Below are 144,179 nucleotides of genomic sequence, written 5' to 3'. Positions count from 1 at the left end.
TACTATCCCAGTCCTAAACATCTAATTCCTGAAATATCCAATATCTCATTCCTGAATATCTCATTCCTGAAATATCAACTATCCGATTTCTAAATAAATCAACCCAGAAATATACCCCAGTCCTAAACATCTAAATCCTGAAATATCCACTACCTAAGTCCTAAATATCCCAATCTTGAATTATCCACTATCCCAGTCCTAAAAATCTGTATCCTGAAATATCCAATATCTCATTCCTAAATATCTCATTTCTGAAGTATTCAAAATCTCAGTCCTAAATAACTCAACCCAGAAAATTCCACTATCCCAGTCCTAAATAATTCAATCCTGAATTATATACTATCCCAGTCCTAAACATCTAAATGCTGAAATATCCACTATCTGAATCCTTAATATCTCAGTCTTGAAATATCCACTATTCCAGTCCTAAATATCTCAATCCTAAAAAATCCACAATCCTAGTCCTAAACATCTCATTCCCGAAATATTCACAATCTCAGTCCTAAAAACCTCGACTCTGAAATATCCACTTTCCCAGTCCTAACTAACTCAATATGAAATCATCCACTATAACGGTTCTAAATATCTCAACCCACAAATATCCACTAACCCAGTCCTTAATAATTGAATCTAGAAATATATGCTATCCCAGTCCTACACATCTAAATCCTGAAAAATCCACAATCTAATCCTATATATCTCAATCCTGAATTATCCACTATACTGATCCTAAACATCTCAAACCTGAGTCTTAAGTTTTTTATTCCTGAGATATCCCCTATCCGATTTCTCTATATCTCAATCCTGATATATCCACTATCTCAGTCCTTATTATCTCAATCCTGAAAAAAATACTATCCCCAGCCCTAAATGTCTGAAACCTAAAATATCCGCCATTTCAGTCCTATATATCTCATTCCTGAATTATCCACTATACCTGTCCTAAATGTCTCATTCCTAAAATATCCACTATCTCAGTCCTAATTATCTCAATCCTGAAATATCCACTTTTCCAGTCCTAACTATCTCCATATGAAATTATCCTCTACCCCAGTCATTAATATCTCAATCGTGAGTCCTAAGCTTTTTATTCCTGAAATATCCCCTATCCGATTTCTCTATATCTCAATCCTGATATAATCACTGTCTCAGTCCTTATTATCTCAATCCTGAATTAACCAGTATGTCAGTCCTAAAAATTTAAGTCCTAAAAATCTCAACCCCCTGAAAAAATCACTGTATCAGTCCTAAAAATCTCAATCCTGAGATAAACACTATCCCATTTCTAAATATCTTAATCTTGAATTATCCTCTGTTCTAGTCCTGAATATCTCAATCCTGAATAATACACTATCCTAGTCCTAAATGTCTCATTCCTGAAATATCCACTATCTCAGTCCTAATTATCTCAATCCTGAAATGTCCACTTTTCCAGTCTCAACTATCTCTCTATGAAATAATTCTCTACCCCAGTCCTTAATATCTTAATCGTGAAACATTCACTATCTCAATCCTAAAAATCTCAAACCTGAAAAATCCATTATCTTTGTCCCAGATACCTCAATCCTGAAATATCTTTTAGCCCAGTTCTAAATACCTCAAACCTGAAGTTTCCTCTATCCCAGTCCTAAAATTCTCAATCCTGACTCATCCAAAATCCCAGTCCTATTATTTCAATCCTGAAATGTCCACTATCCGAGTTCTAAATAAATCAATCTTGAAATATCCACTATCTCAATCCTAATTATCTCAATCGTAATATATCCACTATCCCAGTTCTAACTATCTCAATCCTGAAATATCACTATCCCAGTTTTAAATATCTCAATCCTAAAAAATCTACTATCCCAGTCCTAAATATCTCAATCCAAAAAATCGACTATCCCATTCCTAAATATCTCAATCCAGAAAAATCCAATATTCCAGTAGTAAATATCTCAATCCTGAAATATCCACCCTCCTAGTCCTAAATGTCTCATTCCTGAAATATTCATTATCTCAGTCCAAATTATCTCAATCCTGAAAATTCCACTTTCCCAGTCTCAACTATCTCTATATGAAAAATTCCTCTAGCCTAGTCCCTATTATCTTAATCCTGAAACATTCACTATCTCAGTCCTAAATATCTCAATCCTGAAAAAACCACTATCTTCGTCCCAGACACCTCAATCCTGAAATATCCTTTAACCCAGTTCTAAATACCTCACACCTGAAATATCCACTATCCCAGTCCTAAATCTTTCAACCCTAAGTGTCCACTATCCGAGTTCCAAATGAATCAATCCTGAAATATCCTATATCTCAGTCCTAATTATCTCAATCCTGAAATATCCATTTTCCCACTCCTGACTATCTCCATTTGAAAACATTCTCTATCCTAGTCCTAAATGTCTCAATCCTGAATTATCCACTATCTCAGTCCTAATTATCTCAATCCTGAAATGTCCACTTTTCCAGTCTCAACTATCTCCCTATGAAATAATTCTCTACCCCAGTCCTTAATATCTTAATCGTGAAACATTCACTATCTCAATCCTAAAAATCTCAATCCTGAAAAATCCATTATCTTTGTCCCAGATACCTCAATCCTGAAATATCTTTTAGCCCAGTTCTAAATACCTCAAACCTGAAGTTTCCTCTATCCCAGTCCTAAAAATCTCAATCCTGACTCATCCAAAATCCCAGTCCTAATATTTCAATCCTGAAATGTCCACTATCCGAGTTCTAAATAAATCAATCTTGAAATATCCACTATCTCAATCCTAATTATCTCAATCGTAATATATCCACTATCCCAGTCTAACTATCTCAATCCTGAAATATCACTATCCCAGTTTTAAATATCTCAATCCTAAAAAATCTACTATCCCAGTCCTAAAAATCTCAATCCAAAAAATCGACTATCCGAGTCCTAAATATCTCAATCCTGAAAAATCCAATATTCCAGTAGTAAATATCTCAATCCTGAAAAATCCACCCTCCTAGTCCTAAATGTCTCATTCCTGAAATATTCATTATCTCAGTCCAAAATATCTCAATCCTGAAAATTCCATTTTCCCAGTCTCAACTATCTTTATATGAAAAAATCGTCTACCCCAGTCCCTATTATCTTAATCCTGAAACATTCATTATCTCAGTCCTAAATATCTCAATCCTGAAAAAACCACTATCTTCGTCCCAGATACCTCAATACTGAAATATCTTTTAACCCAGTTCTAAATACCTCAAACCTGAAATAGCCTCTATCCCACTCCTAAAAATCTCAATCCTGAAATATCCACTATCGCAATCCTAATTATCTTAATCCTGACTCATCCACTATCCCAGTCCTAAAGATTTCAACCCTAAATGTCCACTATTCGAGTTCCAAATGAATCAATCCTGAAATATCCACTATCTCAGTCCTAATTATCTCAATCCTGAAATATCCATTTTCCCACTCCTGACTATCTCCATTTGAAAACATTCTCTATCCTAGTCCTAAATTTCTCAATCCTGAAATATCCACTATCACAGTCCTAATTATCTCAATCCTGACTCATCCAACATCCCAGTCCTATTATTTCAATCCTGAAATGTCCACTATCCGAGTTCTAAATAAATCAATCTTGAAATATCCACTATCTCAATCCTAATTATCTCAATCGTAATATATCCACTATCCCAGTTCTAACTATCTTAATCCTGAAACATCCACTATCCCAGTTTTAAATATCTCAATCCAAAAAATTTACTATCTCAGTCTAAATTATCTCAATCCTGAAAATTCCACTTTCCCAGTCTCAACTATCTCTATATGAAAAAATCCTCTACCCCAGTCCCTATTATCTTAATCCTGAAACATTCACTATCTCAATCCTAAATATCTCAATCCTGAAAAGTCCACTATCTTCGGCCCAGATACCTCAATCCTGAAATATCCTTTAACCCAGTTCTAAATACCTCAAACCTGAAATATCCTCTATCCCAGTCCTAAAAATCTCAATCCTGAAATATCCACTATCTCAATCCTATTTATCTTAATCATGACTCATCTACTATCCCAGTCCTAAATATTTCAACCCTGAAGTGTCCACTATCCGAGTTCCAAATGAATCAATCCTGAAATATCAACTATCTCAGTCCTAATTATATCAATCCTGAATTATCCATTTTCCCTCTCCTGATTATCTCCATTTGAAAACATTCTCTATCCTAGTCCTAAATGTCTCAATCCTGAAATATCCACTATCTCAGTCCTAATTATCTCAATCCTGAAAAATCCACTATCTTTGTCCCAGATACCTCAATCCTGAAATATCTTTTAACCCAGTTCTAAATACCTCGAACCTGAAGTTTCCTCTGTCCCAGTCCTAAAAGTCTCAATCCTGACTCATCCAATATCCCAGTCCTAATATTTCAATCCTGAAATGTCCACTATCCGAGTTCTAAATAAATCAATCTTGAAATATCCACTATCTCAACCCTAATTATCTCAATCCTAATATATCCACTATCCTAGTTCTAACTATCTCAACCCTGAAATATCCACTATCCCAGTTTTAAATATGTCAAATCCAAAAAATCTACTATCCCAGTCCTAAATATCTCAATCCTGAACCTCCCACTTTCTCAGTCCGAAACATCTCAATCCTGACTCATCCACCATCCCAGTCCTAAAAATTTCAATCCTGAAATGTCCACTATCCGAGTTCTAAATATTTCAATTCTGAAATATCCACTATCTCAATCCTAATTATCTCAATCCTGACTCATCCACTAGCACAGTCCTAAATATTTCAACCCTGAAGTGTCCACTATCCGAGTTCCAAATAAATCAATCCTGAAATATCCACTATTCCAGCTCTTAATATCTCAATCCTGAATCATTCACTATCTCAGTCCTAAAAATCTCAATCCTGAAAAATCCTATATCTTTGTCCCAAATACCTAAATCCTGAAACACCCATTAAACCAAATCTAAATATCTTAAACCTGAAATATCCACTTTCCCAGTCCTAAATACCTCAATCCTTAAATTACCCCCTACCTCAGTCCTATATATCTCAATCTTGAAAATCCACTTTACTGGTCGTAAACATCTCAATCCTGACTCATCAACTATCCCAGTCCTAAATGTTTTAAGTCTGAATTGTCCACTATCCGTTTCTGAATAAGTCTATTCTGAAATATCCACTATCTCAGTCCTAAATACCTCAATCCTGAAATATCCACTATTTCAGTGCTAAATATCTCAATCCTGAAATAACCAGTATGTCAGTCCTAAATATCTCAAACCTGAAAAATGAATTATCTTTGTACCAGATACCCCAATCCTGAAATATACTTCAACCCAAATCTAAATATCTCAATCCTGAGTTAACCACTATCTCACTCCTAAACATTTCAATCCTGACTCATCCACTATCCCAGTCCTAAGTATTTCAACCCTGAAGTGTCAACTATCCGTTTTCTAAATAAATCAATCCTTAATATCCACTATCTCAGTCCTAATTATCTCAATCCTGAAATATCCATTTTCCCTCTTCTAACTATCTAAAAACGTTCTATCTCAGTCCTTAATATCTCAATCCTGAATCATTCACTATTTCAGTCCTAAAAATCTCAATCCTGAAAAATTCACTATCTTTGTCCCAAAAAGCTAAATCATGAAAAAATCCTTTAACCCAAATCTAAATATCTCAAACCTGAAATATCCATTTTTCAAGTCCTAAAAAACTCATTCCTGAAACATCCCTTATCTCAGTCCTGAAATATTCACTATACTGGTCCTAAACATTTCAGTCCTGACTCATCCACTATGCCAGTCCTAAATTTTTCAATCCTGAAATGTCCACTATCCGAGTGCTAACTAAAACAATCCTGAAATATCCACTATCTCAGTCCTAAATACCTCAATCCTGAAAAATATCCACTATCTCAGTCCTGTATATCTCAACCCTGAAATAACCAGGTTGTCAGACCTAAATATCTCAATCCTCAAATATCAACAATCTCTGTCCTAAATATCTCAATCCTGAAATATTCGCTATCTCACTCCTAAACATCTCAAACCTGAAAAAAGCACCATCTTTGTCCCAGATACCTCAGTCCTGAAATATCCTCTAACCCAAATCTGATTATATCAAACCTGAAATATCCACTATCCCAGTCCTAAATATCTCAATTCTAAATCTACTATTCTTAAACATCTCAATCGTGACTCATCCACTATCCCAGTCCTGAATATTTCAATCCTGAAATGTCCACTATATCAGTCCTAAAAATCTCAATACTGAAATATCCACTATCCCGTTTCTAATTATCCCAATTGTGAAACATCCACTATCTCATTCCTAAGTATCCCAATCCTGATATATCCACTATCACTTTCCTAAAAATATCAATCCTTAAGCATCCACTCTCACAGTTCTAGAGATCTCAATCCTGAAAAATCCACTATCTCAGTCCTAAATATCTCAATCCTGAAATATTCACTATATCAATACAAATTATTTCAATCCTCAAATATCCCTTATCTCAGTCCAAAATATCTCAATCTTGACTCATCCACAATCCCAGTCCTAATTATTTCAATCCTGAAATGTCCACTATCCGAGTTCTGAATAAATTCATCCTGAAATATCAATGATCCTCAGTCCTAAATACGTCAATCCCAAAATATCCACTATCTCAGTCCTAAATATCTTAATCCTGAAACAACCAGTATGTCACACCTAAAAATCTCAATCCTCAAATATCCACTATCTTCAGTCCTAAATACCTCAACCCTGAAATAATCACTATATCAGTCCAAAAATCTCAATCCTGAATAATCTCCTGTTCTGGTCCTAAATATCTCAATCCTGATTCCTTCATTATCCCAGTCCTAATTATTTCAAAATCAGTCCAATAAATCAATCCTGAAAAATTCACTATCTCAGTCCTAAATACGTCAATCCCGAAATATCCACTATCTCAGTCCTAAATTTCTCAATCCTGAAATAAGCAGTATGTCAGACATAAATATCTCAATCCTCAAATAACCACTATATCAGTCCTAAAATCTCAATCCTGAAATATCCACTGTCCCGTTTCTAAACATCCCAATTCTGAAACATCCACTATCTCAGTCCTAAGTATCCCAATCCTGAATTATCCACTATCACATTCCTAAAAATATCAACCCTTAAGCATCCACTCTCACAGTCCTAGATATCTCAATCCTGAAATATCCACTATCTCAGTCCTAAATATCTCAATCCTGAAATATTCACTTTACCAATATTAATTATCTCAATCCTCAAATATCCCTTATCTAAGTCCTAAATATCTCAATCCTGAAATATTCACTATACCAATACTAATTATTTCAATCCTCAAATATCCCTTATCTCAGTCCAAAATATCTCAATCTTGACTCATCCACAATCCCAGTCCTAATTATTTCAATCCTGAAATGTTCACTATCCGAGTTCTAAATAAATTAATCCTGAAATATCAATGATTCTCAGTCCTAAATACGTCAATCCCGAAATATCCACTATCTCAGTCCTAAATATCTCAATCCTGAAATTTTCACTATACCAATACTAATTATCTCAATCCTCAAATATCCACTATCTCAGTCCTAAATATCTCAATCTTGACTCATCCACTATCTTAGTCCTAATTATTTCAATCCTGAAATGTCCACTGTCTGAGTTCTGAATAAATCAATCCTGAAATATCCACTATCTCAGTCCTAAATACGTCTATCCCGAAAAATCCACTTTCTCAGTCCTAAACTTCTCAATCCTGAAATAAGCAGTATGTCAGACATAAATATCTCAATCCTCAAATAACCACTATATCAGTCCTAAAAACCTCAATCCTGAAATATCCACTATCCCATTTCTAAACATCCCAATTCTGAAACATCCACTATCTCAGTCCTAAGTATCCCAATCCTGAAATATCCACTATCACATTCCTAAATATATCAACCCTTAAGCATCCACTCTCACAGTCCTAGATATCTCAATCCTGAATTATCCACTATCTCAGTCCTAAATATCTCAATCCTGAAAAATTCACTATACCAATACTAATTATCTCAATCCTCAAATATCCCTTATCTCAGTCCAAAATATCTCAACCTTGACTCATCCACAATCCCAGTTCTAATTAATTCAATCCTGAAATGTCCACTGTCTGAGTTCTGAATAAACCAATCCTGAAATATCCACTATCTCAGTCCTAAATACGTCTATCCCGAAAAATCCACTATCTCAGTCCTAAATATCTCAATCCTGAAATAACCAGTATGTCACACCTAAAAATCTCAATCCTCAAATATCCACTATCTTCAGTCCTAAATATCTCAACCCTGAAAAAACCACTATATCAGTCCTAAAAACCTCAATCCTGAATAATCTCCTATTCTGGTCCTAAACATCTCAATCCTGATTCATCCATTATCCCAGTCCTAATTATTTCAAACCTGAAATGTCCACTATCCGAGTCCTAAATACCTCAATCCTGAAATATCCACTATCTCAGTCCTAAGTTTCTCACTCCTGAAATAAGCAGTACGTCAGACCTAAATATCTCAATCCTTAAATATCCTCTATCTTCAGTCCTAAATATCTCAACCCTGAAATAACCACTATATCAGTCCTAAAAATCTCAATCCTGATTTATCCCTTATACTGGCCCTAAACATCTGAATCCTGACTCATCCACTATCCCAGTCCTAAATATTTCAAACCTGAAATGTCCACTATCCCAGTCCTAAATATCTCAATCCTGAAATATCCGCTATCTCAGTCCTAAATATCGCAATATTGAAACATCTACTATCCCAGTACGAAATATCTCAATCCTGAAATATTCACTATCTCAAACATAAATAACTCAACCTTGACTCATCTACTATCCTAGTCCTAATTACTTCAATCCTGAAATGTCCACTATTCGACTTTTTAATAAATCAGTCCTGAATTATCTATTAATTCAGTCCTAAATACCTCAACCCTGAAATATCCATTATCTCAGTCCTAAATATCTCAATTCTGAAATATCCACTATCTCAGTCCTAAGTACCTCAATCCTCAAATAACCACTATATCAGTCCTGAAAATCTCAACCCTGAAATATCCACTATCCCGATTCTAAATATCCCAATCCTGAAATATCCACTATCACAGTCCTAAAAAAATCAATCCCTAAGCATCCACTCTCACAGTCCTAGTTATCTCAATCCTGAAATATCCACTATCGCAGTCCTAAATATCTCAATCCTGAAATATTCACTATACCAATACTAATTATCACAATCCTCAAATATCCCTTGTCTCAGTCCAAAAAATCTCAATCTTGACTCATCCACAATCCCAGTCCTAAATAATTCAATCCTGAAAAGTCCACTATCCGAGTTCTAAATAAATTAATACTGAAATATCAATGATCTCAGTCCTAAATACGTCAATCCCGAAATATCCACCATCTCAGTCCTAAATATCTCAATCCTCAAATAACCACTATATCAGTCCTGAAAATCTCAACCCTGAAATATCCACTATCCCGATTCTAAATATCCCAATCCTGAAAGATCCACTATCACAGTCCTAAAAAAATCAATCCCTAAGCATCCACTCTCAAAGTCCTAGATATCTCAATCCTGAAATATCCACTATCGCAGTCCTAAATATCTCAATCCTGAAATATTCACTATACCAATACTAGTTATCACAATCCTCAAATATCCCTTGTCTCAGTCCAAAAAATCTCAACCTTGACTCATCCACAATCCCAGTTCTAATTAATTCAATCCTGAAATGTCCACTGTCTGAGTTCTGAATAAACCAATCCTGAAATATCCACTATCTCAGTCCTAAATATGTCAATCCCGAAATATCCACCATCTCAGTCCTAAATATCTCAATCCTGAAATAACCAGTATGTCACACCTAAAAATCTCAATCCTCAAATATCCACTATCTTCAGTCCTAAACATCTCAATCCTGAAAAAACCACTATATCAGTTCTAAAAACCTCAATCCTGAACAATCTCCTATTCTGGTCCTAAACATCTCAATCCTGACTCATCCATTATCCCAGTCCTAATTATTTCAAACCTGAAATGTCCCTTATCCGAGTTCTAAATCAATAAATCCTGAACTATCCACTATATCAGTCCTAAATACCTCAATCCTGAAATATTCACTATCTCAGTCCTAAATTTCTCACTCCTGAAATATGCAGTATGTCAGACCTAAATATCTCAATCCTCAAATATCCTCTATCTTCAGTCCTAAATATCTCAACCCTGAAATAACCACTATATCAGTCCTAAAAATCTCAATCCTGATTTATCCCTTATACTGGTCCTAAACATCTCAATCCTGACTCATCCACTATCCCAGTCCTAATTATTTCAAACCTGATATGTCAACTATCCCAGTCCTAAATATCTCAATTCTGAAATATCCGCTATCTCAGTCCTAAAAATCTCAATATTGAAACATCCACTATCCCAGTACGAAATATCTCAATCCTGAAATAATCACTATCTCAAACATAAATATCTCAATCTTGACTCATCTACTATCCCAGTCCTAATTACTTCAATCCTGAAATGTCCACTATCCGAGTTTTAAATAAATCAGTCCTGAATTATCTATTAACTCAGTCCTAAATAGCTCAACCCTGAAATATCCATTATCTCAGTCCTAAGTACCTCAATCCTGAGATATCCACTATCTCAGTCCTAAATTTCTCAGTCCTGAAACAAGCAGCATGTCAGACATAAAAATCTCAATCCTCAAATAACCACTATATCAGTCCTGAAAATCTCAATCCTGAAATATCCACTATCCCGTTTCTAAATATCCCAATCCTGAAACATCCACTATCTCACTCCTAAGTATCTCAATCCTGAAACATCCACTATCCCACTCCTAAATATCTCAATCCTGAAATATCCACTATCTCAGTCCTAAATATCTCAGTTCTGAAACATCCACTATTTCAGTACAAAATTTCTCGATCCTGAAATATTCACTATCCCAATCCTAAAAATCTCAATCCTGAAATATCCACTATCCCAGTCCTAAATATCTCAATCCTGAAATATTCACTTTCTCAAACCTAAATATCTCAATCTTGACGCATCTACTATCCCAGTCCTAATTACTTCAATACTGAAATATCCACTATCCGAGTTTTAAATAAATCAGTCCTGAATTATCTATTAACTCAGTACTAAATACCTCAACCCTGAAACATCCATTATCTCAGTCCTAAATATCCCAATCCTGAAACATCCACTATTTCAGTCCTAAGTATCTCAATCCTCAAACATCCACTATCCCAGTCCTAAATATCTCAATCCTGAAATATCCACTATCTCAGTTCTGAAACATCCACTATCATAGTACGAAGTATCTCAACCCTGAACTATCCACTATCCCAGTCCTAAATTTCTCATTCCTGAAACATCCACTACTTCAGTCCTAAGTATCTCAATCCTCAAACATCCACTATCCCAGTCCTAAATATCTCAATCCTGAAATATCCACTATCTCAGTTCTGAACCATCCTTTATCCCAGTACGAAATATCTCAATCCTGAATTATTCACTATCCCAGTCCTAAATATCTCAATCCTGAAATATCCACTATCTCAGTCCTAAATTTCTCAGTCCTGAAACAAGCAGCATGTCAGACATAAAAATCTCAATCCTCAAATAACCACTATATCAGTCCTGAAAATCTCAATCCTGAAATATCCACTATCCCGTTTCTAAATATCCCAATCCTGAAACATCCACTATCTCACTCCTAAGTATCTCAATCCTGAAACATCCACTATCCCACTCCTAAATATCTCAATCCTGAAATATCCACTATCTCAGTCCTAAATATCTCAGTTCTGAAACATCCACTATTTCAGTACAAAATTTCTCGATCCTGAAATATTCACTATCCCAATCCTAAAAATCTCAATCCTGAAATATCCACTATCCCAGTCCTAAATATCTCAATCCTGAAATATTCACTTTCTCAAACCTAAATATCTCAATCTTGACGCATCTACTATCCCAGTCCTAATTACTTCAATACTGAAATATCCACTATCCGAGTTTTAAATAAATCAGTCCTGAATTATCTATTAACTCAGTACTAAATACCTCAACCCTGAAACATCCATTATCTCAGTCCTAAATATCCCAATCCTGAAACATCCACTATTTCAGTCCTAAGTATCTCAATCCTCAAACATCCACTATCCCAGTCCTAAATATCTCAATCCTGAAATATCCACTATCTCAGTTCTGAAACATCCACTATCATAGTACGAAGTATCTCAACCCTGAACTATCCACTATCCCAGTCCTAAATTTCTCATTCCTGAAACATCCACTACTTCAGTCCTAAGTATCTCAATCCTCAAACATCCACTATCCCAGTCCTAAATATCTCAATCCTGAAATATCCACTATCTCAGTTCTGAACCATCCTTTATCCCAGTACGAAATATCTCAATCCTGAATTATTCACTATCCCAGTCCTAAATATCTCAATCCTGAAATATCCACTATCTCAGTCCTAAATATCTCAGTTCTGAAACATCCACTATCCCAGTACGAAATATCTCAATCGTGAAATATCCACTATCCCAGTCCTAAATATCTCAATCCTGAAACATCCACTATTTCAGTCCCAAGTATCTCAATCCTCAAACATCCACTATCACAGTCGTAAATATCTCAATCCTGAAATATCCACTATCTCAGTTCTGAAACATCCACTATCCCAGTACGAAATATCTCAATCCTGAAATATCCACTATCCCAGTCCTAAATATCTCAATCCTGAAAAATCCACTATCTCAGTCCTAAGTATCTCAATCCTGAAACATCCACTATCCCAGTCCTAAATATCTCAACCCTGAAATATTCACTAAATCTCAAACCTAAATGTCTCATTTTGACTCATCTACTATCCCAGTCCTAATTACTTCAATCCTGAAATATCCCTTATCTCAGTCCTAAATATCTCAGTTCTGAAACATCCACTATCCCAGTACGAAATATCTCAATCCTGAAATATCCACTATCCCAATCCTAAATGTCTCAATCCTGAAATATCCACTATCCCAATCCTAAATATCTCAATCCTGAAATATCCACTATCCCAGTCCTAAATATCTCAACCCTGAAATATTCACTAAATCTCAAACCTAAATGTCTCAATCTTGACTCATCTACTATCCCAGTCCTAATTACTTCAATACTGAAATATCCACTATCCGAGTTTTAAATAAATCAGTCCTGAATTATTTATTAACTCAGTCCTAAATACCTCAACCATGAAACATCCATTATCTCAGTCCTAAATATCCCAATCCTGAAACATCCACTATTTCAGTCCTAAGTAACTCAATCCTCAAACATCCACTATCCCAGTCCTAAATATCTCAATCCTGAAATATCCACTATCTCAGTTCTGAAACATCCACTATCCCAGTACAAAATATCTCAATCCTGAATTATCCACTATCCCAGTCCTAATTATCTCAATCCTGAAATATCCACTATCTCAGTCCTAAATATCTCAATCCTGAAATATTCACTTTCTCAAACCTAAATATCTCAATCTTGACTCATCTACTATCCCAGTCCTAATTACTTCAATACTGACATATCCACTATCCGAGTTTTAAATAAATCAGTCCTGAATTATCTATTAACTCAGTACTAAATACCTCAACCCCGAAACATCCATTATCTCAGTCCTAAATTTCTCAATCCTGATACATCCACTATTTCAGTCCTAAGTATTTCAATCCTCAAACATCCACTATCCCAGTCCTAAATATCTCAATCCTGAAATATCCACTATCTCAGTTCTGAAACATCCACTATCACAGTACGAAATATCTCAATCCTGAACTATCCACTATCCCAGTCCTAGATTTCTCAATCCTGAAACATCCACTATTTCAGTCCTAAGTACCTCAATCCTGAAACATCCACTATCCCAGTCCTAAATATCTCAATCCTGAATTATTCACTATCCCAGTCCTAAATATCTCAATCCTGAAATATCCAGTATCTCAATCCTAAATATCTCAGTTCTGAAACATCCACTATCCCAGTACGAAATATCTCAATCGTGAAATATCCACTATCCCAGTCCTAAATATCTCAATCCTGAAACATCCACTATTTCAGTCCTAAGTATCTCAATCCTCAAACATCCACTGTCCCAGTCCTAAATATCTCAATCCTGAAATATCCACTATCTCAGTTCTGAAACATCCACTATCCCAGTACGAAATATCTCAATCCTGAAATATCCACTATCCCAGTCCTAAATATCTCAATCCTGAAACATCCACTATCTCAGTCTTAAGTATCTCAATCCTGAAACATCCACTATCCCAGTAAAAACTATCTCAATCCGGAAATATCCACTATGCCAGTCCTAAATATCTCAATCCTGAACTATCCCTTATATCAGTCCTAAATATCTCAGTTCTGAAACATCCACTATCCCAGTACAAAATATCTCAATCCTGAAATATCCACTATCCCAATCCTAAATGTCTCAATCCTGAAATATCCACTATCCCAGTCCTAAATATCTCAATCCTGAAACATCCACTATCTCAGTCTTAAGTATCTCAATCCTGAAACATCCACTATCCCAGTACAAAGTATCTCAATCCGGAAATATCCACTATGCCAGTCCTAAATATCTCAATCCTGAACTATCCCTTATATCAGTCCTTATATCTCAGTTCTGAAACATCCACTATCCCAGTACAAAATATCTCAATACTGACATATCCACTATCCGAGTTTTAAATAAATCAGTCCTGAATTATCTATTAACTCAGTACTAAATACCTCAACCCCGAAACATCCATTATCTCAGTCCTAAATTTCTCAATCCTGATACATCCACTATTTCAGTCCTAAGTATTTCAATCCTCAAACATCCACTATCCCAGTCCTAAATATCTCAATCCTGAAATATCCACTATCTCAGTTCTGAAACATCCACAATCACAGTACGAAATATCTCAATCCTGAACTATCCACTATCCCAGTCCTAGATTTCTCAATCCTGAAACATCCACTATTTCAGTCCTAAGTACCTCAATCCTGAAACATCCACTATCCCAGTCCTAAATATCTCAATCCTGAATTATTCACTATCCCAGTCCTAAATATCTCAATCCTGAAATATCCAGTATCTCAATCCTAAATATCTCAGTTCTGAAACATCCACTATCCCAGTACGAAATATCTCAATCGTGAAATATCCACTATCCCAGTCCTAAATATCTCAATCCTGAAACATCCACTATTTCAGTCCTAAGTATCTCAATCCTCAAACATCCACTGTCCCAGTCCTAAATATCTCAATCCTGAAATATCCACTATCTCAGTTCTGAAACATCCACTATCCCAGTACGAAATATCTCAATCCTGAAATATCCACTATCCCAGTCCTAAATATCTCAATCCTGAAACATCCACTATCTCAGTCTTAAGTATCTCAATCCTTAAACATCCACTATCCCAGTACAAACTATCTCAATCCGGAAATATCCACTATGCCAGTCCTAAATATCTCAATCCTGAACTATCCCTTATATCAGTCCTAAATATCTCAGTTCTGAAACATCCACTATCCCAGTACAAAATATCTCAATCCTGAAATATCCACTATCCCAATCCTAAATGTCTCAATCCTGAAATATCCACTATCCCAATCCTAAATATCTCAATCCTGAAATATCCACTATCCCAGTCCTAAATATCTCAACCCTGAAATATTCACTAAATCTCAAACCTAAATGTATCAGTCTTGACTCATCTACTATCCCAGTCCTAATTACTTCAATACTGAAATATCCACTATCCGAGTTTTAAATAAATCAGTCCTGAATTATTTATTAACTCAGTCCTAAATACCTCAACCATGAAACATCCATTATCTTAGTCCTAAATATCCCAATCCTGAAACATCCACTATTTCAGTCCTAAGTTACTCAATCCTCAAATATCCACTATCCCAGTCCTAAATATCTCAATCCTGAAATATCCACTATCTCAGTTCTGAAACATCCACTATCCCAGTACAAAATATCTCAATCCTGAATTATCCACTATCCCAGTCATAAATATCTCAATCCTGAAATATCCATTATCTCAGTCCTAAGTATCTCAGTTCTGAAACATCCATTATCCCAGTACGAAATATCTCAATCGTGAAATATCCACTATCCCAGTCCTAAATATCTCAATCCTGAAATATTCACTATCTCAAACCTAGATGTCTCAATCTTGACTCATCTACTATCCCAGTCCTAATTACTTCAATCCTGAAATGTCCACTATCCGAGTTTTAAATAAATCAGTCCTGAATTATTTATTAACTCAGTCCTAAATACCTCAGCCATGAAACATCCATTATCTCAGTCCTAAATATCCCAATCCTGAAACATCCACTATTTCAGTCCTAAGTAACTCAATCCTCAAACATCCACTATCCCAGTCCTAAATATCTCAATCCTGAAATATCCACTATCTCAGTTCTGAAACATCCACTATCCCAGTACAAAATATCTCAATCCTGAATTATCCACTATACCAGTCCTAAATATCTCAATCCTGAAATATCTATTAACTCAGTCCTAATTATCTCAACCCTGAAATATCCATTATCTCAGTCCTAATTATCTCAATTCTGAAATATCCACTATCTCAGTCCTAAGTACCTCAATCCTGAGATATCCACTATCTCAGTCCTAAATTTTTCATTCCTGAAATAAGCAGCATGTTAGACCTAAAAATCTTAATCCTCAAATAACCACTATATCAGTCCTGAAAATCTCAATCCTGAAATATCCACTATCCCGTTTCTAAATATCCCAATCCTGAAAGATCCACTATTTCAGTCCTAAATACCTCAATCCTGAAATATCCACTATCTCAGTCCTAAGTACCTCAATCCTGAGATATCCACTATCTCAGTCCTAAATTTCTCAGTCCTGAAATAAGCAGCATGTTAGACCTAAAAATCTCAATCCTGAAATATCCACTATCCCGTTTCTAAATATCACAATCCTCAAATATCCTCTATCTTCAGTCCTAATTATCTCAACCCTGAAATAACCACTATATCAGTCCTAAAAAATCAGTATCCTGATTTATCCCTTATACTGGTCCAAAACATCTCAATCCTGACTCATCCACTATCCCAGTCCTAAATATTTCAAACCTGAAATGTCCACTATCCCTGTCCTAAATATCTCAATCCTGAGATATCCACTATCTCAGTCCTAAATTTTTCAGTCCTGAAATAAGCAGCATGTTAGACCTAAAAATCTCAATCCTCAAATAACCACTATATCAGTCCTGAAAATCTCAATCCTGAAATATCCACTATCCCGTTTCTAAATATCCCAATCCTGAAAGATCCACTATCTCAGTCCTAAATACCTCAATCCTGAAATATCCACTATCTCAGTCCTAAGTACCTCAATCCTGAGATATCCACTATCTCAGTCCTAAATTTCTCAGTCCTGAAATAAGCAGCATGTTAGACCTAAAAATCTCAATCCTGAAATATCCACTATCTCAGTCCTAAGTATCTCAGTTCTGAAACATCCATTATCCCAGTACGAAATATCTCAATCGTGAAATATCCACTATCCCAGTCCTAAATATCTCAATCCTGAAATATTCACTATCTCAAACCTAGATGTCTCAATCTTGACTCATCTACTATCCCAGTCCTAATTACTTCAATCCTGAAATGTCCACTATCCGAGTTTTAAATAAATCAGTCCTGAATTATTTATTAACTCAGTCCTAAATACCTCAGCCATGAAACATCCATTATCTCAGTCCTAAATATCCCAATCCTGAAACATCCACTATTTCAGTCCTAAGTAACTCAATCCTCAAACATCCACTATCCCAGTCCTAAATATCTCAATCCTGAAATATCCACTATCTCAGTTCTGAAACATCCACTATCCCAGTACAAAATATCTCAATCCTGAATTATCCACTATACCAGTCCTAAATATCTCAATCCTGAAATATCTATTAACTCAGTCCTAATTATCTCAACCCTGAAATATCCATTATCTCAGTCCTAATTATCTCAATTCTGAAATATCCACTATCTCAGTCCTAAGTACCTCAATCCTGAGATATCCACTATCTCAGTCCTAAATTTTTCATTCCTGAAATAAGCAGCATGTTAGACCTAAAAATCTTAATCCTCAAATAACCACTATATCAGTCCTGAAAATCTCAATCCTGAAATATCCACTATCCCGTTTCTAAATATCCCAATCCTGAAAGATCCACTATTTCAGTCCTAAATACCTCAATCCTGAAATATCCACTATCTCAGTCCTAAGTACCTCAATCCTGAGATATCCACTATCTCAGTCCTAAATTTCTCAGTCCTGAAATAAGCAGCATGTTAGACCTAAAAATCTCAATCCTGAAATATCCACTATCCCGTTTCTAAATATCACAATCCTCAAATATCCTCTATCTTCAGTCCTAATTATCTCAACCCTGAAATAACCACTATATCAGTCCTAAAAATCAGTATCCTGATTTATCCCTTATACTGGTCCAAAACATCTCAATCCTGACTCATCCACTATCCCAGTCCTAAATATTTCAAACCTGAAATGTCCACTATCCCTGTCCTAAATATCTCAATCCTGAGATATCCACTATCTCAGTCCTAAATTTTTCAGTCCTGAAATAAGCAGCATGTTAGACCTAAAAATCTCAATCCTCAAATAACCACTATATCAGTCCTGAAAATCTCAATCCTGAAATATCCACTATCCCGTTTCTAAATATCCCAATCCTGAAAGATCCACTATCTCAGTCCTAAATACCTCAATCCTGAAATATCCACTATCTCAGTCCTAAGTACCTCAATCCTGAGATATCCACTATCTCAGTCCTAAATTTCTCAGTCCTGAAATAAGCAGCATGTTAGACCTAAAAATCTCAATCCTGAAATATCCACTATCCCGTTTCTAAATATCACAATCCTCAAATATCCTCTATCTTCAGTCCTAAATATCTCAACCCTGAAATAACCACTATATCAGTCCTAAAAATTACTATCCTGATTTATCCCTTATACTGGTCCAAAACATCTCAATCCTGACTCATCCACTATCCCAGTCCTAAATATTTCAAACCTGAAATGTCCACTATCCCTGTCCTAAATATCTCAATCCTGAAATATCCGCTATCTCAGTCCTAAAAATCTCAATATTGAAACATCCACTATCCCAGTACGAAGTATCTCAATCCTGAAATATTCACTATATCAGTCCTAAATATCTCAGTTCTGAAACATCCACTATCCCAGTACGAAATATCTCAATCCTGAAATATCCACTATCCCAATCCTAAATATCTCAATCTTGACTCATCTACTATCCCAGTCCTAATTACTTCAATACAGAAATATCCACTATCCGAGTTTTAAAAAAATCAGTCCTGAATTATCTATTAACTCAGTACTAAATACCTCAACCTGAAACATCCATTATCTCAGTCCTAAATATCCCAATCCATAAACATCGACTATTTCAGTCCTTAGTATCTCAATCCTCAAACATCCACTATCCCAGTCCTAAAAATCTCAATCCTGAAATATCCACTATCTCAGCTCTGAAACATTCACTATCCCAGTACGAAATATCTCAATCCTGAAATATCCACTATCCCAGTCCTGAATATCTCAATCCTGAAATATCCCTTATCTCAGTCCTAAATATCTCAGTTCTCAAACATCCACTATCCCAGTACGAAATATCTCAATCCTGAAATATCCACTATCCCAATCCTAAATATCTCAATCCTGAAATATCCACTATCCCAGTCCTAAATATCTCAACCCTGAAATATTCACTATCTCAAACCTAAATGTCTCAATCTTGACTCATCTACTATCCCAGTCCTAATTACTTCAATACTGAAATATCCACTATCTGAGTTTTAAATAAATCAGTCCTGAATTATCTAATAACTCAGTCCTAAATACATCAACCCTGAAACATCCATTATCTCAGTCCTAAATATCCCAATCCTGAAACATCCACTATTTCAGTCCTAAGTATCTCAATCCTCAAACATCCACTATCCCAGTCCTAAATATCTCAATCCTCAAATATCCACTATCTCAGTTCTGAAACATCCACTATCCCAGTACAAAATATCTCAATCCTGAAATATCCACTATCGCAGTCTAAATATCTCAATCCTGAAATATCCACTATCTCAGTCCTAAATATCTCAGTTCTGAAACATCCACTATCCCAGTACGAAATATCTTAATCTTGAAATATCCACTATCCCAGTCCTAAATATCTCAATTCTGAAATATTCACTATCTCAAACCTAGATGTCTCAATCTTGACTCATCTACTATCCCAGTCCTAATTACTTCAATCCTGAAATGTCCACTTTCCGAGTTCTAAATAAATCAGTCCTGAAATATCTATTAACTCAGTCCTAAATACCTCAATTCTGAAATATCCACTATCTCAGTCCTAAGTACCTCAATCCTGAGATATCCACTATCTCTGTCCTAAATTTCTCAGTCCTGAAATAAGCAGCATGTCAGATCTAAAAATCTCAATCCTCAAATAAGCATTATATCAGTCCTGAAAATCTCAATCCTGAAATATCCACTATCCCGTTTTTAAATATCCCAATCCTGAAACATCCACTATCCCAGTATGAAATATCTCAATCCTGAACTATCCACTATCCCAGTCCGAATTATCTCAATCCTGAAATATTCACTATCTCAGTCCTAAATATCTCAATCCTGAAATAAGCAGTATGTCAGACCTAATAATCTTAATCCTCAAATAACCACTATATCAGTCCTGAAAATCTCAATCTTGAAATATCCACTATCCCGTTTCTAAAAATCCTAATCCTGAAACATCCACTATCTCAAACCTAAAAATCTCAATCTTGATTCATCTACTATCCCAGTCGTATATATTTCAATCCTGAAAAGTTAACTATCCGAGTTTTAATTATATCAGTCCTGAATTATCCAATAAATCAGTCCTAATTACCTCAACCCTGAAATATTCACTATCCCAGTCCTAAATATCTCAATCCTGAAATATCCACTATCTCAGTCCTAAATATCTCAATCCTGAAATATTCACTATGTCAAACCTAAATATCTCAATCTTGACTCATCTACTATCCCAGTCCTAATTACTTCAATCCTGAAATGTCCACTTTCCGAGTTTTAAATAAATCAGTCCTGAAATATCTATTAACTCAGTCCTAAATACCTCAATTCTGAAACATCCACTATCCCAGTACGAAATATCTCAGTACTGAGATATCCACTATCCCAGTCCTAAATTTCTCAATCCTGAAATGAGCAGTATTTCAGACCTAATAATCTCAATCCTCAAATAACCACTATATCAGTCCTGAAAATCTCAATCTTGAAATATCCACTATCCCGTTTCTAAAAATCCCAATCCTGAAACATCCACTATCTCAAACCTAAAAATCTCAATCTTGATTCATCTACTATCCCAGTCCTAGCTATTTCAATCCTGAATTGTTAACTATCCGAGTTTTAAATATATCAGTCCTGAATTATCCAATAAACCAGTCCTATTACCTCAACCCTTAAATATTCACTATCCCAGTCCTAAATACCTCAATCCTGAAATATCCACTATCTCACTCCTAAATATCTCAATCCTGAAATATTCACTATGTCAAACCTAAATATCTCAATCTTGACTCATCTACTATCCCAGTCCTAATTATTTCAATCCTGAAATGTCCACTATCCGAGTTTTAAATAAATCAGTCCTGAATTATCCATTAACTCAGTCCTAAATACCTCAACCCTGAAAAATCCATTATCTCATTACTACATTACTAATTATCTCAATCCTGAAATATCCACTTTCTCAGTCCTAAATGTCTCAATCCTGAAATAACCACTATCCCATTCTTAAAGACCTCAGTCCTGAAATATCCGCTATCCCAGTCCCAAATATTTCAATCCTGAAACATCGACTATATCAGTCTTAAATACCTCAATCATAAAATAACCAGTATGTCAGACCTAAATATCTCAATCCTGAAATAACCAGTATGTCAGACCTAAGTATCTCAATCCTGAAATATTCACTTTCTCAAACCTAAATATCTCAATCTTGACTCATCTACTATCCCAGTCCTAATTACTTCAATACTGAAATATCCACTATCCGAGTTTTAAATAAATCAGTCCTGAATTATCTATTAACTCAGTCCTAAAAATCTCAATCCTCAAATATCCACTATCTTCAGTCCTGAATATCTCAACCCTGAAATAACCACTATATCAGTCCTAAAAATCTCAATCCTGAATAATCTCCTATTCTGGTCCTTAACATCTCAATCCTGACTCATCCATTATCCCAGTCCTAATTATTTCAAACCTGAAATGTCCACTATCCGAGATCTAACTAAATCAGTCCTGAATTATCTATTAACTCAGTCCTAAAAACCTCAACCCTGAAATAACCATTATATCAGTCCTAAAAATCTCAACCCTGAAATATCCACTATCCCATTTCTAAATATACCAAAACTGAAATAACCACTATCTCAGTCCTAAATACCTCAATCCTGAAACATCCACTATCTCAAACCTAAATATCTCAATCTTGTTTCATCTACTATCCCAGTCCTAGCTATTTCAATCCTGAAATGTTAACTATCCGAGTTTTAAATATATCAGTCCTGAATGATCCAATAAATCAGTCCTAATTACCTCAACCCTGAAATATCCACTATCCCAGTCCTAAATATCTCAATCCTGAAATATCCACTATCTCAGTCCTAAATATCTCAATACTGAAGTATCCACTATCCCAGTACGAAATATCTCAATCCTGAAATATTCACTATCTCAAACCTAAATATCTCAAGCTTGACTCATCTACTATCCCAGTCCTAACTATTTCAATCCTGAAATGTCCACTATCGGAGTTTTAAATAAATCAATCCTGAAATATCCACTATCTCAGTCCTAAATATCCCAAACCTGAAATAACCACTATCTCAGTCCTAAATACCTCAATCCTGAAATGTCCACTATCTCAGTCCTAATTAACTCAATCTTGAAATCTCCACTATCTCAGTCCTAAATATCTCGATTCTGAAACATCCACTTTACCACTTGAATCCAGGGGCGGCCAATATGTATTAGTTTTCAATGTGCAGTAATTTTTAAAAATGTGCCGAAAAACGATTTTTCCTCATGTACCACCACCCCCCCCCCCCCCAACGTACCTCTCACCCCATGACATACCCCACTCACAACCCCCATCCCCCCTCGTACATCCCAACCACAGTGTAATCCCCCCACACGTGGACAGGTAACTGTAGTACGGGTAAGCGTGAGGGGAGTTGTTGTCGGATCTATAGGCAACTTTTTGTAAATTTTCATAAACTCAAATCAAAATAGTAAAAAATGAAAGTAAGCGAGAGAACTGATTTATGAAAAAATGAAAACAACACACAAAAAGCTGTAAATAAATAGATTATGATCCATTATAATCGGTTAAACTGGATTGTTTTTTTTTGATAAGTTTGTTTGAAAATAATCGATTATAATAGATTATTTGGGGATTTTTTGCTTTCAAAAACATTTTTATTATAATCCATTTTTAATCGATTATAATCGATTGTTTTTGTTAATTTATAGAGACTGACAATGAAAGTCTAATATAATTGATTATTATCCATGAAGCTTAGATGCGGGTGCTGGTCTCTCCCCTCGCAAAACTTTTTTTCTCTCTCTCTCTCTCTCTCACATAGTTTCTCTTCTTTTCCTTCTGAGCCTTGTTGCGGTGAGCGCTAACCTATCCAGATCAATCATAATTAGATAAGACTTCATCACTAATGACTTTGAATTATTTTTTAGTAGTCTTTTGAAGTGTGCTCAGTGGAGGATCTTTAAATGGTTATCACTGGGCTCTATCTTAGATCTCTAATTATCGCGCTGAGGCTGAGTTTCATCAATTTCTTGTTTTCGTCCGAGAATATATTCCCCAGTTTTTTTTGTTGTTTTCTCATGTTGTTCTTATTACAGCTGATTCTTATAATTTTCACCTAAACCCTGAGAATCGATGCGATTTCATCGACTCCATGAGTATAAAAATACGTTTAGGATTTCTACTAACAATTTTCCCTGGATGATTTAGATACTTTTAAATATGTAAATTTTGAGAGTGTGTCTTTGGCAACTAGTAGATACAGTTTTTTCCTTCTTGATTTTCAACCGTACCTGCAAAATCTCACAGGACTTTTGTCCCGGCTATGTTAGCAGTGGTAGATGCTTAGCCAACTTTTTAAGTATCAAAATTGCAACTTTTTTTTACCATTTTTTGTGTAAGACTGTGGCAGTGTTACCCCATTGTCATAGTATCTAAATTTAGTTCATGTTTCAATTCGAGTTGTGTTATCTATTTTAATCATCTGTCTGGCGCTAACCGGTATTTAACCTTCGGAGTGTCTGTCACCTTCGGATGACAGCTATTCTATTGTCTCCGACTTACTTTATAAAATACGGTTGCTTAACAAACGGAATTTAATTAACACTTCGAAACCGTATTTTCACATGGCGCAGCCAACAGGCCAAAGTGGGGGAAAAAACCCACTGGGAATTACATCGTTTTGGCCCTCGACGTTTGCAGAACCACCAATGCTATGGGAGTTTTGGTTCAATCGATTTCAATGGGGGATGGTGGCAAAACACAGTTTAAATCCTAAGAATTTCTATTATGCCAGTACGTTAACTGCAGCGCAGATTACAGATTTACCAGAGGAGGTAGACGGGAAGAATCGCCTAGCGTCGGAACAAGTGCTTATCTCCAACTTGTACTTGTGTCTGGGGGAGAAAGGACAGGATGAGCTGCATAAGAGAAAACCACACCTGGACTTATCTGCAACAAGGTATTCTCGAGTTTTGGATACCATTGAAACCGAATTTAGAAAGGAACGAAACGAAACGTACGAGACATTCCAACTCTTGGCACGGAAGCAACAAATAGGAGAATCGCTAGAACAGTTCCACTCAGTGTTGAGCGGGTTGGCCGCTAGATGTAATTTTGGAGCATTGGAGACCAGGATTTTGCGGGATGTGTTCATCGTCAACATGAACAATAGGGAGGCCCAAAATGAGCTATGCCGCTCGACGAAGACGCCAGAGGAGGTGTACCGTATTGCACTGTCATACGAACGCGGATATAAATATGCAAAGTCATACGGATCGATAACCGGGGGAGGAACCAGTGGCACTACCGGTGGAGCTGGAGCATTCCAAATCAAGACGGAACCAGTGGGGGCCATTCGAGGAGGTTACAGAAACAACAGATCGCGGGGCCGTGTATCATTCAGGGGGCGAGCAGGAATGAGAGGGGGTGGTCTCAGAAGATGCTATAACTGTGACCAACCAAATTTTACTCCGGAACATCTCACAACGTGTCCAGCGAAAAATGCAACGTGCAATTTCTGCAGAAAGACGGGACACTACGAGAGGACTTGTAGGGGGAAACGAAATAATCAGGGAAGACCGGCAGTGGGACTGATCCAAAATCAGGAAGAGATGGAAACTACCGAAATAGGTGACGCGGAGGATACATATTCTCAGCATGAGAATTCCGTCGGCTGGGTCAATACACCGGCCAAGAAGCAGCGATCGTGGGACTCGGATAGCTCAGGAGATTATGTTGTCATGGCAATCAGATCTCGGACGGAAACCGAGCTAAAAGTGGCCGGTGCACGACTGCCGATTAAAGTAAATGGAAAACAAACGAACGTTTGGATAGACAGTGGATCACCGATTTCGATATTCACTATTGGAGAATTAAAACGAACGTTGGGTACCGCAGGCGTCAAGGTGAAGGCACCAGCACCGGAGGACGAGGAGTTCAGGGATTACGGAAACAACCCCCTACGACTACTAGGAACGATGGACGTACTGCTGGAAACGAACGGATGGGTGACCAACGCAAACATCAGAGTGATTGGAGGAAGCACACCATCAATTATTGGAAGAGACCTAATGCCGAATCTTGGATTACAGATTGTGCAGAAGGCACCGGAGGGAAATGTGATGTCGGTAAAGAGCGACCAAGCCACAGCTGAAGCGACGGACGTGGAGGACTCACTAGACAACTGGCAGATTTATTTCAGTAAGCAGTTTGAAAACCTTTTTAACAGAGTCGGGAAAATTAAGAATTATAGGGTACACGCGGATTTTTTTGAAAAGTTAACACCAATTCAACAGAAAGGACGTAGGGTGCCAATCACATTGCAAGAAAAGGTTGATAAGGAAATTGATAAACTTTTGCGACAAGGACACATTGAAAAACTGACTGAATGCTCGGATAAATATTTTGTTTCTCCGATTGTAATAACGGTGAAAAAGGACGGATCGGTAAAATTAGCGCTAGAATCACGGGAGTCGAACAAGCAAGTCCACAAAAACAAATACCAAATGCCAAATATTGAGGAACTTATGGATACGGTAGGACAAACGATAAGCGAACGGAAACCAGGGGATGTATATTTTTCTACTATGGATCTTACGTACGCGTACGGTCAATTACCACTTAGTCCGGAAACGAGCGTTCAATGCAATTTTTCGCTAGTGGGAGGAAAATCAACGGGTACGTATCGATTTTGTACGGGGTTCTACGGTCTTACTACCATGCCGGCGGAATTTCAACGAGTAATGGATACGATTCTCTCGGAATTTCCGCAGGCACATGCATTTATTGATGACATATTGGTGGTCACCAAAGGCACGGAGATCGAGCATATCTCAACAGTCGAGAAAATTTTGCGGAAGCTGGATCGCGAGAATATGTCACTTAAACTCACAAAATGCCAATTTGCGCGGGGGGAATGTGAGTGGTTGGGGCACAGAATAACCCGTACGGGGATAACACCGCTTGTCCGAAAAACGGAACCGATCGAATCGGTGAAAGCGCCAAAAACGGTGTCACAACTTAAATCATTCATGGGCTCCATTCACAGCTTGCACAAATATCTTCCGGCGCTCGCGGAATCATCAGCGTCACTACGCCCATTATTAAGCCGGAAAAACGATTACATCTGGAGCGAGGAATGTCAAATATCATTCGAGAGCCTGAAAAAGCAAGTGGCCAATATAGTAGAACTTCGGCATTTTGATATACACCGGGACACAAGAATTGTATGTGACGCTAGTCATAATGGGCTCGGAGCGGTTCTTGAGCAACTAAATGCCGACGGTTGGCGGCCGATATCATTCGCATCCCGGTATCTAAACGCAGCAGAGAAGAATTACTCAACGAATGAATTGGAAATGTTAGCAGTTGTGTGGGGGGCCGAATATTTCCGCAATTATGTGCTGGGAAGGAAATTTTTAATAGTTACGGATCACAAGGCACTGGTGTCATTGCTAAATGGGAACAATAAAAAGAACAAAACAATGTTCAGCAGATTAACAAGATGGTTAGATCGCCTTATACCGTTCGATTTTCAAGTGGAACATAAACCCGGAGCAAAAATAGGACTCGCGGATTATCTCTCAAGGCACCCGAGCTTAGACCCTCAACCAATTAGCACCTACGATAGTATGTTTACGGTGGCGAAAATTAGTAGAATTAGATCCGCCCTCGGATTTAGAAATAGAACTTTCTCCAAAAATAGACTCGAGTCTCCATCGGTTACTAAAAATAAACGCGTTTGTAATATATCGAATAGAAAACGACCGGTAGAGGGCGAGCGATCATGCGACGGAAAATGGACCAATCACAGAGCGACGAATTGCATTTCCGGCAGGTCAACTGAGTTTAGCGAAAATTCAGTTGGGACTATTATTGAAGCTAACGTTGGTTACTCTAAATCTTTAAATTCGTTAATAAACAATAACAATTCAAGCAATTTAATCATGGAAAGGAAGATCAAGAAATTATTGGAACGACACCCTAGCATTAGCAGTAGTGATGAAATTGAGGAGATTGACGTAGATATACAGGCGATAACAACAGAAGTCCGGAGCACTAAAACAAACACCATCATTTCTATTCCGTCGGTTTACCCTGGTGAAAGTTATCCGCCGGTTAATCCGGAAAACAAAGTTATGTCTATTATTCCAAGAAATTGTAAAATAGTCAGTAAACATTCCGCTCTTCCCGAATTATTTAATCTTCGATTTATAGAATCGCAATATCAATCTGATCCACAGTTACAAGCCATTATCGAGTTAATTAAATGTAAAGACCCTCAGTTACACTCGAAGATTGAAGCAATGAGTAAGTACTTCGCACAGTATACTCAGGATTTCCACGTAAGAGATGGATGCCTGTGGATGGACGAAAGGCTAGTGATTCCGAATACATTGCAGACGGCGGTGGTAAACAGACTTCATTACTATCACCACGGAAAATCCAGTATGATAGACGCAGCTAAGGACATCTGGTACCCATACATGTTTCGTAGTTTAGCAACTATTGCTGGGAATTGTCCGGAATGCACATTAGCGGGTAAGAACTTGAAAAACATGTGTTCGAAGGATGATATAGGGAAAATACCTGAACCAAAAGAACCGAATGAATCAATCCTATTAGATTTTTGGGGACCCATTAACTATTTGAAGGAATCTAAGAAGTATGTTTTGGTGGCGGTGGACCGGTTCTCACGATGGCCATCAGCTATGGTCTGTAATTCGAACCGCTCGGATAAAATTATCAAATTTTTAACAACGTACATAACTGCCCATGGAGTTCCGCGCCAAATTAGAGTTGACCAGGGAACAAACTTTATGTCTAAGGAAGTTAAAACGTTCTGCAATGAGCAAGGAATTGAAGTCCTCACTTCGCCAGTTAATGACCATAGGGCAACAGGATGTGTTGAGCGCACGATTGGTAGCATCAAAAATTCAGTGCTGACGTATGCACAAGAGGACAAGCCGGAACCCTTGGATCGAATGGTGGAAAGAGCCCTCGGAGCCCTAAGATTTGTGAAAAATGCATCCCTTAAAATAACACCGTTCGAAGCGCACCACGGCCGGGAAGCCAATACGGTTCTCAGAAACTTGACTAAAAAACCTACGTTACGAAATCTAAATTGGGAAAATGTAATACGATCGAAATATGAATGTTTAGATGAACGAGACCCGATTGCTCAAACGATGCCGAAGCCGATGGACACTAATTGGGGAATCCGATCGGATACTGAATACGACCGGAAAAACAGACGGGGACCGCTAAGATTAGCCGATGAACAAGCAGCTAATCAGGACAATGAGCCCGGAATAACACGGTCATCAAACGACCCTGTGGAGATGCCACCGGCAGTGGTCATGCAGAGGACCGGGGAGCGTAATATGAATAGGTATAGACTATTAAAATCCAAAATAGTTGATCAAACTGAACACACTATTAAAATGAGTAATGGTGCGGTGCTTAGGAAATCAGGAGTAGCGCTCAGGAAAGCGAAATTTCCGAAAAAGCGGATGCCGGGAGGAAAACTAACTGCACCACCAACGCCGTGGGATCTGAAACGGAAGCTACAACAGAGTGGAAGTCAGCCAGGAAGCTCAAAAGGCACCAAGGGAAGTCATCACACTATCACGGGAAAGGGAGCGAAATTCCAAATTTTGGAATCAGCAGAAAATTCAGACTCCGAATCGGACGACTATTTACCGTTGAGCACATCCAAACGAGGGGCAAAACAAACAAGCGGTCAAGACAACAATGGGGAAGATGGACAAGGAACATCTAGTGGGGGACCAGTGCAACTAGAAGTCATCGGAGTTCGTACCAGCAATAAGGAGACGGAAAAGGAAGATACGTTGGAAGGCGGCGAAACAGGAATCGGGAATGACCAGGGGAGAACGAATACCGAAGGATCCGAACCACAAGAAACGGAGCGCGAACCAGAGCAGATCACAGTAACCGGGGGAAAGAAACGGGGCCGGAAACAACGACTTGTTTCCTATTCAAGCCAGGATTCGGCTAGCTCACTGGACGACACAAGCTCAAGACGGTCGGGCAGAAAACGGACAGCAGTGACCAAGATGGGGGGGGGGTCATGATTGACAGCATTAGAAAAACGGACAAAGCCGGAACAGTCGAAGGAAAGGAATGAAGAAAAGAAAAAAAAAGGAAAAATTGAGTTCGAAACAGTCTATAAAACTTTGCTAAAGAAATGGGGAAGTCCAGGGAGAGGGCATGCTACATAACAGCTAAAACTCAAAAATTTGTGTTCTAACAAAACTGTAGTTGGTTTGAAAAACTTTGTTATTAACCCTATTGTTTACTGCTAACATAGATACGTTGGATATTGGAATTGAGTATTATCTATTACAAGGAGGGAAATGTCATAGTATCTAAATTTAGTTCATGTTTCAATTCGAGTTGTGTTATCTATTTTAATCATCTGTCTGGCGCTAACCGGTATTTAACCTTCGGAGTGTCTGTCACCTTCGGATGACAGCTATTCTATTGTCTCCGACTTACTTTATAAAATACGGTTGCTTAACAAACGGAATTTAATTAACACTTCGAAACCGTATTTTCACACCATTTTCACTATGTCGTTAGGCATGCGAGGTCCCTACAAGTAATTTAGAACGTCCTTTTGTTGTCCTTGTCCTGGTTGCCCACGATGTATCCACCTTTTGACAAATGGCGATACTGCTCCAGTACAGCCAATATAATGCCCACGAGTGTACGGGCATCTATCACGGCCGTCTGATTACAAAAAGAATTATCTCGTCCCCTGCCTGTCTCCTCTCTGCACAAATCTCCGATTCGATCAAGCCAAGTATTTTGTATCGAACTCCGCGAGCAAACTTTTATCGAACAATCCGTTGACCAGGCTGCACTGACCATCTGAAGCTATATCTTCTAAACTTGTGAATGACTTTTTTCCTGAGATTTATCACGCTAATGTCGCCTCCGAGTGTCAGGTTGACTTCCTCTGTTTCACTACGTCCTTGTCTATTTAGGTTGGTTAGGCTCCTTGGTTCCTCTTCCCATTTTTCCTTCCGTAGACGCCTCTATTTCTAACAAGTTGCTCGGTGTATCGCTTCTGTTGTCCTCTATGAGCTCCCAGAAAAAAGTAGAAAAGAAGAAAAAAGAAGAAATTTTCTTGTTAAAGAAGAAAAAAGAGTAGAATGTTCAGATGATAAATTATGGTAATGATCAACTGTATGTTATAGAAATTTCAGGCAAACTGCACTTGTTATTTCAGACGTGTCCAGACGTAGAAAGAACAGTGATTGGAAGGAGAAACCGGTGGCCAGACATTGAAGGACTTTTACAGAATGAGTTATGACCGATGTGGTTAACTCATAGAGTAATTTCGGATAGGGTACACCGTCTGCTCGTCACGCTATCTTATTTTCGGCCGGATAGATTCGTGCAACTTCTTAGTCTAATACCGATCCTAATCTTACTCTTATACTTACTAGTCTCAGGGTGTTTAACTAGTCTCTGCTAGGCTCAATAGATCTAGGGTATACTGGTTTATTGCGGCTGCTGAAGTTCTCTCGGAGAGACAACTAATTTCTAAGTTAAATTCAAATCTCTCTGGTGCTGAAATTACAAGTAATTTCAGCACTTACAAATAAGTGGATTGTTAGTCAGATAGATCATGATTGGTTAATATTAAATACTTTACAGTGGTAAAATATCTAATTTATCCAATCATAAAATGTAGTTTAGATCAGGTTCCAAGAACCTTTACATAAACATAAACTGTATAAATTGTACCCATATGTCATAGGGTCACCCACAAAGTCTTAAAAATCTGTTTATTTTTTCAAGAACTCAAATAGCAACTTTTAGGTCGCTGTACATATGTATATATCTGACAATTTAGTTTTGTTTTCTTTTAGTTGTTCACTTTGAGTCTTATAGGTTTTACTGAGCCAACCCTCTTCCTGGGTTTGATAGTTTCGTTTCCTTTTTGCTTTCCTCCTTTTCTTGAATCCGTCTGATCATTACCCTTGGGTGGCCTTCCTGGTAGGTACGTCTTCCGGTCCTTTTTTTGACATTTTGTCCTCCTTTTGAGCTTTTTTCTGATCATGCTCCTTAACTATTTTTTGAATGTTTTCTATTTTATTTGAGCTGATGCCTAAGTTTTCTTTGAACGGACACTATACGTTAAAGAGAATGATCTAAGCTGACTTTAGGTATCTTTTTCGGTCGTGATTTTTCTTCGTTGTTGTTCTGTTCAAGTTCTATTGTTTTTCAAACAATTTTGTTGCCATAAAAACTATGGGATGACAAAATTAAAAGCGTTTTTCACTAATTGCGTTTAGAAGTTTCTAGAATAATCTCGTTCCGTTTCAAATTATTTAATCGTTTGTCCTATTTCTAAAGCAGTCGAGAGCTTCACGGAAGTTTTCTACCGAAATGACCTCAACTTTTTGTAAAACAAGTGTCTAATCACTGTACCAGCTTTTTTTTCAAAAATAATGCTGTGTTTTGTGTTTTGAGGTTTATTTCTGTATCAATATCTGAAAGTAACTATCCAATTACCGAGTTCAGATTTTGGTAAAATAATTGTTCACAAAACATATCACATATCTTTCAGCACAGGAATAAAAAAAACGAAAAGAGAAAGGTTAAATTTTTGTATATTTCTCAAAACACTGAAAAGCAGGCTAAATCAAATGTTTTGATTTTTCTGCTCAAAAACGTAGCCTTTTATAAACCTTTTTTATAAGATCCCGCCTCGCAAAGTCTTTGTTGTCAAAAACAACTCATGTCTAAGCTATGTAATACGTAAGCAATTTGTTTAAAACCTATATGAAATCTGACTGCAATGTGCAAAAAATTTGTTTAGTATCTGTGCAAAATTTTATAGTTAAATCTAATTTGTCAAAATATATACTAAAATTAGGCCTATACCACTGTGTGTTTGCTAATAATCAATTCCAATCCTTTCGCTATTCAGCAAGACTGCTTGTTCTAAAATAAAAATCTGAAAAATCAGATTATCTCTGAAGTTCTCTGGAAATGATTTTTCATAAAATTTTCCAGATTTTCCAGATTTCCAGAATTTTCCCGATTCCATACATGGAACATAAAACCATGTGTTTGGCGTCTAAACTAAGAAAGTGTTAACAAGACTGCTCGTATCAGGGCGAAGCCTTGAATTTTCAGACTGCCTTTCTACGGTCTATGGAGCAGTAATAACATGAAGAATTTAAATGTATAGAAATAAAAAAAGAATTATTTTTTAATTTGAGATTTTTTGTGAAATTCATCACCCCACACGCAATAGAAAACACAAAGTGATAGATTTCGCTCCGAGTAACAAATCAATTATGGCAATTAATTGCGCGAAATATATCGCGTTCAATGAGCCAAATCGGCCAAAATGGCAATCTATTAACCCCCATATCTAAACGAAAAATAATGATCACAGGTGAAATATCTTTTCAAATTTAAGCTCAAGACAACATTATGTTTTTAGTGATATAAAAAAATTCCGTCAAAAAAGGCTAGTTAAAAAGTCGAATTTTTTCTGAAGAAAAAAAACCACCCCGAGCACAAATATTTTGTTACTTTCGTTACAAAAAAGGGAAAAATAAAACCAAAACGCTTGCCTCAACTTATCAAATATGCCATATTAACTGTTTTGATTCGGAATGAAATTATAATTATGTGTTTTAGCACGAAATCTATTGCGCGTTAGTTGTCCAAAGTTAGGCATACAGACAATATTCAAACCCTCATAACTCTGCTTGAAGAATTCAGAGCTAGACTAATTTTTGAAAATGAGGGCAAGTCGTCGATACAGTTTAGAGTGCATAAGAAATCCATTCAAAAGTAGCTACAGTTTAAAGCTTGAAACATTTTCGAAAAACAAACGAGACTGCTTGTATCAGGTCGAAGCTCTGAATGTTCCCACTGCCTTTTAAGGTGTATGAAGCGGAGCAGTAAAAACATTTCAAAAAATTAATGTATTTGAAATGTAATTTGTAATGAAAATAAAATTTTAAAAAAATAGAATTTGATATTTTTTTGTGAAAATCATCCCCCAAAACGCCATATTTAGTAGAAAGTGAGATCTCGCTCCTACTAACAAATCAATTATGGCAAATAAGCTTACTTCAAGTCAATTAAGCTTACTTCAACCATTTTCAAACGATTTCTAAGACGGATTAAATCTCCGCTTACGCGTTAATAGCGCAAAATATATCGCTTGTTAATTGTCCCAAATTGGCCTAAATGGCAATCTTTAAACCCCCATTACTTTACGAAAAGAAATCACAGGTAAAATATTTTTTGAAAATTAAACTCAGGACAACAATGCCTTTTGAATGATATAAAAAAACGTCCAAAATGGCTTGCTAAAAAAAGTCAAAATTTGTCTGAAGAAAAAAAACCCACCCGAGCACAAATTTTTCTTTCATTTTTGTTGAGAAAGTCGAAAAAAGTTAATTCGAGTAGAAAAATTCCAGCAAATTTTGGAAAAAATCGGAAAAAAAATTTTATAACGTATAAACACGATTGCTCGCATAGTATGGCAAAACCATGAAAACTCCGGCTGCCTTTAATTTTCAGTTCTCCAATTTTTTTGGCAATGGAATTTTGATTACTGCCAGTATCAATTTTTAAGCCTTTGTGTTTTTATCATATTGACATCAAAGTTTCCCTTGGGCAATTTCCCATCGGGATAATTTCCCACGCCTAACAAATGCGCGTTACTCGTTCCTTCGGGTCGTTTCGGTTAACAAAAAACCCCCTCCCCAAAAAATGAAAAAATTTGGCACATCAAATTTCGAGTTGAGGCTGAAAGAGCGAAAGCGAGTTAAACTAAATACCACTCGCGTGCAACTTGCAGCTGCTCGATTAGGAAACCTTGTGGTAAATTTGACATATACTTATGTTTCCTAATCGAGAAGCTGCTACTTGCACGCGAGTGGTATTTAATTGTTTGTTTCACTCGCTTTCGCCCTTTCAATTTCAACTCGAAATTTGAGTTTGACTTATTTCATGCCAACGAAATGGGACTTCTCACAAAACAGAACAAAACTTCTCATGCTGGAGGGACCAAGCGCTGGAAAAGTGTCAACCAATCAAAATCGCTAGCCGTTCTTATTGGCTAAATGCCTTTCTCACAAAATTGAAGTCAATTTTAGCAGAAAATGATAGTATAATAAATATACTAGATGCAGATATAATAGGTGCAGGTATGATAAATTTATTTTTTCGTTTTTTCCATTTTTCGTAAATCGGTATCCTAGAAATGTATAAATTTTTCCGATCCGGCTTTAGTGTTTTTCATCTGCTTATTATACAATCGGTCAATATTAACAGTAATGGACTGGTTTTATTTGCTTACTTTGAGATTTTTACGATTTCCCTGAGATTTTTGAATATTCAATTCTGATTGGCTGAAAATAAGCCAAAATAAATTTCAAGCATTCGGTCCCTCCAGCATGCGGGACACCACCCATTAAACCATTAACAGCTTTTCAGAACACACATTTTTCTTTTTCTCATACTTTTGAAATAAAGCAAGGAAAGATTAGGGGGGGGGGTATAATCGAAAAGACCCGTTCCTTCTTCATCATAGATAAACTTTTAACAGCGCGCATAAATATGTTCAAATTATGACCAAGTTCGCAATTTTCCGAGTTAGCAGGCAAAATGTTTTATTTGAACTCGATACATTCATTTTTTAAACTTAGTTTTTCGATCGCTTAAGTTGGTATCAATCAAACAAAAAACCAAGCGTGTATAATCTTTTCTTATTTTCCCCAAGTTTAAACAATAATTCCCCATTTGAAAACTATTTTTTTTGTAAATTTCTACATGTAATCGAGTGCAATCCTATAACTTTGCCCATGCGGGTATATTTACGAAAGCACCTTTAGTAAACTGCAATTAATGGCCAACCAGAACTGGCTGCTGTAAAACTGATTCAGTGAGGTCTTGCCTTTGAAAAAATTGTGGCGACAGAGTATTGAAAAGAGTAAAGTGGCCGACCCCCACCCCCCCCCACTCTACTACACTCCTGTCGAAGTGCAACATAGCCTAAATGGGGGTCTTTTCTGTTATACGGCCCAAAACTGATATTTGTTGGTAACTCGAAAACTATTTCTAAATGCCGAATTCTGGTTGGAGGAAGAAAAAAAAGTTCAGTTAATTACTGGGTTAATTTGGGCTGTATAACAGAAAAGATCGAAAAAATAAAATGTTGTTCTCAAGTGCCGAAATTCAACAGTGCCGAAAAAAATTCTGTTCAACAGTGCCAAAAATGATGGTATTCGGTAGGATTTTCTCGAGGGGGGGGGGCGGATTTTCAAAAATTTTCAAAAATTTTGACGACCTTTTTTTTTTAGGTCGACCAAATTGATTTTTCGAGCTCTCCCAAAGCAAGGTTTTGTTCTTATTTTGGCCAAACTTTTTGCGCCGCAGGCACAATTTTGAAAAAAAGGCCAAAAAAGGCGTTTTTAGGCACTTTTTGGAAAATTTTGACCGAAAAATTGCGTTTTTTCGGCGCGCGCTCCCCCTCAAAATTAGTATGTATTGGCGCCCAAGGCGCCTTTAGAAAAATTTTAGTGTCGATCGGCCAAAAATGGGTTTTTAGAAAGTCTCAAAGGGGTCGGCAGAGGGTCGAATCCCTGAGGGGAGGAAGGGGCGTCCGCCCCCCCCCCCCCCAAACCCCCTCCCCCCCCCCCTAAATCCGCCCCTGGTATTCGGCACTGTTCAACAACAGTTTTTCGGCACAGTTGTACTTCGGCACTGTTGCACTGGCTCCTCGTGTTAAGAATGTATTCTAGTCGTGTTAATAAACTGCAGTCTTTTTTTCTTTGTAGATCCAATGAAAATACCCCCTCCCCCTAACTAGACCTATCATAATACCCGCCTCCAAACTATTAATTTGGATTAAAATTGCTTAATGCTCCATGTAAATTTTTCGATTATTTTGATCGGCTAAAAACTCCAGCTGAAAACCTAAAGTTTACAGAACCCCCCCCCCCGCCAATCGCTTTAGGGACAAGGTTAGATTGGTTCAAATTTACTTTAGATCTAGCGGAAAAAGCAGCATAAAAAACGATGTGTCATACTATGCTGAGCTAAAATATAGTCATTTTGAGCGTATCCTCAACACTACAAATTCCTCTTTTTCATTTGCAATTCCATCCTCAACAATTGGAGCAATGCAAAATTTCTCGCTGAGAGACGCGTATTTTTCAACACACACTTTTTCTCAACGCATTCTGACGCAATTCGCTGCAAAAAAACTGCATTTCGATTGTAAACAGAATACTTATTTCCTTTCAAGTTGCGGCAAAAATCTGTTGCAGTGAGCTTTTGTTCAAAAAATTCCATTTGAAAAATCGGTTAAATTACAGGAAATAGTCTGTTCTTTCGATATTGATTTTACTGGTTGTTTCTTTGTCTTACCTCTGATGAAAATTAACTGGTAAGTTTTCAGTTTTTTAAACCAATATATATTTTTTTCATTTTTCTGGCAAACCATAGCGTACCAGAGTTTACAGCTTTGTGCATGGCAAAATTCTGGTTCACATTATTTGGAGCTTTCATTTTTTGGAGCAATTGTACAGCTTTCTAGTAAAATATATTTGATGGTCATTTTTTCGGCATTCAACAAACCACCTTTTCTTTCGGCCAATAACGTTTATTATGCCTGCAGGAAAAATCGTTTTTTTTTGCCGGTGTTTCTTCTCTATGTAATATCTGGTGGCCAGTCAATAAGCAATAAGCAGAATGGTCTCAGAGCAGAATGGATCCAAGAGCAGAAAACAAAAAAATATCGTTTTTTATTAGCTAATCTGTGAATGAGTTATCAGAATTGTCAATAATACCAAAGCAATGAACATTTTATGCATAATTTGAGTAATTAAATCAAGAACTTTAAAAAAGAGGTAATCAAAAAATTTAGGGAAATTAGTCAATTCATGCCTAATTTATTCGTTTTCTTGGTATTTTTTGACGATTCTATTGATTGTTTTATCCAGGGGCGGATCTAAGATTTTCTCGAGGGGGGCAGATTTTCAAAAAATTTCGAAAATTTTGACGACTCTTTTTTTTCAGAACGACCAAATTGATTTACCGAGCTCTCCCAAAGTACTACAAAGACTCTATTATGACCAAAAATTCTGCGCCGCAGAATGACCAAAATGTGAAAAAAACAGGACGAAAAAGGCGTTTTTAGACACTTTTTGGAAAAATTTTGACCCAAAAATTGCGTTATTTTGGCGTGCGCTCCCCCCTTAAAATTATAATATGTTGGCGCCAAAGGCGCCCTTAGAAAATTTTTAGGGTCCGTCAACGAAAATGGTTAACTCAAAATAGTGCAAAGGGAGGACCTTTTAGGTCGGCAGGGGGTCGAATCGCTATGAAGGAGGGGGCGTATCAAATAGCCTGTATAAGCCAATATAAGTCAATAGTTTACTGGTTTTCGGCTCTTGGACCATTCTGCTTATTGCTCCGCCTCCGTAATATTTATATGTAATAGATAGCCGGGTTGACCGAAAATGCTAGTCATACAATTTCCATATATGAAAAAATGCTAATCATACACTTTTCATGCAATTCCATAAGTACAGAAAATTGCATGAAAGGTCTATGATTAGTATTTTTTCATATATGGAAATTGTATGACTAGCATTTTTCCATAAACCAAAAAAATTGATTTTTTACATATTAATGCCTCAATTTTTTTTGGTTGACATACACTTTGGTTACTCAAACGTAGTAACCAAAATTTGGACGTCTCGCAACAAGTTTTAATTCTCTCTCACACAAATAATATAACGAAAGTTACGAACTTTTAGTTTTGGCAAAATTTTTCAAAGATGATTATTTCTAAAATTTGAATTTTTAAATTACCAGACATAGATCAAGGCATGCAAAAACATGTCGTTGTCATACAAAAGAAAGAGAAGTTTTAAGCAATTTTGAAAAAAGTAATGAGGAGAAAAAGAAAAAAAAATCCAAAATTAGTATATCCAGGATTACGCTATAGACACGAAAAAATTAAATTTTGCATGAAAATTTTTTTCGAAAAGTGTTTGCTTGAGTACGAAAATCAATTTGCGGTTAAAAAAATAACACAAAAAAAATTTTGGAAGGAATTTCAAAAATACTTTGAAAAATTTTTGTCGTCGCCATCAGAAAAATGCGAGTCATACATTTTCCATATATGGAAATTGTATAATTAGCGTTTTTTTTTGACAAAATTTTTTCTTTTTTCTTTACAACGATACACCGAATTTTGTGCCAAAACAAGAGAAAAATTTTTCGAAAATTCGACGACACCGTTTTAGCAAATGTATGAAAATTGTATGACTAGCATTTTTTCATAGACTTAGTTTATGGAATTGTATGATAAGCATTTTTGGTCTATGGAGATCAACCCGGGTATGTTTTTGGGGTTTCTTGCATATACCCGGATTGACCAGAAGTCGCTATCTTAGAGCTTTTGTAAGAGCTTTACAACTTCCTGCTAAATTAGGCTCCATGCAGGTTACAAGGAAACTGTAAGATTGCAGATTAGCTGCTCAGAACAACTCCAAAAATAGATCTAATCAGCCATGCAGACAAAAATTTCACCCAATATAAAAAGTTTTTAGCTGTTTAAAGAAGAAGAAAAATTTAAGTTGTCGAGGGTGAAGCCAAACTTGTACCTGTTGATGATGAAGCCAGAAAGTTCCCGCCATTTTGAGTTTTTTTGCGGATTAAGTTCCTATTCTACAATTTTTCTCATAATAAAAGTCAGGGGTTTTTCCTGCAGAACTTGTAAGATGATAAAAATTGTTGTAGGGTGGTCAATCCGGATGGACAGAGCAAGATAGATTTAAACAACCAAGTGTTATTTTGAAGGGAAAAACTGAAAAATGTGCTGATTTTGAGGTGGATGCAGATTTTTGTTTTTGGAACACAAATGGTAATCAAGTAAAAAATCCAAAGTTTATGGTGATGAATCTAAGTTTTGTTATCATGTATATATTGCAAATTTTTCAAAAAACTAAATCTAAAAGCAGTTTATCTCCCAGATTCTTGCCACTTTATTTATGGATTTTCTTAAATTGTAAAATCCTTGATTATTTACTGCTTTTGGGCAGGTTTGAATCCCTTCTGAATCTCGAAATTTCTCTTTTTTCCATTCCTTGTTTTTTTTGGCAAAACTATTTTAAAACCAACCATGGACATCTAGACTGTTCCAGGAAGTCCAGCCCGGCTGAGGTTCTCGGCTCCTGGTTCAACCCTGCTTGATTCATGCTTCGATCTCGTTCGACTTATGATTCGAACCTGTTTGACCCTTGGTTCGACTCTGTTCGACTTGATCGACTCTGTTCGCCTCATGATTCGACCACGTTAGACTCAAGATTCGACTTTGTTTAGCTATAGCCTTCGTTCGACCGTCTTAATTTGCGACGACAATGTGACATTTGTTCGGCCTTTTCTATCGAATCATGAGTCGAGCACATTGTTGCCACGCAAATAACATTTAACAAGCGAGAATATAAAAGTGAGTAAATTGATCTAAATTAAAACCAGTTGGCCGAGCCCTCTAGAACAAAGCCAAAAAAATTGACCAGACCGGTTTGGCGTAGGGTCGAGCCCCCCGAAAACCAATGTTTTTTACCTGAACCAAACTGTATATATAACTAAAACTCATAATAAAACTGACCTTGTCTGACAGGTTTTGCCGTCTGTATCTGATTGTCTGTATATTACAAAATGCTGCTAATTTCAACACGTTCTTGCCGTGCTTGTGCCGACTTTTTTAAACGATTTATCCGTTTATTTGGCAAAGTTTCCAGTTGGCCGAAGCGTCTAGTTGGCGGAACTGGAAGAAGTGTCCATTGGCCGAAGTTTCCAATTAACCGAAGTGTCTAATTGGCCGAATTGTGCGCTTGACCGAATTGGCCGAAAATCGCAGTCTTCAGTTGGTCGAGCGTAGGTCACAGTGTGCAGAAAAGTCAGAAAGTTCACGTACTTCCGTAAAACAACGTTAACCTCGGAATTGAAAAATTTCAAAAACAGTTGGTCATTTTGGCAAAAAACGCAAACAAAAATGTATGAAAAAGCGTTAGCAGGCTGCCACAGTAAAGATAGTTACGAAATAAAGTAATACGGCATCAAGAAACAATCGAAAAAAATGTTTAAAAAATTACGGTAAGTTTTTCGAAAAAAAAACCTGAAAAATTTTTAAAATGAGCGGACGATTATTCAAAACTTGCACATTTGTAATCTCTACAGAACTGTAGCCTTATATCAAACAATTTGTGCCTTGAAAAACTTTCATCTCCGGTTCACGCCAGGTAGTTGTTGGTACCTCAACTCAAGAGTAGCTGGATCCACATCCTTAAAAAATAAGAAACACCCACAGAGTGTTAGCTGATTAGCGAGAGCAAAATTGCAAAAAGAGTTGTTAGACTATCATTGCTCTTTGAAAGAGGCAAAAGAGGCTAAGAAGCGAAGTGTGAGAGTTGAGACTCTGGTGGAAAAGTGCGAAGGTGTGTTTGAAAAGTGGAAATGTGAGAATTGAGAGTCTGGTAGAAAAACGCAAAGGTGTATTTGAAAATTTTTAATTGATTCGGAAGTGTATGTGCACCAGATAACTTGTACTAATAATCAAGTAATCGAACAGGCCAGTTCTTATCTTGATTGCATGTCTTTAGATGATGATACTGAAGCAAAACTCTATCGATCAAAACACACCGCAAGATCTCTAAAACCTGCGTCTCCACGAACTAGTCCTCTTCATAGTAAAAGATCTAAGGCGAGTTCAATGACCCCAGTGAGAGAAAAAAAGCTCTTCTTCTTGCAGAGGTGCAAAGAGAGGAGGTAGAAAGGCAAAATTGGGCGATTTTGAGATTGAGAGAAAGGTAAGACACGCTCGAATGCGAGAAGAGGAAAGTGGAAGCTCGTCATCAAGAGATAGAGTGGGAAATGGAGCTAAATCAATTGGAGATTAAGCAAAATTTTTATCATTATAGAACAAGGTAGACTTCAATTTGAAAAATTAGCTGAAGAGAACAGGAAAAAGCTAGCCGAGGCCAAAATAGCAGAAACTGAATTTCCAGATAACCTCACCGAAAGCGAGACGATACTTCGCAAATCTGAATTACCAGCTGTCAGACAGTTAACAGTGTCAAGCGGTAACCTTACTGCTGGTTGGGTTGACAATACAGCAGCGGAGACAGGAAATGTAACTCTGGTAAACCCAACCTACAATGCTGTACCTTCGATGGTCAATTCATCAGTTCTGGCTAGATCAGCTGATATAAATTTTACGGGTTTGGTTTGTACGTCATCTCAAAATAGCGTACCGGTCTTCAGAGTGCCAGCAGCAACACCTAGAGTTTTTGTTCCTACCTATGTTTTGTTCCTACAGATAGCAGCTTGTCGGTAGCTCCTTGTTTTATAGCGTTGTTGCGGTCATGTTTTAAAATTATTCCGCTTTCTTCTGATGCGTTCAGCTCCAATAAGGTAATAAGAGCTTTTCTGAAATTACATCTTTCTTTCGATCGTTACTGAGAGTTAAAGCATCGGCTGCTTCAAATTACGCAATTAATTTGGATGTTTTTGCTTTCAATAATATGAATAGTTTTCGCTTCCAATAACGTGAATAGTCAATTGTTTCCTTCTCAGATTCTTTCAAGCACTCAACCGTCTTACTTTGGGTTCAATATCCAACGTAGAAAGACAAACTAGTCGCTTTTTGAATGTAATAACAAAAAAAAATATGATACAAAATGCCGGGCCGGTAAACACGAACGCTTTACACCCTTCACAAGCGGTGGCGCTGTATACTTTAATGCACCTCAAAGTATGCTACAACATTCACCAGGCTTCTAACAGCCTGCTCCAACACCAGTCTGCACACCCGTACAGCCAGTTGCAGAAGACACCCCTGACCCGTATTCTTCGTCATCTAAGCATGTAACGCTCGAAGTCTTAGCCGCCATTTTTTCCATACACTGGAAAATTCCATTACCTGAATGGAAGCTTACCAAATTTCATGGTTACCTTTAGTGTGGCATGATTGGTTCAGTTAATTCAAGGGCGTGTTAGAATCTGCACATTTGACCAACGATGTAAAGCTTACTTATTTGAAAAATCTGGTTACCGGTAAAGCAGCAAAAACCGCAATTTCTGACTTCGCTTAATGTGGTGACTTGTATGCTGATGCTCTTAAAACGCTTGAGCTTAAATTCGGTCAACCTCATGCGCTCATTTAGATAAATTCAGAAATCGCCCATCACTTAAGATGCACAACTCCGTGTGTGTCTTTAATTTTGCATCTACGATATCGAGCTTGCAGGCAGTTTTCAAATGCTTTTCTTAGTACGGAGAGCTTCAGAGTATGTCGGTCAACAATCAAGCGATGGCAAAGTAAACTCCTACCAAGAAACAAACTCGGGCCATGCATGTTGTCAGACGACATTGACCCGGACCACGTTAGCTGTGTTCAATGAGTGGTTGCAGGAGAAAGCGGACGCACACGAGCACATGCGCACAACATCGGCAAGTCGAGAACTGAAATAGCTACCAAGAGCAAGGCCGCAACTAAGTTGTTCTCTTCGAATTTACGCACAGAAAGCATTGCTAATTTTCACCATGTTTTGCTTGCAAGGTACTTCAAAGCCGGGATCAAAACTCACCTCTAGCAGTTTGTTCACCTGTTGACTGAGTTTTGAGTGGTCGTTTACTGTCCTCATCTGGTTGAATCTCCACTTGCTTCAAATTCAACATCGAGGATGTAAATCTAGCCAAACAGTTCAAGTCATCTTATAAAATGGAGTCATATGGTACATACAAATCCGTTGATTCCAGATGATCAGCCGATAAAAGAGCCTCTAGCATTTCTGTAAGCAATGTCAAATATGATGGTTTCCGTTATTCAAACGGAAAGCTTTGGGCAGATGATAAGGTTATTTTGCCGAACATTTTTTTCTGCACTTGTTCAGCTCACGTCATTGCGCTGAAATAAAGACAATTTTCTGTGCCTCCCTTATCAAAAAAAATATCTGACGACCTCGAAAACGGTTACGCCATTCAAATAGAACAGCATGACCCAAGTTACAGCACCACGCAGTCATCAACCAACACAAAACTGAAAAGGTCCGATGAGAGCTAAACGAGGCTTCCAAATTTCATGGGTTTTTGGTCAACAAATCGCATCTTGTTTGTCCAGATTTTATGCAAAGCTTACTGTATGCCCTTCTCCGTTTCCCTCAACATAGGTTTGCTCTATCCTCCGACATCGAGGGAATGTTTCTCCAAGTCAGAGTTCTTCCCGAAGACAAACTATCTTTGCGTTTTCTGTGGCGGAAACACCCATCAACAGAAGTGATGGTATATCAAATCAGCCGTCATATATTTGGAAAAAGGGATCACACTACGACAGACAGCTAAGGATAATGATTCCGATTACCCTGAAGCCGCAGCAGCTGTTTGCGAAAAATTCGTCATGGATGACGACTTAGACTCCATGTTGAATGCTGAACAAGCCGTTAACTTAAGTAGAGAGTTAGTTGAGATGCTCAATATAAGATGATTCAAGCTGACGAAATTTTTCAGTAACCTTCCTGAGATCTCAAGAAAGCTAAAGCTGAATAACAAAGATATCGAAAATGTTAAATAAATACTCGTAAGTCACAACAGTTCATCGCATGTCTCAGGCCTGAAATGAGATCACATAGAAAACACCTTACTAGGAAGTCGATGTTTAAGTTGTGTGCTGCAGAAAGACATCACACAACGAACCTTGCTTAGTTTTGTGTCATCAGTGTTTGATCCCATTGGTCTTCGTGCGCATTTTACGGTGCCTAGCCTATTGCAAAAAAAACTTGGCGTCTTGAAGGTTAACAATGGGACAATGCCTTGCCTGATGACCTTAAAGACAATATTTTGCAGTGGCCTTCAGGCTTTCTTTTGCTTGGAAAAATGACCACCCCTCGCGCTTACTTCAGTGCGTCTGTAGATATGGTAGAACCACACATATTTGGCGACAGTTCGCTCGAAGGCTTTCGCGCGGTTTGGGTTCTTTGTGGTCTCTCCTCATAATCTCAGGAGACAGAGGTCAGTTTTGTGTTTGGAAAGGCTCGTATAGCGCAAATGAAAGCCTTGTCCATGCCCAAACTCGAACTGCAAGCCTCCTTATTGGCTTCTCGGCTTAAAGAAAACATTTAAAAGGCCTTGAGCATTCCGATAGCTCATATATACATGTGTTCTGTCAGTACAACTGTTTTACAGTGGCTCCACAGAGATGATAAGAAACTTGTCTTCGTATCCAATACAGTTGGCGAGATCTTAGAATAAACTGTCATTAGTGGTACCACGTAGCAACTGGTGATAATCCCGCACATACGGGTACACCAGGGACTGCAGCCCAGATCTCTAGATGTTAAAGCAAAAAAGCCTCAAAGAATCAGCTGCATATGTAGTTGGAGTCTATCTTCTCGTTAACAAATCAGATATAGGAGCCGATAAGCCTATCGTTAATTGGGAAAAGTTCAACTCTTTTCCTAAACCCTTGCGCATAGCAGCATATGTTCTAAGTTTTTTTTCCTAGACCATTTGTCTGATAGAAGTGTAACTGACCTTTCGGAGCTTGAATTAGCCAAAGCAACGCTCTTTCAGCCCTCCCAAATTGACTGTTTACCGACAGAAATCAAACTTTTTGACATCGAAAAATCCGTGAAGAAATCTAGTCGAAAAGCGGTTCAATCCGCATTCTCAGGACCAAATGGTCTTGTAAGCTCAACTGGTCGCATTCGGCGTCTTGTTGAAACCAGTTTCAAAGCAAAACATCATGTGATACTAGGTGGTCGTCACCATTTGGTTGAAGTTTTTGTTCGCTATCTTCATCTCAAGTATCATCATCAGTCGTTTCGTTAGATGCGCGCAGTCATCCAATCTCGATTCGCCGTCTTGAAATTGAGATCAACGCTTCGTGAAGTCGAAAACATATGCGTTCCATGTCGAAAGTGCAACGCTAAGCCCGGCAATCTCATGATGTCGGACCTCCATCGAGATTGCTTAGGGTACCAAAGACCTGTCTTCTGTTGCTGCAGAGCTGACTATTTCAGCCCATTTCATGTAGCTGTCTGTAGGAGCTCAGAGAAGCGGTGAGGCTTCTCTTCACTTGCCTGACGACACGAGTGATTAAAACCAAAACTGTATCTTTTATGGATGGCAAGTTTTTATCCCACCGAGGAACTCTGTCTGTCATCTGGTCCGATACTCGCACGAACTTTGTGCGAACTCGCCGAGAAGGAACTGATGAAGCGCATCCAAACTTGGGATCAGCAGGCTTCCAGCCGAGGCATAAAGTGGAATTACAGTACACCACATCATGATTGTTCATGGCAGCCTCTGGTAAGGTCCTGCAAGCGTGCATTTTATTCGATACTTGGAACCCGCAAAGTAACGCCAGAAGTACTCGATACAACATTCTGCTTGGTCGAGCAATCTTTAAATAAACAGTGATATGGATAGTTTGGAAGCTATTACGCCTAACCACTTCCTGCTCAGGCAGCCAAGTGCGACATTCCCTTCCTTAAGCTTTGAAGAATTGTTCAACCATTGAAAACGGTTAGTGCGAGCGCAGACGGCGTATGCAAATGCGTTTTGGTCACGATGGCTAGGCGAGTATACCAGGTCTCAATAGTCAATCCAAGTGGCACTCCTCTCCAGAACAGGAACTCAAGACCGGCGATTTAGTGTGGATATTAGAGTCCATCAACCCGCGAGGTTATTATCCTTTAGTCCGCATTAGAACGCTTATCTTTGGAAAATACGCGGTAGCCCAATCCGCCATGCTAAAAACCTTGAAAATTGACATTACCCATCCGTCAGTAAAACTCGCGCATGCCTCTGCTTCTTTGGGGGCGGAGGATGTTGCCGCGCAAATAGTCTTTTCTAAGCGAAAATACAAAAGCAAGTAAATTGTACTATATTAACATCAGTTGGCCGATCGGTCTGGAACAGAACCTGCAAAACTGACCAGAGCGGTTCAAAGTAGGTTCGAGTCCCCCAAAAAACCGTTGTTTTTTACCTGAACCAAACTGTATATATAATTAAAACTAATCAAAAAACATAGAAAAAATGACCTTGTCTCACAGGTTTTTGCGGTCCCTATCTTGATGTCCGTATATCACAAAATGCTGCTAACTTTAACACGTTCAAGCCGTGAATTTGCCAATTTTGATAAAAGATTTATCCGTTTAAATCGACAATTTCTACTGTAGGATCAGCTCAACAACAGGAAAGGAGGTTATAAGTTGCTTCAGAAGGAAAAAAGGATTGATTATCAGTTCAGGTAAAAATTCGAAATATCTTTAACGGCTTCAAGATTTATATTCAAAGTTGATCCCGCAGATTCCCATGCTTCGGAAGGAAAGACGGATTGATTATCATTGAAATATAAATTCGAAATATCTTTAAATGCTTCAATATTTATATTCAAAGTTGATACTGCAGACTTATCTGATAACTATAGCAATTTATTATTGAAGGGTTTATCAAGTAAGGATTTATAAACCAACTGATTGCTCTGAATGTACAGTATTTATGATGTTCCCGGGTTGCCCGTTTCTGTCCTTAATCCGATTAGTTATTTATTTTACCCAGATTACGGATTTGCGCACCTTTTGTCAGCTTCATCTGTGAAGTTTTTTCCCGCCTGTAAAGGGGTTTGCCTATTTGTCAAAGTAATTTAATAAGTTAACAGTTCTCGGACATTCTAAATTAAAACTGGCCTTTTCCAAACTAATTTAATTTAACTAACTTTAATTTATGATCTTTACATTTTACTAACAAGGAAACTTTCGTTTACCTACAATATTAACCTCCTTGAAATTGGAGTGCTCCAATCACGACGGAGCAATTATGGTGAATGTTTTTGCAAATCAGTTGGATCCCCATGATATAATTTTAACATTTTTTTTATTAGGTTACTATATTGGGACTATATTTATTGAGCATATCAAAAACATTGTCAAACGGACAAAATTCCAGTTTAAACGTCCATATTATGGCGCAAGATATTTTTGGCGGCAACTAAACCTCTCTCGCCTCTGGATCCATGAGAATATTTCGGGCTTCAAGCAGAACCTTGAAATATTTTTCCCTTCCGCCTTTGTTTGGTGGAATAGAAGGCAAAGGCTCTTAAAATGCCTATCCACTGTTTCAGGCGGCGCCAGTTCCAGCAACAATAAAATACCCGAGAGGCTCGGAGGGGGCGGAAAAAGGACTCTGTGCGTCATTTAGACGCAGTCTGTTACAGAGTAAACCTTTTGCGAAAGTTTCTGCCTTCACATTAGCGCGACCCTTATTCCTCCCCCTCTGAATTTCATAGATTTGCTTCTTGTACTTGCTCTCCAGCGAGTCCTTCTCTTTTTTGAGAGCTTTGAATTTAATTTTGTAGCCTTCAGCGGCTCCCTCCATTTGCAGGAGTTTCTAATCCCGTTGTTAACCTCAATTTGAGAGAGTCTCATTTGCTCCCTGATTTGCAGGCTTGTCACCTCAGCTTCTCGCCGTTATCTATAAATATCTCCGCTTCACTTATCTGATCCTTGAGGTTGATCACCTCCTCGCTTGAAATTGGCGCCCGATTCACAATATTTGGTTGTTGAAGTTGCTCGAGTGACGCCACAACTCTAGATTTAGTATTGACGCCTACTATCCTGATTACATTAGGCCGCACCAGCGCCCTAACCTCAAACGTTTCGGCAGAAAATAAACAAAATCCCCGACTTCTGGTTCCTGTCGGTTTCCTAAGAACCATATATAGATATACGTTTTTCTTAAACATACAGTCTACACTTTGCTTTCATTTCTTTTAACCTAACCCCCTGGCAGGTAACAATGTGTTTTCCTTTCTTATATTCTTAATCCCACAAGTAGCGTTGTGTTCTGTTTTAATTGCACTCAAAACGCCAAAACGCTATGTTTATGTGACTGACTTTCTCCTTTATAAAATATTATCCTGTTGTCCCGTTTGTTTCCCTTACCGAACAATGTTTCTCTTTTGCCTGTCTGTATCAACTTCTGGAGTTTCTCCTCATTTGTCTATAAAAACTGTACTCCCCCAATGGGTTTAACAGCTGAAAAACCGTTTCCTTATTGGCCCGTCCTTTATTTAAGCTGCCGAGTAAAATATATGCAAAATCAATCCTAACATTTTACATTGTAGATAAAGTGTTAGCGTGATGATTGCAAATTCTCTAGCTATACCCCAATAACGGAGCATATGTGTTTCCAATTTTGCATACCATGGAAAATACAACCAGCTGTATGGTGGAACTTTTAAGCCACAATGGTCCAATTGATCATGAGTATATTCCACGTTTTGTTCCAGGAAGACCTCCCTTCCTGTTATTGACTGTCTCTCAAATCTTTATCCGTGAAAAGACCTCGACGGCTAATACCAAAGGAGCTCAAAGTTGCATATTGTTCGCCGGTTTCTCTGATTCTCTTTGGCGTGCGGATCAACTTGAGTTGTTCTGCATATGATACCCAGGACCCATTAACTAATTCAAAAGCATTGAGATAGACTTTATTGCACAGACTGAGAGTATAGCTGTGATAAATTACTCTGCTGATTGGGTCCATAAACCTTATGTGCGAATCAATGCTAACATTTGTAACTTCCATCGGTACTTCTTCCGTGCAGAAGGATATTTCGGCGAATTTGACCTGTAGTTTTGCACATTGATGTATGTACAATAAGCCCCCCGCTTTTTCAGAGTGGTAAAATTGACGTGATCTTTTTTTAAATTAAAATTTTCCCCACTTTGCTAAATGCCAAATGATGTCATCTGTGTCACATTCGTGCTTTTCCAGAACACCCAGTTTGCGTTCATTTGTAAAAAATTCCCAGGTGAAAAAAAACGTATCTAGTTCACTTTGTATTACATCTTCATTGGTTGATCCCCCAAAAACTTGATAACAAAACGAAAGTGGTTTCTCAGATGTACAGAAAGATGTAAAATGTTTCCTCAGATGTAAAGAAATACAGAAAAGTGGTTTTTGATAATTCAACTTTGAAACTATTTGTAGCCTCTGATGCTAAGATGCTATCCACGTTTTCACGAGATGTACTAATATCCTCGTTTCTAAAACCTGGCATTTTAACGTTTTTTTATAACCCTTAATTTCTCAAGCTCTGATTCACTCAGTGGATAGAAAGCAGGAACAAATTTGGAATATTCATGCAGGTAGCTTGCATCGTCCCACCAGCTGCTTTTTTAAAGTGCCGTCACTGAATGTGACGCCAAAAACATGCAATAATTTAGCCCTACTTCTGAGGCCACCGGTTTCAACGTTAAATCCCTGCTTTTAAACGTTTCTGGTTTCCCCTTTTGTTTGAGTGCATCTGCTGATTTTGCCCAAGGATAATTTTTCAGTCTTAATAATGTTTTCAAAATCATATGCGATTAAAGTTTTGCCAGTTGGTTTTCCTAAGCTAAAAAAATGATGAGTAGCTCACCAAAGAACGCTTCCTTATCCATGACGAGGATAAGAACTGTGTTTTCGCGAGTAAATTATCTGAGCAAAAACATTACTATTATCATCAATATCATTATCATAGTCTTTATAAAACAAGTAGTCCCCAAATCGTATAGACACTGACCGTCGCTCTTTTTCTAGTTTTGTACCGTTTATTACCTCCTGTTCCATTCAGTGATTCATTTTTAAGATCATTTACAGTACTAGCTGCTTTAGCCTCTGGTCCTGTTTTTGCTTTTCCTCTTAATGGTATTTTGGAGGCTGTTCTGTTTCCTACGCTTCTCCTTGACTCGTCGGTGGGCTGACTTGGTTGAGTCTCTGTAAATGCTGATGTGGCAATCGTTTTTTTGGTGTCTAATACTTCCGTTGGAGTACTGAAATGATCGTAATTTAAACTTTCTGATGTAACTGCTTCTCTGTCAGGGGTAGCTCAAATAGGAGATTTTACTTTTGAGTTGGCGTTAGGGAACTCCACAACTATGAAATCGTTTTCTTGTTCCTCTGCATCTTTTTTTTGCATAGTTTTTGGAGCGATTTTTTTTCTCCCGCTTCCTGAGCGTTTATTTATGATTGATTATGACTGTTTCTTAGAGTTTTGGTCTTCAATGATAAAACTTAGAACATTTACAATCTCTTTGATTATGTGTGGTCCGTTATAAAAACGACTTAAATTTTTTTGTTTCATCTTGCCAAGTATTGGGTTAAAAACTAGTACTTTGTCATTCACGTTATACTTAGGTCCGTTTTGTTTTCTGTCGTTGTAGATCTTTTGCCGTTCTTGTTCGACGTTCACTGTATCACGCACCAGTTCGTAGTTTGTTTGGAGTTCCTTCTTAAGGCTTCTGACGTAGTCGCTTGGCCTTGCAAAGACTTTACTTTGTGATGTTTCGTACATGCAACCTGTTGGCAAGGAGCAAGGGCGACCAAAAATCAAATAATACGGACTGTATTTTGTCACTGCAGGAATTGAATATCTATATGCCATCGTAACTGTTTAAAGATATTTGGCCCAGTCCTTGTGGTTTTCTCCCGCATATATAAACCAGGCCTCTTCAATTGTTTTGTTGGTTCTTCAATCACTGCGTTTCCATGAGCAAGATTTGATTTTGTGCTAGTTCTTTCGATTCCCAGTACGGAACACAAACTTTTGAATTGGTGTGACATCAAGTTTGATCTCTTGTCGCTGTGCAGATTTGCTGGGCAGCCAAAGCGTGAAATCCAATTATCGTCCAATGCCTTAGCTACTGTCTTTGCTTCTTGGTTTTGAAGTGGCAGAGGTTCGCACCGTTTCGAGAATTGATCTCCGATTAGAAGAATCTACTTGAATTCTTCTGATTCCGGTAGCGGTCCCATGATATCCAACGCTACCTGCCAAAATGGATGGCTTGGATTCCATGTCTGCAGTGGATGTTTATGTTTCTGACGACGTTTCTTTTTTGATATGCATTTTTCACAGTTATTAACCCAATCTGTAATATCCCAAACTGTTGATATGCATTTTTCACAGCTATTAACCCAATCTGTAATATCTCGACTCAGTCCAGGCCACTAAAACCTTTCTTGAGTATGCTGAAAAGTTTTTTAGTTTCCAAAATGTCCACAAGATTCATGTAGCAAAACGAGAAATTTCTCCATGAACACTGGAGTCACAACAATTTGGTTTACGATGTACTGTTCTTTTTTAGTTTTTTCTTTTTAGTAAACCGTTTTAAATTAGCGAACTTTCGAAATTTGCCCAAAATTTCCGTAAAGTATTTTTGGAGCCACTCATTTGCCTTTTATCTGGCCTCACCTTGTTTTGCACCCAGCTCTTTGCCGTCCTTATTTCATTAGATTTCAGTTGAACCGTTTGTGATTCCAAGTCGGCAGTTTTCAGGGCTTGTTCCCAGATATTGTTCAAAATATCTATTGTTTTCTCATTTGATTAATCATCTGCTCAGTGATATTTGGAAACCTTGATAAGCAGTCTGCACGTGGAATTTTCTATTCCGCTTCGTGCTTGATTTCGATTTTGAACTGCCCTAGTTTTGCCAACCATATCGCTATCATACTGTCTGACTCCTTGAATCTATAAAGCCATGTTAAGGCTGTGATCCGTAACTATTAAGAATTTTTGTCCCATTATATAGTTCCGGAAACAATGCGTGAAATGTACGATTACGTATAGTTCCTTTTTGGTTGTGGAGTAATTTCGTTGTCCTTTTTTTCAGCGTTTTGCTGTCGTACGTATTAACTCGATCTATGTCTTGCTGTTCTTGTGTCAATATGGTCACTATCCCATTTAATGAAGCATCTGTTGTTAGGGTTTACACAGATTCATCATTTGGATATCTCAGAATTGGTGCTTTCTGCATTTTTTGTTTCAGTTCCTTCAATGTTTTTTGCAAGCTTCATTCAGAAAGAAATTTTCACTCTTTTTGAGAAGTTTGTAAAGTGGTTCCGCTGTTTTTCCATACCCTTCAATAAACTTTTAGTAGAACCCAATGGGCCCTAATACCGCCCTCAGTTATTTGATTTTGTGAGGATCTTTTGAATGTTGCACTGCGTTTATCTTTTCCGGATTAACTTCTACGCCATTGTTTGACACAATATGTTCAAGAAAATCGATATTATTTTGAAAGAATCTGCATTTCGATCCTTTTATTTTTAACCCTGCTTCTTCCAGTCGACGCTCCTAACGCTGAAGCAGAAATGCTCCTGACGCTGAAGTAAGACCCATCGGTAGTCTTTCCCTTTTATAGAGACTCATTGGCGTTTTAGAGGCCGTAATTTCTTGCGAGTCTTCATCTAGCGCAATTTGAAAACACCCAGAAATTAAATCAATGTTGGAAAAGAAATTAATACCATTTAATGAGTCGATGACATCACTTATCCTTGGTAGTGGCCAGTTTGTCTTTTCGATATGATTGTTCAATCCTCTGTAATCAACAACTAATCAATGGGATCCGTCTTTTTTTAAACAATTATGGATGGGGTTGCCCAATTCGATTGATTTGGTTCAACTAGGTTGCCTTTATCTAAATACACCACGATAATTTTCATGGTTTTCCGCTTTTCAAAACTCATACCTCCGTATGCCCTCCAAAATGGCTTTAAATTAGCGTTTAACTTTAAATTATGTCTGATTTTATCCGAAAAACTTGAGTCCGTTGAGCTGCGTGAACTGACACGTTTATGTTTATCAATTATTATCTGTGCTTTTTTCATTTCTTCGGATGACAATTGTGCACCGTCCAGAGGTGCGTGTTTGCCCAATTCAAAAAGCTCCTGATGGTGCGGTCGTTCCTTGCTACTAAAGAGTCCATTTACTTGAATCTGATGACTTAAATCGGTATAATGAGCGATTTTGCTGTCATGCTATATGTTAATTGCTTCATTACGCATGTTCAGAAACTTCAGGTTTTTTTTCTTCAGTTTACGATAACCAGTGATTCAGTTACCAGTAGTCCGATTTTTTCTTCGAATTCCTGTATGCGTTCACTTAAACCTTCTGTGCTACTGAAGACGGTACCGTTTTCAAACTTGATGACAATTTCTACTAGTTTTTTTTATGTCTGCTGGGAATTCTTTCATTTTTCTCTGCTATTTCAAAGGTTCGGACACCAGTCGTTGTTTATGCTGATATAGGTAGCGCTGTCTGATGTTTCTTACTGTATAGCAATTGTTCGCCAATATTCAGAATACATTTTGATCTAACATGAAGTTCAAACCAAGAAGATAGGATAAGCTTTTATCCGGCGTTAATAAAAACTCTTGGGCGAACTCTGCGGATTTTCATTTCATTTGGTTTTTGATGTCGACACAGCTAAAAATTTTTAACGCCGATTTGTTAGCCGATATTATTTTTTCATTAAAAGCCATTATGATTCCCGGCTTTTCAAGCCATTCATACGTGTGGAACTTTGAGCGAAATGCTACTCCCACGGTCTAACAGTCCGGTTACCAATTTCCGTTCACTAACAACTCCACTTTAAAACATTTTGTTTTGTTAGTGGAACACGGTCTGATTACGTTGTTTTGTTCCGTTCTTTTATTCCAAGGGCACTTTCGTCTATTGTGGGTAGAACTTCCAGAAGTAAAACAATTACGCTAGTTCTTTGCCCTATGGCCGTTTGGCTCACATAGTCGACATTTATTGTAGCTATTTTCCCTTATTGGCTTGTCAAGTCTTTCGTGTGTATTTGGTCCTGGAGTGGGAGTTCTTGCTCGGTCTCTTGAACCTTGTTCCCTATATCGTTTTCCATCGCGTCCCGTTCTTCCCCAGTGACTGTTGTCTCTTTGAACTTCACTGCTCCGGCATTCTTTCCATTAGCAACATCTGTTGGACTAATCTGTTCACCGATACTTTTAGGATTTCTGTTTCATCCCTTCGTATGGCTGCTATTCGTGGCGTTTAATCTTCTTCCTCTATTCTAATTATGGCTTCCAGGTGAAGGTCCCGCTCTAAAGCATTGGCGATGCTCTTGTTCTTGTCCCCAGTTGTCTTGCGGAGCTCAAGTCTAACTTGGCTGTGATGGATCCCATCGAGAAAACCTCGAAGCACCAAGTGCCCCCGTATATCCTGAGACTCGTCTGGGTGCGCCATCAGCGCCAATTGGTGTAAGTCCCCCCAGCAAATCTGGTAGTTTTCCTCCTGCCTGCTGTACGCCAGAACGCGAATCGTCCGCGGAACTCCACCGGTTTTTCACTGTAACGTCTTCGAAAAACTTTAACGGTCTCATCATAGCTATTTCTGGTTGCCTCTGGAAGAGTACGGTAAAATTCGATTGCAGATTTCTGCAATCTTAACGCAAAAATAATGCGGCCGTTCATCAGTTTTCGTTCCACTTACTGTACGTTTCCAGTTTTGCAGTTCGGCTAATAGCTCAAAGTGTGTTCAGTAGCTTTCAAAGTCGTTAGAACCGGTGAATGCCTCCGGCAAAAACATCTTGGATACCGAACTTTCCGTTACCATATTTAACCCCAACCCTACTTAATTGTTTATTTCGGCGCCTGTAGTTGGAGTTTTTTTTAGGTCTTACCCGCTGATTTCAGCTTTAAATAACGGTTTGTGTCCCTCCAACTACAATTAATCCGTTTTTATCTCAGAATTTTTGTTTTTCAACTCTATTTCTTTACCTTTCCGTTGAATTCGGTTCAGTTACTTCTTGATTTAGACAATTAATTGACTATTTACTACCCAAATCAGCAGAAAAAAATTCAAGATTATCAATTTATTGTCAAGTTTTCCTGGTTTTCAAGAGTACGGTAAGTACGGATTTTATTGTGTTTTAACGTTTTATTTGATTTTTATTGTTTTCCTGACATGCTCGACAACTTTTGATCACTTCGATTTTTTTTTTGAAACTCACTTGTACTTTCTGACTTTTGTTGTTTACTAACAAGGAAACTTCCGTTTCCCTGCACTACCATTCATACTGTTTCTAGAATTCATTTTTTGGTTGCATCTTTTTGTGAAAAATTTTAGGGTTTGAGTTGAACGCGGTCACACATAGCAGCCCGGAAGGGCTGCCCCTGCAAGTTTTTGACTGTGTTTTTCCCTTGCTTGGTCTGTCCCTAGGATGGAGTCCCATGAACATGAAACCCAGGTTATTTTACTTTGAATTTAATAAATAATTTTTCTCAATAAATTCGCATATTTTGCTAACTAACATATAAGCAGGGCGGATTTAGTGGCGGGGGGGGACTCCTCTTCTTCAGGGATTCGACCCCGTGCCGACCAAAAGGGTCCCCCCTTTGCTACTTTTTAAGAAATGCATTTATGGCCGACCGACCCTAAGTTTTTCTAAAGGCTCTTTCCGCTTTGGGCTTCAATATATACTATTTTTGAGGGGGAGTGCGAGCCAAAAAAAATGCATTTTTTTTCAAAATTTTCCACAAAGTGTCCAAAAAAACGATTTTTCGGCCTGTTTTTTTCAAACAAATTTGTCTGCGCGCGGGAAATTTGGCCATAAACAGCGTTTTTTAGGAGAGCTCGGAAAAATCAATATGGCCGACCTAAAAAAAGGTCGTAAAAGAGTTCCCGAAAAAGAACTGAGTTCCCGAATTCGGAATACGCCAAAACAGTACAGAGAGCCCATACCATTTCTTTGCGCTGTTCGCTGTACATAATTGTTGAGAAAAGTACCGGAAAGCATTTTTCGACCAGACATGAAACGACGCAATTTTTATAAGTCAAATGCGACGCAATTTTTGTCAAATGTTCCAAAAAAGCTCGAAATATTGGTCGACAAAGGGATCAAATTCATTACCGAACAAGCCCCCATCCCCTCGAAATCTGCAGTGCGCTGATCCAGTATACATTAAGTGAAGTATCAACACATCTACTCATTTTAGTTCTAAGCAATCAATGGCTAAGTTAACAAACATTTCACCGCAAGCAATACCCCTTAATACCATTTGAAGCAGAACCATTCATACAAGTTACGTACGTTACAATTGTCAGACGACAAAAAGACCCCGCTGTTTCCTATGAGAGCTTATTTGACTATACTGCTGTTGAGAAGGAACCATCGCTGGGACTATTTAATGGTTGAAGTGCAAACAAAATATACATAAACCTCTTGTCACTCTCAATTCAACCTATAGCCAGCCCCTAAAGCAAAGATAGAAATTTAATCAGACTTCGGTTTCGCTGTCTATTTCCTGTGTTGAAAGATATATTTGCTATACGTGTGTTAATATTCACTAAAGGAGCGTTTGTTTTGAGCAGGAGTTTGTGCTTTGAGGAATTTTATTATACCAGTAGCTGAAATTAGGTAAGTGGGTTTATATGTAAGAACTAATTTCACGTTAAAGTGTTGAAAAGCAGATCTAATAGCGTTTTTAGACGTTTGCAAAAATTCTCGTTTTGGAAAAGTTTTTGAACCCCCTTTTACACTCCGATATTTTTGAAGAAAAATCAAACCTAAAAAGTTCAAAAGAATTCTGTCTCTTTGTCTTAACAGTTAGGCCAGCCATTCCTGTATCAATGTCCACGACTTCATGTCGCTACTGCTTTTTAGGATACGAGCATCTGGGCATCTGATGAAAGAACATCCCCTATTTTTTTAAACACTCTAAACACTATCTGTTTATAAAAAAACTCCGAAGCGACTACGCGTGGAAGTGCGCCCACCGCCCGGCCATTGGGAGATAGTATGAAATCAATTTCTTTCAATTTTGACTTCATTTTTTGGCACAAACTCTTCGGCTGATAGGAATTTGTTTCAAATTTGAACAATCTGATTGGTTAAAAATTTTTCCGTCGTTTGGGCTTTTTATTCATTCGATCAGCTATACCGTTAAGCGGCCTTTGTACGCAGCAAGTTTTTTTTTAAAAAATGTTTTAGGTTTTTAGGTCTTGCGCTGACTGATCAATTATCCCACCTGGTTAAACAGAATGTGATCCTTAAAATGGCAGAAGTTAAAACGGACTCTTCGGTTAATTCGGACATCAGTCGGCTTTTCCGCTCTTTTACTTAAATTGAAAACTTATGTATCGTCACGCCAAAAACATTGGATTGCTTCGTGTGTTTTTTCTTGACCTAATTTTAACCATCGAAGAAACAAATGTATGCCATTTGAAGTTCCTTCAAGTCGAGTTCAAGCTGCATTGAAAATGGTCTGCCAGTGTCGAGACAAACAGATTTGAGATTCTTTCAGATTCTTCATTACTAGCATATTTTTATTTGCAAATCTTAATGCTAAAACGCTGTTCAATTGACTAGCTGTATTAAAAATGCCAATCAGCAATGGGAAATTTCATGAAATGTATTAACGCTATTGAAGTAACGAAAATAACACAAGACTATAAACTAGTTCTTGAAGATGAAATCCTCCTTCATAAAATGTGATCGGAACCGTCTGCGCAGTTTGCACAGCAACCGATACTAACTTTTATTCAAAATTGACTTGCTAGCTCGAATATATGTAACATTCAAGTTAAGCTAAGTGTCGCTCATATTTATGAAACAGTAAATAGCACCCTTATGAAGTTGATTGATAAAAGCTCATTTAATTACTTTTTTTATTACCCTTTTACGAACGTTTCGTGGTATTTCTTTGTAGTATTTATTTGTTTTTTTTTGGTGATGTAGTTGGTGGAGACTAGTCAATTGATTTATCATAGCTTATTCGTGAGTTTATTTTTGTTACGAATTGAGTTTCAAAATAATTTCATTTTTTGCAAAAGGTTTTTGTTATATTTGGATCTTGTCTGCTGAAGTTAAATACTGCAAAAGAAGAAAAGTCGTTACAGAGGTACGAATTTCGCACGCAGTTAACATTTGAATTGCCTCTTTATATGGGTGAAAGTTGTGAACTAGGTACTATAGGGGGAGGGGGGATGGGAGGTAGTTAACCAGAACCCTTGACGCCTTTTGCTCTTATATTAAAATAATTTCGCGCTGACCAATTTTACAAACCATTCAATTTCCTGTAAAAGTTGAACTTTCCCAGAAAATTATGAAAACATCCAGCTTTGAGCACTCTTAAGGTTCACAGTTTCATTCCCATTTATGGCTTGCCGTGGATATTTGCCAGTAACCTATACCAGTAATAGGTATATGCCAGGAATAGCTGCCATAGTAACAGGTATATAGTAGGTTCAAAGCAAAATTTTTACACAAGTTTAAAGTGATTAAACAAGACAGAGTATCAATGTCTTGAACTTGACCTCTAAAATGTTTGGACAAGATTTAGTGTGTGAACCTCTCAAGTTTGATAAGCTTGTTTGATATCCAATTGCTAATAATCACAAATGATTCATAACCTAAATACTTCAGCCGGTATTGATTTTTGGTATACTAGACCTTCAATTGAATAATTTAGTTTTATATTTTAGATCTTCGGAAAACCTTGGATCACTTTTATCGAAACTTCATCATCAAATCAGCACAATCATTTGTAGCAAATCTTTGCTTTTCAAAGCTACTTCTTCAAAAATATCATTGAGATATTTATAACTTTGATTTACAACATAGTCATAACTAATTAGTTATTAAAAATGGATGCTGTAACTGGTGCATTAAACAAGGACTGGGAAAATGGACTCTGCAGTTGCTTCGGGGACTTCAAAGTGTGCATCATAACGATGCTGCTGCCTTGCTACACGGCGGGCAAGATAGGCGACAAGGTGCCAGGACTGTCCTGCATCACAGCCGGACTTCTCTTTCTCATTCCAGTGGTCAACTTGATCATAGCGTTTAAACTTAGAAGTGGGGTGAGTTTGAATTAGGCCTAATCAATCTAGTTCTTTTCTGTAATACGTATACGGCAACCTAAAATTGATCTTTTTCTTATTTAGAGAATATAATCATCTGAAAAAATAGAAGTTTGGTACCCCAAAACGAACAAAAATCTTAATTTTTAATAAAAACAGAAGCTCATTTAACAGTTCGGTTAACTTTGGGCCGTATAACAGAAAAGACCCATCAATCTTACAAATTATCTGGTACGCTATTCGATCGGCCTAATTTCTACAATATATGTTTTTAATTTGATTTCAATAATTATTACTATAACTGAAAGTTCAGTAATTTGTTAATTTACCAAGTCTGATTTTGAATAATTTTATTTAATTTTTTGCTCAATTGTTTTTGATTAAACAATTTCGGTTTATGATATATCGGTTTAGTCAAATTACATCGCTTAATTTTGAGGGCAAAAGTATCCTTAAGTCATTATGTATTTCAGTCGGGGTGGGTCGTAAAAAATTTTACGAAACAGTTTTGCTTTCAGCTCAGCAGGGGTCGACCCAAAAATTGTCACCTTGCTTACCGCTTGCTCGGTAAATGATTTCCAATGCTTTTTAAGGCTGTTTATGAAAACATCTGATTCAATCATGAAGTTTTTGTAGCTTTCGTTTTTTTTTATTTTGTTCAAGTTATTTTTGCAAGAAACTTTTCCAACTTAACATCTCATAGAATTTTTTGACTTGTCTTTCTTCCCATTCTTTTTTCCCATTCACAAAGCTCCATTTTGCCTCTGCGTTAATCATTTTCACTCATTTTTATAATTTACGGGAGTGAATCTCTATGAATGACAGTAAGTTAAGAAAAAAAATTGCGTGTAGATCTTAACCAGGGCGCAACAGCGGTCCTCCGTCAAGAGCTTTACAATTTTTATGTCGGTCTTTTCCCTTGTGGATAAATAGTCTTAATCTAAAATGTTCTTTATGTGATTGTGTTATGATTGTGATTGTGATTGTGATTGCTATTTCGGCTGCTATCGTGGAAGCAAAAAAAACGCGAAGAAATAAGATTAACGGATTATGCTTAGACATACTGCAAAGTCTTTTATGGATCGTCTGCAAATCTTACTAACGACAATAATCATAATAATCATATTTATAATTATAATCATAATCATAATAATCATAAAAATTATCATAAAAAGCATAATAATATTATTAACCTTAATAATTATTTTTTTAATATTAATAAAAATAGTCATAATAATAATAATAATATTAATAATAATCATAATGATAATAATCATAATCGTAATCATAATCATAATAATCATAATAAAAGTCATAATAATCATAATCATAATAATCATAAAATTAATAATACTAATCATAATAATCATAATAATAATGTGATTGTGTTATGATTCTTTATGTGATTATGTTATGATTTAGACAGGATTCCGATTAGACAGGTTGCAAAGCCTTTTATAGATCGTTTGCAAATCTTAGTAACAACAATAATCATAAAAATCATAATAGACATAATAAACAATAAACATAATAAACAAAACATAATAATCATAATGATAATTCTAACAATATATATTATTATTATTATGATTATTATTATGATTAAGATTATTATTATGATTGTTAAGATTATGATTATGATTGTGATTATTATCATTACTACTAATAATAGTCTTAATCATTATAATAATCGTAACAATCATAATGATAATCATAATCATAATCATAATAATCATAATAATAATCATAATCATTATAATCATAACCATAAAAATACTAATCATAATCATAACAATAATCATAATCGGCCCGTTTTTTCCAAATTTTGCCTGCGGCGCAGGAATTTTTGGCAAAAACGGTCTTTTTAAAGCTTTCAGAGAGCTCAGAAAATCAATTTGGTTGACCTAAAAAAAGGTCATAGACAAAATTTTCCAAAATTTTTTTTAAAAATCCGCCCCCTCGAGAAAATCCTAGATCCGCCCCTGATAAAAATCGCAATAACCATAATAATCATAGTAATCATAAAAATAATCATAGTATTAATCACAATCATAATAATAATCATAATAATACTCATAATCAAACGAAAATAACACAAGACTATAAACTAGTTCTTGAAGATGAAATCCTCCTTCATAAAATGTGATCGGAACCGTCTGCGCAGTTTGCACAGCAACCGATACTAACTTTTATTCAAAATTGACTTGCTAGCTCGAATATATGTAACATTCAAGTTAAGCTAAGTGTCGCTCATATTTATGAAACAGTAAATAGCACCCTTATGAAGTTGATTGATAAAAGCTCATTTAATTACTTTTTTTATTACCCTTTTACGAACGTTTCGTGGTATTTCTTTGTAGTATTTATTTGTTTTTTTTTGGTGATGTAGTTGGTGGAGACTAGTCAATTGATTTATCATAGCTTATTCGTGAGTTTATTTTTGTTACGAATTGAGTTTCAAAATAATTTCATTTTTTGCAAAAGGTTTTTGTTATATTTGGATCTTGTCTGCTGAAGTTAAATACTGCAAAAGAAGAAAAGTCGTTACAGAGGTACGAATTTCGCACGCAGTTAACATTTGAATTGCCTCTTTATATGGGTGAAAGTTGTGAACTAGGTACTATAGGGGGAGGGGGGATGGGAGGTAGTTAACCAGAACCCTTGACGCCTTTTGCTCTTATATTAAAATAATTTCGCGCTGACCAATTTTACAAACCATTCAATTTCCTGTAAAAGTTGAACTTTCCCAGAAAATTATGAAAACATCCAGCTTTGAGCACTCTTAAGGTTCACAGTTTCATTCCCATTTATGGCTTGCCGTGGATATTTGCCAGTAACCTATACCAGTAATAGGTATATGCCAGGAATAGCTGCCATAGTAACAGGTATATAGTAGGTTCAAAGCAAAATTTTTACACAAGTTTAAAGTGATTAAACAAGACAGAGTATCAATGTCTTGAACTTGACCTCTAAAATGTTTGGACAAGATTTAGTGTGTGAACCTCTCAAGTTTGATAAGCTTGTTTGATATCCAATTGCTAATAATCACAAATGATTCATAACCTAAATACTTCAGCCGGTATTGATTTTTGGTATACTAGACCTTCAATTGAATAATTTAGTTTTATATTTTAGATCTTCGGAAAACCTTGGATCACTTTTATCGAAACTTCATCATCAAATCAGCACAATCATTTGTAGCAAATCTTTGCTTTTCAAAGCTACTTCTTCAAAAATATCATTGAGATATTTATAACTTTGATTTACAACATAGTCATAACTAATTAGTTATTAAAAATGGATGCTGTAACTGGTGCATTAAACAAGGACTGGGAAAATGGACTCTGCAGTTGCTTCGGGGACTTCAAAGTGTGCATCATAACGATGCTGCTGCCTTGCTACACGGCGGGCAAGATAGGCGACAAGGTGCCAGGACTGTCCTGCATCACAGCCGGACTTCTCTTTCTCATTCCAGTGGTCAACTTGATCATAGCGTTTAAACTTAGAAGTGGGGTGAGTTTGAATTAGGCCTAATCAATCTAGTTCTTTTCTGTAATACGTATACGGCAACCTAAAATTGATCTTTTTCTTATTTAGAGAATATAATCATCTGAAAAAATAGAAGTTTGGTACCCCAAAACGAACAAAAATCTTAATTTTTAATAAAAACAGAAGCTCATTTAACAGTTCGGTTAACTTTGGGCCGTATAACAGAAAAGACCCATCAATCTTACAAATTATCTGGTACGCTATTCGATCGGCCTAATTTCTACAATATATGTTTTTAATTTGATTTCAATAATTATTACTATAACTGAAAGTTCAGTAATTTGTTAATTTACCAAGTCTGATTTTGAATAATTTTATTTAATTTTTTGCTCAATTGTTTTTGATTAAACAATTTCGGTTTATGATATATCGGTTTAGTCAAATTACATCGCTTAATTTTGAGGGCAAAAGTATCCTTAAGTCATTATGTATTTCAGTCGGGGTGGGTCGTAAAAAATTTTACGAAACAGTTTTGCTTTCAGCTCAGCAGGGGTCGACCCAAAAATTGTCACCTTGCTTACCGCTTGCTCGGTAAATGATTTCCAATGCTTTTTAAGGCTGTTTATGAAAACATCTGATTCAATCATGAAGTTTTTGTAGCTTTCGTTTTTTTTTATTTTGTTCAAGTTATTTTTGCAAGAAACTTTTCCAACTTAACATCTCATAGAATTTTTTGACTTGTCTTTCTTCCCATTCTTTTTTCCCATTCACAAAGCTCCATTTTGCCTCTGCGTTAATCATTTTCACTCATTTTTATAATTTACGGGAGTGAATCTCTATGAATGACAGTAAGTTAAGAAAAAAAATTGCGTGTAGATCTTAACCAGGGCGCAACAGCGGTCCTCCGTCAAGAGCTTTACAATTTTTATGTCGGTCTTTTCCCTTGTGGATAAATAGTCTTAATCTAAAATGTTCTTTATGTGATTGTGTTATGATTGTGATTGTGATTGTGATTGCTATTTCGGCTGCTATCGTGGAAGCAAAAAAAAACGCGAAGAAATAAGATTAACGGATTATGCTTAGACATACTGCAAAGTCTTTTATGGATCGTCTGCAAATCTTACTAACGACAATAATCATAATAATCATATTTATAATTATAATCATAATCATAATAATCATAAAAATTATCATAAAAAGCATAATAATATTATTAACCTTAATAATTATTTTTTTAATATTAATAAAAATAGTCATAATAATAATAATAATATTAATAATAATCATAATGATAATAATCATAATCGTAATCATAATCATAATAATCATAATAAAAGTCATAATAATCATAATCATAATAATCATAAAATTAATAATACTAATCATAATAATCATAATAATAATGTGATTGTGTTATGATTCTTTATGTGATTATGTTATGATTTAGACAGGATTCCGATTAGACAGGTTGCAAAGCCTTTTATAGATCGTTTGCAAATCTTAGTAACAACAATAATCATAAAAATCATAATAGACATAATAAACAATAAACATAATAAACAAAACATAATAATCATAATGATAATTCTAACAATATATATTATTATTATTATGATTATTATTATGATTAAGATTATTATTATGATTGTTAAGATTATGATTATGATTGTGATTATTATCATTACTACTAATAATAGTCTTAATCATTATAATAATCGTAACAATCATAATGATAATCATAATCATAATCATAATAATCATAATAATAATCATAATCATTATAATCATAACCATAAAAATACTAATCATAATCATAACAATAATCATAATCGGCCCGTTTTTTCCAAATTTTGCCTGCGGCGCAGGAATTTTTGGCAAAAACGGTCTTTTTAAAGCTTTCAGAGAGCTCAGAAAATCAATTTGGTTGACCTAAAAAAAGGTCATAGACAAAATTTTCCAAAATTTTTTTTAAAAATCCGCCCCCTCGAGAAAATCCTAGATCCGCCCCTGATAAAAATCGCAATAACCATAATAATCATAGTAATCATAAAAATAATCATAGTATTAATCACAATCATAATAATAATCATAATAATACTCATAATCAAAATCATAATCAAAATAATAATCATAATAAAAACAATCATAATAATAACCATAAAATTAATCATAAGAATATTATTAATAATCTTAATAATCATAGTAACTAATATTAATAATCATAATAATCATAAAAACAACCAAAATAATCATCATAATTATAAAAATAATCAAAATAGTAATCATAATCATGACAATAATCATAATAATAATCATAATAATAATATTAATCATACTAATAATCATAATCATGATAATCGTAATAAATCATAATAATCAAAAAAATCATAAAATTCATAATAATAAAACCAATAACAACAAAAATAATCACAATATTAATCATAATTATGATAATAATAATAATCATAATCATAATCATAATCATAATAATAATCATAATCATAATAATCATAATAATCATCATAATAATCATAAAAATAGTCATAATAATCAAAATCATAAAAATAACCATAATAATCATCATAATCATAATGATAATAATCATAATCATAATCATAATCATAATAATCATAAAAATCATCATAATAATCCTAATCATAATAATAGTAATAATAATCATAATAATCATAAAAATCATAATATTCATAATAATAATACCAATAATCACAGTAATAATCATAATTTTAATCATAATCATAATCATAATGTTAAAAATAATCATAATAATCATAATAATCATCATAATAATAATCATAATAATCATAATAAACATAATAATCATAATCATAATAATCATAATATTGATCATAATCATAATAATTGTAATCATAATCATAATAATCATGAAAATCATCATAATCATAATCATAATACCTTTAATCACAATAATAATCATAATATTAATCATAATCATACTCATAATAATAATCATAATAATAATAATCATAATAATACTCCTAATAATCATAATAATAATCATAATAATCATAATAAAAATCATAATAATCATAATCATAATCATAATCATAAACATAATAATAATCCTAATATTAATCTTAATCATGATAATCGTAATAATAATCATAATAATATTACCAATAATCACAATAATAATCATAATGGTAATCATAATCATAATAAAAATAATCATAATAATAATCCTAATAACAATGATAATGATCTTAATAATCATAATAATAATCATAATCATCAGAATAATCATAATAATCATAGTAACTAATATTAATAATCATAATAATCATAAAAACAACCATAATAATCATCATAATTATAAAATAATCAAAATAGTAATCATAATTATGACAATAATCATAATAATAATCATAATATTAATAATCGTAATAATAATCATAATAATCATAAAAATCATAAAAATTATAATAATAAAACCAATAACAACAATAATAATCATAAAATTAATCATAATTATAAAAATAATAATCATAATAATGATAATAATCATAATCATAATAATAATCATAATCATAATCACAATAATCATCATAATATTCATAAAAATAGTCATAATAATCAAAATCATAAAAATAACCATAATAATCATCATAATCATAATGATAATAATCATAACCGTAATCAAAATCAAAATAATCATAATAATCATCATAATAATCCTAATCATAATAATAGTAAAAATAATCACAATAATCATAAAAATCATAATAATCATAATAATAATACCAATAATCACAGTAATAATCATAATTTTAATCATAATCATAATATTAAAAATAATCATAAAAATCATAATAATAATCATAATGATAATCATAATAATCATAATAAACATAATAATCATAATCATAATAATCATAATATTAATCATAATTATAATAATCGTAATCATAATCATAATAATCATAAAAATCATAATAATCATAATCATAATACCATTAATCACAATAATAATCATAATATTAATCATAATCATAATCATAATAATAATCATAATAATAATAATCATTAAAATACTCCTAATAATAATGATAATAATCATAATAATCATAATAATAATCATAATAATCATAATAATCATAATCATAATCATAGTCATAATCATAATAATAATCATAAAAATAATCTTAATCATAATAATCGTAATAATAATCATAATAATATTACCAATAATCAAATAATAATCATAATATTAATCATAATCTTAATCATAATAATAATCATAATAATAATAATCATAATAATAATCATAATAATCATAATAATCATAATCATAATCATAATCATAATCATAATCATAATCATAATAATAATCATAATAATAATCTTAATCATAATAATCGTAATAATAATCATAATAATATTACCAATAATCACAATAATAATCATAATATTAATCATATTAATAATCATAATAATCATAATAATCATAATATTAATCATAATAATCATAATAATGATAATCATAATGATAATAATCATGATAATAATCATAATAATCACAATAATCATAAAATTATAATTGCAGATCAAGACAGTGAAGATGATCAATGAGGGGATGGTAGCCACATGCATCTACTCCATCTGCTGTCCCTGCTGTGCACTCATCCAGGAGGCCAGAGAACTGGGCGTGGAACTTCCCATGGCACGCGAATAGATTCAGATCCACCCAGTCAACATCAACAACTCAACAACAACATCAACAATAGTAATGACGAAACAACAACAAAAAACAGAAAAATTGTGAATCCTAATTGCTGAATCACACCGAGCAGATCGTAATCAAATTACTAAATTAAACTAAAAATTAAACAGACAGAGAACTTTCTAGTGATGCTAAATGCTCTGCACGAATTGGAAAAAAAACGCTTGATATTTATTTCTACAAAAAGGCTTTGAAAATTTTCAAAAATTAAATTGATGTTTCGTTTGCTACTTTTCTAAAACAAATTGATAAATTTACTAATCTATCTGGGTGCTTTTGGTTATTGGCGAATCTGTACAACTAAACACTCGGTGATTTCAGATTTGAATGTTCTTTTGCTTCATTTTGGTTTTAGAAAATATTGGTGATTATTAAATTCTTTGTGTGAAGACATAGTTTACAGAATTTTAAAAAACGTGTCGGTGCCATCTTTCTTTTTGAATATTGCACGGTCTCGTTGCGTCTTGCTACGCAACAATCCTTGAAAAAAAAACAGGAAAAATTAAGAAAACTTTAGACATTTTTTTTCTACAATAGGGGCACCCAGAAAAGCGTGTGTACGTATCGGAAACTTCGACCGCTACGGACTTATCACGGCTGTGACCTGTTTTCCACGTAATAATGGGATATCTATTGTACTTACTAATATTTAAACCAGTTTTTACAATATAAAAGACGTGTGAGTTTTACACCTCAATAGAGAGTTACGACTACGTACGAGAAGTTAAAACTACTATGCGGAATATACATATCCTGGAAAAAATTAAAACAAGAGTAATAGTTTTAACAACATCTGTTGCTGGGCGTTTAGATAAGCTTGGCCGTCACAAAACCCAGTATCACATTCGGCGGCAAAAAATTCGATTTCATAACTTGGCCTCGTTACCCGATCATGTGGCTCTATTCTTTCGGCATAGAAAAGCTAGATCACAAAGGAATCAAGAAAAGTACTTTCAGCAACTTTGGTGAAAATCGGAAAAACAAAGCAAAAATTTACCATAGTTCAACAAGACTGCTCGTATCAGGGCGAAGCCCTGAATGTTCCGACTGCCTATTAAGGTTTATGGAGCAGTAATAACATTAAAAATGTTTTTAAAAAAATGAAAATTTTTTTTTCTAAAATTTGAAACTTTTTATAAAAATCATCCCCCCACACGCAATATAAATACAAAAGGATAGATTTTGCTACTTGTAACAAATCAATTATGGCAAATAAGCTTCGTTAAACCAATTTGGAACGATTTCTAAGACGGATTATATCTCACTTACGCGTTAATAGCGCGAAATGGCAATTTTTAAACCCCCATAACTTTACGAAAAATGATCACAGGTGAAATATCTTTTCAAATTTGAGCTCAGGACAACAATACCTTTCGAATGGTATAAAAAAATTCCGTCAAAAATGGCTAGTTAAAAAGTCGAAATTTGTCTGAAGAAAAAAAAAACCACCCCGAGCACAAATATTCCGTTACCTTCGTATCGAAAGTCAGAACAATAACTTTGTGAACTATGTTGAGGCCGTATTAGTGTCAAAAGAGTAAGCTGTAAACGGAGGCTTTTTGGCATTCCAGCTTCGTGCCAATGCACGCCAACCCGGGCTGACCAAAACTTCTTATCATACAATTTCCATATTTCAGAAAACTCTTGTCATACAATTTCATGCGTACAGAAAACTTTATAAAATCTCTATGATAAAAGTTTTTCTATATGTAAACTGTAAAATAAGAAATTTCCCATATATGAAATTTGTATGACTAGAAGTTGGTCACAGGTTTTTTAGGCGAAATTTAAAATCGGAAAATGCTTACAAACCTGGCTGAAAGCGAAAAAGAAACAAGACTGCTCGTATCAGGGCGAAACCCTGAATGTTCCGACTGCCTTTTAAAGTTTATGGAGCTGTAATAACATTTAAAAATTCAATGAAATAAAACAAAATCAAAAAAAAATTCTAAAATTTGAAATTTTTTATGAAAGTGATCCCCCCACACGCCATACAAAGTACAAAAGGATAGATTTTGCTCCTTGTAACAAACCAATTATGGCACATAAGCTTCTTTTAACGAATTTGGAGCGATTTCTAAGACGGATTATATCTCACTTACGCGTTAATAGCGCGAAATATATCGCGCGTTAATTGTCCCAAATTGGCCAAAATGGCAACCTTTAAACCCCCGTAACTTTACGAAAAATGATCACAGGTGAAATATCTTTTCAAATTTGAGCTCAGGACAACAATACCTTTCGAATGGTATAAAAAAATTCCGTCAAAAATGGCTAGTTAAAAAGTCGAAATTTGTCTGAAAAAAAAACCCACCCCGAGCACAAATATTCCGTTACTTTCGTATCGAAAGTCGGAACAATGATCAAGAGCGAGATCACATAAAGAGGTAGCCAACAGGAAGATAGAAAATTTTTGTGATCGAAGATTAGTATACTTGCGTTTCCAAAATTGCCAGTATTTGGGCGTGGCTTCTCTTTCATTGTTGCTTCTCTTTCTTGTAAAATCACCACAACTACATAACCAACCAGTTCACTTTTTTCCATTTCACTCTTCGAGTTCAAACTCGAACTCAAAAGTTATTGAGTTTCTTGCATCCTCCACGCATCACCAGCTTCGAATTTAAAATTTCAAGTACTAAGCTGTGTATGGTATTAAATAAATTAAATACGCTGTTTATAAAATAAGCATTAATTAAATAGGCATTAATTAAATAGGCATTGATTATGAGCACATTCTTTTCACTTAAAGGGTGTGGCGTTGTGGCGTATCCGGTAGTGATGGTGCGCAGCAATCATATGATTGAGGGTTCATATCGCTCATGGGCTGAAATTTGCAGTTGATTTCGTGTAGCTTAGCAACAACCATGGTTTCATGATTGTTACAGTTGTAATACATACCTATAATATTGATCTCTGGATGAAACTTCTGGCTTGCTGACTTGAAAAAAGTCATGTCTTCAGCCGTAATGCTGCGTAAAACTACTTTACTTGTGTTCAAAGAAACATGTTTACGTTCAAATAAACGTTCATAGAAACCTGTTTACGTGGTAATAAAAAATTTGGGGCTCTTGTCCACTCCCCCACTTTTTAGATTTAGTATTGAAAATTTTTTTATTATCGTCGTAGTGCACAAATTTGGTGTTCATACTTTACATGGCAACATCAAGCATTTGGTTATTAAAAAAAAAACCAAAACTGAAGAACTGAGACGGCAGTTTATTGAATATCTTTTTGAGCCAATTTTTTTTATTAAAACATTTTATGGTACTATCACGCGTTTGGCCACATAAAAAGTGTAGAGTAAATGTGCTCGTGGTTTAAACATTGTCATGTTGTTTTGCTTTTTACCTTGAAAGTGAACCATAGAATCCACAAAACTTTAAAATCACTCCCTAGGGGCAATGAGTTTTTTACTAGGCTCTGAGAGGTTATAACTAACAGAGAGTCTTTTTTTCAAATGCCGTTTGCTCTATTTTCGAGAAAAACAAAACTAATCATAATAAATAATGAGGTTCCTGCGCATCGCAGGGGAGCTATCAGTAAGCCTTAATAGTCATGTCGAAAATAGTCCATTTGTATTATCTCCGTGCCTTCCAGAATGTGTTATTTTGTTGAGCGAAGCTCATTTTTGCGACTGAAGGCCGTTTTTTTGCGTCTAGAATTTTCACGTGGTAACACTATTGCAGCCGAAATTGGTCAGACTGTGGTAGACCTGAAGCTAGAGGTCAAGTGACAGCTCGTTCTCAGACCTTATCAATCCTAGAGGCGTTTAGCATAGTGGTAAGGCGTTCTCTTCGAGATCGTCAGATCGTGTAATCGATCCCCTGGCTTGGCAATGATAGTATGTGAGGACGAGCTCTCACTTGACCTCTAGCTCCAGGTCTATTACAGCCTCACCGATTACGGCTACAATAGTGGTACCACTTGAAAGCTCTTGACGCAAAAATAACGGTCTTGAGTCGCTAAAAAAAGAAAGAAAAAGAGCTTTGCTCAACAAAATAACTGCGTCTGGAGTGTGGGAAGTAAGAGAAACGAACTATGCTTACAGGCTAGAAAAAGCTTTTCATTGATCCTCTGCGAATCACAGAAACCACTCATCATCATCATGGGATCAAATGCACGATCTGACAATTTCAAAAAGAAAGCCTTACCACTATGCCTCTATATCAATTTTTGAATTTTTCTTCTGAATGATTGCGATCATGAAATGATTTTGGTTCCTTTAGAAAAACTTCACGTTCCAATCACGTTTTTTTTCACAAATCACTTATAACTTCAAGAATTTTGAAATTTCAATACCTTGAGCTCCTTATATCAGAACAAAATTCGTAAGGTTTTTATCTGGAAAACACCAGTTTAAACTTGTGTCCTTTTCTGTGAAATGATGTTTTATATAATTTTTTGGGCAATCTTTAATACTTTTTTTTTTACGAAACTGCAATATACATTGCAATCAGAGCTTCAAAAATTAAGAAATAAAGTTAGGTTTTAAAAAATTTAAGGATTTTTGCGATTTTTTTCAAACGCGATGAAGTACATGCCAACACGGACAAACTCAATCAAAAATTGAAACAATCGTTTTTTTTTTTCAAGTATTTTGTCTTTACTCGTAACTTTTTATGGTATTTGTTTTCTATTTTTCCAGCTGCGTTAGTTTTTTCCAAGTAAAAATAACAAAAATTTCGTTTCTTCAGATTAAAAGTTCAAAACATTCAGAACTAATTTGAACTTTCTTAATGCGAACCTATCTTGTGATAATTTTTTCATTCTAAAACGACCGAAAACTATAAATCACTGTTTAGCGTGGTCTCAACTTAGTTATAATGATGACAAAAATGAATTAGAAAAACATTTATCCAAAACTAATTGCAGATCCAAAGAGAGTTCTTCAGAAAAACGCACACTGCTCTTTTTCTTTTTCTCCACGTTTAAAAAATTACTATTTTGAAATTGTTGTTACTTTGTCGAAATGCGATTTGCTTCCGTGCGACGCCTCCGATCCCCCCTAGTGGCTGATGGACCCCCAACACACAGTAGGGAGCTTCAATTTTTTTGCTACACGGTTGAGGGATGTTAGAGGAAATAACTCCAAATTTGCTAAAAACAGCATTGTGACACAATTGAAATAACGAGGAAGTGGAAAAGAGCAAATCGAATAAAATACCATGTACATACAGTGAGAAAATATTAATTTTTTTTCGGGAACTTTTCAATCGAACTTTTTTCATTGGGCAATTGCAAACAACACTCAGTGTTCAATAATTCTTAACTATACAACAAAGCAGGAACAATTTCACTGTAATTTTGTGCTGGATAAAGTAATATATGGCTTTGAAAACTTTCGAAACGGCAAAGTTTCGATATTTCTCTGGAGAAAAAAAACAACTCAAACAAATGTTCACTTACTTTCCCGGATACTCGAAACAAAAAAGCAAAACAACAAAAAGTTCTTGCTTAATTTTATTACGGAAGTATCATCACAAGAAAAAACTAAAGGTATCCAGGCGAATTTTGGTAAGAAGTAAAAAATGAGGAGTTATGGATGAAGATTTCAGTCAAAATTACACAAGCTGTGGAAGTCGGTGCCTCTAATAAAAACTGTTTTCGGCGCTCGACGAAAGACCAAATTTCTGATTTTCAAATTTAACAGTTGGTTGCAATTTTTTTTAACTGGCTCGTAAAAATTGGAAATCGAAAATTTTGGTAATTCTTATATTACTCTTTATTGGGTGTTTGCATTATTTTTTCAAAAAACTTTCCTCTTTGAAATTTTTGTGTTGTTCTGCTCTAGCCATGAATCAGTCTTATAATTTCCATTTATTCATTTTTGACAACAATGTTTACCCAAGTATCAGTGCCTTATTATTGTAAAAACTTCAAGTTTTGTTCTACTCTAAAAGAATATTTGATTATCACTGTTTTTTGACTATCTAAGAGCATATTGGCTGTTAGCAGATATTGTGAACAAATGTTTTTTTTTGTCATACGTCACATCGTTACATCACGCATTTAGCCATTATAAAACATACAATGTGAATATGGTTCAAATAAGTAAAAATAAAAATTAAATTAACTGAATTAAAATAATCTGCTTACAGCCAACATACAGCCAACTGATATTTTTCAAGCAATTAACTGCTACAATTTACCAGCAGTAGTTTGTAAATATTTTTCTCAAAATCTAGGCTAAAAGTAAGGATAAAAAAAAGACTAAAAGACAATTTTTTGTAAGTATCTTTTTTGTGTTACAAAAAAATCAAAAAAATTTACTTGGTTTTTCGAAAATTTCATTGTTGTTTTAGTTAAAGCAAACAACAAAATATAGAGCTCAAAAGGCAGTCGGAACATTCAAGACTTCACCTTGATACGAGCACTTTGATCTCCCCCTATTTTTATCTCCCCTCCCCCAGCAAATGGTTTTATCACTTCCTCTGGTCTCCACTTTCCACGCACATTTAAATTTAAAATTAAAAACCTTATTTTAAGTTGTCATTATGCAAAATTTTGAAACTAAAATTAGCATACTGAACAAATAAATAATTGTGAACATGTTTGTGCCTCTTACTGTACATCGTAACATTCCGCATATGGGGCTCTTTTCCACTTCCCTCACATTTGAATTTCAGTTTTGTAAAACTAATTTTACGTTATATTAATATGTAATATTATGCATAATGTAATGGAATTTTGCATTGTGAACAAACTAGCTGTCGAAAACACGCTGCTTCTTCATAACTTACTTCGTAACATCACGCATTCAGCCATAATCATATGTAAGACAATAAAAAAATGGAAATTTTGAAAGGTGGGGAATGCGGGAAATGGAAAATAGCCGCATGTAGCCAATATTGCATAATTTGATTGATATTGAATGTGTGTATGTGTGTATGTGTGTGTGTACGTGCGTGTGTGCGCGTGGGTAGTGTGTGTTTGTAACTGAGGGGGGGTTGAAAAGAGCTTTTTTCTGCTTTATTTGTCCGATTGTTACAAAAATTGGCATGCGGACTAGACCAAAAAAGACAATGGCTCTTTTCCAAACCCATATTCACATTCATACTTCACATCGTAACATCACGCATTAGGCCGTATTAACACGTAAAACAAAGGTGGGGGAATCGATACAGGCACAATTGGTCTATCTAGTAGTACCCTTTTGTAGTTCTTATCGCAAAATCAGATGAGGAAAATTCTCGAATTAAAATGTTTTTTTTTACGCAGTATTATAACAGTTTTATCAGAATCTGCGTGAACCATTGTGCTGTACCGCAAGCTCTTCTGATAAAACACCTACAAGTTTTGACGGCTTTGAACGCCGCTAAGTTGCTCTAAACTCAACAGATCAGCGGGAGATTTTTGTGAAGCTGCTCAACACTTTTGGAAAAAAATCCGACTTAGGAAAACTTGATCAACAGTTATGGATTGTTTTTATCACTAAAAGCAACAATAAACAATTTTGTTTGTTTTTAAAAATTTCTTGAAAAATTGGACACTTCTAAATAATCTAAATTTAAATTAAGGAAGAGAGGGGATTTTTATGCTTAAGAAAAAGTAAAATTGAATAACTTAAAAGAAAAAAAAAACAACTGGGAAGATAGAAATAAAAAACATTCAAAACATTCCGAAGAAAATTTCGGCTCATAATATTGCAATTTCTGAGACATCCCGAAGTAGAGTGGAATCGGTATCAAGTGATAACAAAACGTACCACAGCAGAAAAGTCATACAACAAATTTTCACGACTGTTTTATGGAGTCAAGCAAAACTTCTCTCAAGATGTTTCAAACTTTCAATAGTTTTTGTGCGAAGACCAAAAATGTTAATACAGATATTTTGTTTATCCTTTTTCATAAAAAACATTTTGCGCATCAGCGCTAGTTTCTGTCAAAAGGTTTTTGACTTCCCACAAAAACGATTCAGGTTTGAAACATCTTGACTGAAGTTCCCTCGTGTTTTTTTGGTATCAGTTTGCGTTTTGATGGATTTTCTTTCTAAGTTTAGATTTTATACTGTTTTGGGATGTCTTTTTGACACTCAAATGTTTTTTATCTACATCTTTGCTCGTGGTCTTTTTATCAATCTATTGTTTTTCTTCTCATTACTATTTTCCATCTTCGTTTTATAGAACGATCAAATCAGCGAGAAAAAGGATTTTGGCAACTCTTGATTGAGATTGAAACAAAACATAAGAAAAACAAAACTGCTTGTATCAGAGCGAAGCCCTGAATGTTCCGACTGCCCATTAAGGTTTATGGAGCAGTAATATCATTAAAAAATTAAAAGTAAAAAAACAAAATGAAATTTTTTTTTTCAAAAATTTTTAAATTTTTTAAAAATAATCCCCCCACACGCCATATAAAGTACAAAAGGATAGATTTCGCTACTTGTAACAAATCAATTATGGCAAATAAGCTTCGTTCAACCAATTTGGAACAATTTCTAAGACGGATTATATCTCACTTACGCGTTAATAGCGCGAAATGGCAATTTTTAAACCCCCATAACTTTACGAAAAATGATCACAGGTGAAATATCTTTTCAAATTTGAGCTCAGGACAACAATACCTTTCGAACGATATAAAAACAATTCCGTCAAAAATGGCTAGTTAAAAAGTCGAAATTTGTCTGAAGAAAAAAAACCCACCCCGAGCACAAATATTCCGTTACTTTCGTATCGAAAGTCGGAACAAAAAGTATTTGAATCTGTGACTGTTCAAGCGATCTTTTGCCAATAGCCATGATACTCGCAATGAAACAAGTTTATTTAGACAGATTGCACTCAACAAAATTTATTTTTTTTTGCTTCAGTATATCTGACAGACAAAATTTAAATCAAAAGGATGGTCTTATATCAAAAATCTGGGATCTATTTTTGGAAAAAAGTCATTATTAGAGTTCCTAACTAAGTGGATATTTTCTCTTAATTTCTTGAACCGGTTGGGATAAGGTCAAAATAATCTGAAAAATGATCAAATTGCAAAGCCGTCACAAAGATCTTGCTACAGAATTAAAACTATCACCTGATTTTGTTAATGAAAAATTATTGTTTTTTGAATATAATAATTTAGTTGCTTTTAATTTGCTAGTGAAGGCATTTCAGCGAGTTTTAATGAAAGCAAATCCAGAAATTCCGGCGGATTCAATTTGGACACGGCATGCAAGCTCCGTTGGGTTGGCAAATCCAGCACCTTTTTGCCCTGTTTCGCCTCTTCATTCTACCACCGCGGCAACCTAAACAACCAGTTTACACTTTTCACTCTGCCGCGCTTTAAAGTCAAAAGCAAACTCATGAAGCGCCTCCAATATCCACTCCCTCATATTTTGAACTTGAAATTTTCATTATAAATCGAAAAATGCTCGAAATTAGGGTAAAACCCTCAATGTTCTTAGTGCTCGTTAAGGTCAAACTAATTTTGATTAAATGTCTTTTTTGTTCTCAGTTGTATCTCTTAGTTTTCTTTCTTAGTTTTATCAACCGATTAACTTTGTAAAATACAAATTATATATATTTTGAGAGTCTATTAACGCGTTAATGAGACAAAATAGCTGACTTGAATTCAATTTGGCACGATTTCTGAGGCGGAAAAACCGCCGCTCTACGCGTTTTTATCGTGAAAATGTCAACCTCCTATTGTTTAAATTTAGCCAAATTGGTGATTTTCAAGCCTCCTTAATAATAAAAAGAATTAACTACAGTTTCAAGCCGCCATAACTGAGAATTAACTCATGGCATCACTGGCTTTTGGATCGAATACAAAATTTTGTTCAAAAATGGCTAGATAAAAGGGACAAAAAAACTACACCGAGCGCAAATATTTTGAAATAAATTAACTTTTTTGAGATTTATTATTATACACCGAGCGCAAAATGTAGTAAATTGTTGCATTCAATTATTTTGTAAAAAAAATTAGAGCTTTTTTATTTCAGTACAGTTGAGATTCAAGTGTCTTGATTTCGTGGCAAAGTCAAGTTATCTTCATGTAAAAATTAATGGGACCCCATAAAAGACACCAACACGCCAATTTTTCCGGGCGTGATCTACAAGTTCCGTCGGGGTTGCATTTTATGCACCTCTTCGCGATATTGCGTCTCCTCATTCTCCGATTACGGCAGCATAAACAATTCATCCACGTTTTGCGTTTCACTCCTCTAGTTTTCAATTCGAGTTCGAGAACTTTTGATGCTGATGCTTCTTCTAAGTCTTCTTCTTCTTCTTCTTCTTCTTCTTCTTCTTCTTCTTCTTCTTGTTCTGTTCTGTTCTCGCCGTTACGCCCTATCAGACTTGGCTGGTATGATATCCTTGTGAACAAGTCTTCGGTGCCTTGAAATATTGGTATTGAATCTCCATATGTGGCAGATAAGGCGTCTTGGTTGTTTCTAATGTTTTTCAACTTTTCAAATGGTCTTCTCTTATTTCCAATGTTCCGTGGCAGTTTTTCCCTCGATGTTTCTTTACACTGATTTGAACATATTTTTCCACACCTGGGGCAGTCCACCCTTGATTTTTGTTATGAACAAATTTTCTGGCTGTTTGTCAACTGGCTCTGTTCTCTGAAACTGTCCAACTGTTCTGACTTTTCTAGGCATGTGAACTTCTTGTCTAAGACCCCGTGGGCGTTCCGTTTGAGTTGTATTATTCCTGGCATCGCAACTTGTCGCTTTTGTTCCGCTGGTTGCGGTCTAACAGAGACTTATTCTTCATTTTCATCATCCTCATCATCATCATCATCCTCCTCCTCCTTCTTCTTCTTCTTCTTCTTCTTCTTCTTCTTCTTCTTCTTCGTCTTCTTTCTTTCTTCTTCTTCTTCTTCTTCTTCTTCTTCTTCTTCTTTTTCTTCTTCTTCTTCTTCTTCTTATTCTTATTCTTCTTCTTCTTCTTCTTCTTCTTCTTTTTCTTCTTTTTCTTCTTCTTTTTCATCGTCTTTTTCATCGTTTTTCCATATTTCTCTACCTCAGACCCCACTTTTTTTGGAAAAAAAAACAAACCATCAAGTTACTTCTTCAGCTGTAAGGCTAAATAAAACTTTTTGTGTACGTTAAAATAACATAAATCCAATCTCCTTATCCCCATTCTTTTTTGAAAAAAATTCATGAACCCGAGTAAATTACCACACATTTTGAGACACATTTTATACTCGTATACTTCATAATACGGGTCTTTTTCAATACACCTCCATTCCACCAGCATAGTAAAAACAAAATTGAGCCCCTCAACATAATGATCTTACTATTGGAACGGAGGTGATAGAAGACCTCATAATATTTTTTCAGGTATTTAGCTATATCAAAGATCATGATAATCATCATTTAAAGAAAAAAAAACGTCATATGAGGGGATGATGATGAAAAGTCGTGACGAGGCAGGGAATTGAGGGTAGAAGAGCAGAGAAAAGGATGCCGGGCATAGCTATTTTTACCAGGGCATCCGCGTTTTCCCGCAAATTGCGATACCCCTCTTGTTTCAGTTCCAGTGGTGACTGCTCCTTCCTCGTCGAGAACGGCTGCCGCCCTTTCTATCAGTGTGAACAGAATCACAACCGCAAGAGAAAGTGAACCAATTGTCTTGGTGAGCTGAAAGAAATTCGCAAAACGATTGAAACCTTTAAAAGCTTGCTCTTAAAGATTCATTGCATTACGAAAACTCTAAGTTAGTTTTCAAAACGTGAACTTGAAACGTGCAGTGAACATGAAAAAGTCAATTTTTTAAAATACGTTTTTAAGGTACGCAAGAAACCGATACACTTACCCTAAGAGTTGAAAAAATCCTAAATTCTTGTGACAGATTGTAGTTCTAGTTCAGATTATTATGGAAAAGAACACAAAAACAAACAGACAAAAAAGCTTGTTGAGCTGGATATACGAGCACAGAAAATTAGAAAAAGGATAGATCACAAAAATTACAAGAAAACTAACCATGCTGATATGAACTTATAGTCACGGTGAAATGATCCAATGATCCAAAGAATTTATAACAACATTTACCACAAATTTTCAACCTCATTTTCGCAGATTGCGCAAATAGAACAAGTCTGAGGATTTCTTGATTCAAGCAAATAATTTGGGCCACAGAGTTGATTTTGTGGGTTAATCTTCCCACAAGCTTTCAACCTTTTTTTGCAGGTTGTGTAAATCGGAACAAGTCTAATAATTTTTTGATTCAGTTAATTTTTGTTGGCCAAAAATAAACTGATTAACTTAATATGGGAGTTGGGAGTATATTAGTGTACTTAGGGTCAGATCAATGAAATGTTTTTTTTTAATCTCAAAAAGATTTGCTATACAATATCGTCCAATTTCTAAACCTAGTATTTTGACTGTATCATTTTGAATCGGTCGCAACCTTTTAAAGGATTGTGCCAGTTTTGGTCGCCTTCTCAATTTGCAGGCTTTTATGAAAAACTTATTTTTTTGCAAATAACAGTTGAAAATGTAAGAAAATCGTTTATCATTGCGAAAAAAAACTAATTGAGACACCTTAAAGGGCAGTAAGATCCTTCAGAATTCTACACTAATGAAAACAGATAATTCACTTCATCACATTTCTTTCGAACTCTGTTTTCATTTAAGGGAAGTGTTTCATGTACAGACAAGGTGATACAACATCAAACAGACACGTTGACCAAATATGATATTAACTGTCCGTCACCGATGCTTTTAAGCATCAAGTTTGACTTGTTTTTTGAAGTCAGAGTTGAAATCCTCTTCCGATTATATTGACAGCCAATTATATTTGAATTTCAAAATGTCAGAGCGAAGTTGTAATTATCAAATCGGTGAAATAATGTTAAAGTTCCTTAACTGAGCACAAGGAATGTAGACAATTTAACTTATTTAAGTCCGATGTCTTCGTCTGGTTTATGACTGCTTTCTGCGAGGCTAAATATTAGGGATCTACTTAACAATTACCCCCCCCCCCCTTTTAAGAAAGGGGGGCTATTGTTAGGTAGATTAATATAACGCATTTTCGACTAATCAGATTGCAGCAAAATTGGAAGTCTCAATACAAAGCTCTAGCGTTAATTTACTGCTTTTATTAATAGGGGTGGCAATTCTTAAGTAGGTACCAAAGGGAGGGCAATTGTTAAGTAGATCCAATATTAGCGTTGGTTTAAGGAGAAAAAATTGTTTGCTAACCACATAAATAAAGCCGCTGGGCGGTTTCCCCAAGAATTTTTTTGATTTTTTTCTCTCGTTATGTGGCTATCTGTTATTTATGTTTTCAAGTGTAATTAAAACTGTTTTCTATTTTCGAGAAATTTAACTATGAGTCGCTGATCAAATCTGTAAGTTTTTATCAATGGCTCTCTCTTAATTTATTCATAAAATATAAGAACACTTTTGCTTGCAATTAAAAATATAAATTAAAAGACACGAAACACGCAGATATTTCATAAAAGCAACAGAAGAACAAAATGAATGAAACGTTTTTTTATTGCTCATATATTTTTGGCACGCTTCTTCATTATCCTATAAAGAATTTTCTGTCATTTTTGAAAACAGCGAATAATCAAATCCCCAGAATGGAATCGCACTTTTCAGCATTTTAGAGAGAACTGATCTCTAAGGGTGTCACAAATGGAATTGGTTAAAATACAACCAACGTAAAAAATACAAATTCGGAAAAAAGGGTGTATAAAATGCAGAGGTCGCAAATGATGTCTAGTGCTTGATGACGTTCATACAAAAATTAAAGGAAAAACTGTCATACAAAAATTAAAGGAGAAAATGATTCTATGATTGTATTAGACAAGTTGTTGAACTGGGAAAAAGTACAAATCATATCAAAAGTATGTAATGACACGCGTAAGCAGCTTATACAGTTTCGGAGTTGAGACTGGGACTGAAATATTGCTACACCATAGACAAACTCATATGTATAAAAAACAAATACCAAAAACTTTTTTTTGACAATTTGGGAAAAATAAAGTCCAAAAAATTCAGACAAATCAAATTTTTTGATTTTTGTTCATATGTAGTTTGTTCATATTAAGAAATAAAATTATCTTAGCCATTCTAATAATTGAACGCTCTCTTAACTCTATCCCAATTTTACAAAGGGGGAGGTTTGTTAGTAGGTAGAAAAATTTCATTTGCTTAACTGTTGATTTATTTCTATATAAGGGGATATTCGTCACTTGGTACCCGTTAATGTCTAGCTAATTTCAAAAATGTTTAGTTTATTCCAGATTCGTTAATGTCTCTTCTAGCAACAATGATTTTGATGACCGTTAAACAAATCAGAAAAAAAGATGATTTGATGATTGCTTATAACAAAAAATTTTAGGAGCAGAGATTGTTTTATTAGTTGTAGCAAAAAAATTAACAGTTTTTGAGTCCGAAGCCAAGTCCAACTGAAAAAAAATTTCAGTGTCAAAAAATGAAAAATTATGCATCAAAATCACAGCGGGTCAAAAAACTTTTCTAAATTTCAGAAAAAATGTTTTAGAACTAACTTTATATTTTGCTTTAATAATTAAAGTTCCACTTAATGCCGCCTAAAATTTTCCTCAGCTTAGGTGTAAAAGTTTTTAATTTCAAAAAAAGTTTTTGCATTCCATGGGTTACATAACAACAAAAAATGTTCCAACCGATACATCAAGCCTATGCTTAGTATGATTATATTCATACAAACAAGCTATTTTTACCAAACTTTACATTATTGATTTTAAAACAACAATACAATTGATACATACAATTTATGCTCTTGTATGATTATACTAATACAAATAAACAAATTTTTCAAACTTGAAGTGATTTAACGAATTTTTTGCACCAATTTTTAAGGATGGTTATCGTGCAGGGTCCTTCACCACTCCGACAATATTTTTGCAAAATATCCTTCTTCTTTCAAGATTTTTGCAAGATTACCTCGATGATACAAGATCTTGCAAGATAACCATAAATTATATAAGTCGTGCCATTTCTTGCAAAAAAACATTCTTCTATCGACTAGGTGAGCAAATTTACTAGATATTTTGGAAACGAAAATCTTAGCCATTCTAATAATTGAACGCTCTCTTAACTCTATCCCAATTTTACAAAGGGGGAGGTTTGTTAGTAGGTAGAAAATTTCATTTGCTTAACTGTTGATTTATTTCTATATAAGGGGATATTCGTCACTTGGTACCCGTTAATGTCTAGCTAATTTCAAAAATGTTTAGTTTATTCCAGATTCGTTAATGTCTCTTCTAGCAACAATGATTTTGATGACCGTTAAACAAATCAGAAAAAAAGATGATTTGATGATTGCTTATAACAAAAAATTTTAGGAGCAGAGATTGTTTTATTAGTTGTAGCAAAAAAATTAACAGTTTTTGAGTCCGAAGCCAAGTCCAACTGAAAAAAAATTTCAGTGTCAAAAAATGAAAAATTATGCATCAAAATCACAGCGGGTCAAAAAACTTTTCTAAATTTCAGAAAAAATGTTTTAGAACTAACTTTATATTTTGCTTTAATAATTAAAGTTCCACTTAATGCCGCCTAAAATTTTCCTCAGCTTAGGTGTAAAAGTTTTTAATTTCAAAAAAAGTTTTTGCATTCCATGGGTTACATAACAACAAAAAATGTTCCAACCGATACATCAAGCCTATGCTTAGTATGATTATATTCATACAAACAAGCTATTTTTACCAAACTTTACATTATTGATTTTAAAACAACAATACAATTGATACATACAATTTATGCTCTTGTATGATTATACTAATACAAATAAACAAATTTTTCAAACTTGAAGTGATTTAACGAATTTTTTGCACCAATTTTTAAGGATGGTTATCGTGCAGGGTCCTTCACCACTCCGACAATATTTTTGCAAAATATCCTTCTTCTTTCAAGATTTTTGCAAGATTACCTCGATGATACAAGATCTTGCAAGATAACCATAAATTATATAAGTCGTGCCATTTCTTGCAAAAAAACATTCTTCTATCGACTAGGTGAGCAAATTTACTAGATATTTTGGAAACGAAAATCAAATTTCACGGAATTGGTTGGGAACTTTTGCAATGTGGAATATTTATAATGTAAGTGAAAATTGCTGACGGTGTGTGACTTTCAAGCGCTTACACATTCTGCATTGGAGTCCGCCACCTTGCTAGGGATCTCGAACTATGAACTATAAGAGCTCAAAAACTGCCTTTGTCGAAATTGGATACAAGAAATTAAGTATCGAAGGGAGCAAACAAGCACTTTCTCCTAAATTTCTGTCGTCTGAGTCTAAACATAGTATCAACAGCCACTCAAAGCCGGAAAAATGGCATAATCACTGCTGGTTTTTCATGAAATTTTCACATTTTTTGAAAACAAAATCACTTTGATGGCTGATTTATTGTTCTAAGTTGTTCTAAAAATTGGCCTGCAGCTTTGATAGCAAGAAAGTGGTCAAAAAATAAAATGACGATAATGATTCGAAAGTTTAATTTTATTTGAACTATTCAGAATCAGGCCCCAAAGAATTCTGCTAGCAGCACAACTTAGCATACCCGGCACAATTCAGAATATAGTTTTTATAGAACAGAATAGTTTTTAAAGCAGCAGATAGAGCAGAACTTTAATCATACAGCAGAATGTACTCACTTTTCGCATTCAAAAAAATGAATGCTACAACTGCCCTAATTCTCAATAAAACAAAAAGTGCATCTATCTGTGACTCTACCAGTCTTCTATTTTTCTTCCTGAAAATGCTCGGCTTGTTTTTAAATTTCATTTAATTATCTCGGAAAGCGATACTAAATTTTTGAAGAAAAAAAATTGATCAACAAAAAAATTTCATGGCGCAGAAAAAGCAGATGTTTTTGTAATTCAGCAGAATGTTGTCTATATAGCAGCAGATTTTTATGGGGCCCGACTGAGATCTGAACAAATAGATAAAATGTGGCTGCTTTAAGTTGTTTATCATGAATATAAATGTCCCTCAAACATCAAAATAGGATAATAATTGTCACAATCAAACTTTATATGATAATGGATATCAAAATAAGCTAAGAATACAAGAACAAGAAAGAAAAAAAAAACAAATTAGACTGCTCGTATCAGGGCGAAGCCCTGAATGTTTCGACTGCCTTTTAAAGTCTGTGGAGCAGTAATAACAAGGAAAATTTAAATGTAATAAAGTAACATTAAAATTTTTTTTTCTAAAACGTTTGAGATTTTTTGTAAAAACATCCCCCACACGCCATATTAAGTACGAAGGGATAGATTTTGCTCCTATTGAAAAATCAATTATGGCATATAATTTTTCTTGAACGATTTCTAAGACGGATTAAAATTGGCCTACGCGTTAATAGCGCGAAATATATCACGCGTTAATTGTCCCAAATTGGCCAAAATGGCAATCTTTAAACCCCCGTAATTTACGAAAAATGATCACAGGTGAAATATTTTTTCAAATTTAAGCTGAGGACAACAATAGCTTTCGAATGATATAAAAAATTCCGTCAAAAATGGCTAGTTAAAAAGTCGAAATTTGTCTGAAGAAAAAAAACCCACCCTAGGTGAGCAAATTTATTAGACATTTTGGGAATGAAAATCAAATTTCACGGAATTGGTTGGAAACTTTTGCTATGTGGAATATTTATAATGTAAGCTTACACATTCTGCATTGGAGTCCGCCACCTTGCTAGGGATCACGAACTAGGAACTATAAGAGCTCAAAAACTGCCTTTGTCGAAATTGGATACAAGAAATTAAGTATCGAAGGGAGCAAACAAGCACTTTCTCCTAAATTTCTCTCGTCTGAGTCTAAACATAGTATCAACAGCCACTCAAACCCGGAAAAATGGCGTAATCACTGCTGGTTTTTCATGAAATTTTCACATTTTTTGAAAATAAAATCATTTTGATGGCTGATTTATCAGCAAAATTTTTCTAAAAATTTGCCTGCAGCTTTGATAGCAAGAACGTGGTCAAAAAATAAAATAACGATAATGATTCGAAAGTTTAATTTTATTTGAACTATTCAGAATCAGGCCCCAAAGAATTCTGCTAGCAGCACAACTTAGCATACCCGGCAGAATTCGGCTTAAAAAACAAAATAATTTTTAAAGCAGCAGATAGAGCAGGACTTTAATCATACAGCAGAATGTACTCACTTTTCGCATTTAAAAAAATGAATGCTACAATTGCTCTAATTCTCAATAAAACAAAATTTGCATCTATCCGTGACTCTGCCAGTCTTCTATTTATCTTCCTGAAAATGCTCGGCTTGTTTTTAAATTTCATTCAATTATCTCGGAAAGCGATACTTAATTATTTTTGTAGGAAAAAAATTGGTCAACAAAAAAATTTCATAGGGCAGAAAAAGCAGATGTTTTTGCAACGCAGCAGAATGTTGTCTATTTAGCAGCAGATTTTTATGGGGCCCGACTGAGAACTAACCAAATAGATAAGACGTGGCTGCTTTAAGTTGTTTATCATGAAGATAAATGTTCCTCAAACATCAAAATAGGATAATAATTGTCACAATCAAATTTTATATGATAATGGATATCAAAATAAGCTAAGAATACAAGAACAAGAAAGAAAAAAAAACAAATTAGACTGCTCGTATCAGGGCGAAGCCCTGAATGTTTCGACTGCCTTTTAAAGTCTGTGGAGCAGTAATAACAAGGAAAATTTAAATGTAATAAAGTAACATTAAAATTTTTTTTCTACAACGTTTGAGATTTTTTGTAAAAACATCCCCCACACGCCATATTAAGTACAAAGGGATAGATTTTGCTCCTATTGACAAATCAATTATGGCATATAATTTTTCTTGAACCAATTTGGAACGATTTCTAAGACGGATTAAAATTGGCCTACGCGTTAATAGCGCGAAATATATCGCGCGTTAAATGTCCCATATTGGCCAAAATGGCAATCTTTAAACCCCCGTAACTTTACGAAAAATGATCACAGGTGAAATATCTTTTCAAATTTAAGTTAAGGACAACAATAGCTTTCGAATGATATAAAAAATTCCGTCAAAAATGGCTAGTTAAAAAGTCGAAATTTGTCCGAAGAAAAAAACCCACCCCGAGCACAAATATTCCGTTACTTTCGTATCGAAAGTCGGAACAAAAACAGTTTCCCTGAAATAAATTGTGAGTTCTCTTTTGTAGTACGGGCCACACTTCAGTTTTTTGCTTTTCATTTAAAATGTTTGTTGAAATTACAAAACACGAAGTAAATTGAACCATAATTTCAAACATATTAGCTGAAGAATGTTTTCGTAGTTTTGGGCCCCATAACAGAAAAAGTCTAAACTGTAGGTCCTTTTTTTAAAACAGGGCGTAAAAGGCTAAATTTAAGGTAGGAATTCTTAAATGTTATGTTTGAGTTCAAAACATCAGAATAAAAATTTCTATGCGGTCTTTATTTTCAAAGTTTCCGAGAAAACGTAAAATTATGCTTGAGGTGGTTTTGTTCTTCATTCAATTTTCGACTTTTTAGCCAACAATTTTAGACAAAAACTTCATATCATCGTTGTCCGGAGCTCCAAACGTACCAAAACTTCACTTGTAATTTTTGTATGTTCAGTTATGGGGTTTGAAAACTGCTCATTTGGCCAATTTGGGATAGTTAATGATTTGAGATACCTTGCGTTCTTATAACACGCGTAAGCGACACGATGTAGTGTTTCAAAATTGAATTGAAGCAAGCTTTTTTGTTCTTCTTATTGGGATAGGAAACGCTAAGTACGTCCTCTTTTACTTTACATGGCGTTTGGGGGATATAAAGGAGAAATAAGAGTTTATTTTTTTTTTAAACTATTTTTATCAACTTTCATACAAAGATTTAATTAGCTCTAAAGTGCATCCGGAACCTTCAAAATTATGCATTGACATACGATCAGCCTTGTTTCAAGTATTTTTATGAGATTTTTAAAACGACAACTTTTGGAACATTTTGTGGACCTTTTTTCATAAAGCCCTGCAAAAATCCAGAACATAAAAAAGAAACTATTTAGACAGCATTTTTTGGGCACTGGTAATATTTTGAGACTAAAAACAAGTCAAAAAGGTTGTTTTTGGGCACTTCTCATCGCGCTCCTCCTCAAATTTAGTAAATAATGGCGCTGAAAATAGATGCCATAAAACAAAATCAAGGAAGAGTCCCCATCCCCTCCTAAATCCCTCCCTCCCTGTCCTTTGTAACTTTTTTTGAGCAAACTGGTTTTAGAATGGTTGAGAAAGAAAACGGTAAACATAAGTTATTATATGCGCATATATTGTTAGTACCCAAGTTTGTAGGTATATGCTGACTGCACCATACTAAATCCACATAAAGAAACAAAAACATTAACAAAAATAACCTCCTGCTGTTCTACTAGCACAGAATGTTTCAACCAATATATAATTTAGAATTAAAAGTCAAAAATAAGGGTTTTTTTTTCAAAAAACCAACAACAATTTGGACATTTTTTCCCTTTTCTGAATATTTTATACAATTTTTGCAATAAAGGACAAAGAAATTAAGTATTAAGCTGCAGAAAGAGGGGGTAATTTAAAACAAAGTAGCGTAAAATAGCGAAGAGTTTAATTTGGTCTCCTCTAAGTGGAGTTCAGTGACATCAAATGTCATGCCAAATTTTCTCGACACTGAGACAACTTTTGCTTAAAAATGTTGGAACCCATTTTACGACTGAAAAGTTTTCAGTTTGACTCAGCAATTGAAAACTTCTTGAAGCAAATAAAGTTGCCTAGAAGTAGTCAAATACAGGAAGAACATACAGGAAGAACATACAGGAAAACATACTTCAGATCTACGCCATAGTTCTTTGTCACAGTTAACGCATCACAGTTGTTTTTCAAAAGTAACTACATTCTACAGTGCATAAAATAGACTCAACTTGAAGCAATGAACAAAGCAATAAACTGGGCTACGATCACAGATTACTTAATTTTCTGACTTTCTACGCCATAGTTCTTTGTCACATATAACGCATCACAGTTGTTTTTCAAAAGTAACTACATTCTACAGTGCATAAAATGGACTCAACTTGAAGCAATGAACAAAGCAATAAACTGGGCTACGATCACAGATTACTTAATTTTCTGACTTTCTGACTTGTTCTCTGGACGTTTTTTTTTCCCAAAATCAATTTTGAGCAACTTTGAACGGTATGATTTCAGATCAGCACAAAATTGCTGTTATCTTGAGCTCGAAATTAGAAAGATGGTTTAGGAAACGTGACCTCTTTTTGAAAAGTTATGAGGGTTTGAGCAATGCCAATTTGGCTAATATGGGAAAATAAAAGCACGAGTTGTTTCGTCCTACTAACCCGTAAGCGTCTTTTAAATCCGCTCAAAAATCATAGAACCGAGTCAAGATGATTGGTGTAATCAATACGTCTCTAGACGCTAAAAGGCCCATTTTGTTTTGGCTTACAAATTGGGGGTTTATTGATGATTTCCAAGATGCTTAAAGAACATTGAACAGCTGTCGAAATATTCAGGGATTTGTTCTAATTTTCCTCTAATTATGCTCGGATTTTGACCCCCCACTCAAATGTAATTTTTCTAAATTCCCTTTGAATGCAGAAAACAGTGATGCATTTTTCAGGAGTACGGGTTGAAATGAGACAAAACTTTAGAAGCTTAACCCTCATGATTTGCTCTCCTCTTCCCGATTTCTCGTATTCATCCATAGCTCACTTTTTCTAAAAAAAGGAGTTATTGAGCCCAGTTTTTGGAATTCCAAGCTCATCTATCCTGATTTTTTTAAATAAATTAATTAATTTAATTTCTGTTTGCTTATGAAGAACAAACAATCAGTCTAAGCTTTATGCTTTTAATTTTTCCCTTTCATGCTCGCACTGACAAACTGGGGACTGAAATTGGCTAAGATAAGTTTTTTAAGTAGTTGATATGCTGTATAAAAGAAGTCCGCTTATGGTAGCCGATTAGGATACCTGAAATGATTTAGAATGCATTTGAACAAATTTACTTAGGTGGAAAAAAAAATTAATTTTATTTCCCAAAAAATCTACTTAAGTTTGTTATTGCTTTCGTTTCGGAGTTTGAGCAAAGTTTATTTTACTCTAGAAAAGTCTCCATTAGATCTACAGAGAGTAGGAGTCACTCGAGGATTACTTTTAAAAAATATTTTTCAATGAAAGCGTTACAGGAGCAATTTTTTAAGCAAACTAACAGGGAGAAGGACATTCTAATGACGGAGGGATCGAACGATGGGATCGAATGAATTTTTAACCAATTTTGATATTTGAAAATTCATGTATCTGCTTTTTCTGATCGGTCATGTTTATTTTCAGGTCCTCGATTGGTTTGCTTTTTTGGGATGTTCACAATTTCTTTGACATTTTAAATACTCAATTTTGATTGGCTGGAAGTTGCTTCATCAAGAAGGACGCCACCAAATGAACGTTTTATTGAACGTTTTTTTTAAGAACAATTTCTTTTTGGTTTAGAAAGTTTTGTTATTAGTTATACATATAGTTCTTTTTTAGGCAAACCATTAACGCAAAAAAAAACAATTGAAAAGCATATTTTAATAATTCCAATATTCTCTGTTGTTTGCCCGCACCGAATCTTAATTCGTAATAATCGGTTATAATGGATTTTCATTGACTAAAATATTGTCTACATAATCGATTATCATGACATGTTTAGACCACGTAATCGATTTTCAATCCATTTTAATCGATTATTTTTGAAAAATTTATAACCATTTTATTCCATTATAGTCGATTATAATCCATTTTTGTTTTCAATATAATGGAATTTTTTTGTACATAAAATCCATGAAAATTCATTAAATTTTGAAAATAATGACTCTAATTTTTGCAACTTTTTGGAAAACTCGAACCAACACGTTCATCCAGGGGCGGCCAATAGGTAGTAATTTTCCAAAGTGCCCAAAATAGCTTTTTTGAGCAGTTCCTCTCGTCCTCCTCAACGTACCCCCCAACCTACGACGTAGCCCCCAACCCAAGACGTACTCCCCAAACCACGACGTACGCCCCTCACGTACCCCCATGATTTTTGTTTATTAAATTCCGTATGAGAATGAGAACTAAAATTTTTGCAATATCGATTTTTTTTGTATCGAACTTAATTGATTTGAAATCAATTCAAATAAATTATTTTTACAGCTCTGCCACATTATCTATTGCTGAAAAACCTATTGCTATTGCAATCCATAAACATAAGAAAACTGCGTTTTAGTCCGCAAGACTAACCGTCAGACAGTATTTATAGTCAATGCTAATTTTTGGCAACATTCATTTTCAGTCGAGGAACCTAAACGAAGTCAATTAAGCAAAAACTGGTCATTTCTATTTTGCCAACAATTTGAAATTGATTATAAACAGGTTATTGTTTCTTCTCGACACTGCATTTTTTCAAAATTTTCATACAACTGAAGTTTCTTTTAAATCAATACGGTTGTTTCTGGTCACAAAATCTTAAAAAAGGTAACATTATCGGAAATCATCACAAGAAAATATAAGGGATTCCAGAAAAGCACAGTAGATCCAAAACCATATATAGCCACAAAAGCTCCAAATAAATCCCCACAAAAAAATCTCTAAAAAACTCGAAACACAGCGCGCTTTTCAACCTGCCATTTTTGGCTTAAAAAGAGTTTCATTCGTCCCATTTTTAACTACTATTGAAAGGCAAACACAGGTGCACCTAAAAGAATAATTACTTCGAATTTATAGCAAAGGAAGTTTTTATACACACCTCTAACATACTTGTTGAAAATTCACAGAAAAATTTCCTCTTTTAAGATGGATCCTGGCATGAATTAAAGAAAAATAAGACTCTTTTTCGCTTCTTCACACAAAGACTTGTTGCTACGAATAAGAAATAAACAGGAGCAAAGTTTGGAAAAAAGTGAATTGTCAGTTGCCAGAGCAACATATCCGCGGAGGCGGGGGAAGGCATTGGTTGACATCAACTCACCTTCATTCTGTTTATATTCTTAGTAGATCAAATTGATTTCGTAGTGTTTCTGGGTGACTGAACACCCGAATTTTGTGGATTTGTCCATAGTGCTTCAGATTTGCGGAAAAAATTGCACACTTCCTTGTATTAATTCTCTCCTCAATTAAAAATAAGCAGCTCTGGTAAACCCAAATGGCCTGCCTTGTAAGTCCAACTACTCTCCTACTCTCTGTAGAACTGATGGAGATTTTTCTAGAGTGAAAAATTTAGCTCGAATTTTGAAACGAAAGCAATAATAAACCTAAGTAGATTTTTCGGGAAACAAAACTAATTTTTTCTACAAAGGAAAATTCGTTCAAATCCATTCTAAATTATTTTACGTATCCAAATCGGCTACCACAACTAGACTTCTTTTATACAGCATATCAACTGCTTAAAAATCTAATCTTAGACAATTTCAATCCCCAGTTTGTCAGTGCGAGAATGAAGGGGAAAATTAAAAGCATAAAGCTTAGACTGATCGTTTGTTCTTCATAACCAAATAGAAATTAAATTAATTAATTTATTTGAAAAAATTAGGATAGATGAGTTTGGAATTTCGAAAACTGGCTCAGTAACTTCGTTTATTAGAAAAAGTGAGCTATGGTTGGATACGAGAACTCGGGAAGAGGAGAGCAAATCATGAAGGTTAAGCTTCTGAAATTTTGTCTCATTTCAACCCGTGATTCTAAAAAATGCATCACTGACTCCTCATTAAAAGGGCATTTAGGAAAATTACATTTGAGTGGGGGTCAAAATCAATTCAAGTTTCCATAATTAATGGCAATGTTTTTCTAAATGCTTAGCATAAATTTCGATTATTACGCTCCTCAAATAAAAAGAACACTACTGCCTTTGTTAGAGCAAATCCTTGAATATTTCGACAGCTGTTCAATGTTCTTTAAGCAGGTTTGGAAATCAGCAATAAACCCCCAGCTGGTATGCCAAAAACAAAATGAGGCTTTAAAGGTCTAGTGGCGTATTGATTACACCAATCATCTTGACTCGGTTCTATGATTTTTCAGCGTATTAAATAGACGCTTACGGGTTAGTAGGACGAAACAACTCGTGCTTTAATTTTCCCATATTAGCCAAATTGGCATTGCTCAAACCCTCATAACTTTTCAAAAAGAGTTCACGCTTTCAAAAGATGTTAAACAAAAATCTGCAAGACCTATATAAGAGTCGTCACTGCGTTCATTCATCTTAATCAAAATCTTTACTTTTGTTTGCATTTTCATGATTGAAGAGCGTTAAATGGCCACCAGTGAACTTAAAAACAAATTCAAGTTTGGTCCTGATCAAAGATAGAGTATGTTTAAAAAGCTACCTAATTAGAAGTCTTTACTTCGTGCATTGAAGTTTGAAAAAACTGCTTTAGAAAAAAAAAGAAAAAAACATTGGTTATATAGGGATCGCAAATCCAACAGCACACAAATGAACCTGATTGGTCGAGAAAAAACAAGCCGATCACTTCAGGGGCGGATCTAGGATTTTCTCGAGGGGGGCGGATTTTTAAAAAGTTCGAAAATTTTATCGACCTTTTTTTTTAGGTCGACCAAATTGATTTTCCGAGCTCTGCCAAAGCACCAAAAAGACACTGTTTTGGCCAAATTTTCTGCGCCGCAGGAAAGAAACAAGCCAAAAAAGACGTTTTTAGGCTTTTTTGGAAAATCCCCCTCAAATTTAGCATATATTGCCGCCCAAGGCGCCTTTAGAAAAGTTTTAGGGTCCGTCAGCCAAAAATGGATATCTCAAAATAGTACAAAGGGGGAACCCTTTGGGTCGTCAGGGGGTCGAATACCTGAGGAAGGGGGGCATCCGCACCCCCCCCCCCCCCCCCCCCCCCCCGTAAATCCTCCCCTGATCAATCCTTGAATATCTTTACTTTTGTTTGCATTTTCATGATTGAAGAGCGTTGACTGGCCACCATTGAACTTAAAAACAAAATCAAGATTGATCCTGATCAAAGGCTGAGATTATATTCAAAAAGCTACCTAATTAGAAGTCTACTTCGTAGAGAAAAAATTTTCCATAAAACATTAATTGATTACATCAGAAAAATAATAAACCTTATCTTTAGAACACTGAAAGTTGAATCAAATTTAAATATTTTGAAGAGACAACCAAAGTTTTTGAGTAGTTTTATAGTTCAGATTTTTGTACTATGGAGATAATATTGCATCATTAAATTGAGCTTCCGCTTTTCTATCCGATAACGTTCCACGTTCCTTCAGCGATTGTAATTGAACCTATATGCACTTGGTGGCGGCGGTGGACCTCTAGATCCCCCTCTGAAGCCTCCCGCAACCCCAGTTCTACCGCCTCTTCCATATCCTCCAATTGGGGGCCTGGGTGATCCGTAACCTCCTCAAAAGAAAAGTTATATTCATTTTAAGTAAAGTAACAATAAACTAAAATAAATAGATCCCGAAAAAACTTTAAATGTGCATAAAAGCATATCCATTTGTTTCATAAGCGATAACCCAAGCTCGAAACAAAATCGAATTTTTAGTTCGATTGCCGTGTTCATCGGAGATCGAATCGAAGACACGGACAATAATTTTTCTAATTTAAATTTCTGAAAACAAGTAGCAAGTTATTTATTTTTTCACGCTGAAAGTATTAGTGGTAGTATACTCATTAAATGAATGTATTTCATGGTGCACAAAATGAAAAAAAAAACTTAATCAGTGAAAAATCAGTTTCCGGTTACATTGTTACCTTGACTTATAGGTAATGAAAATACGGTTTCACTTTCACACAAATTTAAGGCTCGAAAGCAAGTATATAAAACAATTATTAGTCTAATTTAATTTTAAAAAGAGGCCAAAAATTGTACTGGTTCGCTTGCGGAGATTAATCAACAATGATTTGGGTCTTTGCTCTCAGTCTCCACCACTGTTCATCAGACACATGATAAATTTTTCTTGATACGAGTTCTCGAGTTATCATGATTAAGAGAGCAATTGAACAGAAAAAAAACATTTCGATGCTAACAACTTCTTCAACGGTACCTTAGAACAGTTGAAAAAACAAAATCACAACCAAAAAATGAAAATTCAAACAATTCAAAAATGTTTAATAAGGAAACTATTAAGCAAAATCCAACCAGATTAAATCAAGATCTCAGAAAATTTCTGAGGAAAGTAAAAAACTATTGACAATCGCTTACCTCTAGGACCAGGCGGAGGGAATCTCATTCCTATTTCCTGCTTCAGTTCAGGTGGTTCTGGTTTAATCCAGACACTGCCCCCACTCGAGTCTCCGGGTTGAGCCGGTCTAAAGGGTGCCCCTCGGAATGACCCACCAGGTCTGGGAGGGGTGGGGTATCTAGGCGAGCCTCTGAATTGTGAGTTCACTTGACTGTAGCCTTGGGCTCTGGGCGGAAATCTTGGAGCATAACCTGGAAAAAGCGGGGTATTTCTGGTACCTTCATTAATTCATTCATTCCAGCTAATAATTACCTGATTTTTTAGAAAACCATTAAAAAGTACTCATTTTTCGATTGAAACGTTTCATTTTCTATTAGACGCACATCGCGCATTACAAACTACCAGTGCTTTCCAGCGATAAAAAAATATATTTACAATAGTGGCCAAATACATTTAATTACTACACAATTATTGTTAATAAAAAAAAAACAAACAACGAGATCAGAGATTCTCCCGTTAAAAATACGAGTTATGTAATAATAAACAAGTATTGCCGGCTGCTGTGCAAACAGCAGCAGATCCCACTAGTTTTAGCTAGTTTTTAATTCCCACTAGTTTTCAATAAATTGAAAAACGAATCACTTTTTAAAAAATGTTTGAGCATATGGGTTGGGCACCGGAAATAAGCTCACCTAAAATTAGCAATGACTACTCGAGTAAAATAACTTAAAACAAAAAATGACTCTTCACTTGAAAAACAATGCCTCTTCTACACAGCGAAATCTTTTGCAGACTTCTTTCATCGACTCAAAAGTGGAAAGGGTTTCAAATTGTTGTGATGAACTTAAGAATCAAAACTGGAAGAAGTGAAGCGTAACTGTTGTGATAAACTTATTACATGGCTTCAGAGAAGAAAAATGACTCAAATACTAAAACTATTGACTCCATTGGTGTAATAAAAGCAAACGCCAATTTCGAGAGTTAAATAATTCTGACGTTAACAACTACCCACATTTACGTTATCGGGATCAAACACCAATAACTCCAATGGCACAGCCCGAAAACAAGAGAACATGCGAAGTAATAAGTCCTTGTGGAGAAACTGATAATATATCACATAAAATCCAAGCTGCAGTAAGAACAGCCAATGCAGAAACTAGCGCCACAAATTAATGAATCTCCCGAAAAAAAATAAAATTGCCTCAATTGAACAAGCCGTCAAAAATACAGTAGCTGGAATAAAAGAGGAAAAAAAACGTTGTACGAGGTGTACCAGCGAAAAAACAAGTTATTTCAAGACGTTGTCAGATTCAGAAAAAAAAAACTGAAAACTACAATAGAAGCGACAACATACGAATAATAGGCTGCTAATGAATGAAACCAGGGAAAACTACGGCGAAACAATTGATGAAGTGATTGGTATGAGTGAAAAAAAGGAGCCAATGTCACAGTTCAAAATATTTTAACTGCCTACAGGTTACCGACGGGGAACAAAAATTTTCGAGAAAAACCAGTGATCGTGCGCTTCAATAGCAGCATTGCGAAAATTAAAATACTACAAAACAAGGAAAATATGTCTGGGAATGAGCACACAAGTACTATCAAAGTATTCAAGAATCTGAGCCTTCCGCGAATGAAATTCATGCGAATGATTCGGAATGATCACAGAATTGAGTCGAGCTGAAATGAACAAGGAGCCATATTTATTCAACGGAAGAAAGGTTAACGTGCTGATCGAATAAATGGTCTGTATGAAGATTGAGTTTCTAGGATACAGCTATAATGACAAGAACTATTTCCAAAACGGAGCTGTTGCACTGGAACCTAATCAACTACTCGTGAAATCCTTTGTTTCCTCAGTTGAGAGTCGCTTATTCGTTGAACCCTAAATTTGCGAACGTTTTAAAAAAACATTATATGGAAGATCTGTAAGTAAACTCCATGATGAAATGGAAGCATTAATAACCAACTTTGAGTCACCACCTACTATGATATGCCTAAGTAAAACCTGGTTACAATACTATACTGCGCAAAAGTAGAAAGAACGGAGGAGGGATCTTAGTTCACGGTTACTGGCGTGTTAAACATTTCAAAATTTCTAGGAAGAAACTAAGATCGGAAATTAAAAATATAAGAGATACATATTAGTAATTCAAAAATGTTTTGGTGACTCACGACAGGTCTGTAAAATAGTAATTGAAATTATGTGCATTGCAAGTAGCATTAAAAAATCAATGGAATTGCAGATACAAGTGAAACTCTTTTAGATCACTTCATTATTAAAGACTTAAAAGTCTAATCTGCGCAGGTACGAGCTAAATATCCCTTTCTGACCACTCTCCGAACACTTATGAGTTTAACACATCGCACAAAAAAGACTTTACTTATTGTGATACTAGGTTTATGAAGTTGACACTGATAATCGATGCAAATTGCGAATTATTCAGAACCATTAGATGATTGCTTTCAACAGTTTGAATCAAATTAAAATAGTATTAAAGCAAGTATTTTTTTAGATCATCAACTTCGGAGAAAAAAAGCGCCCTGTTCCTGAATCAATAATTTGATTACATATTTGACTGCAAAACGTAACCGGCTAAATAAAGTCAGGTAAAAACAATTAGCCTCGATTGAATGAAAACATTTCAAACTCACTAGGAAGAAACTGAGATCGAAAATGAATTGGTGAATCAAGAAAGGCCTAAAAAAACTAAATGAAATTATGGGCGCTGCATTTAACAATAAAGAAAAAAAACTTTTCAATTAAAAACATAATCGAAGTCATCTCGTCTCATCTAGACTTTGCAAATGAATTTAGATTTTTATCAACTATCGGACTTAACCTGTCCAATAAAAAATTAGGTTCTAAGTCAGAGCAAAACCTGGAGAAAATCAACTTTTATTTGCGTAACACACCAGTAAAAGAACTGGAAATAGATGAAATCTTTACATCCAAGCAGAATAAGACATCCACAGGTTTCATTAATTTTGGCAATGTCATTGTAAGAACTGAAAATTCTGATTGATAAATTGTTGAAATCAGCGTTCTTCCACAGCTCCTTGGTCAAAGCCATAGTTCATCAGCTTTGAAAAGAAGGATCAAAGCTCAGTTTGGGAACTTACCGTTCAATATCCCTTTTCATAAGCTGAAGTAAAAATTTTCAGCGTGCTATGGTTAACAGAGTATACGAATACCTGGATAGTTATTCCCTAGTTTATGTTAAGTTATTTTTTTTCCGTCAATTGCAGTCCAAAAAAATTGAAATGAAGCGATCGGAGAAGAAAAAATCGATAAAGAGAACTGTTTTTCTGGATTTGAAAATGGCGTTCGATCACTTGATCATACAATTCTTTTCAAAAATTTAGACATGCATGGAAAAAGTGAACAGACATTACTATGGTCCAAAAGCTACCTTTAAAATCGTAGCTAACCCAAATAGGAAACTCAATTTTTGTGGCTTGAACTGAACTGCGTTGTGCCAAAGGGTTACATTTTGGGACCCCTAATGTTCCTCAAATATATCAATAACCTAACTAAATTTAGCAATTCGAGAAAAGTTTTTTATGTGCAGATGCTACAAACAACGTGTTTAACAGGCTCAATTGAAATTTTCAATAACTATCTCAAAGCGTTGAATAAGTGGCTAAATGTTAACATATTGTCACTAAAAACGGATAGAACTACGTTAAAACGTATCCTAACTTAATGCTCAAAGATCGCTCTTGTACATCAATAATTTAACTCTAACAAGCGTTTCTTCATGTTGATTCTAAGTTCTCATTCAATAATCACATTAATTTCGTGCAAAACAATATCAGAAAACAATGACCGAAACAAGTAAATACTTTCCAATTTCAATGAGCACTTCTATTTGCGAGTTAGATTAGAAAAAAGGTTCGTACCAATACACTATGCTGATGACTAGTGTAATCAGTAGCTTATTATCTAGATTTATAACTTTTAAGCGAAGAAGGCATCGTTTAAAACGCATTTGCAGTTAACTGCTAATGATTTTGCCTCCATCTAGCGTTGATTTCAGGGCGCTTTACAGTGTGTTAAACAATTTGCTTTTCATATAGTCTCTGACTATTTGCAAACCCCACTTCGATTTGTTCACTGGTTACTTTTTGGGCTTGTTCCCAACGTCCAGAAAGCCTCCATCCAATTCTTTTAGTGTAAGTGATGCTTTAGAGACGAGGTGCAGTTAGTAGAATTAGTAACCGCAAAGTGAATAAGTCAACCTTTAGTTTTGAACCGAATATGGGGGGATACGACAAGCGAGTTTCTGAAGATTACAAAAACAAAATCTGATTTTTTCTTTCAATTTGCAGCCAATTATGGCAAGTTTAACCCATAAACTGGCTAAACTTCAGGTTTATATCGCCAGGAAATTGTTTCACGTGCCACTAAAATCGTCAGATTTGTTGAGCGATATTTTTATGAAGTCGAAAAGGCAGATGTTATTTATTTATTTTCGCTAATTTTGTTTATCAACAAAGTTATTTAGTTTTGTTCATTTCACTACCATGCTTCCATAATTAATAGGTTTTTCCGAATATTTCTGAGTTTGGGGCATCACCATGCAATCCAGAAGGACTCGTTCGCTGTCCTCTCAGAGTTGCTTAAAATTTTGTGAAACTACTTTGACTAAAATGACTTTCGTAGCGAGAAATTAATTCTTCTTCTTCTGAAATAAAATTTAGTTAACCCAGTCTGATATTTTGTGTGGTATCTGATTTGCGTGCAAAAAGTTAAAGAAAACCACAAAAGTCCTTCCAACTTTGCAATCTGCACGAAAAGAGGTAGAAAAAGCCTTGAAGAACGTTAAAGAATTCAGGATTCGAACCCATGCATCAGGATTAGTTTGTGCACATTTCTTATCTAATTAAATGCAGGCTTCACTATCTCGCAATGCTTAAGTTTTTCAACGTATTATTTTTGCACGTTTAACGAAAGAATTTTTTCACGATTAAGCTATATCGTATATTGCAAGGGTTGAAAATTTTACTCGAGTTTCCAGTTTGAACTCAGTGTTCGATTCAAAAGTTTAAAAGTAGAAACCTTATGGTGTTATGCTGTGGGAGGGTTTTCGTAGAGGTTGCAAAATGGGCCTCCAATTATGACTGATCCAATCCTCGTAGTTTTCGAGATATGACGTTTTTATGATTGTTTTTCTTAAATCTCAGAAGATTTAGATTTGAAAGAAGTTTGGAAAGAATAACTCGAAATTCCTAGCCCTGCAGTTAGGCGCTAGCAACATACACGTAGAGGCTGCAAATATTACCTCCAACCAAGGATGACTGCTCAAGTCATTACTTTTCGATATATGACGTTTTTATGATTTTGTTTTTTAATTTTCAGAAAAGTTGAATTTAAAACATTCAGAAAGTTTGAAATTCCCAACCCTGTCGTTAAGTACTGTGAAGGTACTTTCAGAATTTTGAAGTTGCAAATCTTGCTTCCAAATGCAACTGCTCAAATTTTCTTAGTTTTACGAGATGTGACCTTTTTTTGTGTTTTTTTTTTCAAATTATTCAAAGAACTTATAAAAATTTTCACAAATTTGAATTCTCATCTCTAGAGTGAGGCTCTGTCAGGGTGTTCCCAGCAGTTGCACATATTATCATGACTGCTCAAATCCTTTTAGTGTTCGAGATATGACGCTTTTCGTGATTTTCTCTTGTATCAAAAAACTGAAACTTAAAATTTTCGTGGAAGAAAACTTGAAATTTAGTTCTTTCATAAATTTGAAATTCCTAACCCTGTATTTGAGGGCTGGCACAGTATTCTCAGGGGTTACGAATCTTGCCTCCAAATATGACTGCTCAAATCTTTGTAGTTTTAAAAATTTAAATTTGAACTTTCTCAAAATATGAAATTCCCAACGCTGTGGTTGGGTACTGTAGAGTACTCTCAGGGGTTGCAACTCTTGCCTCCAAATTCGACTGCTCAATTGCTTTTAGTTTCCGAGATGTGACGTTTTTTATGTCATTCTAAACTTTTCCAATGAAGTTGGATATAAGAAACGTCACAAACTTGAATTTAAAAAATTGAATAAAAACTTTACTGAATTTGAATTACCAAACCTGTAATTGGGTGATACCAGAGTACACTCAAAGGATGCAAATCTTATTGCCAATATATGCGGTTTTATAAGAGTTGTCAAAAATTGAAGTATCGGAGGTGCGTTACACGCCAGTACTACATAAATGCTGACCTCTACTGGGCTCTCCGTAGCCGCCATAACTTTGATTTGCACCGCCACTGTTGTAACTGCTTTCCATCATAGTAGCCTTGGGAGGCGAAGGCCCGTACCTAAAAGCAATGCAAATCATATTGGTTAGCAGATCAAAGTTTCTTTTCAAAATAATGAGTGGAATATTTAACTTTTAAAATGACTTTTTTTAAAAAATCAATTGGCTTTGAATCAATTGGCTTGATCTTTTTTTAACAGTGCTCCTTCAAGTAATTAGACATATGGGTCAATGTCATTACGGTATTTGCCTTTGGCTGACCCTAGTTAAAGTTACTAGCTGGTTAGGAGTTAAAGGAAAGTCTATTTATACTTTTTATGTTAGAAAATGCATCGAAAGGCGTCAGCGTGAACAGGTGAACAAATTTTCACAACATTTATAGCATGCAAAATGCCGTGTTTGCAATATCTGAGAAGCTTTATTTTGCTATTTTACGAGGGGGGAGTGGAAAATGTGAAAGAGCCAAGGTACCAAACACTAGCCACAAATAAACCAGAGAACAGATGCTATCCAATTTCCAATGCTGCAGTTTTATTTTCGAGTTAGGTTAGAAAAAAAAGAAGGTTCGTAATAATACACTTAGCTGACGAAGTGTAAACCGAGAAAAAAAATAAGTCACATTAAATCTTAAAATGCCCGATGTTTTTTCAGCCAAAATGTGAGGAAAATCCTCAGATCTCAAAGAAACAATCTCGGATAAAAATTGAGAGACAATTTTTATTCGAGATTGCGTCTGGTACAGTTACGAAGTAAAGCCATTCTAGGGTCATTCGTAGAGCTCGAAAGTTTAGAAACAGCTGGCCTCAAGAATAAAGGTTGAAACAATTTAAAAAAAAACACCCACGTAAAAACAAACTTCTTATACAATCCATGGTTACAAGGATTGCAGCGTTTGATTATCTGTTTCGAAAGCCTAAATTCTACTTACTGATTACAAATTCTACTTACTGTCCATATCCTCCCCCCAATGGCGACTGCATCATCGGCCTTTTAATTGCACCACCCCCACTCGCCCCTCCCCTTTCCAGCAACACACTATCTGCCGTAGACAGACTTCTGATCACGTGTTTCAGAGTGACATCACTGTCTGCCATCTGCAGTGCTCTCTCGGGTTCGCTTGTGAATCGCATGATGAAGTCTTCAATGATCGGGCGAAGGGCGACTACTGAGGCTGCGCTTTTGTGGTCCAGATCCAGATTGATCCTTAAAAAGATGAAGCCTATATCACAGGTTTTCAAGAAGACGCTCGCACCCAATCATTCCAAAACGTAACCAGGATTATTTAGAAGTTGAAAATAGCAGATAGTTCACAACTTCTTTGTGTGATACTCAATTTTTGTCTCAACTGACCTTCATTAAAGAACCTCAATTGTGCATCTTAACATAACCTTCGCTTCACGAGTACAGTTAGGAGACCATTTATTTCGGATCAAACAACAAACATAGCCAACTGGCACTTGGAAAACAGTAATGAACGCAAAGAAACTGAAAAAAAACGACTAGTGTTTTCAAAAATCTTCAACTTTCGAAAAAAAAATAGATGACCTTAAAGCTCTTTGAAATTGTAAAACAATTTATGGTGGACGGTTTTATGTTAAAAATAGCTCAATTTGAGAAAACTGGATCAATAGGCAAAACTTTTATTTCGCTGGGAAATCTAATAATTAATTTCCATTTTTGAAATCAGAAGCCGATCACATTTTTCGTGACCTTTACACTGAATTTAAATGCACTGAATTTAAAAAGAAATCACAAGTCAGTAAGCGGCGAAAAAACAAAACTGAGCGTGAACAAATTTTAAGACTTTTTCTTGACAAAAAAGCAAAAAAACCAGCAAGACCTATATAAGAGTACTCACTAGTTCATTTCTCTTAAAAACCAGCAAGACCTATATAAGAGTACTCACTAGTTCATTACTCTAAAAAAAACAAAAAAAATCAGCAAGACCTATATAAGAGTACCCACTACGTTCATTGCTCTTAAAAACTGTGCTGTTAATTTCATTTACAGGATTCGAACCCATGCATCAGGATTAGTTTGTGCACATTTCTTATCTAATTAAATGCAGGCTTCACTATCTCGCAATGCTTAAGTTTTTCAACGTATTATTTTTGCACGTTTAACGAAAGAATTTTTTCACGATTAAGTTATATCGTATATTGCAAGGGTTGAAAATTTTACTCGAGTTTCCAGTTTGAACTCAGTGTTCGATTCAAAAGTTTAAAAGTAGAAACCTTATGGTGTTATGCTGTGGGAGGGTTTTCGTAGAGGTTGCAAAATGGGCCTCCAATTATGACTGATCCAATCCTCGTAGTTTTCGAGATATGACGTTTTTATGATTGTTTTTCTTAAATCTCAGAAGATTTAGATTTGAAAGAAGTTTGGAAAGAATAACTCGAAATTCCTAGCCCTGCAGTTAGGCGCTAGCAACATACACGTAGAGGCTGCAAATATTACCTCCAACCAAGGATGACTGCTCAAGTCATTACTTTTCGATATATGACGTTTTTATGATTTTGTTTTTTAATTTTCAGAAAAGTTGAATTTAAAACATTCAGAAAGTTTGAAATTCCCAACCCTGTCGTTAAGTACTGTGAAGGTACTTTCAGAATTTTGAAGTTGCAAATCTTGCTTCCAAATGCAACTGCTCAAATTTTCTTAGTTTTACGAGATGTGACCTTTTTTTGTGTTTTTTTTTTAAATTATTCAAAGAACTTATAAAAATTTTCACAAATTTGAATTCTCATCTCTAGAGTGAGGCTCTGTCAGGGTGTTCCCAGCAGTTGCAACTATTATCATGACTGCTCAAATCCTTTTAGTGTTCGAGATATGACGCTTTTCGTGATTTTCTCTTGTATCAAAAAACTGAAACTTAAAATTTTCGTGGAAGAAAACTTGAAATTTAGTTCTTTCATAAATTTGAAATTCCTAACCCTGTATTTGAGGGCTGGCACAGTATTCTCAGGGGTTACGAATCTTGCCTCCAAATATGACTGCTCAAATCTTTGTATTTTTAAAAATTTAAATTTGAACTTTCTCAAAATATGAAATTCCCAACGCTGTGGTTGGGTACTGTAGAGTACTCTCAGGGGTTGCAACTCTTGCCTCCAAATTCGACTGCTCAATTGCTTTTAGTTTCCGAGATGTGACGTTTTTTATGTCATTCTAAACTTTTCCAATGAAGTTGGATATAAGAAACGTCACAAACTTGAATTTAAAAAATTGAATAAAAACTTTACTGAATTTGAATTACCAAACCTGTAATTGGGTGATACCAGAGTACACTCAAAGGATGCAAATCTTATTGCCAATATATGCGGTTTTATAAGAGTTGTCAAAAATTGAAGTATCGGAGGTGCGTTACACGCCAGTACTACATAAATGCTGACCTCTACTGGGCTCTCCGTAGCCGCCATAACTTTGATTTGCACCGCCACTGTTGTAACTGCTTTCCATCATAGTAGCCTTGGGAGGCGAAGGCCCGTACCTAAAAGCAATGCAAATCATATTGGTTAGCAGATCAAAGTTTCTTTTCAAAATAATGAGTGGAATATTTAACTTTTAAAATGACTTTTTTTAAAAAATCAATTGGCTTTGAATCAATTGGCTTGATCTTTTTTTAACAGTGCTCCTTCAAGTAATTAGACATATGGGTCAATGTCATTACGGTATTTGCCTTTGGCTGACCCTAGTTAAAGTTACTAGCTGGTTAGGAGTTAAAGGAAAGTCTATTTAAAATTACTTTTTATGTTAGAAAATGCATCGAAAGGCGTCAGCGTGAACAGGTGAACAAATTTTCACAACATTTATAGCATGCAAAATGCCGTGTTTGCAATATCTGAGAAGCTTTATTTTGCTATTTTACGAGGGGGGAGTGGAAAATGTGAAAGAGCCAAGGTACCAAACACTAGCCACAAATAAACCAGAGAACAGATGCTATCCAATTTCCAATGCTGCAGTTTTATTTTCGAGTTAGGTTAGAAAAAAAAGAAGGTTCGTAATAATACACTTAGCTGACGAAGTGTAAACCGAGAAAAAAAATAAGTCACATTAAATCTTAAAATGCCCGATGTTTTTTCAGCCAAAATGTGAGGAAAATCCTCAGATCTCAAAGAAACAATCTCGGATAAAAATTGAGAGACAATTTTTATTCGAGATTGCGTCTGGTACAGTTACGAAGTAAAGCCATTCTAGGGTCATTCGTAGAGCTCGAAAGTTTAGAAACAGCTGGCCTCAAGAATAAAGGTTGAAACAATTTAAAAAAAAACACCCACGTAAAAACAAACTTCTTATACAATCCATGGTTACAAGGATTGCAGCGTTTGATTATCTGTTTCGAAAGCCTAAATTCTACTTACTGATTACAAATTCTACTTACTGTCCATATCCTCCCCCCAATGGCGACTGCATCATCGGCCTTTTAATTGCACCACCCCCACTCGCCCCTCCCCTTTCCAGCAACACACTATCTGCCGTAGACAGACTTCTGATCACGTGTTTCAGAGTGACATCACTGTCTGCCATCTGCAGTGCTCTCTCGGGTTCGCTTGTGAATCGCATGATGAAGTCTTCAATGATCGGGCGAAGGGCGACTACTGAGGCTGCGCTTTTGTGGTCCAGATCCAGATTGATCCTTAAAAAGATGAAGCCTATATCACAGGTTTTCAAGAAGACGCTCGCACCCAATCATTCCAAAACGTAACCAGGATTATTTAGAAGTTGAAAATAGCAGATAGTTCACAACTTCTTTGTGTGATACTCAATTTTTGTCTCAACTGACCTTCATTAAAGAACCTCAATTGTACATCTTAACATAACCTTCGCTTCACGAGTACAGTTAGGAGACCATTTATTTCGGATCAAACAACAAACATAGCCAACTGGCACTTGGAAAACAGTAATGAACGCAAAGAAACTGAAAAAAAACGACTAGTGTTTTCAAAAATCTTCAACTTTCGAAAAAAAAATAGATGACCTTAAAGCTCTTTGAAATTGTAAAACAATTTATGGTGGACGGTTTTATGATAAAAATAGCTCAATTTGAGAAAACTGGATCAATCGGCAAAACTTTTATTTCGCTGGGAAATCTGATAATTAATTTCCATTTTTGAAATCAGAAGCCGATCACATTTTTCGTGACCTTTACACTGAATTTAAATGCACTGAATTTAAAAAGAAATCACAAGTCAGTAAGCGGCGAAAAAACAAAACTGAGCGTGAACAAATTTTAAGACTTTTTCTTGACAAAAAAGCAAAAAAACCAGCAAGACCTATATAAGAGTACTCACTAGTTCATTTCTCTTAAAAAAACAGCAAGAACTATATAAGAGTACTCACTAGTTCATTACTCTTAGAAAAAAAAGACAAAAAAAATCAGCAAGACCTATATAAGAGTACTCACTGGTTCATTTCTCTTAAAAAAACAGCAAGACCTATATAAGAGTACTCACTAGTTCATTACTCTTAGAAAAAAAGACAAAAAAAATCAGCAAGACCTATATAAGAGTACTCACTATTTCATTTCTCTTAAAAAAACAGCAAGACCTATATAAGAGTACTCACTAGTTCATTACTCTTAGAAAAAAAGACAAAAAAAATCAGCAAGACCTATATAAGAGTACTCACTAGTTCATTTCTCTTAAAAAAACAGCAAGACCTATATAAGAGTACTCACTAGTTCATTACTCTTAGAAAAAAAGACAAAAAAAATCAGCAAGACCTATATAAGAGTACTCACTAGTTCATTTCTCTTAAAAAAACAGCAATACCTATATAAGAGTACTCACTAGTTCATTACTCTTAGAAAAAAAGACAAAAAAAAATCAGCAAGATCTATATAAGAGTACTCACTAGTTCATTTCTCTTAAAAAACAGCAAGACCTATATAAGAGTACTCACTAGTTCATTACTCTTAGAAAAAAAGACAAAAAAAATCAGCAAGACCTATATAAGAGTACTCACTATTTCATTTCTCTTAAAAAATCAGCAAGACCTATATAAGAGTACTCACTAGTTCATTTCTCTTAAAAAAACAGCAAGACCTATATTAGAGTACTCACTAGTTCATTACTCTTAGAAAAAAAGACAAAAAAAATCAGCAAGACCTATATAAGAGTACTCACTAGTTCATTTCTCTTAAAAAACAGCAAGACCTATATAAGAGTACTCACTAGTTCATTACTCTTAGAAAAAAAGACAAAAAAAATCAGCAAGACCTATATAAGAGTACTCACTATTTCATTTCTCTTAAAAAAACAGCAAGACCTATATAAGAGTACTCACTAGTTCATTACTCTTAGAAAAAAAGACAAAAAAAATCAGCAAGACCTATATAAGAGTACTCACTAGTTCATTTCTCTTAAAAAAACAGCAAGACCTATACAAGAGTACTCACTAGTTCATTACTCTTAGAAAAAAAGACAAAAAAAAATCAGCAAGACCTATATAAGAGTACTCACTAGTTCATTTCTCTTAAAAAAACAGCAAGACCTATATAAGAGTACTCACTAGTTCATTACTCTTAGAAAAAAAGACAAAAAAAATCAGCAAGACCTATATAAGAGTACTCACTAGTTCATTTCTCTTAAAAAAACAGCAAGACCTATATAAGAGTACTCACTAGTTCATTACTCTTAGAAAAAAAGACAAAAAAAATCAGCAAGACCTATATAAGAGTACTCACTAGTTCATTTCTCTTAAAAAAACAGCAATACCTATATAAGAGTACTCACTAGTTCATTACTCTTAGAAAAAAAGACAAAAAAAATCAGCAAGACCTATATAAGAGTACTCACTAGTTCATTTCTCTTAAAAAAACAGCAAGACCTATATAAGAGTACTCACTAGTTCATTACTCTTAGAAAAAAAGACAAAAAAAATCAGCAAGACCTATATAAGAGTACTCACTATTTCATTTCTCTTAAAAAAACAGCAAGACCTATATAAGAGTACTCACTAGTTCATTACTCTTAGAAAAAAAGACAAAAAAAATCAGCAAGACCTATATAAGAGTACTCACTAGTTCATTTCTCTTAAAAAAACAGCAAGACCTATATAAGAGTACTCACTAGTTCATTACTCTTAGAAAAAAAGACAAAAAAAAATCAGCAAGACCTATATAAGAGTACTCACTAGTTCATTTCTCTTAAAAAAACAGCAAGAACTATATAAGAGTACTCACTAGTTCATTACTCTTAGAAAAAAAAGACAAAAAAAATCAGCAAGACCTATATAAGAGTACTCACTGGTTCATTTCTCTTAAAAAAACAGCAAGACCTATATAAGAGTACTCACTAGTTCATTACTCTTAGAAAAAAAGACAAAAAAAAATCAGCAAGACCTATATAAGAGTACTCACTATTTCATTTCTCTTAAAAAAACAGCAAGACCTATATAAGAGTACTCACTAGTTCATTACTCTTAGAAAAAAAGACAAAAAAAATCAGCAAGACCTATATAAGAGTACTCACTAGTTCATTTCTCTTAAAAAAACAGCAAGACCTATATAAGAGTACTCACTAGTTCATTACTCTTAGAAAAAAAGACAAAAAAAATCAGCAAGACCTATATAAGAGTACTCACTAGTTCATTTCTCTTAAAAAAACAGCAATACCTATATAAGAGTACTCACTAGTTCATTACTCTTAGAAAAAAAGACAAAAAAAAATCAGCAAGACCTATATAAGAGTACTCACTAGTTCATTTCTCTTAAAAAAACAGCAAGACCTATATAAGAGTACTCACTAGTTCATTACTCTTAGAAAAAAAAACAAAAAAAATCAGCAAGACCTATATAAGAGTACTCACTAGTTCATTTCTCTTAAAAAAACAGCAATACCTATATAAGAGTACTCACTAGTTCATTACTCTTAGAAAAAAAGACAAAAAAAATCAGCAAGACCTATATAAGAGTACTCACTAGTTCATTTCTCTTAAAAAAACAGCAAGACCTATATAAGAGTACTCACTAGTTCATTACTCTTAGAAAAAAAGACAAAAAAAATCAGCAAGACCTATATAAGAGTACTCACTAGTTCATTTCTCTTAAAAAAACAGCAAGACCTATATAAGAGTACTCACTAGTTCATTACTCTTAGAAAAAAAGACAAAAAAAATCAGCAAGACCTATATAAGAGTACCCACTACGTTCATTGCTCTTAAAAACTGTGCTGTTAATTTCATCTGCAACCACAAATCGGATAAATGTCTTTTTACTATTTTTTTTTTAGCTAACCAGCCAGAGGCCTAATCCGAAGGTTAATAAATAAAGGTTAACTAAGCTATGGCTATCTTACAAGAGCTCACCTTGTAAATTGCAGCGCAGGTGCGAATTGAACCCGCTATCATATGATTGCTGGGCACCATCACTACTGATGCGCCACAACGCCATAGAGTATTTACTATCTATGTTTACGTACCAATCGTCCAGACGGACCATTTGCTTCTCAGTTCCATCTTGCGGGTCAATTCTTCTCTCCGAACTCACAGACCGACTTCCGAACAACAACAACTGCAGCGCACTCACCATTGTCATCTGGTGCGCCGTAACAGCCCTTGTTCGCAATTTCTCCCCAAACACGAAAAACGGCGATGGAAATGTCATTCCGTCTTTAGAGTTATTGATAATCATCATTTAAAGAAAAAAAAACGTCATATGAGGGGATGATGATGAAAAGTCGTGACGAGGCAGGGAATTGAGGGTAGAAGAGCAGAGAAAAGGATGCCGGGCATAGCTATTTTTACCAGGGCATCCGCGTTTTCCCGCAAATTGCGATACCCCTCTTGTTTCAGTTCCAGTGGTGACTGCTCCTTCCTCGTCGAGAACGGCTGCCGCCCTTTCTATCAGTGTGAACAGAATCACAACCGCAAGAGAAAGTGAACCAATTGTCTTGGTGAGCTGAAAGAAATTCGCAAAACGATTGAAACCTTTAAAAGCTTGCTCTTAAAGATTCATTGCATTACGAAAACTCTAAGTTAGTTTTCAAAACGTGAACTTGAAACGTGCAGTGAACATGAAAAAGTCAATTTTTTAAAATACGTTTTTAAGGTACGCAAGAAACCGATACACTTACCCTAAGAGTTGAAAAAATCCTAAATTCTTGTGACAGATTGTAGTTCTAGTTCAGATTATTATGGAAAAGAACACAAAAACAAACAGACAAAAAAGCTTGTTGAGCTGGATATACGAGCACAGAAAATTAGAAAAAGGATAGATCACAAAAATTACAAGAAAACTAACCATGCTGATATGAACTTATAGTCACGGTGAAATGATCCAATGATCCAAAGAATTTATAACAACATTTACCACAAATTTTCAACCTCATTTTCGCAGATTGCGCAAATAGAACAAGTCTGAGGATTTCTTGATTCAAGCAAATAATTTGGGCCACAGAGTTGATTTTGTGGGTTAATCTTCCCACAAGCTTTCAACCTTTTTTTGCAGGTTGTGTAAATCGGAACAAGTCTAATAATTTTTTGATTCAGTTAATTTTTGTTGGCCAAAAATAAACTGATTAACTTAATATGGGAGTTGGGAGTATATTAGTGTACTTAGGGTCAGATCAATGAAATGTTTTTTTTTAATCTCAAAAAGATTTGCTATACAATATCGTCCAATTTCTAAACCTAGTATTTTGACTGTATCATTTTGAATCGGTCGCAACCTTTTAAAGGATTGTGCCAGTTTTGGTCGCCTTCTCAATTTGCAGGCTTTTATGAAAAACTTATTTTTTTGCAAATAACAGTTGAAAATGTAAGAAAATCGTTTATCATTGCGAAAAAAAACTAATTGAGACACCTTAAAGGGCAGTAAGATCCTTCAGAATTCTACACTAATGAAAACAGATAATTCACTTCATCACATTTCTTTCGAACTCTGTTTTCATTTAAGGGAAGTGTTTCATGTACAGACAAGGTGATACAACATCAAACAGACACGTTGACCAAATATGATATTAACTGTCCGTCACCGATGCTTTTAAGCATCAAGTTTGACTTGTTTTTTGAAGTCAGAGTTGAAATCCTCTTCCGATTATATTGACAGCCAATTATATTTGAATTTCAAAATGTCAGAGCGAAGTTGTAATTATCAAATCGGTGAAATAATGTTAAAGTTCCTTAACTGAGCACAAGGAATGTAGACAATTTAACTTATTTAAGTCCGATGTCTTCGTCTGGTTTATGACTGCTTTCTGCGAGGCTAAATATTAGGGATCTACTTAACAATTACCCCCCCCCCCTTTTAAGAAAGGGGGGCTATTGTTAGGTAGATTAATATAACGCATTTTCGACTAATCAGATTGCAGCAAAATTGGAAGTCTCAATACAAAGCTCTAGCGTTAATTTACTGCTTTTATTAATAGGGGTGGCAATTCTTAAGTAGGTACCAAAGGGAGGGCAATTGTTAAGTAGATCCAATATTAGCGTTGGTTTAAGGAGAAAAAATTGTTTGCTAACCACATAAATAAAGCCGCTGGGCGGTTTCCCCAAGAATTTTTTTGATTTTTTTCTCTCGTTATGTGGCTATCTGTTATTTATGTTTTCAAGTGTAATTAAAACTGTTTTCTATTTTCGAGAAATTTAACTATGAGTCGCTGATCAAATCTGTAAGTTTTTATCAATGGCTCTCTCTTAATTTATTCATAAAATATAAGAACACTTTTGCTTGCAATTAAAAATATAAATTAAAAGACACGAAACACGCAGATATTTCATAAAAGCAACAGAAGAACAAAATGAATGAAACGTTTTTTTATTGCTCATATATTTTTGGCACGCTTCTTCATTATCCTATAAAGAATTTTCTGTCATTTTTGAAAACAGCGAATAATCAAATCCCCAGAATGGAATCGCACTTTTCAGCATTTTAGAGAGAACTGATCTCTAAGGGTGTCACAAATGGAATTGGTTAAAATACAACCAACGTAAAAAATACAAATTCGGAAAAAAGGGTGTATAAAATGCAGAGGTCGCAAATGATGTCTAGTGCTTGATGACGTTCATACAAAAATTAAAGGAAAAACTGTCATACAAAAATTAAAGGAGAAAATGATTCTATGATTGTATTAGACAAGTTGTTGAACTGGGAAAAAGTACAAATCATATCAAAAGTATGTAATGACACGCGTAAGCAGCTTATACAGTTTCGGAGTTGAGACTGGGACTGAAATATTGCTACACCATAGACAAACTCATATGTATAAAAAACAAATACCAAAAACTTTTTTTTGACAATTTGGGAAAAATAAAGTCCAAAAAATTCAGACAAATCAAATTTTTTGATTTTTGTTCATATGTAGTTTGTTCATATTAAGAAATAAAATTATCTTAGCCATTCTAATAATTGAACGCTCTCTTAACTCTATCCCAATTTTACAAAGGGGGAGGTTTGTTAGTAGGTAGAAAAATTTCATTTGCTTAACTGTTGATTTATCTCTATATAAGGGGATATTCGTCACTTGGTACCCGTTAATGTCTAGCTAATTTCAAAAATGTTTAGTTTATTCCAGATTCGTTAATGTCTCTTCTAGCAACAATGATTTTGATGACCGTTAAACAAATCAGAAAAAAAGATGATTTGATGATTGCTTATAACAAAAAATTTTAGGAGCAGAGATTGTTTTATTAGTTGTAGCAAAAAAATTAACAGTTTTTGAGTCCGAAGCCAAGTCCAACTGAAAAAAAATTTCAGTGTCAAAAAATGAAAAATTATGCATCAAAATCACAGCGGGTCAAAAAACTTTTCTAAATTTCAGAAAAAATGTTTTAGAACTAACTTTATATTTTGCTTTAATAATTAAAGTTCAACTTAATGCCGCCTAAAATTTTCCTCAGCTTAGGTGTAAAAGTTTTTAATTTCAAAAAAAGTTTTTGCATTCCATGGGTTACATAACAACAAAAAATGTTCCAACCGATACATCAAGCCTATGCTTAGTATGATTATATTCATACAAACAAGCTATTTTTACCAAACTTTACATTATTGATTTTAAAACAACAATACAATTGATACATACAATTTATGCTCTTGTATGATTATACTAATACAAATAAACAAATTTTTCAAACTTGAAGTGATTTAACGAATTTTTTGCACCAATTTTTAAGGATGGTTATCGTGCAGGGTCCTTCACCACTCCGACAATATTTTTGCAAAATATCCTTCTTCTTTCAAGATTTTTGCAAGATTACCTCGATGATACAAGATCTTGCAAGATAACCATAAATTATATAAGTCGTGCCATTTCTTGCAAAAAAACATTCTTCTATCGACTAGGTGAGCAAATTTACTAGATATTTTGGAAACGAAAATCTTAGCCATTCTAATAATTGAACGCTCTCTTAACTCTATCCCAATTTTACAAAGGGGGAGGTTTGTTAGTAGGTAGAAAAATTTCATTTGCTTAACTGTTGATTTATTTCTATATAAGGGGATATTCGTCACTTGGTACCCGTTAATGTCTAGCTAATTTCAAAAATGTTTAGTTTATTCCAGATTCGTTAATGTCTCTTCTAGCAACAATGATTTTGATGACCGTTAAACAAATCAGAAAAAAAGATGATTTGATGATTGCTTATAACAAAAAATTTTAGGAGCAGAGATTGTTTTATTAGTTGTAGCAAAAAAATTAACAGTTTTTGAGTCCGAAGCCAAGTCCAACTGAAAAAAAATTTCAGTGTCAAAAAATGAAAAATTATGCATCAAAATCACAGCGGGTCAAAAAACTTTTCTAAATTTCAGAAAAAATGTTTTAGAACTAACTTTATATTTTGCTTTAATAATTAAAGTTCCACTTAATGCCGCCTAAAATTTTCCTCAGCTTAGGTGTAAAAGTTTTTAATTTCAAAAAAAGTTTTTGCATTCCATGGGTTACATAACAACAAAAAATGTTCCAACCGATACATCAAGCCTATGCTTAGTATGATTATATTCATACAAACAAGCTATTTTTACCAAACTTTACATTATTGATTTTAAAACAACAATACAATTGATACATACAATTTATGCTCTTGTATGATTATACTAATACAAATAAACAAATTTTTCAAACTTGAAGTGATTTAACGAATTTTTTGCACCAATTTTTAAGGATGGTTATCGTGCAGGGTCCTTCACCACTCCGACAATATTTTTGCAAAATATCCTTCTTCTTTCAAGATTTTTGCAAGATTACCTCGATGATACAAGATCTTGCAAGATAACCATAAATTATATAAGTCGTGCCATTTCTTGCAAAAAAACATTCTTCTATCGACTAGGTGAGCAAATTTACTAGATATTTTGGAAACGAAAATCAAATTTCACGGAATTGGTTGGGAACTTTTGCAATGTGGAATATTTATAATGTAAGTGAAAATTGCTGACGGTGTGTGACTTTCAAGCGCTTACACATTCTGCATTGGAGTCCGCCACCTTGCTAGGGATCTCGAACTATGAACTATAAGAGCTCAAAAACTGCCTTTGTCGAAATTGGATACAAGAAATTAAGTATCGAAGGGAGCAAACAAGCACTTTCTCCTAAATTTCTGTCGTCTGAGTCTAAACATAGTATCAACAGCCACTCAAAGCCGGAAAAATGGCATAATCACTGCTGGTTTTTCATGAAATTTTCACATTTTTTGAAAATAAAATCATTTTGATGGCTGATTTATTGTTCTAAGTTGTTCTAAAAATTGGCCTGCAGCTTTGATAGCAAGAAAGTGGTCAAAAAATAAAATGACGATAATGATTCGAAAGTTTAATTTTATTTGAACTATTCAGAATCAGGCCCCAAAGAATTCTGCTAGCAGCACAACTTAGCATACCCGGCACAATTCAGAATATAGTTTTTATAGAACAGAATAGTTTTTAAAGCAGCAGATAGAGCAGAACTTTAATCATACAGCAGAATGTACTCACTTTTCGCATTCAAAAAAATGAATGCTACAACTGCCCTAATTCTCAATAAAACAAAAAGTGCATCTATCTGTGACTCTACCAGTCTTCTATTTTTCTTCCTGAAAATGCTCGGCTTGTTTTTAAATTTCATTTAATTATCTCGGAAAGCGATACTAAATTTTTGAAGAAAAAAAATTGATCAACAAAAAAATTTCATGGCGCAGAAAAAGCAGATGTTTTTGTAATTCAGCAGAATGTTGTCTATATAGCAGCAGATTTTTATGGGGCCCGACTGAGATCTGAACAAATAGATAAAATGTGGCTGCTTTAAGTTGTTTATCATGAATATAAATGTCCCTCAAACATCAAAATAGGATAATAATTGTCACAATCAAACTTTATATGATAATGGATATCAAAATAAGCTAAGAATACAAGAACAAGAAAGAAAAAAAAACAAATTAGACTGCTCGTATCAGGGCGAAGCCCTGAATGTTTCGACTGCCTTTTAAAGTCTGTGGAGCAGTAATAACAAGGAAAATTTAAATGTAATAAAGTAACATTAAAATTTTTTTTCTAAAACGTTTGAGATTTTTTGTAAAAACATCCCCCACACGCCATATTAAGTACGAAGGGATAGATTTTGCTCCTATTGAAAAATCAATTATGGCATATAATTTTTCTTGAACGATTTCTAAGACGGATTAAAATTGGCCTACGCGTTAATAGCGCGAAATATATCACGCGTTAATTGTCCCAAATTGGCCAAAATGGCAATCTTTAAACCCCCGTAATTTACGAAAAATGATCACAGGTGAAATATTTTTTCAAATTTAAGCTGAGGACAACAATAGCTTTCGAATGATATAAAAAATTCCGTCAAAAATGGCTAGTTAAAAAGTCGAAATTTGTCTGAAGAAAAAAAACCCACCCTAGGTGAGCAAATTTATTAGACATTTTGGGAATGAAAATCAAATTTCACGGAATTGGTTGGAAACTTTTGCTATGTGGAATATTTATAATGTAAGCTTACACATTCTGCATTGGAGTCCGCCACCTTGCTAGGGATCACGAACTAGGAACTATAAGAGCTCAAAAACTGCCTTTGTCGAAATTGGATACAAGAAATTAAGTATCGAAGGGAGCAAACAAGCACTTTCTCCTAAATTTCTCTCGTCTGAGTCTAAACATAGTATCAACAGCCACTCAAACCCGGAAAAATGGCGTAATCACTGCTGGTTTTTCATGAAATTTTCACATTTTTTGAAAATAAAATCATTTTGATGGCTGATTTATCAGCAAAATTTTTCTAAAAATTTGCCTGCAGCTTTGATAGCAAGAAAGTGGTCAAAAAATAAAATAACGATAATGATTCGAAAGTTTAATTTTATTTGAACTATTCAGAATCAGGCCCCAAAGAATTCTGCTAGCAGCACAACTTAGCATACCCGGCAGAATTCGGCTTAAAAAACAAAATAATTTTTAAAGCAGCAGATAGAGCAGGACTTTAATCATACAGCAGAATGTACTCACTTTTCGCATTTAAAAAAATGAATGCTACAATTGCTCTAATTCTCAATAAAACAAAATTTGCATCTATCCGTGACTCTGCCAGTCTTCTATTTATCTTCCTGAAAATGCTCGGCTTGTTTTTAAATTTCATTCAATTATCTCGGAAAGCGATACTTAATTATTTTTGTAGGAAAAAAATTGGTCAACAAAAAAATTTCATAGGGCAGAAAAAGCAGATGTTTTTGCAACGCAGCAGAATGTTGTCTATTTAGCAGCAGATTTTTATGGGGCCCGACTGAGAACTAACCAAATAGATAAGACGTGACTGCTTTAAGTTGTTTATCATGAAGATAAATGTTCCTCAAACATCAAAATAGGATAATAATTGTCACAATCAAATTTTATATGATAATGGATATCAAAATAAGCTAAGAATACAAGAACAAGAAAGAAAAAAAAACAAATTAGACTGCTCGTATCAGGGCGAAGCCCTGAATGTTTCGACTGCCTTTTAAAGTCTGTGGAGCAGTAATAACAAGGAAAATTTAAATGTAATAAAGTAACATTAAAATTTTTTTTCTACAACGTTTGAGATTTTTTGTAAAAACATCCCCCACACGCCATATTAAGTACAAAGGGATAGATTTTGCTCCTATTGACAAATCAATTATGGCATATAATTTTTCTTGAACCAATTTGGAACGATTTCTAAGACGGATTAAAATTGGCCTACGCGTTAATAGCGCGAAATATATCGCGCGTTAAATGTCCCATATTGGCCAAAATGGCAATCTTTAAACCCCCGTAACTTTACGAAAAATGATCACAGGTGAAATATCTTTTCAAATTTAAGTTAAGGACAACAATAGCTTTCGAATGATATAAAAAATTCCGTCAAAAATGGCTAGTTAAAAAGTCGAAATTTGTCCGAAGAAAAAAACCCACCCCGAGCACAAATATTCCGTTACTTTCGTATCGAAAGTCGGAACAAAAACAGTTTCCCTGAAATAAATTGTGAGTTCTCTTTTGTAGTACGGGCCACACTTCAGTTTTTTGCTTTTCATTTAAAATGTTTGTTGAAATTACAAAACACGAAGTAAATTGAACCATAATTTCAAACATATTAGCTGAAGAATGTTTTCGTAGTTTTGGGCCCCATAACAGAAAAAGTCTAAACTGTAGGTCCTTTTTTTAAAACAGGGCGTAAAAGGCTAAATTTAAGGTAGGAATTCTTAAATGTTATGTTTGAGTTCAAAACATCAGAATAAAAATTTCTATGCGGTCTTTATTTTCAAAGTTTCCGAGAAAACGTAAAATTATGCTTGAGGTGGTTTTGTTCTTCATTCAATTTTCGACTTTTTAGCCAACAATTTTAGACAAAAACTTCATATCATCGTTGTCCGGAGCTCCAAACGTACCAAAACTTCACTTGTAATTTTTTTATGTTCAGTTATGGGGTTTGAAAACTGCTCATTTGGCCAATTTGGGATAGTTAATGATTTGAGATACCTTGCGTTCTTATAACACGCGTAAGCGACACGATGTAGTGTTTCAAAATTGAATTGAAGCAAGCTTTTTTGTTCTTCTTATTGGGATAGGAAACGCTAAGTACGTCCTCTTTTACTTTACATGGCGTTTGGGGGATATAAAGGAGAAATAAGAGTTTATTTTTTTTTTAAACTATTTTTATCAACTTTCATACAAAGATTTAATTAGCTCTAAAGTGCATCCGGAACCTTCAAAATTATGCATTGACATACGATCAGCCTTGTTTCAAGTATTTTTATAAGATTTTTAAAACGACAACTTTTGGAACATTTTGTGGACCTTTTTTCATAAAGCCCTGCAAAAATCCAGAACATAAAAAAGAAACTATTTAGACAGCATTTTTTGGGCACTGGTAATATTTTGAGACTAAAAACAAGTCAAAAAGGTTGTTTTTGGGCACTTCTCATCGCGCTCCTCCTCAAATTTAGTAAATAATGGCGCTGAAAATAGATGCCATAAAACAAAATCAAGGAAGAGTCCCCATCCCCTCCTAAATCCCTCCCTCCCTGTCCTTTGTAACTTTTTTTGAGCAAACTGGTTTTAGAATGGTTGAGAAAGAAAACGGTAAACATAAGTTATTATATGCGCATATATTGTTAGTACCCAAGTTTGTAGGTATATGCTGACTGCACCATACTAAATCCACATAAAGAAACAAAAACATTAACAAAAATAACCTCCTGCTGTTCTACTAGCACAGAATGTTTCAACCAATATATAATTTAGAATTAAAAGTCAAAAATAAGGGTTTTTTTTTCAAAAAACCAACAACAATTTGGACATTTTTTCCCTTTTCTGAATATTTTATACAATTTTTGCAATAAAGGACAAAGAAATTAAGTATTAAGCTGCAGAAAGAGGGGGTAATTTAAAACAAAGTAGCGTAAAATAGCGAAGAGTTTAATTTGGTCTCCTCTAAGTGGAGTTCAGTGACATCAAATGTCATGCCAAATTTTCTCGACACTGAGACAACTTTTGCTTAAAAATGTTGGAACCCATTTTACGACTGAAAAGTTTTCAGTTTGACTCAGCAATTGAAAACTTCTTGAAGCAAATAAAGTTGCCTAGAAGTAGTCAAATACAGGAAGAACATACAGGAAGAACATACAGGAAAACATACTTCAGATCTACGCCATAGTTCTTTGTCACAGTTAACGCATCACAGTTGTTTTTCAAAAGTAACTACATTCTACAGTGCATAAAATAGACTCAACTTGAAGCAATGAACAAAGCAATAAACTGGGCTACGATCACAGATTACTTAATTTTCTGACTTTCTACGCCATAGTTCTTTGTCACATATAACGCATCACAGTTGTTTTTCAAAAGTAACTACATTCTACAGTGCATAAAATGGACTCAACTTGAAGCAATGAACAAAGCAATAAACTGGGCTACGATCACAGATTACTTAATTTTCTGACTTTCTGACTTGTTCTCTGGACGTTTTTTTTTCCCAAAATCAATTTTGAGCAACTTTGAACGGTATGATTTCAGATCATCACAAAATTGCTGTTATCTTGAGCTCGAAATTAGAAAGATGGTTTAGGAAACGTGACCTCTTTTTGAAAAGTTATGAGGGTTTGAGCAATGCCAATTTGGCTAATATGGGAAAATAAAAGCACGAGTTGTTTCGTCCTACTAACCCGTAAGCGTCTTTTAAATCCGCTCAAAAATCATAGAACCGAGTCAAGATGATTGGTGTAATCAATACGTCTCTAGACGCTAAAAGGCCCATTTTGTTTTGGCTTACAAATTGGGGGTTTATTGATGATTTCCAAGATGCTTAAAGAACATTGAACAGCTGTCGAAATATTCAGGGATTTGTTCTAATTTTCCTCTAATTATGCTCGGATTTTGACCCCCCACTCAAATGTAATTTTTCTAAATTCCCTTTGAATGCAGAAAACAGTGATGCATTTTTCAGGAGTACGGGTTGAAATGAGACAAAACTTTAGAAGCTTAACCCTCATGATTTGCTCTCCTCTTCCCGATTTCTCGTATTCATCCATAGCTCACTTTTTCTAAAAAAAGGAGTTATTGAGCCCAGTTTTTGGAATTCCAAGCTCATCTATCCTGATTTTTTAAAATAAATTAATTAATTTAATTTCTGTTTGCTTATGAAGAACAAACAATCAGTCTAAGCTTTATGCTTTTAATTTTTCCCTTTCATGCTCGCACTGACAAACTGGGGACTGAAATTGGCTAAGATAAGTTTTTTAAGTAGTTGATATGCTGTATAAAAGAAGTCCGCTTATGGTAGCCGATTAGGATACCTGAAATGATTTAGAATGCATTTGAACAAATTTACTTAGGTGGAAAAAAAAATTAATTTTATTTCCCAAAAAATCTACTTAAGTTTGTTATTGCTTTCGTTTCGGAGTTTGAGCAAAGTTTATTTTACTCTAGAAAAGTCTCCATTAGATCTACAGAGAGTAGGAGTCACTCGAGGATTACTTTTGAAAAATATTTTTCAATGAAAGCGTTACAGGAGCAATTTTTTAAGCAAACTAACAGGGAGAAGGACATTCTAATGACGGAGGGATCGAACGATGGGATCGAATGAATTTTTAACCAATTTTGATATTTGAAAATTCATGTATCTGCTTTTTCTGATCGGTCATGTTTATTTTCAGGTCCTCGATTGGTTTGCTTTTTTGGGAGGTTCACAATTTCTTTGACATTTTAAATACTCAATTTTGATTGGCTGGAAGTTGCTTCATCAAGAAGGACGCCACCAAATGAACGTTTTATTGAACGTTTTTTTTTAAGAACAATTTCTTTTTGGTTTAGAAAGTTTTGTTATTAGTTATACATATAGTTCTTTTTTAGGCAAACCATTAACGCAAAAAAAAACAATTGAAAAGCATATTTTAATAATTCCAATATTCTCTGTTGTTTGCCCGCACCGAATCTTAATTCGTAATAATCGGTTATAATGGATTTTCATTGACTAAAATATTGTCTACATAATCGATTATCATGACATGTTTAGACCACGTAATCGATTTTCAATCCATTTTAATCGATTATTTTTGAAAAATTTATAACCATTTTATTCCATTATAGTCGATTATAATCCATTTTTGTTTTCAATATAATGGAATTTTTTTGTACATAAAATCCATGAAAATTCATTAAATTTTGAAAATAATGACTCTAATTTTTGCAACTTTTTGGAAAACTCGAACCAACACGTTCATCCAGGGGCGGCCAATAGGTAGTAATTTTCCAAAGTGCCCAAAATAGCTTTTTTGAGCAGTTCCTCTCGTCCTCCTCAACGTACCCCCCAACCTACGACGTAGCCCCCAACCCAAGACGTACTCCCCAAACCACGACGTACGCCCCTCACGTACCCCCATGATTTTTGTTTATTAAATTCCGTATGAGAATGAGAACTAAAATTTTTGCAATATCGATTTTTTTTTGTATCGAACTTAATTGATTTGAAATCAATTCAAATAAATTATTTTTACAGCTCTGCCACATTATCTATTGCTGAAAAACCTATTGCTATTGCAATCCATAAACATAAGAAAACTGCGTTTTAGTCCGCAAGACTAACCGTCAGACAGTATTTATAGTCAATGCTAATTTTTGGCAACATTCATTTTCAGTCGAGGAACCTAAACGAAGTCAATTAAGCAAAAACTGGTCATTTCTATTTTGCCAACAATTTGAAATTGATTATAAACAGGTTATTGTTTCTTCTCGACACTGCATTTTTTCAAAATTTTCATACAACTGAAGTTTCTTTTAAATCAATACGGTTGTTTCTGGTCACAAAATCTTAAAAAAGGTAACATTATCGGAAATCATCACAAGAAAATATAAGGGATTCCAGAAAAGCACAGTAGATCCAAAACCATATATAGCCACAAAAGCTCCAAATAAATCCCCACAAAAAAATCTCTAAAAAACTCGAAACACAGCGCGCTTTTCAACCTGCCATTTTTGGCTTAAAAAGAGTTTCATTCGTCCCATTTTTAACTACTATTGAAAGGCAAACACAGGTGCACCTAAAAGAATAATTACTTCGAATTTATAGCAAAGGAAGTTTTTATACACACCTCTAACATACTTGTTGAAAATTCACAGAAAAATTTCCTCTTTTAAGATGGATCCTGGCATGAATTAAAGAAAAATAAGACTCTTTTTCGCTTCTTCACACAAAGACTTGTTGCTACGAATAAGAAATAAACAGGAGCAAAGTTTGGAAAAAAGTGAATTGTCAGTTGCCAGAGCAACATATCCGCGGAGGCGGGGGAAGGCATTGGTTGACATCAACTCACCTTCATTCTGTTTATATTCTTAGTAGATCAAATTGATTTCGTAGTGTTTCTGGGTGACTGAACACCCGAATTTTGTGGATTTGTCCATAGTGCTTCAGATTTGCGGAAAAAATTGCACACTTCCTTGTATTAATTCTCTCCTCAATTAAAAATAAGCAGCTCTGGTAAACCCAAATGGCCTGCCTTGTAAGTCCAACTACTCTCCTACTCTCTGTAGAACTGATGGAGATTTTTCTAGAGTGAAAAATTTAGCTCGAATTTTGAAACGAAAGCAATAATAAACCTAAGTAGATTTTTCGGGAAACAAAACTAATTTTTTCTACAAAGGAAAATTCGTTCAAATCCATTCTAAATTATTTTACGTATCCAAATCGGCTACCACAACTAGACTTCTTTTATACAGCATATCAACTGCTTAAAAATCTAATCTTAGACAATTTCAATCCCCAGTTTGTCAGTGCGAGAATGAAGGGGAAAATTAAAAGCATAAAGCTTAGACTGATCGTTTGTTCTTCATAACCAAATAGAAATTAAATTAATTAATTTATTTGAAAAAATTAGGATAGATGAGTTTGGAATTTCGAAAACTGGCTCAGTAACTTCGTTTATTAGAAAAAGTGAGCTATGGTTGGATACGAGAACTCGGGAAGAGGAGAGCAAATCATGAAGGTTAAGCTTCTGAAATTTTGTCTCATTTCAACCCGTGATTCTAAAAAATGCATCACTGACTCCTCATTAAAAGGGCATTTAGGAAAATTACATTTGAGTGGGGGTCAAAATCAATTCAAGTTTCCATAATTAATGGCAATGTTTTTCTAAATGCTTAGCATAAATTTCGATTATTACGCTCCTCAAATAAAAAGAACACTACTGCCTTTGTTAGAGCAAATCCTTGAATATTTCGACAGCTGTTCAATGTTCTTTAAGCAGGTTTGGAAATCAGCAATAAACCCCCAGCTGGTACGCCAAAAACAAAATGAGGCTTTAAAGGTCTAGTGGCGTATTGATTACACCAATCATCTTGACTCGGTTCTATGATTTTTCAGCGTATTAAATAGACGCTTACGGGTTAGTAGGACGAAACAACTCGTGCTTTAATTTTCCCATATTAGCCAAATTGGCATTGCTCAAACCCTCATAACTTTTCAAAAAGAGTTCACGCTTTCAAAAGATGTTAAACAAAAATCTGCAAGACCTATATAAGAGTCGTCACTGCGTTCATTCATCTTAATCAAAATCTTTACTTTTGTTTGCATTTTCATGATTGAAGAGCGTTAAATGGCCACCAGTGAACTTAAAAACAAATTCAAGTTTGGTCCTGATCAAAGATAGAGTATGTTTAAAAAGCTACCTAATTAGAAGTCTTTACTTCGTGCATTGAAGTTTGAAAAAACTGCTTTAGAAAAAAAAAAGAAAAAAACATTGGTTATATAGGGATCGCAAATCCAACAGCACACAAATGAACCTGATTGGTCGAGAAAAAACAAGCCGATCACTTCAGGGGCGGATCTAGGATTTTCTCGAGGGGGGCGGATTTTTAAAAAGTTCGAAAATTTTATCGACCTTTTTTTTTAGGTCGACCAAATTGATTTTCCGAGCTCTGCCAAAGCACCAAAAAGACACTGTTTTGGCCAAATTTTCTGCGCCGCAGGAAAGAAACAAGCCAAAAAAGACGTTTTTAGGCTTTTTTGGAAAATCCCCCTCAAATTTAGCATATATTGCCGCCCAAGGCGCCTTTAGAAAAGTTTTAGGGTCCGTCAGCCAAAAATGGATATCTCAAAATAGTACAAAGGGGAACCCTTTGGGTCGTCAGGGGGTCGAATACCTGAGGAAGGGGGGCATCCGCACCCCCCCCCCCCGTAAATCCTCCCCTGATCAATCCTTGAATATCTTTACTTTTGTTTGCATTTTCATGATTGAAGAGCGTTGACTGGCCACCATTGAACTTAAAAACAAAATCAAGATTGATCCTGATCAAAGGCTGAGATTATATTCAAAAAGCTACCTAATTAGAAGTCTACTTCGTAGAGAAAAAATTTTCCATAAAACATTAATTGATTACATCAGAAAAATAATAAACCTTATCTTTAGAACACTGAAAGTTGAATCAAATTTAAATATTTTGAAGAGACAACCAAAGTTTTTGAGTAGTTTTATAGTTCAGATTTTTGTACTATGGAGATAATATTGCATCATTAAATTGAGCTTCCGCTTTTCTATCCGATAACGTTCCACGTTCCTTCAGCGATTGTAATTGAACCTATATGCACTTGGTGGCGGCGGTGGACCTCTAGATCCCCCTCTGAAGCCTCCCGCAACCCCAGTTCTACCGCCTCTTCCATATCCTCCAATTGGGGGCCTGGGTGATCCGTAACCTCCTCAAAAGAAAAGTTATATTCATTTTAAGTAAAGTAACAATAAACTAAAATAAATAGATCCCGAAAAAACTTTAAATGTGCATAAAAGCATATCCATTTGTTTCATAAGCGATAACCCAAGCTCGAAACAAAATCGAATTTTTAGTTCGATTGCCGTGTTCATCGGAGATCGAATCGAAGACACGGACAATAATTTTTCTAATTTAAATTTCTGAAAACAAGTAGCAAGTTATTTATTTTTTCACGCTGAAAGTATTAGTGGTAGTATACTCATTAAATGAATGTATTTCATGGTGCACAAAATGAAAAAAAAAACTTAATCAGTGAAAAATCAGTTTCCGGTTACATTGTTACCTTGACTTATAGGTACTGAAAATACGGTTTCACTTTCACACAAATTTAAGGCTCGAAAGCAAGTATATAAAACAATTATTAGTCTAATTTAATTTTAAAAAGAGGCCAAAAATTGTACTGGTTCGCTTGCGGAGATTAATCAACAATGATTTGGGTCTTTGCTCTCAGTCTCCACCACTGTTCATCAGACACATGATAAATTTTTCTTGATACGAGTTCTCGAGTTATCATGATTAAGAGAGCAATTGAACAGAAAAAAAACATTTCGATGCTAACAACTTCTTCAACGGTACCTTAGAACAGTTGAAAAAACAAAATCACAACCAAAAAATGAAAATTCAAACAATTCAAAAATGTTTAATAAGGAAACTATTAAGCAAAATCCAACCAGATTAAATCAAGATCTCAGAAAATTTCTGAGGAAAGTAAAAAACTATTGACAATCGCTTACCTCTAGGACCAGGCGGAGGGAATCTCATTCCTATTTCCTGCTTCAGTTCAGGTGGTTCTGGTTTAATCCAGACACTGCCCCCACTCGAGTCTCCGGGTTGAGCCGGTCTAAAGGGTGCCCCTCGGAATGACCCACCAGGTCTGGGAGGGGTGGGGTATCTAGGCGAGCCTCTGAATTGTGAGTTCACTTGACTGTAGCCTTGGGCTCTGGGCGGAAATCTTGGAGCATAACCTGGAAAAAGCGGGGTATTTCTGGTACCTTCATTAATTCATTCATTCCAGCTAATAATTACCTGATTTTTTAGAAAACCATTAAAAAGTACTCATTTTTCGATTGAAACGTTTCATTTTCTATTAGACGCACATCGCGCATTACAAACTACCAGTGCTTTCCAGCGATAAAAAATTATATTTACAATAGTGGCCAAATACATTTAATTACTACACAATTATTGTTAATAAAAAAAAACAAACAACGAGATCAGAGATTCTCCCGTTAAAAATACGAGTTATGTAATAATAAACAAGTATTGCCGGCTGCTGTGCAAACAGCAGCAGATCCCACTAGTTTTAGCTAGTTTTTAATTCCCACTAGTTTTCAATAAATTGAAAAACGAATCACTTTTTAAAAAATGTTTGAGCATATGGGTTGGGCACCGGAAATAAGCTCACCTAAAATTAGCAATGACTACTCGAGTAAAATAACTTAAAACAAAAAATGACTCTTCACTTGAAAAACAATGCCTCTTCTACACAGCGAAATCTTTTGCAGACTTCTTTCATCGACTCAAAAGTGGAAAGGGTTTCAAATTGTTGTGATGAACTTAAGAATCAAAACTGGAAGAAGTGAAGCGTAACTGTTGTGATAAACTTATTACATGGCTTCAGAGAAGAAAAATGACTCAAATACTAAAACTATTGACTCCATTGGTGTAATAAAAGCAAACGCCAATTTCGAGAGTTAAATAATTCTGACGTTAACAACTACCCACATTTACGTTATCGGGATCAAACACCAATAACTCCAATGGCACAGCCCGAAAACAAGAGAACATGCGAAGTAATAAGTCCTTGTGGAGAAACTGATAATATATCACATAAAATCCAAGCTGCAGTAAGAACAGCCAATGCAGAAACTAGCGCCACAAATTAATGAATCTCCCGAAAAAAAATAAAATTGCCTCAATTGAACAAGCCGTCAAAAATACAGTAGCTGGAATAAAAGAGGAAAAAAAAACGTTGTACGAGGTGTACCAGCGAAAAAACAAGTTATTTCAAGACGTTGTCAGATTCAGAAAAAAAAAACTGAAAACTACAATAGAAGCGACAACATACGAATAATAGGCTGCTAATGAATGAAACCAGGGAAAACTACGGCGAAACAATTGATGAAGTGATTGGTATGAGTGAAAAAAAGGAGCCAATGTCACAGTTCAAAATATTTTAACTGCCTACAGGTTACCGACGGGGAACAAAAATTTTCGAGAAAAACCAGTGATCGTGCGCTTCAATAGCAGCATTGCGAAAATTAAAATACTACAAAACAAGGAAAATATGTCTGGGAATGAGCACACAAGTACTATCAAAGTATTCAAGAATCTGAGCCTTCCGCGAATGAAATTCATGCGAATGATTCGGAATGATCACAGAATTGAGTCGAGCTGAAATGAACAAGGAGCCATATTTATTCAACGGAAGAAAGGTTAACGTGCTGATCGAATAAATGGTCTGTATGAAGATTGAGTTTCTAGGATACAGCTATAATGACAAGAACTATTTCCAAAACGGAGCTGTTGCACTGGAACCTAATCAACTACTCGTGAAATCCTTTGTTTCCTCAGTTGAGAGTCGCTTATTCGTTGAACCCTAAATTTGCAAACGTTTTAAAAAAACATTATATGGAAGATCTGTAAGTAAACTCCATGATGAAATGGAAGCATTAATAACCAACTTTGAGTCACCACCTACTATGATATGCCTAAGTAAAACCTGGTTACAATACTATACTGCGCAAAAGTAGAAAGAACGGAGGAGGGATCTTAGTTCACGGTTACTGGCGTGTTAAACATTTCAAAATTTCTAGGAAGAAACTAAGATCGGAAATTAAAAATATAAGAGATACATATTAGTAATTCAAAAATGTTTTGGTGACTCACGACAGGTCTGTAAAATAGTAATTGAAATTATGTGCATTGCAAGTAGCATTAAAAAATCAATGGAATTGCAGATACAAGTGAAACTCTTTTAGATCACTTCATTATTAAAGACTTAAAAGTCTAATCTGCGCAGGTACGAGCTAAATATCCCTTTCTGACCACTCTCCGAACACTTATGAGTTTAACACATCGCACAAAAAAGACTTTACTTATTGTGATACTAGGTTTATGAAGTTGACACTGATAATCGATGCAAATTGCGAATTATTCAGAACCATTAGATGATTGCTTTCAACAGTTTGAATCAAATTAAAATAGTATTAAAGCAAGTATTTTTTTAGATCATCAACTTCGGAGAAAAAAAGCGCCCTGTTCCTGAATCAATAATTTGATTACATATTTGACTGCAAAACGTAACCGGCTAAATAAAGTCAGGTAAAAACAATTAGCCTCGATTGAATGAAAACATTTCAAACTCACTAGGAAGAAACTGAGATCGAAAATGAATTGGTGAATCAAGAAAGGCCTAAAAAAACTAAATGAAATTATGGGCGCTGCATTTAACAATAAAGAAAAAAAACTTTTCAATTAAAAACATAATCGAAGTCATCTCGTCTCATCTAGACTTTGCAAATGAATTTAGATTTTTATCAACTATCGGACTTAACCTGTCCAATAAAAAATTAGGTTCTAAGTCAGAGCAAAACCTGGAGAAAATCAACTTTTATTTGCGTAACACACCAGTAAAAGAACTGGAAATAGATGAAATCTTTACATCCAAGCAGAATAAGACATCCACAGGTTTCATTAATTTTGGCAATGTCATTGTAAGAACTGAAAATTCTGATTGATAAATTGTTGAAATCAGCGTTCTTCCACAGCTCCTTGGTCAAAGCCATAGTTCATCAGCTTTGAAAAGAAGGATCAAAGCTCAGTTTGGGAACTTACCGTTCAATATCCCTTTTCATAAGCTGAAGTAAAAATTTTCAGCGTGCTATGGTTAACAGAGTATACGAATACCTGGATAGTTATTCCCTAGTTTATGTTAAGTTATTTTTTTTCCGTCAATTGCAGTCCAAAAAAATTGAAATGAAGCGATCGGAGAAGAAAAAATCGATAAAGAGAACTGTTTTTCTGGATTTGAAAATGGCGTTCGATCACTTGATCATACAATTCTTTTCAAAAATTTAGACATGCATGGAAAAAGTGAACAGACATTACTATGGTCCAAAAGCTACCTTTAAAATCGTAGCTAACCCAAATAGGAAACTCAATTTTTGTGGCTTGAACTGAACTGCGTTGTGCCAAAGGGTTACATTTTGGGACCCCTAATGTTCCTCAAATATATCAATAACCTAACTAAATTTAGCAATTCGAGAAAAGTTTTTTATGTGCAGATGCTACAAACAACGTGTTTAACAGGCTCAATTGAAATTTTCAATAACTATCTCAAAGCGTTGAATAAGTGGCTAAATGTTAACATATTGTCACTAAAAACGGATAGAACTACGTTAAAACGTATCCTAACTTAATGCTCAAAGATCGCTCTTGTACATCAATAATTTAACTCTAACAAGCGTTTCTTCATGTTGATTCTAAGTTCTCATTCAATAATCACATTAATTTCGTGCAAAACAATATCAGAAAACAATGACCGAAACAAGTAAATACTTTCCAGTTTCAATGAGCACTTCTATTTGCGAGTTAGATTAGAAAAAAGGTTCGTACCAATACACTATGCTGATGACTAGTGTAATCAGTAGCTTATTATCTAGATTTATAACTTTTAAGCGAAGAAGGCATCGTTTAAAACGCATTTGCAGTTAACTGCTAATGATTTTGCCTCCATCTAGCGTTGATTTCAGGGCGCTTTACAGTGTGTTAAACAATTTGCTTTTCATATAGTCTCTGACTATTTGCAAACCCCACTTCGATTTGTTCACTGGTTACTTTTTGGGCTTGTTCCCAACGTCCAGAAAGCCTCCATCCAATTCTTTTAGTGTAAGTGATGCTTTAGAGACGAGGTGCAGTTAGTAGAATTAGTAACCGCAAAGTGAATAAGTCAACCTTTAGTTTTGAACCGAATATGGGGGGATACGACAAGCGAGTTTCTGAAGATTACAAAAACAAAATCTGATTTTTTCTTTCAATTTGCAGCCAATTATGGCAAGTTTAACCCATAAACTGGCTAAACTTCAGGTTTATATCGCCAGGAAATTGTTTCACGTGCCACTAAAATCGTCAGATTTGTTGAGCGATATTTTTATGAAGTCGAAAAGGCAGATGTTATTTATTTATTTTCGCTAATTTTGTTTATCAACAAAGTTATTTAGTTTTGTTCATTTCACTACCATGCTTCCATAATTAATAGGTTTTTCCGAATATTTCTGAGTTTGGGGCATCACCATGCAATCCAGAAGGACTCGTTCGCTGTCCTCTCAGAGTTGCTTAAAATTTTGTGAAACTACTTTGACTAAAATGACTTTTCGTAGCGAGAAATTAATTCTTCTTCTTCTGAAATAAAATTTAGTTAACCCAGTCTGATATTTTGTGTGGTATCTGATTTGCGTGCAAAAAGTTAAAGAAAACCACAAAAGTCCTTCCAACTTTGCAATCTGCACGAAAAGAGGTAGAAAAAGCCTTGAAGAACGTTAAAGAATTCAGGATTCGAACCCATGCATCAGGATTAGTTTGTGCACATTTCTTATCTAATTAAATGCAGGCTTCACTATCTCGCAATGCTTAAGTTTTTCAACGTATTATTTTTGCACGTTTAACGAAAGAATTTTTTCACGATTAAGCTATATCGTATATTGCAAGGGTTGAAAATTTTACTCGAGTTTCCAGTTTGAACTCAGTGTTCGATTCAAAAGTTTAAAAGTAGAAACCTTATGGTGTTATGCTGTGGGAGGGTTTTCGTAGAGGTTGCAAAATGGGCCTCCAATTATGACTGATCCAATCCTCGTAGTTTTCGAGATATGACGTTTTTATGATTGTTTTTCTTAAATCTCAGAAGATTTAGATTTGAAAGAAGTTTGGAAAGAATAACTCGAAATTCCTAGCCCTGCAGTTAGGCGCTAGCAACATACACGTAGAGGCTGCAAATATTACCTCCAACCAAGGATGACTGCTCAAGTCATTACTTTTCGATATATGACGTTTTTATGATTTTGTTTTTTAATTTTCAGAAAAGTTGAATTTAAAACATTCAGAAAGTTTGAAATTCCCAACCCTGTCGTTAAGTACTGTGAAGGTACTTTCAGAATTTTGAAGTTGCAAATCTTGCTTCCAAATGCAACTGCTCAAATTTTCTTAGTTTTACGAGATGTGACCTTTTTTTGTGTTTTTTTTTTCAAATTATTCAAAGAACTTATAAAAATTTTCACAAATTTGAATTCTCATCTCTAGAGTGAGGCTCTGTCAGGGTGTTCCCAGCAGTTGCAACTATTATCATGACTGCTCAAATCCTTTTAGTGTTCGAGATATGACGCTTTTCGTGATTTTCTCTTGTATCAAAAAACTGAAACTTAAAATTTTCGTGGAAGAAAACTTGAAATTTAGTTCTTTCATAAATTTGAAATTCCTAACCCTGTATTTGAGGGCTGGCACAGTATTCTCAGGGGTTACGAATCTTGCCTCCAAATATGACTGCTCAAATCTTTGTAGTTTTAAAAATTTAAATTTGAACTTTCTCAAAATATGAAATTCCCAACGCTGTGGTTGGGTACTGTAGAGTACTCTCAGGGGTTGCAACTCTTGCCTCCAAATTCGACTGCTCAATTGCTTTTAGTTTCCGAGATGTGACGTTTTTTATGTCATTCTAAACTTTTCCAATGAAGTTGGATATAAGAAACGTCACAAACTTGAATTTAAAAAATTGAATAAAAACTTTACTGAATTTGAATTACCAAACCTGTAATTGGGTGATACCAGAGTACACTCAAAGGATGCAAATCTTATTGCCAATATATGCGGTTTTATAAGAGTTGTCAAAAATTGAAGTATCGGAGGTGCGTTACACGCCAGTACTACATAAATGCTGACCTCTACTGGGCTCTCCGTAGCCGCCATAACTTTGATTTGCACCGCCACTGTTGTAACTGCTTTCCATCATAGTAGCCTTGGGAGGCGAAGGCCCGTACCTAAAAGCAATGCAAATCATATTGGTTAGCAGATCAAAGTTTCTTTTCAAAATAATGAGTGGAATATTTAACTTTTAAAATGACTTTTTTTAAAAAATCAATTGGCTTTGAATCAATTGGCTTGATCTTTTTTTAACAGTGCTCCTTCAAGTAATTAGACATATGGGTCAATGTCATTACGGTATTTGCCTTTGGCTGACCCTAGTTAAAGTTACTAGCTGGTTAGGAGTTAAAGGAAAGTCTATTTAAAATTACTTTTTATGTTAGAAAATGCATCGAAAGGCGTCAGCGTGAACAGGTGAACAAATTTTCACAACATTTATAGCATGCAAAATGCCGTGTTTGCAATATCTGAGAAGCTTTATTTTGCTATTTTACGAGGGGGGAGTGGAAAATGTGAAAGAGCCAAGGTACCAAACACTAGCCACAAATAAACCAGAGAACAGATGCTATCCAATTTCCAATGCTGCAGTTTTATTTTCGAGTTAGGTTAGAAAAAAAAGAAGGTTCGTAATAATACACTTAGCTGACGAAGTGTAAACCGAGAAAAAAAATAAGTCACATTAAATCTTAAAATGCCCGATGTTTTTTCAGCCAAAATGTGAGGAAAATCCTCAGATCTCAAAGAAACAATCTCGGATAAAAATTGAGAGACAATTTTTATTCGAGATTGCGTCTGGTACAGTTACGAAGTAAAGCCATTCTAGGGTCATTCGTAGAGCTCGAAAGTTTAGAAACAGCTGGCCTCAAGAATAAAGGTTGAAACAATTTAAAAAAAAACACCCACGTAAAAACAAACTTCTTATACAATCCATGGTTACAAGGATTGCAGCGTTTGATTATCTGTTTCGAAAGCCTAAATTCTACTTACTGATTACAAATTCTACTTACTGTCCATATCCTCCCCCCAATGGCGACTGCATCATCGGCCTTTTAATTGCACCACCCCCACTCGCCCCTCCCCTTTCCAGCAACACACTATCTGCCGTAGACAGACTTCTGATCACGTGTTTCAGAGTGACATCACTGTCTGCCATCTGCAGTGCTCTCTCGGGTTCGCTTGTGAATCGCATGATGAAGTCTTCAATGATCGGGCGAAGGGCGACTACTGAGGCTGCGCTTTTGTGGTCCAGATCCAGATTGATCCTTAAAAAGATGAAGCCTATATCACAGGTTTTCAAGAAGACGCTCGCACCCAATCATTCCAAAACGTAACCAGGATTATTTAGAAGTTGAAAATAGCAGATAGTTCACAACTTCTTTGTGTGATACTCAATTTTTGTCTCAACTGACCTTCATTAAAGAACCTCAATTGTACATCTTAACATAACCTTCGCTTCACGAGTACAGTTAGGAGACCATTTATTTCGGATCAAACAACAAACATAGCCAACTGGCACTTGGAAAACAGTAATGAACGCAAAGAAACTGAAAAAAAACGACTAGTGTTTTCAAAAATCTTCAACTTTCGAAAAAAAAATAGATGACCTTAAAGCTCTTTGAAATTGTAAAACAATTTATGGTGGACGGTTTTATGTTAAAAATAGCTCAATTTGAGAAAACTGGATCAATAGGCAAAACTTTTATTTCGCTGGGAAATCTAATAATTAATTTCCATTTTTGAAATCAGAAGCCGATCACATTTTTCGTGACCTTTACACTGAATTTAAATGCACTGAATTTAAAAAGAAATCACAAGTCAGTAAGCGGCGAAAAAACAAAACTGAGCGTGAACAAATTTTAAGACTTTTTCTTGACAAAAAAGCAAAAAAACCAGCAAGACCTATATAAGAGTACTCACTAGTTCATTTCTCTTAAAAACCAGCAAGACCTATATAAGAGTACTCACTAGTTCATTACTCTAAAAAAAACAAAAAAAATCAGCAAGACCTATATAAGAGTACCCACTACGTTCATTGCTCTTAAAAACTGTGCTGTTAATTTCATTTACAGGATTCGAACCCATGCATCAGGATTAGTTTGTGCACATTTCTTATCTAATTAAATGCAGGCTTCACTATCTCGCAATGCTTAAGTTTTTCAACGTATTATTTTTGCACGTTTAACGAAAGAATTTTTTCACGATTAAGTTATATCGTATATTGCAAGGGTTGAAAATTTTACTCGAGTTTCCAGTTTGAACTCAGTGTTCGATTCAAAAGTTTAAAAGTAGAAACCTTATGGTGTTATGCTGTGGGAGGGTTTTCGTAGAGGTTGCAAAATGGGCCTCCAATTATGACTGATCCAATCCTCGTAGTTTTCGAGATATGACGTTTTTATGATTGTTTTTCTTAAATCTCAGAAGATTTAGATTTGAAAGAAGTTTGGAAAGAATAACTCGAAATTCCTAGCCCTGCAGTTAGGCGCTAGCAACATACACGTAGAGGCTGCAAATATTACCTCCAACCAAGGATGACTGCTCAAGTCATTACTTTTCGATATATGACGTTTTTATGATTTTGTTTTTTAATTTTCAGAAAAGTTGAATTTAAAACATTCAGAAAGTTTGAAATTCCCAACCCTGTCGTTAAGTACTGTGAAGGTACTTTCAGAATTTTGAAGTTGCAAATCTTGCTTCCAAATGCAACTGCTCAAATTTTCTTAGTTTTACGAGATGTGACCTTTTTTTGTGTTTTTTTTTTAAATTATTCAAAGAACTTATAAAAATTTTCACAAATTTGAATTCTCATCTCTAGAGTGAGGCTCTGTCAGGGTGTTCCCAGCAGTTGCAACTATTATCATGACTGCTCAAATCCTTTTAGTGTTCGAGATATGACGCTTTTCGTGATTTTCTCTTGTATCAAAAAACTGAAACTTAAAATTTTCGTGGAAGAAAACTTGAAATTTAGTTCTTTCATAAATTTGAAATTCCTAACCCTGTATTTGAGGGCTGGCACAGTATTCTCAGGGGTTACGAATCTTGCCTCCAAATATGACTGCTCAAATCTTTGTAGTTTTAAAAATTTAAATTTGAACTTTCTCAAAATATGAAATTCCCAACGCTGTGGTTGGGTACTGTAGAGTACTCTCAGGGGTTGCAACTCTTGCCTCCAAATTCGACTGCTCAATTGCTTTTAGTTTCCGAGATGTGACGTTTTTTATGTCATTCTAAACTTTTCCAATGAAGTTGGATATAAGAAACGTCACAAACTTGAATTTAAAAAATTGAATAAAAACTTTACTGAATTTGAATTACCAAACCTGTAATTGGGTGATACCAGAGTACACTCAAAGGATGCAAATCTTATTGCCAATATATGCGGTTTTATAAGAGTTGTCAAAAATTGAAGTATCGGAGGTGCGTTACACGCCAGTACTACATAAATGCTGACCTCTACTGGGCTCTCCGTAGCCGCCATAACTTTGATTTGCACCGCCACTGTTGTAACTGCTTTCCATCATAGTAGCCTTGGGAGGCGAAGGCCCGTACCTAAAAGCAATGCAAATCATATTGGTTAGCAGATCAAAGTTTCTTTTCAAAATAATGAGTGGAATATTTAACTTTTAAAATGACTTTTTTTAAAAAATCAATTGGCTTTGAATCAATTGGCTTGATCTTTTTTTAACAGTGCTCCTTCAAGTAATTAGACATATGGGTCAATGTCATTACGGTATTTGCCTTTGGCTGACCCTAGTTAAAGTTACTAGCTGGTTAGGAGTTAAAGGAAAGTCTATTTAAAATTACTTTTTATGTTAGAAAATGCATCGAAAGGCGTCAGCGTGAACAGGTGAACAAATTTTCACAACATTTATAGCATGCAAAATGCCGTGTTTGCAATATCTGAGAAGCTTTATTTTGCTATTTTACGAGGGGGGAGTGGAAAATGTGAAAGAGCCAAGGTACCAAACACTAGCCACAAATAAACCAGAGAACAGATGCTATCCAATTTCCAATGCTGCAGTTTTATTTTCGAGTTAGGTTAGAAAAAAAAGAAGGTTCGTAATAATACACTTAGCTGACGAAGTGTAAACCGAGAAAAAAAATAAGTCACATTAAATCTTAAAATGCCCGATGTTTTTTCAGCCAAAATGTGAGGAAAATCCTCAGATCTCAAAGAAACAATCTCGGATAAAAATTGAGAGACAATTTTTATTCGAGATTGCGTCTGGTACAGTTACGAAGTAAAGCCATTCTAGGGTCATTCGTAGAGCTCGAAAGTTTAGAAACAGCTGGCCTCAAGAATAAAGGTTGAAACAATTTAAAAAAAAACACCCACGTAAAAACAAACTTCTTATACAATCCATGGTTACAAGGATTGCAGCGTTTGATTATCTGTTTCGAAAGCCTAAATTCTACTTACTGATTACAAATTCTACTTACTGTCCATATCCTCCCCCCAATGGCGACTGCATCATCGGCCTTTTAATTGCACCACCCCCACTCGCCCCTCCCCTTTCCAGCAACACACTATCTGCCGTAGACAGACTTCTGATCACGTGTTTCAGAGTGACATCACTGTCTGCCATCTGCAGTGCTCTCTCGGGTTCGCTTGTGAATCGCATGATGAAGTCTTCAATGATCGGGCGAAGGGCGACTACTGAGGCTGCGCTTTTGTGGTCCAGATCCAGATTGATCCTTAAAAAGATGAAGCCTATATCACAGGTTTTCAAGAAGACGCTCGCACCCAATCATTCCAAAACGTAACCAGGATTATTTAGAAGTTGAAAATAGCAGATAGTTCACAACTTCTTTGTGTGATACTCAATTTTTGTCTCAACTGACCTTCATTAAAGAACCTCAATTGTGCATCTTAACATAACCTTCGCTTCACGAGTACAGTTAGGAGACCATTTATTTCGGATCAAACAACAAACATAGCCAACTGGCACTTGGAAAACAGTAATGAACGCAAAGAAACTGAAAAAAAACGACTAGTGTTTTCAAAAATCTTCAACTTTCGAAAAAAAAATAGATGACCTTAAAGCTCTTTGAAATTGTAAAACAATTTATGGTGGACGGTTTTATGTTAAAAATAGCTCAATTTGAGAAAACTGGATCAATAGGCAAAACTTTTATTTCGCTGGGAAATCTAATAATTAATTTCCATTTTTGAAATCAGAAGCCGATCACATTTTTCGTGACCTTTACACTGAATTTAAATGCACTGAATTTAAAAAGAAATCACAAGTCAGTAAGCGGCGAAAAAACAAAACTGAGCGTGAACAAATTTTAAGACTTTTTCTTGACAAAAAAGCAAAAAAACCAGCAAGACCTATATAAGAGTACTCACTAGTTCATTTCTCTTAAAAACCAGCAAGACCTATATAAGAGTACTCACTAGTTCATTACTCTAAAAAAAACAAAAAAAATCAGCAAGACCTATATAAGAGTACCCACTACGTTCATTGCTCTTAAAAACTGTGCTGTTAATTTCATTTACAGGATTCGAACCCATGCATCAGGATTAGTTTGTGCACATTTCTTATCTAATTAAATGCAGGCTTCACTATCTCGCAATGCTTAAGTTTTTCAACGTATTATTTTTGCACGTTTAACGAAAGAATTTTTTCACGATTAAGTTATATCGTATATTGCAAGGGTTGAAAATTTTACTCGAGTTTCCAGTTTGAACTCAGTGTTCGATTCAAAAGTTTAAAAGTAGAAACCTTATGGTGTTATGCTGTGGGAGGGTTTTCGTAGAGGTTGCAAAATGGGCCTCCAATTATGACTGATCCAATCCTCGTAGTTTTCGAGATATGACGTTTTTATGATTGTTTTTCTTAAATCTCAGAAGATTTAGATTTGAAAGAAGTTTGGAAAGAATAACTCGAAATTCCTAGCCCTGCAGTTAGGCGCTAGCAACATACACGTAGAGGCTGCAAATATTACCTCCAACCAAGGATGACTGCTCAAGTCATTACTTTTCGATATATGACGTTTTTATGATTTTGTTTTTTAATTTTCAGAAAAGTTGAATTTAAAACATTCAGAAAGTTTGAAATTCCCAACCCTGTCGTTAAGTACTGTGAAGGTACTTTCAGAATTTTGAAGTTGCAAATCTTGCTTCCAAATGCAACTGCTCAAATTTTCTTAGTTTTACGAGATGTGACCTTTTTTTGTGTTTTTTTTTTAAATTATTCAAAGAACTTATAAAAATTTTCACAAATTTGAATTCTCATCTCTAGAGTGAGGCTCTGTCAGGGTGTTCCCAGCAGTTGCAACTATTATCATGACTGCTCAAATCCTTTTAGTGTTCGAGATATGACGCTTTTCGTGATTTTCTCTTGTATCAAAAAACTGAAACTTAAAATTTTCGTGGAAGAAAACTTGAAATTTAGTTCTTTCATAAATTTGAAATTCCTAACCCTGTATTTGAGGGCTGGCACAGTATTCTCAGGGGTTACGAATCTTGCCTCCAAATATGACTGCTCAAATCTTTGTATTTTTAAAAATTTAAATTTGAACTTTCTCAAAATATGAAATTCCCAACGCTGTGGTTGGGTACTGTAGAGTACTCTCAGGGGTTGCAACTCTTGCCTCCAAATTCGACTGCTCAATTGCTTTTAGTTTCCGAGATGTGACGTTTTTTATGTCATTCTAAACTTTTCCAATGAAGTTGGATATAAGAAACGTCACAAACTTGAATTTAAAAAATTGAATAAAAACTTTACTGAATTTGAATTACCAAACCTGTAATTGGGTGATACCAGAGTACACTCAAAGGATGCAAATCTTATTGCCAATATATGCGGTTTTATAAGAGTTGTCAAAAATTGAAGTATCGGAGGTGCGTTACACGCCAGTACTACATAAATGCTGACCTCTACTGGGCTCTCCGTAGCCGCCATAACTTTGATTTGCACCGCCACTGTTGTAACTGCTTTCCATCATAGTAGCCTTGGGAGGCGAAGGCCCGTACCTAAAAGCAATGCAAATCATATTGGTTAGCAGATCAAAGTTTCTTTTCAAAATAATGAGTGGAATATTTAACTTTTAAAATGACTTTTTTTAAAAAATCAATTGGCTTTGAATCAATTGGCTTGATCTTTTTTTAACAGTGCTCCTTCAAGTAATTAGACATATGGGTCAATGTCATTACGGTATTTGCCTTTGGCTGACCCTAGTTAAAGTTACTAGCTGGTTAGGAGTTAAAGGAAAGTCTATTTAAAATTACTTTTTATGTTAGAAAATGCATCGAAAGGCGTCAGCGTGAACAGGTGAACAAATTTTCACAACATTTATAGCATGCAAAATGCCGTGTTTGCAATATCTGAGAAGCTTTATTTTGCTATTTTACGAGGGGGGAGTGGAAAATGTGAAAGAGCCAAGGTACCAAACACTAGCCACAAATAAACCAGAGAACAGATGCTATCCAATTTCCAATGCTGCAGTTTTATTTTCGAGTTAGGTTAGAAAAAAAAGAAGGTTCGTAATAATACACTTAGCTGACGAAGTGTAAACCGAGAAAAAAAATAAGTCACATTAAATCTTAAAATGCCCGATGTTTTTTCAGCCAAAATGTGAGGAAAATCCTCAGATCTCAAAGAAACAATCTCGGATAAAAATTGAGAGACAATTTTTATTCGAGATTGCGTCTGGTACAGTTACGAAGTAAAGCCATTCTAGGGTCATTCGTAGAGCTCGAAAGTTTAGAAACAGCTGGCCTCAAGAATAAAGGTTGAAACAATTTAAAAAAAAACACCCACGTAAAAACAAACTTCTTATACAATCCATGGTTACAAGGATTGCAGCGTTTGATTATCTGTTTCGAAAGCCTAAATTCTACTTACTGATTACAAATTCTACTTACTGTCCATATCCTCCCCCCAATGGCGACTGCATCATCGGCCTTTTAATTGCACCACCCCCACTCGCCCCTCCCCTTTCCAGCAACACACTATCTGCCGTAGACAGACTTCTGATCACGTGTTTCAGAGTGACATCACTGTCTGCCATCTGCAGTGCTCTCTCGGGTTCGCTTGTGAATCGCATGATGAAGTCTTCAATGATCGGGCGAAGGGCGACTACTGAGGCTGCGCTTTTGTGGTCCAGATCCAGATTGATCCTTAAAAAGATGAAGCCTATATCACAGGTTTTCAAGAAGACGCTCGCACCCAATCATTCCAAAACGTAACCAGGATTATTTAGAAGTTGAAAATAGCAGATAGTTCACAACTTCTTTGTGTGATACTCAATTTTTGTCTCAACTGACCTTCATTAAAGAACCTCAATTGTACATCTTAACATAACCTTCGCTTCACGAGTACAGTTAGGAGACCATTTATTTCGGATCAAACAACAAACATAGCCAACTGGCACTTGGAAAACAGTAATGAACGCAAAGAAACTGAAAAAAAACGACTAGTGTTTTCAAAAATCTTCAACTTTCGAAAAAAAAATAGATGACCTTAAAGCTCTTTGAAATTGTAAAACAATTTATGGTGGACGGTTTTATGATAAAAATAGCTCAATTTGAGAAAACTGGATCAATCGGCAAAACTTTTATTTCGCTGGGAAATCTGATAATTAATTTCCATTTTTGAAATCAGAAGCCGATCACATTTTTCGTGACCTTTACACTGAATTTAAATGCACTGAATTTAAAAAGAAATCACAAGTCAGTAAGCGGCGAAAAAACAAAACTGAGCGTGAACAAATTTTAAGACTTTTTCTTGACAAAAAAGCAAAAAAACCAGCAAGACCTATATAAGAGTACTCACTAGTTCATTTCTCTTAAAAAAACAGCAAGAACTATATAAGAGTACTCACTAGTTCATTACTCTTAGAAAAAAAAGACAAAAAAAATCAGCAAGACCTATATAAGAGTACTCACTGGTTCATTTCTCTTAAAAAAACAGCAAGACCTATATAAGAGTACTCACTAGTTCATTACTCTTAGAAAAAAAGACAAAAAAAATCAGCAAGACCTATATAAGAGTACTCACTATTTCATTTCTCTTAAAAAAACAGCAAGACCTATATAAGAGTACTCACTAGTTCATTACTCTTAGAAAAAAAGACAAAAAAAATCAGCAAGACCTATATAAGAGTACTCACTAGTTCATTTCTCTTAAAAAAACAGCAAGACCTATATAAGAGTACTCACTAGTTCATTACTCTTAGAAAAAAAGACAAAAAAAATCAGCAAGACCTATATAAGAGTACTCACTAGTTCATTTCTCTTAAAAAAACAGCAATACCTATATAAGAGTACTCACTAGTTCATTACTCTTAGAAAAAAAGACAAAAAAAAATCAGCAAGATCTATATAAGAGTACTCACTAGTTCATTTCTCTTAAAAAACAGCAAGACCTATATAAGAGTACTCACTAGTTCATTACTCTTAGAAAAAAAGACAAAAAAAATCAGCAAGACCTATATAAGAGTACTCACTATTTCATTTCTCTTAAAAAATCAGCAAGACCTATATAAGAGTACTCACTAGTTCATTTCTCTTAAAAAAACAGCAAGACCTATATTAGAGTACTCACTAGTTCATTACTCTTAGAAAAAAAGACAAAAAAAATCAGCAAGACCTATATAAGAGTACTCACTAGTTCATTTCTCTTAAAAAACAGCAAGACCTATATAAGAGTACTCACTAGTTCATTACTCTTAGAAAAAAAGACAAAAAAAATCAGCAAGACCTATATAAGAGTACTCACTATTTCATTTCTCTTAAAAAAACAGCAAGACCTATATAAGAGTACTCACTAGTTCATTACTCTTAGAAAAAAAGACAAAAAAAATCAGCAAGACCTATATAAGAGTACTCACTAGTTCATTTCTCTTAAAAAAACAGCAAGACCTATATAAGAGTACTCACTAGTTCATTACTCTTAGAAAAAAAGACAAAAAAAATCAGCAAGACCTATATAAGAGTACTCACTAGTTCATTTCTCTTAAAAAAACAGCAAGACCTATATAAGAGTACTCACTAGTTCATTACTCTTAGAAAAAAAGACAAAAAAAATCAGCAAGACCTATATAAGAGTACTCACTAGTTCATTTCTCTTAAAAAAACAGCAATACCTATATAAGAGTACTCACTAGTTCATTACTCTTAGAAAAAAAGACAAAAAAAATCAGCAAGACCTATATAAGAGTACTCACTAGTTCATTTCTCTTAAAAAAACAGCAAGACCTATATAAGAGTACTCACTAGTTCATTACTCTTAGAAAAAAAGACAAAAAAAATCAGCAAGACCTATATAAGAGTACTCACTATTTCATTTCTCTTAAAAAAACAGCAAGACCTATATAAGAGTACTCACTAGTTCATTACTCTTAGAAAAAAAGACAAAAAAAATCAGCAAGACCTATATAAGAGTACTCACTAGTTCATTTCTCTTAAAAAACAGCAAGACCTATATAAGAGTACTCACTAGTTCATTACTCTTAGAAAAAAAGACAAAAAAAAATCAGCAAGACCTATATAAGAGTACTCACTAGTTCATTTCTCTTAAAAAAACAGCAAGAACTATATAAGAGTACTCACTAGTTCATTACTCTTAGAAAAAAAAGACAAAAAAAATCAGCAAGACCTATATAAGAGTACTCACTGGTTCATTTCTCTTAAAAAAACAGCAAGACCTATATAAGAGTACTCACTAGTTCATTACTCTTAGAAAAAAAGACAAAAAAAAATCAGCAAGACCTATATAAGAGTACTCACTATTTCATTTCTCTTAAAAAAACAGCAAGACCTATATAAGAGTACTCACTAGTTCATTACTCTTAGAAAAAAAGACAAAAAAAATCAGCAAGACCTATATAAGAGTACTCACTAGTTCATTTCTCTTAAAAAAACAGCAAGACCTATATAAGAGTACTCACTAGTTCATTACTCTTAGAAAAAAAGACAAAAAAAATCAGCAAGACCTATATAAGAGTACTCACTAGTTCATTTCTCTTAAAAAAACAGCAATACCTATATAAGAGTACTCACTAGTTCATTACTCTTAGAAAAAAAGACAAAAAAAAATCAGCAAGACCTATATAAGAGTACTCACTAGTTCATTTCTCTTAAAAAAACAGCAAGACCTATATAAGAGTACTCACTAGTTCATTACTCTTAGAAAAAAAGACAAAAAAAATCAGCAAGACCTATATAAGAGTACTCACTAGTTCATTTCTCTTAAAAAAACAGCAATACCTATATAAGAGTACTCACTAGTTCATTACTCTTAGAAAAAAAGACAAAAAAAATCAGCAAGACCTATATAAGAGTACTCACTAGTTCATTTCTCTTAAAAAAACAGCAAGACCTATATAAGAGTACTCACTAGTTCATTACTCTTAGAAAAAAAGACAAAAAAAATCAGCAAGACCTATATAAGAGTACTCACTAGTTCATTTCTCTTAAAAAAACAGCAAGACCTATATAAGAGTACTCACTAGTTCATTACTCTTAGAAAAAAAGACAAAAAAAATCAGCAAGACCTATATAAGAGTACCCACTACGTTCATTGCTCTTAAAAACTGTGCTGTTAATTTCATCTGCAACCACAAATCGGATAAATGTCTTTTTACTATTTTTTTTTTAGCTAACCAGCCAGAGGCCTAATCCGAAGGTTAATAAATAAAGGTTAACTAAGCTATGGCTATCTTACAAGAGCTCACCTTGTAAATTGCAGCGCAGGTGCGAATTGAACCCGCTATCATATGATTGCTGGGCACCATCACTACTGATGCGCCACAACGCCATAGAGTATTTACTATCTATGTTTACGTACCAATCGTCCAGACGGACCATTTGCTTCTCAGTTCCATCTTGCGGGTCAATTCTTCTCTCCGAACTCACAGACCGACTTCCGAACAACAACAACTGCAGCGCACTCACCATTGTCATCTGGTGCGCCGTAACAGCCCTTGTTCGCAATTTCTCCCCAAACACGAAAAACGGCGATGGAAATGTCATTCCGTCTTTAGAGTTATTGATAATCATCATTTAAAGAAAAAAAAACGTCATATGAGGGGATGATGATGAAAAGTCGTGACGAGGCAGGGAATTGAGGGTAGAAGAGCAGAGAAAAGGATGCCGGGCATAGCTATTTTTACCAGGGCATCCGCGTTTTCCCGCAAATTGCGATACCCCTCTTGTTTCAGTTCCAGTGGTGACTGCTCCTTCCTCGTCGAGAACGGCTGCCGCCCT

At 35.0% G+C, this 144,179-nt stretch overlaps 6 protein-coding genes across 6 annotated transcripts; 1 reads left to right on the top strand and 5 right to left on the bottom strand.

Moving 5' to 3' along the window:
* Positions 1-62,826: 62,826 nt before the first annotated feature.
* On the top strand, positions 62,827-68,556 carry LOC134852990 (uncharacterized). The gene is made up of 2 exons (XM_063868894.1): positions 62,827-63,298; positions 67,857-68,556. The coding sequence occupies exons 1-2, from the start codon at positions 63,083-63,085 to the stop codon at positions 67,983-67,985; spliced, it is 345 nt and encodes a 114-aa protein (XP_063724964.1). The 5' UTR covers positions 62,827-63,082; the 3' UTR covers positions 67,986-68,556.
* A 25,432-nt stretch (positions 68,557-93,988) lies between these two features.
* Positions 93,989-102,602, bottom strand: LOC134853016 (uncharacterized). The gene is made up of 4 exons (XM_063868929.1): positions 102,319-102,602; positions 101,334-101,431; positions 95,136-95,366; positions 93,989-94,330 (listed from the first exon to the last, which is right to left on the bottom strand). Exons 1-4 carry the CDS (start codon positions 102,498-102,500, stop codon positions 94,194-94,196), a joined length of 648 nt encoding a protein of 215 aa, XP_063724999.1. The 5' UTR covers positions 102,501-102,602; the 3' UTR covers positions 93,989-94,193.
* A 2,128-nt stretch (positions 102,603-104,730) lies between these two features.
* LOC134853531 (ATP-dependent RNA helicase A-like) lies at positions 104,731-109,985 on the bottom strand. Its single transcript, XM_063869530.1, has 3 exons — positions 109,788-109,985; positions 105,749-106,003; positions 104,731-104,857 (listed from the first exon to the last, which is right to left on the bottom strand). Exons 1-3 carry the CDS (start codon positions 109,970-109,972, stop codon positions 104,731-104,733), a joined length of 567 nt encoding a protein of 188 aa, XP_063725600.1. The 5' UTR covers positions 109,973-109,985.
* A 14,655-nt stretch (positions 109,986-124,640) lies between these two features.
* On the bottom strand, positions 124,641-133,259 carry LOC134853166 (uncharacterized). The gene is made up of 4 exons (XM_063869123.1): positions 132,976-133,259; positions 131,987-132,084; positions 125,788-126,018; positions 124,641-124,982 (listed from the first exon to the last, which is right to left on the bottom strand). The coding sequence occupies exons 1-4, from the start codon at positions 133,155-133,157 to the stop codon at positions 124,846-124,848; spliced, it is 648 nt and encodes a 215-aa protein (XP_063725193.1). The 5' UTR covers positions 133,158-133,259; the 3' UTR covers positions 124,641-124,845.
* Positions 133,260-135,387: 2,128 nt separating this feature from the next.
* LOC134853530 (uncharacterized) lies at positions 135,388-136,689 on the bottom strand. Its single transcript, XM_063869529.1, has 2 exons — positions 136,406-136,689; positions 135,388-135,514 (listed from the first exon to the last, which is right to left on the bottom strand). Exons 1-2 carry the CDS (start codon positions 136,585-136,587, stop codon positions 135,388-135,390), a joined length of 309 nt encoding a protein of 102 aa, XP_063725599.1. The 5' UTR covers positions 136,588-136,689.
* Positions 136,690-138,817: 2,128 nt separating this feature from the next.
* Positions 138,818-143,958, bottom strand: LOC134853529 (ATP-dependent RNA helicase A-like). Its single transcript, XM_063869528.1, has 3 exons — positions 143,761-143,958; positions 139,836-140,090; positions 138,818-138,944 (listed from the first exon to the last, which is right to left on the bottom strand). Exons 1-3 carry the CDS (start codon positions 143,943-143,945, stop codon positions 138,818-138,820), a joined length of 567 nt encoding a protein of 188 aa, XP_063725598.1. The 5' UTR covers positions 143,946-143,958.
* Positions 143,959-144,179: the final 221 nt, after the last annotated feature.

The sequence above is a fragment of the Symsagittifera roscoffensis genome, chromosome 8 (genome assembly GCF_963678635.1).
Source record: "Symsagittifera roscoffensis chromosome 8, txSymRosc1.1, whole genome shotgun sequence".
Classification (NCBI taxonomy): domain Eukaryota; kingdom Metazoa; phylum Xenacoelomorpha; order Acoela; family Convolutidae; genus Symsagittifera; species Symsagittifera roscoffensis.
This window is presented reverse-complemented; position numbering and strand designations above follow the sequence as displayed.

Excerpts from the sequence above, each read along its gene's own strand:
- LOC134853166 (XM_063869123.1), bottom strand. The coding sequence starts at position 133,157 with ATGCGATTCACAAGCGAACCCGAGAGAGCACTGCAGATGGCAGACAGT. Across the intron at positions 126,019-131,986 it reads CTACGGAGAGCCCAGTAGAG|GTTATGCTCCAAGATTTCCG; the intron begins GTCAGCATTTAT and ends CGCTTTTTCCAG. Across the intron at positions 124,983-125,787 it reads CCCTCCGCCTGGTCCTAGAG|GAGGTTACGGATCACCCAGG; the intron begins GTAAGCGATTGT and ends TTTTCTTTTGAG.
- LOC134853529 (XM_063869528.1), bottom strand. The coding sequence starts at position 143,945 with ATGACATTTCCATCGCCGTTTTTCGTGTTTGGGGAGAAATTGCGAACA. Across the intron at positions 140,091-143,760 it reads ATGGTCCGTCTGGACGATTG|GATCAATCTGGATCTGGACC; the intron begins GTACGTAAACAT and ends CATCTTTTTAAG. Across the intron at positions 138,945-139,835 it reads TTGGGGGGAGGATATGGACA|GTACGGGCCTTCGCCTCCCA; the intron begins GTAAGTAGAATT and ends CATTGCTTTTAG.
- LOC134853530 (XM_063869529.1), bottom strand. The coding sequence starts at position 136,587 with ATGCGATTCACAAGCGAACCCGAGAGAGCACTGCAGATGGCAGACAGT. Across the intron at positions 135,515-136,405 it reads TTGGGGGGAGGATATGGACA|GTACGGGCCTTCGCCTCCCA; the intron begins GTAAGTAGAATT and ends CATTGCTTTTAG.
- LOC134853016 (XM_063868929.1), bottom strand. The coding sequence starts at position 102,500 with ATGCGATTCACAAGCGAACCCGAGAGAGCACTGCAGATGGCAGACAGT. Across the intron at positions 101,432-102,318 it reads TTGGGGGGAGGATATGGACA|GTACGGGCCTTCGCCTCCCA; the intron begins GTAAGTAGAATT and ends CATTGCTTTTAG. Across the intron at positions 94,331-95,135 it reads CCCTCCGCCTGGTCCTAGAG|GAGGTTACGGATCACCCAGG; the intron begins GTAAGCGATTGT and ends TTTTCTTTTGAG.
- LOC134853531 (XM_063869530.1), bottom strand. The coding sequence starts at position 109,972 with ATGACATTTCCATCGCCGTTTTTCGTGTTTGGGGAGAAATTGCGAACA. Across the intron at positions 106,004-109,787 it reads ATGGTCCGTCTGGACGATTG|GATCAATCTGGATCTGGACC; the intron begins GTACGTAAACAT and ends CATCTTTTTAAG. Across the intron at positions 104,858-105,748 it reads TTGGGGGGAGGATATGGACA|GTACGGGCCTTCGCCTCCCA; the intron begins GTAAGTAGAATT and ends CATTGCTTTTAG.
- LOC134852990 (XM_063868894.1), top strand. The coding sequence starts at position 63,083 with ATGGATGCTGTAACTGGTGCATTAAACAAGGACTGGGAAAATGGACTC. Across the intron at positions 63,299-67,856 it reads CGTTTAAACTTAGAAGTGGG|ATCAAGACAGTGAAGATGAT; the intron begins GTGAGTTTGAAT and ends TTATAATTGCAG.